The following is a 144179-nucleotide window of genomic DNA, read 5'->3' on the forward strand; positions in this document are numbered from 1 at the left end:
TCTGCTCGTGACTTCATGTGCTCTGGCAGTGTTTACAGCCTGCAATACTGTGAGCTTGTCCTGTCCGATTAGAGCTTTCTGTACTTCAGGATGTGCAGAACCCCAAATGAGCTGATCTATCAGCCATTCATCTGTGCCCTTAAATTTACATTTTCTGGCTGCATTTTTCAATCTTGCTACAAAATTGTCAATAGACTTACCTAGTTCCTGTCTGAGGCCTTGAAATTCATATTGGTATATCAGATGATTTGATTTTGGCTGCAGATGGGTGCTGAATCTTTCAAAAATGTTGTCTGGGTTTCTGCTGTCCTCTTCATTTAGGTCCCAGCTGTTAAATAAATGTAATCCTTTATCTCCAGCCCACAGAAGGATATAGCTGACCCTCTCCTCTTCACTAGTGCCTTTTAGGAAACTGCTGAATGCTAAATTGCACATTTGTTTAAACTTCTCAAATGCCTCTATGACATCATCATCTCCCTTATTCATGATGGGCTGTAGCAATGCATTCATTCCTGTCTTGCTTGACAGTTTGTTTTTTACTTAGAGTTTTCACACAAGTCTCTCAGTTTTTCTTTCTCTCTCTCTGGCACTAATTTGGGTCACTTTTCTCAATCTGATGCTTTTAAAAATGTTCTAGGTTAACTCACAAATACTCGCTGCCACCATGTTTCATCTTTATGTTATTTTCTGGTTCCCAGATGTTGGAAAGAATCACTCTTTAAGCTTGGAAAAGACTGGAGTCAGTCTTGTTTAATTCAGCACCATGCTTTGTGCTATAGAACCTGATTCCACCGGTTCTTGTGTTACATATAACATGACTCCCCAGTCCAGCTGTGAATGTGGCTCCCTACTGAAACACTTACATATAACAAGTGGTTCCTAGGTAATTAGCTCCTCACACTTCACAGATAGTATAACAATATATACATATATAACAACTGAGATCTCATATCTGCTTTACAGGTGCTGTAACCCTCTGATGAGCTGAAAATTTCCAAAATGTTCAGTCACCCTATCCTTGATTATAGACTCTAGTAATTTCCCAACAACAGATGTTGGGCTAACTGGTCTATCAGTCTCTGATTTCCCTCTCTCACTGAGAACTTTGGAAGATTACAGTTAACATATTTGCAATGTTCTCTCCTACTTCCTTGCAAACCCTGGGATAGAAACCATCTGGTCCTGGGGATTTGACACTCTTTAGTGCCATTATTTTCTTCATTACAGTTATTTTGCTTACATTCATGTGGGTGACTCCCTGACCCTGATTCAAAGTTAGTTTCTTTGGGATGTCTGGCATAGTGAACTCTTCCTCTACTGTAAATAATGACACAAATTAATTATTTAGCATGCCTGCTATTTCCTTATTTTCATTGACAATATCACCATTATCAGTTTTAAGGGGTTTGATTGCTCCTGACCAGCATTTGTTTCCTCATGTAATTGTAAAACAATTTTGTGTTGATTTTGATATCCCTTGCAGGTTTCTTTCAATACTCCCTTTTTGTCGCTCTTGCTATCAGTTTTATCATCCTTTGCTTTTCTGTCTTTCCTATTCACTAGGATCTGTGTCATGTTTTGTATTTTTGTGTGCTTTATCTTTTAGTTTTATGGGTCAGAATTTTACAACCCCTGCAGGAGGGCTAAAGGCATGGGGGTGGGGGTGCGCAAAATTGAATGGGAGGTGGTGGGTGCAGTTTCCGTCACCTTCCCGCCCCTGTTGCAATTTTACGAGTGGCAGCAGAGGTGAAAAACTGCCTGCCTACCCCAGGCCAATTAAGGCCCTTATGTGGCCAATTAATTGCCTCCTCCTGCCACCACTGCTTATATTACCACATATTACCAGTGGCAGGCGGATGTTTCAATAGCTCAGAAGGCTGCCCAGTAAAATCTGGTGGCCTCCTTGTGGGCTGTAGGCAGGGGGGATGGGGGCGGGGGTGGGGGGGTCCCTTCTGATCGGGCACCCTGTGCCCGATGGAGGGATCCAGCCCCCGACACAAGCCGTCCATGCTGGAGCAGCTCCCCTCCCCATCTCGAGCGACCCCCCCCCCCCCACCCCAACTGATTGTCCCTGGCGATGCCCCATACACTTACCTGCATTCCCATACCTTGCCCATTATGCTGGTCCTGGCTGGGTGCAGTCCCAGCAGTGGCCACCGCTCTTGGTGGCAATGCAGGAACTGAAGAGCTGCTGGCCTGCTGATTGGCTGGCAACTCTTTGAGGCGGGACTTACTGCCTCAGAGGGGTGTGCAGCACCAGCTATCTGGCCATTTTTATGAATTATATTTTGAATCCAAAACCCCAATAAAGAACTGTACTGTTTGACAAGCTTGTGGGACTGGCTTAGGGAATAGGATGGACTGGCAGGAGTTTCGAACCAGGCTAACCTGACTAAGGTGCATTCATATGCAAACGGCCATTTCACACTGACAAGCTGGGGGAAAGAGAACCCAGGCCGATTGACGTCATCACCATCCCCCGAGAGTTAACTCAATAAAGCACAGTCACGACTCAGTCCCAACCAAAACTGGCAGAAGGCAGGAGATGGCCAGGCCATTGTCTTCCAGGAGATAAGCCAGTTAAGCAAGATCGGTTTGAGATTGAAACCTGCTAATGGGGGCCGTCAACTGAGGAAACGACAGACATCCAGTAATCGGCACTCATTGTCTCTCCACATGCCAGGCCTGCATGTGGGAAAACATAATACCATTTTCACAAAGATTTCAAAGGTTATGAGTCACTCCAGGGCACAGGAGGGGGCGGTCCAGACAGATCACCTGAGTCAATACATCGATCAGTATTGGCTGGAGAAAAGGTGATGGGTTTTGGATATATATGGAGCCGGTGCTGGCTCTTCTCTCTTCTCCTCGGCATCAATCTACAGCGAGTCTCCCGAGTGGGGCTTGGTTCAATTCAACGGAACACCACCAGAAGCTGAGCTCTGCTCTTCATCCCTCATCAACGGACCTCGACTCAAATTGAAACTTGGATACTGTGTTGGCGATACGGAAACAGGAGTGAGATGTACAGGCAGAAGCTGCAAGCAAGACAACGGGCAATCGGGGTGAGCATATTGCCTGCGCCTACACATCCACAAGACCACTTAACTGTGTGAGGGAGTGATTGTAAGTCCCACCAAACCTTAGAGGGCTTTAGTGCTGGGGGTTCTGTGATAGTTTATTTCACGGGAGGGTTCTTTTATTAGGCCGCAGTAATTTAGCATGGTAGGGCTTGTTGAACAAGCCAGGGTTGTACTGTTTTGTACTGTTTGTGAGTGTTATTGTTAACTTATTAAACATGATATGGTTGAGGCCGAAAAACCTGGGTCCGAGTCTGATCTGTCCATATAATCCCTATCGTCCAGAACTTGTAGTAAGAGGTGTGTTTTCGGTACGCCGGAGAAAACCACTTACAGATATTGGCGACCGTGGCAGGACGATAGGTTTTGTGTCAGATCATGGACAGTTTTAAGGGCAAGAGACCTGGAATGGAGGATAGGATTTCCTCCTATGTGTTCAATAAGATTAACGTGTCTCAGCCATGGTTGCTGGAGATGCTGCATTCTGACAGTCCCCAGGATAGGACTGCAGAGTGGACAGGTAGCAGGGATCACAGGAAGTCAAAGGAAAAAGCGATTTGGCTCCTGTGTCTGCAGAAACAAGTTCAACTGCTCACGGAGCGGGTTGGAAAGCTAGGGAATGCACTTAAAGAGTCTGAGGATAGGTCAGATGCAAGGGAGATAGTCGGGAGTAGACTATTGGAGGATAGGATTTCCTCCTATGTGTTCAATAAGATTGAAGGGGTGGGGCAAGAGATAACACCCCCACCTCACTTGCTTATAACCTGTGACATTTTTAATATTTGTCAGTTCCAAAGAAGGGTCACTGACCCGAAACGTTAACTCTGCTTCTCTTTCCACAGCTGCTGCCAGACCTGCTGAGTGGTTCCAGCATTTCTTGTTTGTGTTTCAGATTTCCAGCAACTGCAGTATTTTGCTTTTATCCTAGTGAGGGAAGTGTTTTCCCGATGGGGACTGCCACAGGTCACGGAGTCTGACCAAGGAGCCATTTCACAGGGCAGGTGATGCAGGTTTAAAATATTTTGGGAATACAAGGGAAGTAGCATGTGGCTCACAACCACCAGTCAACAGGGATTGTGGAGCGCATGAACCGAACACTGGAAGAAAGACTGAGGAAGGAGATAAGCCCGTTCCCACAGAGATGGGACGAGGTCTTGCCTCTAGTTTTACTGGGTGTCCGGGCCAGCCCCTCCAGAAGCACAGGGTACTCCCCACATGAGCTCATGACCGGGAGGATTATGCGTACCCCAACTCATGCGTTGGCGCTGGTCCTCACAGAAGCTTAGGTCAGGGAGGTTAGCCAGGACAGGTTTGTCCAGAATCTGTTTGACACTTTAAAACAGATTCACTGGTAGGCAGCCAGTAACCTGGGGAGCCAGCATGGAAAAATCAGTTGCTGCTCGAGCCCTAAAGAACACGCGAGTGGAAGGTGGGAGACCAGGTAATGGTCAGGAACTATGCCCGTGTAGGGGCATTGAGTCACTGTACATGGGGCCTTATAACATCGTAGATAAGGCGAGCCCCATGGTATATGTAGTGAGACTCCCAAAATGCATGAAATGGTATCACATCAACCAGTTCTTTCTTTCTTTCTTTTGGGCCTCCTTATCTCGAGAGACAATGGATACGCGCCTGGAGGTGGTCAGTGGTTTGTGAAGCAGCGCCTGGAGTGGCTATAAAGGCCAATTCTGGAGTGACAGGCTCTTCCACAGGTGCTGCAGAGAAATTTGTTTGTTGGGGCTGTTGCACAGTTGGCTCTCCCCTTGCGCCTCTGTCTTTTTTCCTGCCAACTACTAAGTCTCCTCGACTCAACCAGTGCAAGTTGTTTAACCCCGAGGAGGGGAAAACAAAGGCAAAGAGAAACCAAGGCACGATAATGAGCCTAGTGGATGCGGGTCTTCCTCCCATGTTGTGGGACGATGATAATGACCCGGAGGATGGGGCATTAAGGAGAAGCAGTCGGATACCACGGCCTAGGGTTCTGTGGACACCTCCTCACTTACTGACCGCGAGTTGCAAGAGGTCCCAGCTGCAGAGGTTTTAACCGGGGGCACTCGATAATGCAGAACGAATTGTAAATGTATGTAAATAACAAAAGCCAGATGCGTGGAGGAAAAACCTCACACAGAGCGGTGTTGTTTTGTTTTGTCTTAATATAGAAATCAGAAGAAACTAGAGAAGTAAAATGGAGACAACTCTAAGACTGAACATGCTCATAATTCTGGTCGGAACGGGACACATGGAGAGAGGAGACATGGAGGTGTCCTTCCTCTACGGCTGCACAGGAGGAAATGGACCCACCGTAAGACAGGGTAGGACAGAGGACACGGACAGGATAGCTGCTTACTTCCACGAGGGAAGGTGGCCGGGGTAGTTGGGGTTGAATTCAACTAGATACTCCAACCACACCGGTTTCACATTTGGGGAAGCATCCATACCGTGTCCCAAGCTGCCGAACACAGCCTCATGGTTTAGGGTGACCGAGGGGAAGTGCATTTGTTTAAAATGTGAGGGACACATTCCTTTGGGACAGTGGTGGTGGTTGCGAAAGTTGGACCAGGCCAAGGGTAACAGATCTGCGGACTGGGAGAGTCTAGGGGACGACACATACCAACAGATTACGGGGATGAAGGGGGGAGTGGAACAAGTGGTGGAAGGAGGAGCAGGGCAGTTATGTGTGTGTGGGGGGGTCGGAACGGATCTGCCTGACGGGTGTGTCGATTGCCTTTTCGCAGCAATGGTAGGATTCCGGGGCTGGGATCGGATGGGATCAGAGTTAGGACTCCTGCATGATCCCAGACCCTCCCAACACAGTAAATGCCACACAGCGTATTGCACAGGAGAAGAAGCCCCTGCCCACAGCCCCACAGGTACAGGCAACAAAGATTAGCTGTCCCGCCACCACACTGGGACCGAGAAACGGGTTAGTGTTGGTCCTGACTGGAAAGACCTTGTATCATGATGTACATTATGAGGTAGCATCGGACATTTTAAATTTAACCCGAGTGCAGCTGCCCCGGTGGTGTCCGATAGAAATGGAGAGGCTTTATGAGACCTTGTTGAAAGGCATGTTCCGCCAATTTTACGAGTTAAGTTACGAGGATGAGAGTCGGGAAAGGTTATATATAATTAATAAGTTGGGCAAGAAATAAAAGAAATGGCTTCCCCAAACTGGTGGGACTTTGGTTTGAATGTCGAGATCCCTCCATGGATCCGAATAGTTTCACACACAATAGTAATAGTACAACTAATCATGATGTTGCATCTGTTAAAGTTATCCTGTAAAAAGAGAAGGAAAGTATTCCGAAATCGTTGGGAGACCCTAATGAAAGGGTAACAAGGAGTTTTACTGTCTGTAAATATGTTGAATTGAATTGTTTGTATGGCATAGGAAACGGGACCCCAGGTGTAATTGATAAGTAATGTACGGTTTGGTTGAGACCCACAATGCGCCTCCCGCAGCAGAAGGCAATGACATTCGTGATATTTCTGGTTTTGGTGACAAAATACCAAAGGGGGGAATGTAGCACCAGCTTTCTGCCTTCTTATCTTAAATCGAAAATCCCAATAAAGAACTGTACTGTTTGGCAAGCTTGTGGGAGTGGATTAGGGAATAGGATTGACTGGCAGGAGTTTTGAGCCAGGCTCACCTGACTAAAGTGCATTCATATGCAAACGGCCATTGGTGCACAGCAAGATCCCACAAGCAGCAGTGTGATAACAGCCAGCTACACTGACAAGCTGGGGGAAAGAGAACCCAGGCCGATTGACGTTATCACCATCCCCCGAGAGTTAACTCAATAGAGCACAGTCATGACTCAGTCCCAACCGAAAATGGTGGAAGGCAGGTGATGGCCGGGCCATTGTCTTCCAGGAGATAAGCCAGTTAAGCAAGATCGGTTTGAGATTGAAACCCATTACCTGCTAATGGGGGCTGTCAACTGAGGAAACGACAGACATCCAGTAATCGGCACTCATTGTCTCTCCACATGCCAGGCCTGCATGTGGGAAAACATAATATCATTTTTTACAAAGATTTCACAGCGGGGTGGGGCGGTCCTGATTGATCACCTGAGTCAATACATCAATCAGTATTGGCTGGAGAAAAGGTGATGGGTTTTGGATATATATGGAGCCGGTGCTGGCTCTTCTCTCTTCTCCTCGGCATCAATCTACAGCGAGTCTCCCGAGTGGGGCTTGGTTCAATTCAACGGAACACCACCAGAAGTTGAGCTCTGCTCTTCATCCCTCATCAATGGACCTCGACTCAAATTGAAACTTGGATACTGTGTTGGCGGTACGGAACCAGGAGTGAGATGTACAGGAAGAAGCTGCAAGCAAGACAACGGGCAATCGGGGTGAGGATATCGCCTGCGCCTACACATCCACAAGACCACTTAACAGTGTGAGGGAGTGATTGTAAGTCTCAACCAAACCTTAGAGGGCTTTAGTGCTGGGGGTTCTGTGATAGTTTATTTCATGGGAGGGTTCTTTTATTAGGCCGCGGTAATTTAGCACGGTAGGTCTTGTTGGACAAGTCAGGGTTGTACTGTTTTGTACTGTTTGTGAGTGTTATTGTTAATCTTATTAAACATGATATGGTTGAACCCGAAAAACCTGGGTCCGAGTCTGATCTGTCCATATAATCCCTTTCGTCCAGAACTTGTAGTAAGAGGTGTGTTTTCGGTATGCCGGAGAAAACTACTTACAGGTGGAAGTCCTGCCTGAGGCCACGTAAAATCACGGTGTGGCTTCCAGGCCCTGTGGAGGTGGGCTCACCACCGACTTTTACTGCCGGTGGGAGGGGCTTCCGGTCTACTTAAAATTCCAGCCATAGTGTCTCTTCCCTCTTTAGTTGTCCGTGGCTGCCTTTTTAGCAAATAAAACGCTTGCCCTTAGGGATAGAAGCTGGTGTTACATTAAATTATTCTTTGAACACCTCCCACTGGTCTTCTGTCTTTTTACCCGTTAACAGATTTGCCCAGTTTCCTGTGGACAGTCTCTGTCTCAACCCCTTGATGTCAGCTTTACTGAAATCTTGAATCCTAGTAGCTGGTTCACATTTCTCCCTTTCAAACACTGTGTTGAACTCAATCATATTATGATTGCTGTTAGACAAATGTTCACAAACCATTAGGCTGTTAACTAAATCTGGTTCATTACTCATTACTAAATCTCATATGGCATGCCCTCTTGCTGGCTCTAGGACATATTGTTGCAGAAAACTATCCCTGACACACTCAAGAAGTTCACTATCTTTCTGATATTTGCTAGCCTGCTTATTCCAATCTGTATGGAAGTTAAAATCCCCCAATTAAAACCACTCTTCCTTTCCTACATGATTGTTTAATCTCAGCATTTATACAATTTACCACTTTGCAGCTGCTACCAGGTGCCTAGACACAACACTCACTACAGTCTTAAATCCTTTACTATGACCTAATTCTATCCATAAATTCTCTACTACCTGTTTAGCTCTTGTTATATCCTCTCTTATCATTGAAGTGATTTCATCTTTAATCACTAAGATTACACCTCCCTATCTACCATTTTCATCAATGTGAAACATTAACTGTTCTCTCTCCGCAGATGCTACCAGACCTATTGAGTATTTCCAGCATTTTTTATTTTTATTTCAGATTTCCAGTATCTGCAGTACTTTGCTTTTGTCTTAGTAATGGCTATCATGTCATACCCTCCAAGCTAAATTTGTGCCTGCAATTCATTCAATTTGTTCCTTACTCTCCGTGCTTTTGTATACAGCATGCTAATTTGGGCCACATATTTCTTCGTTCTCGCTCCTGGTTTAATTACTTTACATCTTTTAGTTTTTTTCCTTTACATTTAGTGTCTAAAGCACAATTTCTGACTGTTACTCTACTCTCTTCCTTTTGTTTGTTTTTGAACTATTATTTCTACTTCCTTTTCCATATGAGCCCTTCCCCCCAACTTAGCAGTTAAAGTCCTTGTTACCGCCCTATTTATCCTTTCAACTAGGAGCCTGGTCCCAGCCCATTTCAGGTGGAGCCCAGCCCAATGGTGGAGTTCCTTTCTGTCCCAGTACTGGTGCCAGTGTACCATGAAATGAAATCCCTCTTGCCCACATTGCTCCTTCAGCCACATGTTCACCTCCCTAATCTGCTTATCCCTTTGTCAATTTGCACACTGCTCAGCTAATAATCCAGAGATTATAACCCTTGAGGTCCTGTTCTTTAATTTAGCTTCTAGTTTCCTGGTATTCTCCAAACAGGACCTTTTGCCTACTCTTTCCTATATTGTTGGTCCCAACATGGATCACACCAACTGGATCCTCCCCTTCCCTCTCCAATATTTGTTGCATGTTGTCTTAACCTCTGTGTTGGCTGCTACTATACACAAAGCACTGATCACTAAAGACAGGATCAGTAATGCAGTAATGTGGACTCTTTATTTAAGGATGGTTCTGCATGTACAGACAGATCTTCACTGTACAGGTACATACTTAAGACTGCCCCCAACACAGACGTCACATGGTGTGTAATATCACAGCTCTACACTGCTGGCCTGATAACATAGCCATACCTCTTTAGGGTGTATACACACACACAAAATCATTCTTTTCCCAAACAGAAACTCAAATAGGTAAAGCATTAACTATATACAATTTAACAATAGTAATATTAACCACCTGCATGGTACGAAACAGTAATTGAAACATGGGAGTACATTAGTCACGGTAACGTAAGGGTGGTTTAATCAACTTGCATGATTTAGAAACAGGTTAAGAGTTCTTAGAATCCAGAGCAGATTGTGTGCACTCGACTCTAAGGAAGTGGAATGCATAGACTCTGCTTAGGGATTTGCCTTCGATCTAGTCCGATTTGCAATAGAGTCTTCCATGGATCTGGGATCATAGACTGTTCTGATCTGACCCCTATTCCTACACAATTTAGCACCAGTAGAAGTAGTAACCTTGTATGAATGTGATTCTGGTTGAATCCTGGAGACTAGTGCAGTACTCCATGTACCAGTTACAGGATGCTGTATCATAACCTACTGTCCTACCACTAATTTTGAAAGTTCACTCCCAGCATGACTGTCAAGCACCTCTTTCATTTTTCCCTTTTGCTCCAAAAGAATGTCCTTAAGTTCAGGGTAGATTATTTTCACAGGGATGTGCTTTGTTTCAGGTGCCTCTGCACTGAGCACAGTCTGAGCTGGAGATGTTGTAGACTGCAGCAACAGGCTCTTCCTTCTTCCTCAGTCTCTTCTTTAGGTATCTTGAAGCCACAAGATGGGCAAAAGTTGAAGACAGCTTCTATCTTCTGGCCACAATATGGGTAAAATGTAAAGATCATTCTGAGACCACGGCCTTTCTTACACTCACTTGCTTCAGGGTCTTTCCGAGTCAATGGCTGAAGCCAGGAGGGATGCGGTGCTTAGCGCTGCCCAATGCCATGTATAGTTACCAGGCTCAAATCCTTTCACACCTGTAGTCCAGCTATAGCAGGTCGAGCCATTTGGACGATGTCAAAAAGTTTGGATTTCCAATCTGAATCATTGCATTTGCATGTAATCTTGATGGATCCTAAACATGGGATCGAGGATCCATTGTATGTGGTAAGTTGGACGTTTGCGGCATCACTATAGCTCACCATTTACCCACATACATGCCTTTTAAGATGTGTAGAGGTAAAATATTTGTGCTGGCACCCATGTCCACCTTCGCCCAGAGCACATATGTGCCCTTCTTTTTTGGACATAGAACACAAATAGATTCAAACGCCTTCAGTGGAGTAATTGTATCAATGCGTTTGGTGACATTGAGAGTGCGAAATGACTGTTTCTCTTGCCCAATTGAACTTGGACTTTCACCGTCATCATCACTAGTGTTGATGTCATCCGCGACCTCGTGGATGTATCGGTTGTGATGTGAAGTATGAGTGCAAAGCTTGTCAGGTCGTGAAGCCTTCTTTTGGTCTGTTAGACTGTGGTCAGGGCTCTTAACAGCAGCATCTGTCTTGGCTTTCTGACACTTATGTTTTTGGTGATCCCTGACACCACATGCTTTGTAAATGTTGTTGAATGCTGGGCAACTCTTATGCATATTTAAGAGCCCTTACCTTTTGCATGGTTTCCTGTACATGGAATCCTTATTCAGTTCACCAATGCTGTTTGCAGCACATAGGGCTTGTAAACTCTGTTGGCCTGCATTAATAGACTTGAATTTTCAACAATCTCTGAGCAAGGGGTCCACTGTATACCCCTTGCGCATCTCTAAAAGATCCCTCTGGTATGCCTGTATTCTTGTGGATGCCAGTTCAGTCTCGGTGAAGTTACATTCGCAGTCCTTAGCTCAACATTGACTGACAAACTGGTCAAAGGACTCAGTCGGCTTCTGTCAAAAGGACATGAATTTGAGTCGATAGACCGGAAATTTGAGTCTGACACGAAGTTGATCCTCTAATGTGGATCAGAATTTTGCGGGCTCCTTCGGCTCTTCTTTGGTAAGACCAGAAGTGTTAAGGTGATGTAAGCCTTCATTGTCAATGGCAATGCATATTTTTACTGCCTGCTTCTGTGGATCCTTGACTGTTAAGTCATCAAAACATAGCTCGACTCCTTGCTTGAAAAGCTGAAATACTGATAGCAGGTCAGATGTTTTTCAGTTGATGCTAGGGAACTGTGCTGTCATTCTTATAATGACTCCCTGCCTTTGCTCTTAAAATAAATCTCTTGCTGTTCAGGCAAACAAAAATAACTGCCTGCAGTTCCACTTATGAACAAGTTTGGAGGGTGTGGCACTGTCTCCTGCTATAGTAACTGGTTGCAGTTCCACTTGTGAACAAGCTTGGAAGTGTGGCACTATCTCCTGCTACACAGGCAGAGAGCTGGCTGCAGTTGAAGGATGTGGCGCTGTTGCCCAATTCGTGCGCTTTTGTTAGGCCCAGCACACAAAGCTGTCAATCTGGGAAAGGACTTTGCAATGATAGCCCAGCTTTTTAAAAAAAAAACTTTTGGCTTGGTCGGAACAGGCTTTGGATGGCGCAATCCTGGAACAACCTGTAGTGAACTTGGATCAGTCATGTTCTCGATGATTGGCAGAACGGGCTCAGGGGTAAAAATGGCCTACTCCTGTTCCTATATTCCCATGTTCCCAAGCAATCAGGAAGCTGAAGATGTGCTTTAGATGCCTGAACAGATCAGGGGCACCCTTCAGTGTGCACCAGTCCAGGTATCGAGAATGATAGTGGTGCACTGTGCTTTGCACAACATAGCACAGCAGCGAGGACTGGAGCTCCAGGCAGAAGAAGTTCCTGAGTGCACGGCCTCTTCGGAGAAGAAACTTGATGTTCCAAAGTCACCTATAGCAGTGCTCATATTGTTCGGGATGCCAAGGATGGCCTAATTATGGAACAGTTCAGTTTGACTCCAGCAGTATACCCACCTGCCAGACAAATTCTGAAACCATTTAACTTCTCCATTCCCCAGCACAAAGCAGTCCACATTCAACAAAGCATCCTTGTCACACACACCCATTGCTTGTCTTTAATTCTTGTCTTACTGGTCATCGCAAGTGAGAAGGCCACTTGTCAGGCAGTAGACAAAAATCAGCAAGAGAGAAAATGATGACAAATGATGACAATGTAATCCTTAGATTACAGGACAATATAGATGGGCTGGTAAGATGGGTGGAGCAGTGGCAAATGGAATTTAATCCTGAAAAGTGTGAGGTGGTGCATTTTGGGAGGACTAACAAGGCAAGGGAATATACAATGGATGGTAGGACCCTAGGAAGTACAGAAGGTCAGAGGGACCTTGGTGTACTTGTCCATAGATCACTGAAGGCAGCAGCACAGGTAGATAAGGTGGTTAGGAAGGCAGATGGAATACTTGTCTTTATTAGCCGAGGCATAGAGTATAAAAGCAGGGAGGTTATGACGGAGCTGTATAAAATGCTAGTTAGGCCACAGCTGGAGTATTGTGTACAGTTCTGGGCACCACACTATAGGAAGGATGTGATTGCACTGGAGAGAGTGCAGAGGAGATTCACCAGGATGTTGCCTGGGCTGGAGCATTTCAGCTATGAAGAGAGACTGAAAAGGCTAGGGTTGTTTTCCTTGGAGCAGAGAAGGCTGAGGGGGAACATGATTGAGGTGTACAAGATTATGAGGGGCATTGATAGGTTAGATAGGAAGAAACTTTTTCCCTTAGTGGAGGGGTCAATAACCAGGGGGTATAGATTTAAGGTAAGGGTCAGAAGGTTTAGAGGGGATTTGAGGAAATATTTATTCACCCAGCGGGTGGTTGGAATCTGGAACGCACTGCCTGAAGAGGTGGTGGAGGCAGGAAGCCTCACAACATTTAAGAAGTATTTAGATGAGCACTTGAAACGCCATAGCATATAAGACTACTGGCCAAGTGCAGGAATATGGGATTAGAATGGAATGGATTAGAATATGGGATGAGTTCCGAAGAAGGGTCACTGACCCGAAACGTTAACTCTGCTTCTCTTTCCACAGATGCTGCCAGACCTGCTGAGTGAATCCAGCATTTCTTGTTTTTGTTTGGGATTAGAATAGTTGGGTGCTGGGTGGCCGGCACAGACATGATGGGCCGAAGGGCCTGTTTCTGTGCTGTATAACTCTATGACTCTATGACAATGACAACAAATAATTTCAATCTTTCAAAAAAATTAAATAAAATTAAGAATCTTACATTGTTAAGCAAGCACATGCATAGGCTTGTGCAACCACAAATCTTTACCCTTCCTTTTTCTATTCCTTTTACTCCTATTCTACTCCTTTGCTTCCTACTTCCTTTTTCAGGGATGCAACCATAGTGGCTTCAGCAGAAGTAGAGACAGGCTGCAGATATCCCTACTCTGACTGCTGAGATGCTCATGGCTGATATCCTCTGGGTCATGGAACCCATGAGGGCCCTGCCAGATACTGTCCCACATGTACCTATGCGGGGATTGACTCGGCCATCGGGACAGGAGGCAGCTTGTGGGGCACTGACTGAGGGGGCGCAATGGGTGATAAGTGGATGGGCTTTGAGCAGAGACCCCAATCCCATGTCCCTTTCACAGCCCACATGCACTTTACTGCTCACAATGAGCTGGAGAGCACTTTACTGTGTATCAGTGGGGTTCTAAAGGGTCAAGGCTAGGTTTTCATCAATCCTGTTTAAGGTGGCTTTCAGAGTTTTCAAGCCATTGGTAAGCACCAGCATGCATTTGTTGAGCTGCTACATTAGATGCTTGATGCAGATGGGCACTCTTTTCCTTGACTTAGACATGATCGCAAAGGCCCGAGCCATCATAATACTCATCCTTGAGACAGACTCCTCCAAACTCTCTCCATGCATATGCAGTGCAGCTGGAAAGGCTGTCAGCACCGCACACATTTTCTTTTGCTGTCCCATCATAGTCCTCTTCATTGAGGCTCCCAAGGCTCAGCACCTGCATCCAGCTAAGCAGAGCTTGGAATGTCCTGTGTCCTCTGACGGAGACTCTCCACTGCTGCCCCTGTCTCCACCACCTGCTCTTGCTCACTTGTGATGTGTACTTCACCATGTGAAAATCCAATTAACATTCTTGTTGATCCCACCGAGATGTGTGTATCTGAGCTGGTTGATGGTCTGCATGAGCCCTGTGATGGTCCATCCTCCGAGTGAGTGACCTCCTCTGAGTAACCTCATCCTCCTCCTGCACCACCTCCTATCGACTGCTTGATGGGCCTGTGGGATTTGAAAGACATAATGCAGAACTGTCAAGGTAAGAAGATATTAAGTCATTATTGTGCACATTATCATATTTCATTGGCTGCTGACATCAAGTCAACATGAGTAACTGTTGTATGCCATATGGCTGTGTGACATTTAATTCTGTCACCAGGTATCCTGAAGACCCTATCTCTCCATCTCTGATAACCAAGCATGCCAAGATTGGTTTGTTTCCAGCACTTCCTCCTCTGAATGGAGATGACTGGAGGGCCACCTCCAGTTCTCTGCCCTTTCCTGGTGTTTTGTGATCACTTCTCCTGCAAGGAAGGAAAGAACAGACCTATGAGTGAGAGTAATGGAATGCGTTGAGTGGATGGATGGACAACATGGGTTGAGGGTCACTGTGAGGGATAGGTATGATATTCTATTAAGATGAGGGTGTCTTTGGTGCAAGGTCAGATGGGGATGTGAGGAGACGCATAGAGAGAAGGATGGGTGCACCTGCAAGATAAGTTGCTTTGAGGAGTGATGTTCAGGTGTCGGCTTAGGAAGGCAGAGTGAGGTCTTTGGGGTTAGACACACAGGATGCATTTAATGTGCTATTGCATTCATCTTTCTTGACCTGTTTAGTTAATTAAACCTCTTCTAGTACTCTAACCAGAAGCATGGCACCACACTCCTGCTGCTAAGCTCTTCTGCAATCTCCAGCCATGCCTTCTTACTCTCTGAGGCAGGCTTTTTACTCCAGTCTGCAGGGAAGAAAATTCCATTTGGGCCCCGACAGACTGCAGCATCAGCTCTGGGAAGGCATCAGGGAAAGAGCTGCTGCCCTGTAATATTATGGATCCAATGTTGCGGTTTCTTCCTCTGGACAATCCTTCAACTTTCATCTTAGTCGGGTGCCTTTAAATACTTTAGCTGAAATAGACTCATGAGGGTCATCATCATGTTCACTCGCACTAATTGATCTGGAAAGCTGGATGTCAGATGCTAATGCAATGACTCAGTTGAAATGCTACTGACAAATGAGCTATTGAAACTTCTGAGCTCACTCACTGCTAGCACATCAAACAGTTAAACTCCAGCCCATAGTGTCTACAAAGGGATATAGACAGATTAAGTGAGTAGGCAAGAAGGTGGCAGATGGTGTACAATGTGTGCAGATATGAGGTTATTCACTTTGGTAGGAAGAAACAAAAATTAATATTTTTTAAATGGTGAGAAACTATTGTATCAAAAATAAAATACTGCGGATGCTGGAAATCTGAAACAAAAACAGAAAATGCTGGAAATACACAGCAGGTCAGGCAGCATCTGCGGAATGAAAAGCAGAGTTAATGTTTCAAGTCAATGGCCTTTCTGTTCAGCTGGATTTAGGTGTCCATGTTGACGAAACACAGAAACTTAACATGCAGGTATAGCAAGCAATTAGAAAGGCAACAGGTATGTTGGCCTTTATTGAAGGGGATTGGAATGCAAAAATAAGGAATTCTTGCTGCAATTGTACAATACTTTGGTGAGACAGGACCTGGAATACTTTGTACAGTTTTGATCTCCATACCTGAGGAAGGATATATTTTGGGGAGGCGGTGGCGAAGTGGTAATGTCACTGGACTAGTAATCCAGAGCCCAGGCTAATACTCTGGGGACATGGGTTTGAATCCCACCATGGCAGATCGTGAAATTTGAATTCAATTAATAAATCTGGAATTAAAAGCTAGTCTAATGGTGACCATGAAACCTTTGTCGATTGTTGTAAAAACACATCTGGTTCACTAATGTCCTTTAGGGAAGGAAAATTTGCCGTCCTTACCTGGTCTGGCCTACATGTGACTCCAGACCCACAGCAATGTGGTTGACTCTTACAATGCCCTCTGAAATGGCCTAACAGGCCACTCAAGGGCAATTAGGGATGGGCAATAAATGCTGGCCTAGCCAGTGATTCCCACATCCCATGAACGATTAAAAAAAAATACTTACCTTCAAGGTGGTGCAATGAAGGTTCGTGAGATTTATTCCTGGGATGATGGGGTTGTCCTATGAAGAAAGGTTGAGTAGAACCTGCCTATACTCTCGCAAGTTCAGAAAAATGAGCGGTGATCATATTCAAACATATAAGGCTTGAATTTTATGGGGCCTGCAAGAGCGAGCTGGGAGGTGGGGGAGGGGGATGCTAGAAGATGGCGGGGGTGGCATGCCCGTCACCTTCCTACAGCCATGGCATTTTCCAGTGGCAGGAAAGGTGGAGCTAGGCTCTCTTTCCCAGAGGCCAATTGTGCCACTTAAGTGACGAATTAAGGGCCTCTTCCCACCGCCCCGGCATTTTACCAGGAACAGGTATGCCCTCCGCTGAATGGGGAAACTGCCTGATGAACCTTCATGGCTTCCCTGCAGCCTCAGGGGGTGGGGGGGGCCCTCCTAAACGGGAAATCTGTGGCTCATGGAGGGGCCCATGTTGGCTGCCCCTGTGGCAACACACACCCCCACTCTCACCATCCACCCCACCCCTTCCTTGCCGGAGCTTGCCTAACTGGCCCTGGTGACCCCTGAACCCACTTACCTTGTTGCGAGGCCAGCATCCATCGATGTGTCTTGTAGCCTGGTGCAGTCCCGGCGGTGGCCACTGCCGGGATGAAGGCGTTGCCAGCCCTCCGATTGGCTGGCAGCTCTTGGAGGTGGGTGCCCATCCCTTAAAGGGATAGGAGCCCAGACGGCAGCTAGATTGGCGGAATATCCGGCTGGGGCTCCCCCAAACGGCCGAGGCAGGGTTGCCGCCAGCTCTGTTGCCCATCGTTTAGGCTACTGCCGCCCTGATAAAATCCAGTTTATATGATTCTGAGAGAGCTTGACAGAATAGGTGCTGAGAGGCTGTTTCCCCTGGCTGGAGCGTCTAAAACTAGGTGACATAATCTCAGGATAAGGAGTCAGCCCTTATCAGAGAAATTTCTTCACTCAGTGTTGTGAATCTTTGGAATTTTCTATTCCAGAGGGCTGTGGATGCTCAGTTGATCAGAATATTCATGACTGAGACAGATTTTTGGGCACTAAAGGAATCAAGGGTTATGGGAATAGTGCAGAAAAGTGGAATTGAGGTCTATGATCAGCCATGATCTTATTGAATGGTGGAGTAGACTAGAGGGGCTAGATGGCCTACTCTTGCTCCTTTTTCTATGTTCTTATATTGATTAAAAAAAACCGATCTATTGTGAGACTTAAATCAAGCTAAAACTACTATCTAATGTTAAGACATGCTACTAATTTGTTGTCCACCAGCTCTTAAACAATTCTTTCAAAAGTAAAATAGAAATATACAGAGAATCATACATGTTAAATGGTCAATATAAAAACATATTCTATAATATTTAGGGTTTCACAACATTCTTTTCTTGAGAATAATTCCCGGACCAGTTTTCTGAACATCGTTCTTCACACAATCTGGGATGAAAACTGAATAAGGAATCAATAGCTGGCTTTCATCTCAATGAAAAGCATCAATACCCCCTACGGCTGTTTTCACTATGTGTGCCTGAAAAGTTTCATGAGAAAAAACTTAACATGAAAGCAACCAGACTATGCTCGATTGTTTTCAGCGAGGTCATAATTCAGAATATTCCTGGAGGTATGAATGTTAAGGAATTTGGAAAGTGAACTAAGCGTTGAGAGTATATAAGTCTACAGCATTAGGAATATTAGGTATTAGAATGAATCACATTTTGTTGGGAATAAACCCTGCTATTATGAAGATAAGAAAGGGAAAACCTGCTCAGAAATAAATCCATGTACTATTCAGATTGTTGGTCATTTATTTTTAATGAGAATGGATGGACCAACGAACATGTGGACTGAATGACTAAATTGCTTCTAAAGATACAAAAATACCATGGAATCACTTAGAAACATGCTGCTTATTAGTAGATTGATCACACAATATGCATTACACATGTAACCAAGGAAGTGGTTGAAAAACTCTGAATTGAATGTAAGATTATAATTTGTCTAACATTCCTTATTCCTACCCCATAGACATGTTGAACCTGTACACAAGAATAAATATATTTTGAACACTAAATACTAACACCAAATCCAAATGCAAAAACAAATTTATCAAACAAGTCATGCCATAATTTACAAAAATAAAATTCACCTTAGGGCCTATCTTGTGTCTTCCTTTCCTGAACTTAGTGTTGCTAAGGTGTGTTTCTCTAATGGCCACATCTTAGCAAGTGGGAAGATTGCTGAGCTCCATTGAGGACACTACAGATGCCTCGATGATCCAACCTTAAATTGCAGCATTGCAGCCTGGGTTGGAGCAATCTGATAATGAATGGTGCCAGCAAAGTCACTGGTGAATTGTCCACTGGGAGCAGGCACACTGTCATTCTGACTGCCTCAAAAGGCAAGATGGCAGTTGTCTGAAGTTCCATGGGAGCAGTTGTCCTACAATAGAAGCTGTCAGATATGTCATGAGAGGCTCTGTCATGGTGGGTTTCACCTCATTGCTAATGGAGCTAACCACTCATTCCACATTGAACAGAATGGGTTCCATGATCAGTGCAAAGCTTTGCTGCAAGTTGAAGTTTGAATCCTCTGCGCTTTACAGCAACATGTGCAAGCTCTCTGGCAGGCAGGCCACTGCACAATTTCCTGGTGTATGCCTATTAGCCATCTTCGGTAGCCTGGTAAATCCAAGTCTTCATCTGAGTCCTCTACAACAGAATAGGTATGCAATCACAGCTTCTAGCAAGCTGGTACATGCAGCATCCCATCCCCAGGCCCTAGCTCCTGCACACTTGTGAATCATCAGGTGCAGATCACTCCTCTAACCTAACTTCTAAGGTCCATGTGGTGTCAATATCTGAGCTGGTGGTTGCGAGAGTAAGATCAAGTGATGGTGCAATAAAAACAAGAAATGCTGGAAATACTCAGCAGGTTTGGCAGCATCTGTGGAGAGAGAAGCAGCGTTAACATTTCAGGTCAGTGACCCTTCTTCAGAACTAGCAAATATTATAAATGTAAAAGGTTATAAGCAAGTAAAACGGGGGTGGGGCAAGAGATAACAAAGGAGAAGGTGTAAATAGGACAAGGTCACAGAATAGCTGACCAGAAGGTCGTGGAGCAAAGGCAAACAATATGTTAATGGTGTGTTGAAAGACAAAGCATTAGTACAGATAGGGTGTTAACAGACTGAAAATTGAACAGCCGCAAATACAAACATGAAAAAAAAACAGTGGGTAAGCAAACTGAACAAACTAAGATGAAGTAAAATAAAATAAACGCAAAAAAAAAAATTTTAAAAGGAAAAAGAAAAAAAAACTGAAAATAAAAGTAAACTGGAGCCTGTCATGCTCTGAAATTATTGAACTCAATGTTCAGTCCGGCAGGCTGTAGCGTGCCTAATCAGTAAATGAGATGCTGTTCCTCGAGCTTGCATTGATGTTCACTGGAACACTGTAGCAATCCCAGGACAGAGATGTGAGCATGAGAGCAGGGGGGAGTGTTGAAATGGCAAGCAACCGGAAGCTCCGGGTCCTGCTTGTGGACTGAGCGGAGGTGTTCCGCAAAGTGGTCACCCAGTCTGCATTTGGTCTCCCCGATGTAGAGGAGACCACATTGTGAGCAGCGAATACAGTATACTTCATTGAAAGAAGTACAAGTAAATCACTGCTTCACCTGAAAGGAGTGTTTGGGGCCAGGGATTTGAGGAGAGAGGAGGTAAATGGGCACCTTCTGTGATTGCAGGGGAAGGTGCCTTGGGAAGGGGATGAGGTGGTGGGGTAATGGAGGAGTCAACCAGGGTGTCATGGAGGGAATGATCCTTTCGGAATGCTGACAGGGGAAGGGAGGGGAAGATGCATTTGGTAGTGGCATCACACTGGACATGGCGGAAATGGCGGAGGATGATCCTTTGGATATGGAGGCTGATGGGGTGGAAAGTGAGGACAGGGGAACCCTGTCGCGCTTCCGGGAGGGAGGGGAAGGGGTGGGGGTAGAGGTGCGGGAAATGGGCCGGACATGGTTGAGGGCCCTAACAACCATAGTGGGGGGGAATCCTCAGTTGAGGAAAAAGGAAGACATATCAGAAGCGCTGTCATGGAAGGTAGCATCATCAGAGCAGATGCGTCGGAGACGGAGAAACTGGGAGAATGGAATGGAGTCCTTACAGGAGGCAGGGTGTGAAGAAGTGTAGTTGAGGTAGCTGTGTGAGTCAGTGGGCTTATAATGATATTAGTAGAAAGCCTAGACCCTGAAATGGAGACAGAGAAGTCGAGGAAGGGAAGGGAAGTGTCGGAGATGGACCATGAAGGGTGGAAATTAGAAGCAAAGCTGATAATGATTTCCAGTTCGGGGCGGGAGCAGGAAACGGCACCGATACAGTCATCAATGTACCGGAAAAAGAGTTGGGGAAGGGGGCCTGAGTAGGACTGGAACAAGGAATGTTCGACATATCCCACAAAAAGACAGGCATAACTAGGACCCATGCGGGTACCCATTGCAACACCTTTTACTTGAAGGAAGTGAATGGTGTTGAAGGAGAAGTTGTTCAGTGTGAGAACAAGTTCAGCCAGGCAGAGGAGGGTGGTGGTGGATGGGGACTGGTTGGGCCTCTGTTCAAGGAATAAGCAGAGAGCCCTCAAACTGTCCTGGTGGGGGATGGAGGTGTAGAGCGATTGGACGTCCATAGTGAAGAGGAGGCGGCTGGAGCCAGGAAACTGGGAATTGTCAAAATGACGTAGGGCGTCAAAAGAGTCACGGATGTAGGTGGGAAGAGACTGGACCAGAGGAGAAAAGATAGAGTCAAGATAGGAAGAAGTAAGTTCAGTAGGGCAGGAGCAGGCTGAAACAATGAGTCTGCCGGGACAGTCCTGTTTATGGATTTTGGGAAGAGGTAGAAGCAGGCTGTCCGGGGTTGTGGGACATTGAGGTTGGAAGCTGTAGAGGGAAGATCTCCCGAGGAGATGAGGTCAGTGACAGTCCTGTGGACAGTAGCTTGATGTTTGGTGATGGCGTCATGGTCCAGAGGGAGGTAGGAAGATGTGTCTGAAAGTTTGAGTTGAGCCTCTGCAAGGTAAAGGTCGGTACACCAGACAACAACAGCACCACCCTTGTCTGCAGGTTTGATGACCATGTCGGGGTTAGACCTGAGAGAACGGAGTGCCTCAAGTTCAGAGGGGGACAGGTTAGAGTGAGTGAGGGGGGCAGAGAAATTCAGATGACCAATGTCGCACCGACAGTTTTCAATGAAAAGTGATGGTGCATCTTTCTTTACACTCTGCTCGTCTTCCTTCACTGACTGAGAGGCCTTGATATTTTCTGTTAAACATATCTTTAATAAATATATCTAGTTCCTTTCCTTGGAAACAAAATGGCCAAAGAATCCTGAAGTTTGGTTCAAAATTTCTATCCATGTGTGGTTTTAAAAGTAATTAGGGAGATGGAGGAAGAAATCATTTGTTATGCAGAACATATCGTCCCTCATGTCTGCTTTCCCTCAAGTCAACTGGGAAAGGCCGGGAAAGTGGAATTGATGTAGAAGATCAGATCTTATTGAATGGCAGAGCATGCTCAAGGGGCTGTTTAGCTTACCCCTGCTCCTTTTTCTTATGTTCTTAAGTTCTTAACCACTTTCAGCAAAGGCTGCAGCCCTGAATTTTCATAGGAGTTTTCCCGATATCGGCTAGAAGTTGGCAGAATCTCTGGAGAAATGCCTGAACTGTGCTTTTCAGCTGTTTTATGCCATTTCTTCAGGGTTCTGATGACCTTATTAAAAAGTTATTACAGGAGATTAGAAGAACCCTTATGGAAATTTAAACACTGTTGGCCCAGCAATGACATACTGGTCCATTCCTATCTGCTGTTGCTGTTGTATGATCTACTCCTCCAGTGCAAAAATATTCAAACAGCACTTTCTCCACCACCCACCCCCTCCCCCCCCCCCCCCCCCCCCCACCCCAACTTTACACCTCAGTCCAGGCTTCCACTGTTGAGTTACAATCAAAGACAGATCAGCTGGGCAGATATTGGGAAAAGAGATCTAAAATCAGAAAAGGCAGTGAGTACTGCTGTCTGGTGGTAGAGTTGTCATTTAAATGTCACAGTGCTTGAGGAGTGGAGCACAGGCAAATAGAAATGCACTGATTGAAATAATAAAAAAGAGAAAAATGTATTTGAAGTTGTCAGCCCACATTAAGGTAACAATATTGATTGATTGAAGCTCTGTAATGTTAGCCTTTGCCATATATGAAAGTCATGGATTTTTCAGCTTTTCTGAGTGGAATTTTTGGGGTCATCTTACAGATGGGTCACCTTAAATTAGACTTTATTCAGTACTCAAAGACTGTCTATTATTGTGTAATTAATATTTACAGAGAATGAATAGAGCATATTGTAAAAACTTTCAGCAAAAGCCCCTAAACTGCCAATCACTATACATCCATATTATAAGTTTGTCAATTAAGTAACGTGTGATGTAACAATTCTTCCTTCTGCTATACTAAAAGGTATACTATCTAGAAATATGGGCTGTTGTGTGCAATACTTTGCTTTACTTTTTATGAGTACATAAAATTAATTATTTGGGATGCCACCTGTAGCATGTGATAAAAGATGCATGATCATCATGTGTAAATATCATGCACATTTCTGACCTAGAGAAGAATCAGCCTTTCAGCAGAAACCTTCAAACCTCCAAACCTCTTGGCAGGTTGATCTGTCAACTAGAGTTAATTAATTTTAGCACTAATTTCAGTGAGCTTCCTGGGGCCTGATTTCCCCCTTTCGGGTCAGGAAACAGACATCAGGACCATTTCTGGGTCCTTATCCTGCCCCCATGGGGAAGCAATCACGAATCTCCAGTATACATTGGGGCAGGCTGTTAATTGGTTGGAGGAGGAGTTGGGCGGCTAATTAAGAGCCATGAGAGTGGGAACAGAGGTGGGACTGAAAGCAAGTGGACCGATTTAAATCCACCACAGCAGCCATTACTGTGGCTACCATTTTAGATATTTACTTGCTGTATTACATATTAAGCTAGAAAGGCAAAGGTTGGAACCCAGGGCAGGGGTGCCCCTTTCTTTGCTGATGCACCTTGCCGTGCTCCTTGAGGCAGTGATGGAGACGAGGGAGGTCCTCTTTCCAGAGAGTGTCGGGAGAAGGCCCTTCTCCCAAACAAAGCTGGCCTGGATCGAGATCGCTGAGACCGTGAGCAGTAGGAGTGTGGTCTGGAGAAACTGGGTCCAGTCCAGGAAGAGGTTCAATGACCTTTTTTGCTTGGGCAAGGTGAGTGCAACGCCAGACCCTCAGAACAGGCCTCTGGGTATTCAACCTCCTACAGACACTCCAGTTGAGCAGCTGAGGGTGCATGTTGTTCCTGAACATGGGAGGGTGGTGTGCCCAGGGAACTTACTGATCCCTCAGCAAGGCTCAGAGCCATAGTGCTGTTGAGGACCTGCCAGCACTGATACATGCAGCTTCTTATAAATATGAGCTGTTGGCATTGGCCACAGAGGCCAGCAATGATTTACCTCTCTCTTTTTCTTTTGTCCTTACAGGGGAATGGTCTCACAATGCCTGGAAAGGACCTAGACAGTAGGAGGGGTCCCCATCCTTCAGGTAGTCAGCATAATGGAAGACAGATCCATGGAGATAGCCAGGGTTGTTGACCACACACAAGTCAGGGAACAACAGATGGGCATCCCTGGTGGATAGGGTGAATAGAAACTGCAATGCATAGATTAAGGGTGTGCATTGCACAGTAGCTGTCCAACAGCATGGCCATAGACTCAGCTGCATTGGGAAGCCTCAGCTGCAGAGGCTTCTGTTCTTAAAGGCGAGTTCACATGATATCTTCTTGTGTCTCCTGCAGGTTCTGACATTGACTCCCAAAGACCAAGTCCTGTACCATGATCAGGCTAAGCACTGCCAGAGCAGACCTCAGAGCAATCACTGTCATAACTTACAAGCACACATTCCACCAGCTCAGATATAGTCACCTCGGTGGGTTTCATGGGTGGTACTGGGTGATGATCTTGTCACGAGTGTGCATGAGGAAGTGACAGAGACAGAGGCAGCTATGGGCAGTCCACCTTGGAGGATGAAGGACAAACACAGCCCTGCTAAGCAGAGCAAAGATGCAGGACCTCAGGAGTCACAGGAAAGGATGCTGTACCTTAACCAGCAGCAACAGATGTGCTCCCATATGTCAGAGTTCCCTGAGGTAGTGTGGGGTCATGGGCTGAGAATGGAGGAGTCCATTCAGCTCATGTGCACCACATGAGTCAGGGCTTTGAGCGCATGACCTCCTCCAGAGAGTAGCCAACTTTATGGAGAGCCATATGCAGTAGAACACGGAGTGCATGCAGGAACTTTGCATGGACGTTCACAGGATGCATGCCTACATGCTACATGTGTCATGCATCATGTAGCCTTGACCGGTCAGTGGCATTGATGGCACACACATAGTTGGAGGGGATGCCAGTTTCTCCCCAAATGGTGTTCCCTTCCAGCCATCCAGAGCACCAGCCAAGGGCTGAGGCTGTCACCAATGAGAATGAAGATGCCACCCCTCAAGGGGCACCATCACCATCAGTGGCCACCTTGGCCCCTCTGACTGGGGGACCATCTGTGCAGCAGGACACAGTGACGGAGGCTGCCCCTGCATTGGTGGCGGTGCCTCTGGACATGCCGCTCCGGCACATCCACAATGAGGACAATCATGATAGGGCGGCACAGTGGCGCAGTGGTTAGCACCGCAGCCTCACAGCTCCAGGGACCTGGGTTCAATTCTGGGTACTGTCTGTGTGGAGTTTGCAAGTTCTTCCTGTGTCTGCGTGGGTTTCCTCCAGGTGCTCCGGTTTCCTCCCACCGCCAAAAGACTTGCAGGTGATAGGTAAATTGGTTGTCATAAATTGCCCCTAGTGTAGGTAGGTGGTAGGGCATATGGGATTACCGTAAGGTTAGTATAAATGGGTGGTTGTTGGTCGGCACAGACTCGGTGGGCCGAAAGGCCTGTTTCAGTGCTGTATCTCTAAATAAATAAATAAATGATGTGCATCTCAGCCGTGAATAGAGAGAAGTCAACAGGCTGCCTTTACCTCCTTCAAGGCCACGTGGAAGTGGCTGAGAGTGGAGGAAGAGCACTGAGTGGGTCACTGGGGCTTATTACACCTGTAGCTAAGGACTTTTCTTATTTTTCAACACAATGTAAATATGGACACCTAACGCCAGACATGTGAGCCTCCATTTTTTTATGGTGAAACAAGAAGAATGAAGTGGTGGAGGAGAGCAAGGTTCCTTGGATGGGTACAGTGAAATCTCTGGACAGATGTGCATCCTTCATTGATGGTAAGATTGGATCTATTCCAGACTGCGTCTTCAAAAGAAGTGTTCTCACTGGCAGCTCAAACGATGCCATCCTCCTGGGTTAGAAGGGCTCAGCCGAAACATGCCTGAATCAGATGATCCCTGACATTGAAGGCATTCTGACAAGAACCTGGAGTCCCTGACCAGGATGGGCACTTCCCTGTGCAGCTGGGGCACATCTGTGCTCTGCACCTTCCTCCTCCTCTTCTACATCCTGATCCTCCATTTCCTCTGATGCACTGTGTCGTTCCAGGGTCTCACCCTCTTCAAGGTCCACACCTCTCTGGAGGGCTACATTATGGAGAGCACAGCAGACCTCCACCATGCGCAAGACTCTTGCAGGAGTGTATTGTAGGGCACTATCTGACTGGTCCAGGCACCAGAACTATATCTACAGCAGCCCGCTGGCCTGCTTGATGGCAGTCCTTTTCAGCAGATGGCTTCGGTTGTAGTGCCTCTGTGGCTCTTTCGTGGGGTCCTGTAAGGGGTGAATAGCCATCTCTTCCAGGGATATCCCTTCTCCTCTAGAATCCAATCACATAGCTTGTTGGGGGGCGGGTGGTGGTGGAATGAAGAGCTTTGGCAGCCTGGACTGCAGGAGGATGAAGGAGTCATGGCAGCTGCCAGGAAAGCAAGTGCACACGTGCAAGAATTTCTTGTTATGATCGCAGACCAGTTGAACATTGAGGGAGTGGAAGCCATTCATGTTGATGAATCTTCTGGGCAATCATTGCATGCCTTGATGGCCACATGGGTACAATCGATGATGCTCTTCACCTGGGGGAATCCAGTGATGAAGGCGAAACAATTGCACTCCGTGCCTGCGAGGCCCCATCTGTCTCAAATTGAATGTACTGACCAGCTCTGGCAAATAGGGTATCAGTGACCTGTGAGATGCAATGGTGTGCAACTGTTTGCAAAACGCCACCAAGGTCCACAGCTGATCGCTGGAGGGAGGCAGAAGCAAAGAAGGTCAAGGCCACAGTAACTTTGACAGCTACTGGCAGGGCATGGTGAGCAGTGCCACATGTGAGGTCTTCCACAACAAGGCCGCACATTTCTGCGACCATCTGCCTGGAGAATAGTAATCTCTTGTGGCACTGGTTCTCCAACGTGTCCTGGTAGTTCCGTCTTTGGCGGTAGATCCTTCCTGCCCCTTGTCCCTCTCCTCTGCCCTCTGTGTCCGGTCAACCAACCCCAGAAAATGTGAAAAGTTAGACCCCACATCCCCCTGTGTGAATGCAGTTTCTAGAAGCACTTCACCAGAGTTGCTAACGGCATTTACAGGAACCTGCAGAGACATAGAGAAACCTCTAGGGGGCAGGCAAACTGTGAGGGTGATGCCTCACCTAGTCAAAGTGTCACAGGAGAATGCAGTTAATTCTGCACAAATATCTGCAGGTAGGAGTGTCCCAGAGAACGAAGGGGAGAATAACAGGCATTCCTCCCTCACAGTCAGAGGAAAAAGGAACTACCCATCCCTTGAAGTCAAAAGTCTTTGTAAAGCAGCCCTGGCACCCAGAACAGACCATTTTTAATAAGCTTTAAGATTGGTGAATGAATAGAAATGAATGAGAGAAGTGCATGGTATTTGTTTTTGTATCTTATATTTCTCTCAAACCCTCTAATGAAATGCACTGTTTTTCTTCAAATCACATTTCATTCCCCTGGGTGTGGAGATGTCAGGCAAACCCCCACCTGCCAAGACTGAGGCACACATTATTTTGCCACATGAACATTGAAACTTAAAAATTGCAAGCCCTGACTGGAAAGGCGTTTACATAGTACCAGACAATGTGGAAACAAAGGGAACCAGTCCCTACCCCCAATACACAGAAGAAAATCTGGTCAAACCAGTCAGTCACGTGACCACCTGCTGTCCAACTAGGGGAGTTTCAAACTGGAAAAACAGAATTCGACATCAGAAAAAAGCCATGTGCTCATGGACTGAGAACATCTTCTCTCCTGTCTGCCCTCATCTCGCTCTCTCACCAGCTTCGGAAAATATTGAAGACACGTAAACTCAAAGAGAGAAAAATCTCCTACGTGACCAAGGTTTAAGCAGAATACTGGGCCCCAATGAAACGCAAGACCATATCTTCAATCAAGGCTTACAGCGAGCTTGAAAAACAGCAACAAGATATTGTCTGAAACTGTTCTACTTATCTTTTCTTTTGCTCTTTTCTGTCCCTATTTGCATGTGTGTATCACGTGCGCATGTTAGCATGGTCGCGTCGTATATCCGCAGGCACTAACCATATTAGAGTTCAAGTTTAAGATTTAATAAATTTCATCTTTCTTCTTTAAAACAAAGAAAGCCTGTTTGTGCTCATTTCTTTGTCTTATAATTGGAAAGTTGTGAACAAGGATTCACAAAAGGGAGCTCAAAACACGGTGTGTTTAAAATTAACACGGTGTGTTTAAAATTAAACCCTGTTACAAGAAGACCAGGTGAAGATAGTAACAGACCCCTAGACACATTGCTCACCTGGCATTGCATTCTATTAATACCTCATATTAAAGCTTTCCTTTAAAGCATGTATTCATATGGATACCACATCTGGTGAATAGAAACATGTGGAAACATAGAATCATAGAATTATAGATTCTTCCAGCACAGAAGGAGGCCATTTGTCCTGTCGTGCCTATGTGTTTCTTTGAAACAGATGTCCAAATCGGTCCCAAACACCAGCTCTTTCCCCATAAGCCTGCAGATTCGTCCTCTTCAAGTACATGTCCATAATATATTCATATTATGTTCAAGTACAGATTTATGATGGTAAATTTTTGAGGCTTCCCTCACTGGGAATAATTTTTATTTTTGGATTCAGCCACAATGGAAATGAAAATCCAGACATGTATATCCTGGGCAGTTGAATTGATATTGCCCATTTTACACTAATGCCTGACGTCAAAACTACCGCTCCGAAATCAGGACTGTTGCGAATCAGGTGGGCACACCGCTGTGCTTGATTCTCCAATATGTGTCGCTGTTAGTGGAACCTCAGAAAATTTACCCTTTAGTATATTGTAAATTTATTCATTGTTTGAGATGAAGATGTTTTAAGTCAAGTATGACAATCGTTTTTCATAACAAAAATGGGTTTTATATTCTACAGTATCTCAGTAATTTATTGTATTGACTTTTTTAATCAAAATGGTAATTCATTTCTCATTGCTAAATTTCATGATTTCAACAGCATCCGTTTACAAGAGCTCAATTATCATCTGGAATTAAACATTTCACAAGAAAAGATTGTGTTTCCATGTCTCACAATAAGATTTTTTTTTGAAGTCTCAGTAATTTAGTTTTCCAGTATTTATTATATGCAATTTTGTTAGATACCCTGATAATACTTTATTCACATTTGTATTCAAAAAAATAATCAGATTTAACACAAAGAAGTAATCTGAAAACAATGCACTGGAGTTTTCTGGCTGCGTGGAGCAAGGGTTAGAGGCGGGGGTGCTGGAAAAATAGGGGACAGCCACACGGGCCGACTCCCTGACACATTCCCACTACTGGGGAACTTTCCCAGGGTCGGGCTGTGAATAGGATTGGCTGCCCACTCCATAGAGGTAGGCAACCAATTTGGGTGGTTCAGATCCCAATTAGTGGTGATTTTGCAGAATTGCCAGAACTTTCCTAGCAGCGGAGCAACCCCCCCTCCCCCCCACCCCCAATACCATATGCTGAGACTGCCAGCTCATTGGAAGCAGCCAGGGGGCCATTGGGGTTGCCTAGATCTAACATGCTTGCTTGGACAAACCCCTGCAATCAGACACCTCCCATCACAACCTTCCCTATGAGGCCTCTGATCCACACCCTTGACCCACCATCCCCACCCCCATACCTGGATCAAATCTCCTCTCCCCAGGATCAAAAACCATCCCCCCCAACTCTGAGATTGACTCACCCCCACCCCGGCCCCTCCAACGGTACCTACTGGTCCTGAAGCCTTCACCGACTGGTTCCGCATCCAGTTGGAAGCCAAGCCTGTCATGCCAACTGGAATCCTGACTTCTGGATTCCCCATGGTTTTCTGACCCACCTGCTCCCAGAAAGTCAGGTAAGCAAAAAATCCAGGCCTTGAAGTGGAGTCACTGTTGTAATGTAGGGAGGAATAACTGAAGGTTAATCTAACGTGGTTTCACAATTCCTTCAATATGTTCAAGTCTATGCATGCTGATTTCCTGCCTATCTGCTGCCTTATCCTTATAGGTTATTCTGCACCTGTTAATAGAATCCAATTTATCCTTGCTGTTGTGCTTTGAGCCATTTCACCTTTTCCAGGTATCACCACAATTTGCTTAACCTATAAATTTACATGCAGTTTATCAACAACATTTAAGGAAATTCATCATACACGAGTGTTGTAACAATTGATTTTATTTTTATTTTTATAAAATGTTGTTACAATGAGGTCTAATTTTACCTTAACTCTTTCTGGGATGTGCAGGTCCAAGGTTGGAGTGAAATATTGGGGCCGATTTTTGCTTCAAGTGCAGATCGGGACGGTGGTGTGCAGGGTGTCTACTCTGTCCCATAGAAAGCAGTGTGCTACTGAGGCAGTAAGCAGAATAACAACTGCTAGGGCACCTTGGTTTTCAAATACAGCCCTGGAGATCCACCTGGAGCAAGTGAGGAGACCATTTTTCCTTCAGATGGGTGATGGTTGCCCTGAACATCAGCCATAAAAGCAGCCCATAAATTGAAACCAGCTGTAACTGGTCCACTTGAACCACTTGATCATGGGAATTGGGGTAACTGCACTTGTTCCAGTTGAAAATTATATTGGCTCCAGTTGTGACCAGTTAGTCTGGTTTCTGGCTCATTGTTCCATTTGAGACCAGACAATTAACTTGCGAAAAGTGTTCATATAAGTACCACGAACAAGTGAAAATTACCTATGTGGTGTGTGCTGGGGTCAGTGAAGCTAAAAACACTCTTAACTGCGCTGTGCATTTCAAATCTATTGTGATGCAGGAAAACATAAAACACAATTAAATCACAAAAAACAAATTAAACAGTGCAGAAATCAAGGGCTGGATTTTGTGTTGGAGGTGAGGCACCCGGTGCTGGGCCAAAAAGGTAGGGGAACCCCGCTTTTACCTTTTCGTGCCCCCTCCCCAGCCACCTACACCCTCCCCCCAACCCCCGGCACAATCTGGTATTTTTGATTCAAAGTTTTAGGAGGCGGGATCCCCATCCCTTTAAAGACTTAAAAGGGATGTGGATCCCACTTCCAGGAGCTGCCGGCCAATCAGAGGGCCAGCAGCTCAGCAGTATCGGCAGCACCACCTGGAGCGGTGGCCACTGCCGGTACTGCAGAGACCTCAGAACCAGACCCAACAGTGGAACCCTGGAAAGAGGTAGGTGGGGCGGGTTTGCTGGGGCCAGTCTGGAAGGCCCTGGTGAGGGGGGGAGTGGGGGGTGAGGGGTGTTCCAGGAGGAGGGGGATGCCAGAGGGCAAAGTTGTTCCTGGTGGGGGTTCTTCATGGGCCACAAAGCATCCACGGAGGAAGACCCCCTCACCCCCCCCCCCACAAGCCAATAGGGAGGGTGCCTCATTTTCCAAGACATCCTCCCTGTGCAGCGAAGGCTTCCCCGCCCCTTGCTGCTGGTAAGATCTGTGGTGGTGGGAAGGATCCCTTAATTTGCCATTAACAGGCCACTTAAGGCTCTCAATTGGCCTCTAGGCATGAAGGCCGTCATTAGGAAGCTCGCTGGGTGAGAGGGAGGCGATGGGTCCTCCGCCCCGCCACCCCCTGCCCACCACCCATCGCAATACTCTGTGCACCCCCTCTCGCCTCCGATCCCATCTCGGGGGACCCGTAAAATCCAGGCCCAAGAAATAAGTGAACACAGTTCAATAGTAAAAATGTTAAATTGCAGCTGTAATCAAAATACAAAACTTAAACATTATTTTAGGCATTTGATGGTTCACTAGATTTTTCTCTTCTATTGAGGTTTTGTATTTTCTCAGAGATGTGATTGTTCATCTTACTGAGTTTTTTCTCACTCAGCCCCTGGGTTTGGAGGTGACGTGTGAAGCATGCTGTAAGTAAGAGAAAAAGATAAAGTCATTTCCAAAACAGGTGATTGAGGCCTCTCAGGTGCCAAGTTTCTCCTGAGAGAGATTTGTGATGCTCTGAGCTGCCTGTCACAAAACAGCCTTAATGACCCCACTACATTAGCTTTCTGTTCACCCTTTGCTATTTAACAGTTCATCCCCAGGTCACATGGTCATTTAATTGAAAATAATGATTTCATAATCAGGAAACCAAGTAACCCTTTTTCAATATTCTCCAGTCCACTTAAAGGGGACATTGCACAAAAATAATATCCAGGTTTATGGGTAATCACAGTTACCTTTAACTACATCTAACTTCTGTGGTGAGGGTGGAGGCTTTGCAGTACCTCCAGCATTGATAAAGTGTGGGCTTGCTCCCCCACAGATTGTCCTTTCCTTGAGCTCATTATTGCCCCAGATACCAACAGCCATTGACTTGATGAATAACGACTTCATCCTTTGGTTCAGTGCCTTAATCCATACTCTCCCTGGGATCTCAACACCACCCAGTAGTTGTACCTGTAAGAACAGGGACACACTCAATAACCTACTTGTAAGACTGGAAGACAATACAGACTCTACATGAGGACAGATTATTCAATGGTTCAGTCTCACTGCCTGACTTAAGTTATTAGAGGCAAGTTTAGCACTGCACCAAATATTATAATGATCCATCACCTTCTGCTGAAACCAACAATGATTATCTAATGTTTTGAAAATTAATTATAAGAATCATTACCTTGCCAATAATTGCAGTGTACAACTGCTTGTAGGCCTCCTCGTACTCCATAAGAGTTGGGACTTGCTGACTCTGCTTGCTCGGTGCTGGGGGAGGAGGCATGTCTGACACTGCTTTTGTATTTTGTTTTCGAGCTGCCTACGTGTCAAACTCTGCAGCTTTGCACCTGCTTCCCCTCCCTGACATTATACAATTGATACCTTTTTCCTAACTTGTCTTCATTTGATTGGCTTCTCCAGTCTCAGCCCAGATTTTATGGCGCTGACTTTTGCAACAGTGCAGAACAATTTAAGCCTTCATAAAACATGTCCAACAAAACATCTTTAAAAACTACTAATACAACAATCCTTTTAATAAAAACCTTTTCATAAATAACTTTAAACATATTTTACAGTCTTTTCAATCAAAACATAAATTTAAATATATTTACACCTTTTAGATCAGAAAATGAATTTAAACATATTTTACACTTTCTCACAGAACTGTATTAGTCAGAGAAAAAGGTGCAGCAATGCAGAATATAGTCCAATTCAATGGATATCATGGATGTGGCTTTAGCTACCTTCCTGGGAAAGCAGTAGACCGGGTTGTCAAGTACCCAATAGATGTATGTGATCATTTGGACAAGAGAGATGATGAAATGCTGCAAGACATGAGTTTGCCACTGCAGATGGGGAGGGCAGTTAGAGGTGCCAAGTAACCTAGTGCTTTTTTGAACCTACAACATTTTCCAATATCATGGGGATTCCCACAGATTTCAAGCACTGCCTTCTATTTGGCATTGTCAGACAATTAACTAACTTGTGACTGTCCTCAGAGGACAGTGAATTTTACATTGGAATTCCCCTAAATTTAGCTATGATAGATGATCCATTAAGCCACCAAGTTTTGTTGTGAAGCCCTGAGACCATTAGCTGAGAGGAAATACTGGAAGGCCTGGTGCTACTGTTCCACAGTCTGCTGCGTTTAAGTGGGATACTCCCAGAAATTTATTTCAATCACTGGGTTCTACTTGTGCAGATTCTTTTCCTCATGACAAAAATCAATCTCTGTTGATGAGGTACAAAAGTGTAATGTATTGATATATTAATTTGTCAACAGGGTACACGTCCTGTGTAGTTCAGGAGTCATGATATTTAATGTGCACTTACTGACACATCTTCCCAAAAATGTAGCCAAATGGGGCCCTTTGTGGACCCATTCATGCTTCCCCTTTGAGGCATGCAATTGGTGAATGAAACAGCAACTCAAAGGGTATAGGGGAATTATCTCACATGTACTGCATAAGTTTCTTCTCATGCAAAATTTGCCGCTCTTGACAGATGAGTTTGCAAGATCACCGTTAAAAGATTTTGCAGCGCAATGTTAAGCCCAAGGAAGGGAGAAGAAAATGCCCATGAAACCTTCAAAGAGATACTTAGGCAGAGGTGAGTTGTGAATGTCCAATCCCCAAGAAGTTGAAGCTTTATGTAGAAGGGGTTATAACGTTGACAGGGATGATATGGCACATTTATACCACAGAATGGGCATTATTGGGATGTTTTTTCTCTACACAACACAAATCTGAAACTCTGCGAAGAGATAACTCTCTTGTTTTATTAGCCAATCAGCAAATTGGTCAGCTACAAGGCATCCTAACATTTCAAGTGTTATGACCAGGTGAGAAAGGGGTCTAGGGTTCACTCTCAGCCTTCACCTGGTCTTACCGTAACTGGGTTTAATTTTAAACACACCATGTTTTTAGCTCTCCCCTTGGTGAATCCTTGTTCATTGCTTTCCAATGATAAGGCAAAGAAACTAGCCCAAACAGGTTTTCTTAGGTTTAAAGAAGAAAGGTTGAAATTTATTAAACTTAAACTCTAATTTGGTTAACGCCTATGGATACACAACGTGCCCATGCTAGCAAGCAAACGCGATACATACATGCAGATAGAGACAGAAAAGAGCAGAAGAAATAAAGTGGAAAAGTTTGAGGCAATATTTGAAGATGGTATTGGTTACTGTTCTTCGAGCTCGCTGTAGAGTCCTTGATTGTAGATAGGTCTTGCTTTTCACTGGGGTCCAGTATTCTTCTTAAACCTTGTTCAATATAGGAGACGTTTCTCTCTTGAGGTTCACGTGTCTTCAGTGGGTTTGGAGTTCCATGAGAAAGAGATGGGAGCAGACAGGAGAGGTCTTCTCAGTCCAGGAGCAAACAGTCCCCCCCCCCCCACCCCACATCCCAAACTCCCTGTACTATTCAAAAAACTCAGGTTACCCAGCAGGTTAGTCATGTGACTAGCTGGTTTGACCACGCCTGTTTGTGGATTCAGCCATCTTAGCGGTCATCCTGGAATGTGAGCTTCTTCAATGTCTGGTGATCAAGGTCCATTGTGGGTTGAATGTGTCAAGGAATGATCCTTTGTCTCCACAAGCACTGTCTGTTAGTATGTAAATGTATTTTCCAGTCACGGTTGATCTGGTTAACAAGTCCTCACTCCAGCAACACTATAAAATCAATCTTCATATGACAAAATTAATATGCCTCATTCTTGGCAGGTGGGGGTCTGCATGATACAAGGTTATTGTGTAATGATTATTAAAGCACTGTTGATCCAAGATGCTGCCACATTCCAGGATTCACAAACAGGCTGTATTTCACATCTGAGGGCCTTTGCAGGCATTCCTACAAATATCAACGCCGTGCCTCCTGGAGAAGCAGTGACCAGCTGTGTACAAATGGACATTAGTGGCTGATCTTACATTGCATACTTTCCAAATTATGTGGCTTTGAACTAGATATCTGTTCATTTGAACTGTTTGAAACTATGCTATAATTACATAAATCCTTGTAAATACTGAAATTGTCGCTTTATTCCTGTAACTTTATTTATTTTGGTGAAAAAATAAACATGCGACAATGAACATATGCGTCTCAAACGGACTTTCATTTTACAAGCACAGCCCTCGGAATATTGGAATATGGCAAATAAATTGATATTCAACACTAGAGCCAGTTACGCAAGAAAGAATTCATGACATCGCCCTGTGGCGATAGAAATCATGACAAGGTTTCTGCACAGGGGGATTTTTTTTTAAGCTGCATGCAGTCTTACTAGTTTGATTAAGTCAATTCGGTTGGATTCAACTGGTTTGACTACCAGTAATATTTTCCAGTTCAAAGATTCTACCTGCCAATTGGTTGAAGCAGCTGGCTCCACTTAATTCCAACTGGTTCCATTTTGTCTGCCAGCTGGTTCCAGATAAACCAGTTAGCTTGCCAGATGAGCCCAAATGGAACCAAATGGTTCCAGTTAAAGTCAGCTGGGCAACTGGGAATTGCCAAAAGTTTACCAGTTAAAATTGCCAGTTATCCCAGCTGTATCCAGACAACACCAGAGAAAACCACTTACTTGCAGTTGAGACCAGAAAAGACCAGTTCAGATCAATTGACATTTCCAAGTGGTTTAGAAATAAGAGGTCAATGCCAGAAGCACAGTTCCTAGGAACCGCCTACATTGCAGGAAGTAATTTAAATGACCAGCGAGGTATGCCAAGATAAGACACCTCTTCACATCCCTCTTACTCTCTGTCAACCCCTGCAACATCTCCCACACCATTACAGACATACCCACTTACACAATATATCCCATGTTCAGTGCACTCATCTGCTGGGACCGGCAACAGGCTCATAAAATTCAGCCCAATGTATGTGATCTACTGGGGAACATGAGAGCCACCACTTATGTGCCAAAAACAGTTACGAAAATAACAAATCTACCCTATCTCTGCCCTATCACACACTTCCCTTTTGTTCTGTTCCCCACCATTTCCCCACCCCCTTCACTTGCTTAAAACCTAATTCTTTTCTAACCTTTGCCATGAAAGGTCACAGACATAAAACGTTAACTCTGTTTCTCTTTCCACAGATGCTGCCAGACCTGCTGAGTATTTCCAGCACTTTCTGTTTTTATCCCATTATTGTAATTTAGTTAATACTTTTAATGAAGAAATGCTGCACAAATGCTTTAGACAATCATACACAAATATTGCCATATATAATCTTACCTAAGAATTCAGACACATCATTGAGATTACTCAAACAGCTAAACCTTTATAAACCTGAATGTGTCTCCAGTTGTTTGGGTGGTATTTTTGTAGTTTTAGCAATTACAAGAACAATGTCAGAGGAACACAATGCTCAGTAACACAGATTTAAAATAATCAGCATAAGAACAAAAGGGGAGATGAGGAAAATTTTTTGCCCAGCGAGATGTTATTTTCTGGAATACACTGTAGCAAATGGTGGTCGAAGCAGATACAATATAACATTCAAAAGGGAATTGGATATATACTTCAGAAGAAATAATTTGTAGGGCTTTGGGCAAAGAGCAGGAGAGTGGGACTAACGGGAGAACTCTTTCAAATAGCTGTCACAGGCACAATGCACTGAATGCCCTCTTTCTGTACTGTATGAGATTCTATGAACTCCTGTGCAACAAGGATCATCAAGGTCTCCAGGTTACCAGGGCATAGCGAGTCACTTGATATTCATGGTTTAAGCATGTGTTTGGTATTTCTTGCGACAACACAATATTCAAGCAAGTGTCAGATGAAGGTTAGAAGAAGTAAGAATAACTGCAATCATAAACTACTGAGAGGTCAAAACGATGCACATCAACATGCATTTCAGAGGTCCTTAGTTTATGCTTGTGATAGATAATTCAAATAAGGTAGTTTATGGTATTGAAAAATGCATAATGAAACAGAATTAACTGGCACTGATGTGTTACATTGAACAGAATGTTTAATTAAAGTTATTAACCTATACAAGGTGTGCCAAATGTCAAACAAACAGGGAACATTTAAGAACAGTAATTCTGCAGAGGTCCATGGCATGAATAATCATTAATAATACCTCATTAGTGTGATCTCATTTAGCAGAGCTACAAAAAAACCTAAAGATCCATACAAAGGACAACTCTAACATTTCTCTTCAAATCCAATGAATAATAATTGTATTTAAATGTGGAAATTAAATTTGTCATTAAATACACTAAAAATTACATCTGAAAATATCACCAAATTTAGCCATAAGTTGTCATTATATGTTAGGAATGTTTTCCCACACAAGCCTACCAGTCTTTCTGATTCTTTGGACTTGAGTTATGCTTGTTCCCAGATCTTGGCTTCATCAACTGAGCTCTGTCATCTGTTGCCACAGATGTAGCTTTTTATCTTTACCACTTGTATGTTGAACATAACCTGAGCAGGAAAGAGAGGGGGAAATCTGACAGGGAGCATTGCATTTTAAGGTATGCAGGCTGCCCGATTTTCCTTCCAGTAGTGTTATGCTGTGTTCTTAAGTCTTCATTAAATGGTAACCACAGGCTTTACATTTAGATTCAATACAAACACTATTTGTTGTCTTACTTATCTACGTTGCATAAGTTCGGGTCCAGGGGGTGTGTGTGAGAGAGAGAGAGATAACAGAATTTATTCCCACCTGGCTTCAATCATCATCCATGCATGGCATAGTCTTTCAATTGGACAGGTAATCAATGAGGTCTCTATGATCTTCTCTGTGGACTTTGCAGTGTCATTCTCAGCTGTGCTTGATTCAGCTGGGCTGCTTCTTGAGTTGTTGCAGGCATGAAGTCATCAAAGTCATCTTTGTCCCTTTCTTTTAGAATTGTCTTAGCATTGACTCTTGAAGAAAGTTACATTTCTCTTCACAATGTAGTTTCCTCTCTTCACTATGATCATGTTTCCTTTTCTCTAAACTGCCATTAGCACTCTTGGATCAAAAAGTGAGCTAATTTTCAATGTTTTCTCTTGCTGAACCAGGACTTTGTCTCCTTCTTTTATCTTGCTACTTTTTGTGTGCATCCATCGGTCTGCATGCGTCTTTATCCTCTGTTTTTGACTCTTGTCTCTATCCCTCGAGCTTTCCGTTGAGTGCGTGTGGGGCTGCAAGGGCGTGAATTGTGGATAATTCTTCAGGATGTCTTCTTTCTTCAGGTAGTTCTGTCCTCTGGTGGTGTTGATCGTGATCAGCTTCAATTCGCTGGCAGTTTCAAAACGTAGCAGATTTCCCTTGTTTGAGTCTATAACATGGAACTCAGTCTGACATGTGGACCCATGGGAGGATTTGAGAGTAACTTGGATGATCCGTAGGACCTGTAGAGGCATATCTGATCCATAGGAGAAGATTTTAGATTAGAGATACAGCACTGAAACAGGCCCTTCGGCCCACCGAGTCTGTGCCGAACATCAACCACCCACTTATACTAATCCTACACTAATCCCATATTCCTACCAAACATCCCCACCTATCCCTATATTTCCCTACCACCTACCTATACTAAAGACAATTTATAATGGCCAATTTACCTATCAACCTGCAAGTCTTTTGGCTTGTGGGAGGAAACCGGAGCACCCGGAGAAAACCCACGCAGACACAGGGAGAACTTGCAAACTCCACACAGGCAGTACCTGGAATCGAACCCGGGTCCCTGGAGCTGTGAGGCTGCAGTGCTAACCACTGCGCCACTGTGCCGCCCCATTTTAGATATCAGCTTGTTCAACTGCAGTTTCTGTTTTCTCTGCAACTCGTGGAATGTCAAGGCATCCCATTATGTTGTTACTGGCAGCATTCCACTCACCATTTTTTCCACTCCGACATTGTCATCAAACCTGCAGACAAGGGTGGTGCTGTTGTTGTCTGGTGTACCTACCTCTACCTAGCAGAGGCTCAGCGCCAACTCTCAGACACTTCTTCCTACTTCCCCCTGGACCATAACCCCACCAGGGCACATCAAGCTACTGTCCACAGGACTGTCACGGACCTCATCTCCTCTGGAGATTTTTCCTCTGTGGCTTCCAACCTCATAATCCTGCAACCCCGGACAGCCTGCATCTACCTCCTTCCCAAAATCCACAAACAGGACTGTCCCGGCAGATCCATTGTTTCAGCCTGTTCCTGCCCCACTGAACTTACTTCTTCCTATCTTGACTCTATCTTTTCTCCCCTGGTCCAGTCTCTTCCCACCTACATCCGTGACTCTTTTGATGCCCTACGTCATTTTGACAATTTCCATTTTCCTGGGCCTAACCGCCTCCTCTTCACTATGGATATCCAATCTCTCTACACCTCCATCCCCCACCAGGATGGTTTGAGGGCTCTCTGCTTCTTCCTTGAACAGAGGCCCAACCAGTCCCCATCCACCACCACCCTCCTCTGCCTGGCTGAACTTGTTCTCACACTGAACAACTTCTCCTTCAACTCACTCACTTCCTCCAAGTAAAATTTTGCTTCCAATTTCCACCCTTCTCTCACCTTTACATGGTCCATCTCTGACACTTCCCTTCCCTTCCCCGACTTCTCTGTCTCCATCTCTGGGGATAGGCTGTCTACTAATATTCATTATAAGCCCACAGACTCCCACAGCTATCTCAACTACACTTCTTCACACCCTGCCTCCTGTAAGGACTCCATTCCATTCTCCCAGTTTCTCCATCTCCGATGCATCTGCTTTGATGATGCAACCTTCCATGACAGCACTTCTGATATGTTTTCCTTTTTCCTCAACCGAGGAATCCCCCCCACCCCGCACTGTGGTTGACAGGGCCCTCAACCGGCCCATTTCCCGCACCTCTACCCTCACCCCTTCTCCTCCCTCCCAGAACTGCGACAGGGTTCTCCCTGTCCTCACTTTCCACCCCACCAGCCTCCACATCCAAAGGATCATCCTCCACCATTTCCGTCATATCCAGTGTGATGCCACTACCAAAAGCATCTTCCCCTCCCTTCCCCTGTCAGAATTCCGAAGGGATCGTTCCTTCCGTGACACCCTGGTCCACTCCTCCATTTCCCCCACCAACTCATCCCCTTCCCAAGGCACCTTTCCCTGCAATCGCAGGAGGTGTAATACCTGCCCATTTACCTCCTCTCTCCTCACTATCCCAGGCCCCAAACACTCCTTTCAGGTGAAGCAGTGATTTACTTGTACTTCTTTCAATTTAGTATACTGTATTCGCTGCTCACAATGTGGTCTCCTCTACATTGGAGAAACCAAACGCAGATTGGGTGACCGCTTTGCGGATCACCTCCGCTCTTCTGTAAGCTTGACCCTGAGCTTCCAGTTGCTGGCCATGTCAGCACCCCGCCCCTGCTCTCAATCTCACATCTCTGTCCTGGGATTGCTGCAGTGTTCCAGCGAACATCAACACAAGCTCAAGGAACAGCATCTCATTTACTAATTAGGCAGTGTACAGCCTCGCGGACTGAACATTGAGTTCAATAATTACAGAGCATGACGGGCCCCCTTTTTATTTTTAGTTCTTTTTTCTTTTTTATTTGTTTACTTTATTTTACTTTGTTTAGTTTGTTTCTACTGTGCCTACCCACTGTTGTTTTCATGTTTGTGCTTGGGGCCAGGGCTGTTCATTTTACTGTCAATTAGCACCTTCTCTGTACTGACGCTTTGTCTTTCACCACATCATTATCATACCGTTTGCCTTTGTTGCACGACCTTCTGGTCGGTTATTCTCTGTGACCTTGTCCTATCAACACCTTCTCTTTTGTTATCTCTTTCCCCACCCCCACTTTACTTGCTTATAACCTTTTACATTTCTAATATTTGTCAGTTCTGATGAAGGGTCACTGACCTGAAATGTTAACTCTGCTTCTCTCTCCACAGATGCTGCCAGACCTGCTGAGTATTTCCAGCATTTCTTGTTTTTATTTCAGATTTCCAGCATCTGCAGTATTTTGCTTTTATTTTCCTCTCTGTGCTTTTCTTAGGTGATGCTCAAAGCCCAGGCAATAAAGTGAAAATATATCCACAATATGTGTGTGTGTGTGATGCAGGAAGACGCTTCATGGGACTTGGAATTTTCATCCCTATCCTATGAAAGTACAATACCAAAAGTGCACTGCAACAGTGCATATTGCCATGGAGTTTCCAGTAAGCTGCGTTGACTTTTATCAGTTCAATTTGTCTGAAATCGGCCAACCAGCACAAAAGATTATGGAATATCAAGCACAACTTACATCCAGCGCAAACAGAGTTTCTGCGATCTTTTGAAGTAGTTTATAAAGTATCAGGCTAAATGATGGCCTCACCCAAGATTGAATCAATCACTATTGTGGGTTTCCACTGATTGCACCCATTTGCAGGCATTCAAGCCTCTCAATATTAAGCGTTTTTATGCAAGAGCATTAATAGACACTTTTAAATGTTTTTTTGAATATATATATATTGTTACGACCAGGTGAGAAGGGGTCCAGGGGGTTCCTCTCAGCCTTTGCCTGGTTTAATCGTAAGAGGGTTTAATTTTTTAAAACATTGTGTTTCCAGCACCGCCCCCCCCCCCCACCTCAGTGAATCCTTGCTCACTACTGCAATTGTAAGGCAAAGCAATCAGACAGATCTTCTTAGATTTAAACAAGAAAGCTGGAAGTTTATTAATCTTAAACTCTAATTCTGTTAACGACTACAAATACACAATGTGATCACACTAGCATGCATACACGATAAACACACATGCAGATAGAGACAGAAAATGTAGAAGGAATAAAGGGGAGATGTTTGAGGCAATATCTGGTAGTTATTTACAGTCCTTTGAGTTTGATGATGAGTCTTTGGTTGCTGGTAAGTCTTGCTGTTCATTGGGGCCCAGTGCACACTTTAACTTGTTTCAATGTGAGAGTCTTTTCTCCCTTGCGGTTTAAGTGACTTCAGTGGGTCCGGAGGCTTGTGAGAAACCGAGAGAGAGCCAGTCAGGAGAGAGGCTATCTTGTTCCCGGTTCAGTTACAATCTGCAGTCTGAATTCAAACTGTCCTGTGTCTAGTTTAAAAAGCCTGGACCAGCTGGTTAGTCATGTGACCAGCTGGCTTAACCACTCCTGCGTTTGTGGATTCCAAACCTCTTGGTGGGGGAGTGGGGGGGTGGATGTAGTGCTCTCAGCCACCCCGGCAAGATGTGGATCACCATTGCCCAGCCCAATCTCTGTTAATTGAAGCAGTGAGCAATTATTTTGTCTCTCCAAGCACTGTCTCTTAGTATGCAAATGTCCTCCGGCCAAGTGGCTGGTGATCTCCTTTTAAACAAATCATTTCTTCACTCCAGCAACAGTTTAAAATTAATGTTCATATGATGAAATTAATATGCCTCATTCTTGGCAGGTGGGGGTCTTGATGACAGTATATCTATTTAAAATTACTAAGAAACTGACTATTGTGCACTAATATAAATAACAAGTTTTTTTAAAAAGTAATTTTCAGTCATTTAAAATCAGGTTACTCACAGGTGATGGACTAGATACTGATTAAAAGTGCTTATTTTTTGTGATAAACCCATTTTCAGCTGTATAAATCAAATACAGGCTGCTTTCCTTTGCACTAGGGATCATCATCTTAGGATAAGGGGTTGGCCATTTAGGAATGAGAAAAGCAGAAATTTCTTCACTCAGAGGGTTGTGAGTCTTTGGAACTCTCTACGCCAGAGGGCTGTGGATGCTCAGTCGATGAGACTATTCAAGACTGAGATTGATAGATTTTTGGGCACTAAGGGGATTGAGCGATGTGGGGATGGTATGGAAAAATGCAGTTGATGTTGAAAGTCAGCCATGATTTTATTGAATGGTGGAGAAGGCTCCAAGGGCCATATGGCCTAGTCCTGCTCCTATTTCTTATGTGCTTATGCACTTAAACTGCACTGTTACCATGCTTAAATATATCAAGGAATATTTTAGAAACCATTTTTTTCTATATTCCATTCTAACATGTTATGAGATTGTGTTGGTTTGTGGCAGATTTTACATTTGATGATATGCAAATGCATTTGACCAGAAACTGGAGAAAAATAAAGGAGTTAGAATTGGATGAGGCCTGATAACAAGTGTAGGGATCAAGATGCATGATTAACCCCCACCATTGTTGCAATGCAGGCAGTCAGCAAACTTTGTGCTGCCTGCTAATGTACATAATAGCAGCATGCAGCCCAGCACTATATGCACTGTTGAGTGGCTGCATGCTTCAGCATGTTTATGTGAGGTGAGCATCACTCAAAGCTAGCCTGCACTACTTAAAACCAGCCAACATCTCTTAAAGGTGCAGTTCATTCTAGCTACAGCAGGTGCTGCAAGTGATTCTGTGATGCAGCACTGGAGACCTTGGTGCAGGAGGTGGACAGGAGGAGAGAGGTTCTTTATCCACATGGGGCTAGGAAGTCCCTCCACACTGAGACTGAGAAAGTAACAGCAACAGATAACTAATGGTGTCAATGCCAAGAGTATAGTCCCAAGGACCTGGCTGCAGTGCCGAAAGAAGCTAAATGACATCGGATGAGTGGTCAAGGTCAGAGAATGCATCTTCAAATACCATATCCTTACAAATGCATCAGTCACCTCACACATTGCTCCATTCATCATCCGTGCTTCGCTCACCTATAAATAATTTTTATCAAGCACCACCCATACCTCACATTCATAACTTCACCTCACCCTCACGCACTTATCACTGCTGCCAGCCTCACACTGAACTTTCTCAGCTTGCACACACTGCCAGCTATTCAACTATGGCAGGCACACCAACCAAATGCATCACTACTACACTTCCCTTTCTCACACAGGACAAGGTGGCATGTAAGTATGACAAGCAGCAACACCTAACCAGTATGGCTGCATGCCCTTACCCCAATGAAGGAGATGGTGCTGGCCAAACTGAGGCTATTTCCAGTGGCGGGGCTGAAATCATAGAAGCTGACGGTATGTTCCTACATAATCCATCGTCTTACATCCCACTTGCCCCTCTTACTTTCCCCCACCTTTCCTCAACACAACACTACCCTTGAGCCTTTCTCCTTTCAGATATCTAAGTACTACCATCTGGTCAACCATCATAAAGTGCAAGAGGAGCAGGACATTGATAATGAAGAAACACCATTACTCAATTTCACACTCACTACCACCAGCTCAGATGTTGGTACTGAGCAAACCTGAGAGGGAAGCATAGAGGCAGAATCTGCACATGGTGAGCTCTTGGGCATGAAGGGCCTGCAACTATGGCAGGGGAAAGCGTAATGCAGGTGCCAGCTTGCCAGAGGGTAAGGTCACAGGTGAGTTCTGCTGCAGGGTACTCAGATGACGATTTCAATATGATGTGGCATATGGAAAAAGGCTGATGGGACTGCACAATGAAATGTTTGGTGCATTGGTAGGTCTGTTGGAAAGCCCATTGTCGCTGTCAAGGAGCACGGAGGAGTCCAGCATGAACATGGCACAGGGCCTTGCACAGAACTTAGAGACCATTCTTTCCGGCATGGAAGTGGTGGCCAACTCAATAAAAACACTTGCTGACCTGACCATGACACAGCATCTGATGGCTGATGTCTCAGCTTCCATTGCAGCACCAGCAGAAGCCACCCAACATCTGAGTGCTGTCATGGAAGCTCAGACTGTGATCACGAAATCTCAGCTGGTTGCCTTAGAGTTCTTCCATCATGGCTGTGGATGCCAGTACTCAAAGCAACATGCAGGGTTTCACATCAGTCTAGCAATTTGGCCTTCAATAGATTACTAGGATTGATGAGCCCATGGGGAGGTCCCCAGGGTTTACCTGCTATCTTCCCATGCAGTGGCCGGGCCGCCCAGCTGCTGGTAAAATGCCGGTGGAGGCAGGAAGAGGCCCTCAATTGGCCAATTAAGTGACTCAATTGGGCTCTGGGCAGAAAGGTCATCTGACACCTTTCCCGCCACTGGCAAGATGGCATGGCAGCGGGAAGACAATGGGCACAGCCCCCCAATGCCTTCTCTCATCATTTTGCCAGCCTTCCTGTCTCCCAGCCCACCCAAAAGGGCTGGTAAAATTCAGCCCAACATTTTAGATTGATGACCTTTTATCAGAGTTAACTTCGACATTATCACATGAAAAAGGCACATCACCAACTTCTCAAGGTGATTTGAGATGAGAATTAAATATGGTCTCCATGGTGCCACCTGCTATTTTGAAAACACATTTAAAAAAAAATTATATGCTGCTTCAATAAAATTGTTGTGTTACCGATTAGATTTTTTAGTTTTTAGGTTTAGATTACATTAGATTAGGGGAAATATCAGAAAACACAGTTTGACTTGCTCTACATTTCAGCAACACCATGGGAGATCTATTAATATCATTTAATGAATATTTGATCTGTGTCTGTAACTTTCTTTTCTGATCAAGTAGATACTTAATCATTAGGAAACAAATATTCAAGCAACTGCATCCTGTGCTGACACGGATCATCTTGTTAGTGTGAGATTGACAGATCACACTACTTGATGTGGCTGTTTGTGGAATCAACACACAATGAGATACAATAGCTTTCTTCTGAACATGGGATATATTGTGTCAATGTGTATGTCTGTGATGGTGTGGAAGATGTTGGTTTGGCTTCTGGTGTTTACAGTAATACTAAAATGAAGTAGGCCATACAACATAGATACAGACATAGACATAGAAAATAGGAGCAGGAGTCGGCCATTCGGCCCTTCCAACCTTCTCCACAATTCAAAAAAGATCATGGCTGATCATCTAATTCAGTACCCTGTTCCCACTTTCTCCCCATATCCCTTGATCACTTTGGCATTAACCATGGTAACAGAATGATTGGAAGACATTGAGAGGACCTAAGTGATTTTAGGAAGGGAGTTCCAGGATTTCAACCCAGCGACAGTGAAGGAACGGCGATATAGCTCCAAGTCAGGATGGTGTGTAACTTGGAGGGAAATTGGCAGGTGGTGGTGTCCACATGGGTCAGTAGCCCTCGTTCTTCTTGGTGGTAGAGGTCGCGGGTTTGGAAGGTGCTGTCGAAGGAGCCTGAATGAGATGCTGCAGTGCATCTTGTAGATGGTACACACTGCCGCAACTGTGTGCTGGTGGTGGAGGGAGTGAATGTTGAAGGTGGTGGATGGGGTACCAATCAAATGGTTGTTTGGTCCTGGATGGTGTTGAGCTTCTAGAATGTTATTGGAGCTGCACTCATCCAGACAACTGGAGAATATTCCATCACACTCCTGGCTTGTGCCTTGTAGATGGTGGACAGGCTTTGATGAATCAGGAGGTGAGTTACTCACCACTGAATTCCCAGTCTCTGACCTGCTTTTGTAGCCTCGTATTTATATAGTTGGTCCAGTTAAGTTTCTGGTCAATGGTAACCCCCAGGATGTTGATAGTTGGGGGTTCAGCAATGGTAATGCCATTGAACATCAAAGGGAGAAGGTTAGATTCTTTCTTGTGGCTGTGACCAGCGCAAAAGGATCCTCCATGTATGTGCAAGGTTCCTGTGAAGCTGCCATAACTCGTTCATCCTGAGGCAGTCAACCCAAAATGCCGTCGTGGATGGATCCTGGGTGACCAGGGTTATCCACTAAAAATATGGCTGCTCACATCAGTGCAGAACCCCAATATTGAGGCAGAGGAAGCATACAACTGCTGCCATGGAAGAACAGGGGCGACCATCGAGCAGGTAATTGGCCTTCTGAAAATGTGGTTCAGATGCTTAGACTGATCTGGGGGATCCCTGCAATACAGCCTCTCAAGGGTCTCCTGTATCATGGTGGTGTGCTGGCACAGCAGAGAGGAGTTGAATTAGCGATGGATGACAATACTGAATGTACTGCCTCCTTCAAGAAGGATGATGAGGGAGAAGTACATCTAGACCCTGCATGCCACGGCCATTGACATGTGTTCAAGGAAAACACGCACCTCCTTCATTCGCACATTTCAACTGAGCATCCCTGTAACTCCATTAGACATGAGACAGGCATTTCCCTCTGGATGCCATGGTGGCCTGTGATGAAACTCCACTCCTATGTGATGGACCCAACGATGAGACCATTCAAAGACCATTCACCATAACCCCACATTCACCAACATTTCATGGATGCCATCTCAAAGCCTCAATATCTGGCCACCAGCCATTCAGGTAGTAAGAAACACAAGAGCCATATAAGTATGGATTCCAACAAATGTGGACAAAGCAAACACACTGCGGCATACAGGAATTAAAAATCACCCAGTGGCACCCCAAATGCAACTCGGTGCCTTTACGTGAAAGCTTCTGGGTGCTCCTATGTTGTGCTCGCCCAGTGGTTGGAGTTGTTTTGGAGGCAGGCTGCTGGCCTTGCTGCTCCCATGCATGAGATGCCCACTTCTGAGTTGCGGAGTCTTAGAGGGGCCTACCTCTGTCATTGGGCCTAGCTGCAGCATTCGTGTCACCGTCAAAGGGATCAAAGGGCCATTGGCAACACCAGCAGTGCCTTGAACAGAGCCCCCATAGCCTTCAGACATCTGTTCCTCAACCCTTTCATGGCCCACCTGCACTCCCCTGCTTACCAGGGTTCATGCAGCTCCGAGCCATATTGCCAATCCAGCACTTTACCCTGAGGCCCTATTGTGGAAGCCAGTGCGCACCTCCTGCATCCAGTCGTTGGCCTGCCATATGTGGCTGTCCATGATGGTTGCCACTTTCTCTATGGAGGAGGCCATGTGCTCATATGTCAGAGACATGGCGCCACTCATGACATTGACAGACAGCGTGCATGGGAGTGAAGAGCCTTTAGGAACTCTGATGGATGTCCACACATTTCACGCTGCTGCTCTAGTTTAAATCACTTAGCTGATGACCCCTAAGGCTTGGTATCTGCATGATACTAAGCATTGCTGGGACTGTGCTCAATCCTCCGATGGGGACTGGCCGCATCTGTCATTGCCTCTGTTATCTGCTCCAGCTGGTGCCACCTGTTTTAATCATGTGCCCATGCCCACCGACACTAGTGGAGGGTGTGCTGGACTGATGTGATGGTACCTCCTCAGATGGCAACTCTTCCTTTGAGGTCTCAGGTGGCACCAATGGAAGAGAAGCCTCAGTGGAGTCTTATTGCTATTGGACCTGTGGGAGAGACAAGACTGGTGTTTACAATGTCCATTTCCATCCACTTCCCCCTGCCTGTCCATGATTCAGAGCTTGGTGTGATCATCAGTGGTCACAGAAGTGCCACTTCAAACACTAGTGAGAAGGTTCGGTGCCAGTAACCATCACTTTTCTCACTTTCTCTGGGCTCCACACTCGCCTCACCCTCTGCGACAGGCTGGCCTGCTGCAACCCATCCAATCTTCATCCTTCCTCCTCTATCTGCATTATTAGAGCAATGAAGGGCACACCTCCTCCACTTGAGACTTCACTCTCTAGAAATGAGCTCGCTTCTCCTGCAATGACAGAAATGCAGGCTGTCACATAACTCTCTTGGCCCAGCTATGCTCATCAGACTGTAACTTTAAATGGCCATCTTTGCACCACTGGAAGGCTTTCTGCAAATGGTCATTCATGCTTGGCACTGCAGTGAGCACCTCTGACTGACCATGACCTGGTAGGAGGCCACTCTGATGCTCATTGCACACAGTGGTCCTTGGTACGTCATTGTTGTGTGGTTCAGTCCCCTGCCTCACGTCTCATGGCTGCCATTTAAGACATGCAAGGCTGCCACCTTGCCATCATGCACGTTGCTCACCTTGCCAGATGTCACTAGGTCATGAAGTACTTCCAAACCTGCACCCATGTTAATGCCACCACCCCGTGGCTGCTCACTTCCTCAGCCATCTCGAGCCAGGCCTTCTTTGTGAGGCTTGCTCTTCTCTTCCTCATATCCATTGGGAACTGAAACTCTCTCTGTTCTCTGGAGCACCTCTAAGGCGGGTCAGTGAAATATGGAGTCATCCTGCCTCTCGCTGTAGCCATTCCTTCATAAGTTCCCTTGTGCTGCAGCCCTTCCTCTGCCTTCTCTGTGTCCAAACAGTATGAAAGTTGCACACTGGCCTTTAAAAATGGCATCATTAACCTCCCTGCTAGCACTACCTCATGCCCACCACCTGTAATTGGCTGGCTCCCCCACCAGCCGGATGATAATTGGCCACATAGCTGACGATTGCCATGCAAGTCCCGCCACGCACCCACGTGGTCAAATGATGCTGGCTTCGGGACCTCAAGTCATTCAGTAAAATCCAGCCCACGTTGGAAGTCAGAAGTTAGGACAAAATGCTGAAGCCATAGTTAAAGAAGTTGCAGGACTTACAGAGCAGCTGGTGGCAGCCAGGAAAGAGGTAGAGAACTGGTGCTTCCAAGTGCTTGCAGCAGCCAGGTCTCTACTGATACTGAATCAGTATCTTCCAGATGAATAGCACAGGAATCACGATCTGGAGAAAGGAATTTCTAAACTGCAGCATGCGAAGTTAGCAGAGCCCGGGCAGGTATAATAGTTTAAGGATCTGTATCACCCCCTATCCTGTGAAGGGGATGGGAGGGAAGCAGGTGACTGTATTAGCTTGCCCAGCAGAAACAGACATTGATGAAGAATGACAGTGTTTGGAGGATTCCCAATGTCCAAAGGTTGAAAAGAGGACTATGGGACAGGGAATATGGCCACTGTTCCCTTCCTCAACCACTTTACCTTCTCAGAGTTCAAAGTGCCGATCCCTGGTGGTTTGAGTGACAACATTAGGTATGGAGAAGGAACAGTTAGATGCCTGGATTGTGTATTGTGATATAAAAACAAGAAATGCTGGAAATATTCAGCAGGTCTGGCAGCATCTGTGGAGAGAGAAGCAGAGTTAACGTTTCAGGTCAGTGACCCTTCTTCAGAACCTTCTGAAGAAGGGTCACTGACCTGAAATGTTAACTCTGCTTTTCTCTTCACAGATGCTGCCAGACCTGCTGAGTATTTCCAGCATTTCTTGTTTTTATTTCAGATTTACAGCATCTGCAGTATTTTGCTTTCATATTATGTATTGTAATGTCTCATTAAAGACCTGATTCTGCAATTATTATAACTTATTTTTGTGATTCTGGTTTTTAAGTAACAAAATGAATTAGGACAGCAAAGTAGTCCAACAGTTATGACATTGAACTTTAAATATTTTAGATATATATCACAGAAGTACATAGCAAGGACATTCTCTTCTATATGAAATATATGTTTCAGATATTCCTTATCAAACTTCCTCTTTAAATGTCAATTTATAATACTTTTCAAATTGGTCTGGATATTGTAATTAATATCAGAAATTAATGCCATCAGAGTTTTTGAAAATAGAATTACTTGCTTGATTGGATTTTGACTGAAATCACTTCTCATGTAGACACAAAGATCTATATATTCCATTTCATTAACTTGACAGCTATATGCCCCATGAGTAACATTGTAGGCTAAACCCTTGTAAGTCACATATTGTAATCATGTCTGAGGAGCAGGAGTCTTTGTCATAATGTCCTTTAAGAAAGGAAATCTGACGTCCTTACCTGATCTGGCAAACATGTGTCTCCAGACCCACAGTAATGTGGTTTACTCTTAATTTCCCTCTGAAATAACCTAGCAAGCCATTTAGTTGTCAAAGGCATTTAGGGATGAGCAGAAAATGCTGGACTTGCCAGCGAAGCCCACATCCCATGAAATAATTGAAAAAAGGAACTGGTTAAAATCCAATTTAGTCCAACTACTGATACTACATTAGGAAGGCTTTCATTTTCTACCTTCCGAAGAAGTTTGGTCATTTGCTCACTGAAATATATAAATCAGTGGCATTTTAAATTGAATTTGAAGATTTCTTCTTAAATTTGAATCAGCATAACAGATTATGTTGTGAGTATTTAAATTTAAGAACAAATCTTCAAATTCAATTTAAGATGCCACTGATTTATATTTTAGTGAGCAAATTACCAAACTTCTGGGAAGGTAGAAAATGAAAGCCTTCCTAATGTGTGCTTTGTCAATTGTAGAATTTCCTCAGAACTGCTCCTGCTTCACCATTGTAACTTCATCGGAAGAGCAGAAACTCCATTATATGTATAAACTGCATTTCTCTGCACTTCCAGTGAAGTTATGATGTCAGAGCATGAGCAGCTCCGAGGAAATCCCCATCCATAATGATCATCATCCATCCAGAGTGCATCATAGCGAGAAGCAACAAATATTTAAATACATTTTAGATTTGCGTCAGATGGCATGTCAGTATTGCAAGTAATAAGATAGGTTAGGGAAGCTGAATGAAGGCATACTTGAAGACATAACTTTTGAAGAGACTCTTGAAGATGAGGAGAGATATAGCAAGGTATAGAATGTTGGGAAGGTCATTCCAAGGTTCAAAACCACAATGGCTGCATGATTGCTGGTGGAGTAGAAGGAAGTTTCACAGTGGACCAGAGTGGAGGAAGTGAGTAAGTATAGAGGGAGGAAATTGCAAAGGTATGATACAGTGAGGCCATGGAGGTATTTGTAAATAAAGACAATGATTTTGAAATGGTGATAGGGACAACTTGTCATAGGGTGGGGTGTAGGGTGTACATACTATAATACCCAAGATATTGCAAGTGTGTGGGACAGGCTGTGTGGACCAGAAGTCTTTACATGTCTGTCATTATCCATATATGTATATGTAAACCAATGCCCTAGAAATGGAGAGCTGCTGGAGGGCAGCGAGCACACGAGTTTTGGGTGAGCCCTCCTGGTGCAAGGTAAGTTCTAGCCAGTGGACTGCTGGATGAGTTGGAGTTTTTAGAGTAGATCTTGGAACACTGGCAAGGGATGCTTGGAGAAATCTAGTCTGGAGACAATATGCACAAAAATGAAGGTATCAGAATTGATGGAGGTGGGAAAGAGATATAGAAGGACAATGTTAAGTCTGAAACATACAAAGAAAGATAGCAGCAGAACATCCTGTCCATTCACCTTGTGCCATTGTGACATGGTGCACACTAAGCACGTTATTAAACTTATTCAACTCTGACCCCCGTTTCTCACATTCACCTACTCGTCTGTGATCCAAATAAAAAAACAGGAAAAAAGCCTTGGACCAGTCTAGGAAAATAATCAGGAAAATGCCATCCTGACTCCTGCAGTCAATCAAGCATGTTCCAGAACGGCACCTGGTAAGTTAGAAAATTAGCCGAACAGAGAGACATTGGAAAGCTGAAAAATAGCTTAACAGAAAGGTAGCTGGGAAGTTTAAAAACTAGCTTAGCATATAGAATATAAAAAGGTTCCTGCAAGAGAAAGTGTTTGTTTAATTAAGCTTTAATGTAATGAATAAGGCATTGTGACTGGTCCTGCCAGAAAGAAGGTCGTTGGCTGTGGAAATTTGAAAGACAGTAGAGTTATGAAAGATGGAGCTGCCCCTTTGCAATTTTAACATAAACAGATAGGGGATGAGAACAGACAGAAAGGGAAAAGACTACACACAGAATAATTTGTGCTTTGGGGCCAGTCTAGGAACTGGAAAATCACTGAAGGGGATGTACTATGTGAAATCAGGTGGCAGAAGGAAACCAATCAAGTGAAAGGAGGCAGATTCAAATATGCTAAATGTAGAAGAAAGGTATAAAAGGAGACATTTTGTGCTTTGAAAATCAGTACAGCAGGAGCCTGCATGCCTACATGTGCTGTATTCTATTGTGGGGACAGAGACGGCAATGCAACTGCAAAACCAGTCGTAAGATTCTGCTCAGGCCCCATCTACATCATGTGAATGATTTGTCGCCTATTGTGCCTCGACAGGCAACTCTCCCTGCTGCTGATTTCCATTTTGGACCACTAATAGTGGCCTACATGTTAGTGTCAATGTTGGAGGAAGAAGAACGGAGGGCAGGGCAAATTGTGGCCCAGCAGCATTCCACAAGAGTTCTGTGGAGCCAGGACCAGCACTCTGGCTCCACAGAAGCATTTTAAAAAATGATTCATTTTTTAAAAAAAATTAATCTTTTGTTGGCAGCCACTAAAGAATCCAATGGGGGTGGGGGAAGCCTGACACCTGCCTTGCTCATTGCTGATCAATTTTGGCGAATGAGTTTGAAACCGGCATTACGCCTCCATTTACATCAGGAACATTCAGCATGTTTTAAGCAGCTGCCAGGGATACCTGAAAAATGCCTCAACCCAATGTTGGGGTCGACGTTTTTCAGACATCCTTAAAGTGCAGGACATTGGTCCCTGAGCTTAGTCTTCATTATGCCAGTTTTATATCTAGTTTGAAAACATTTGAGTCGTAAAGAAATGCTGAAGAAACCGAGGCTTATCACTCCCAAAAGGGGCATTGAACAGCTGGTGCTGGTGTGAAGAACAATTTATTTTGAAGCCTAAACCTTATTAATATGCTTGATTGAATTGAATGGGAAGTAAAACATGCATGGTGTAAAACGAGTGACAGAGCCAGTTAAAATGATCACCTGGTCTTTGTGAGGTTGTACTATTTCTTAACAGAAAAAGCAACAGAAAAAGAATTATGGAACAATGTTACCACACAAGGTAAAAAGAAATTAGGAACTTAAATTGGGTGCAAAAACTAATATTCACCTGTGACTCAGGTACAGATATATTTTAAATTATCAAAAGTGCCTTTCACAACCTCATGACACCCAATAAAGTACTTTTGAAGTCTCATCACTGTTGTAATGTAAGAAACATGGCTGCCAATTTGTGTACAGAAAGTTCCCACAAACACCAATGAAGTGAATGCCCAGATCATCTGATCATTTGATCTGGTAAAATATTCCAACATTATATAATCATAGAATGATATTCTCCTCAGCATGCTTCCTAGGATCTCTGGAACAGCTTGTATTTATAAATATACATTTCTGCGACGTTTATCTGAAAATTAAGGGAAAAAATAATCTCAAAAATCCACATAAAGTGATCATTAATTTCATGTACTAATTGAAGTCTGTCATTGACTCAACATGATTGTTAGCTCTCTGCATCTGTTCCCAATAAATCTGTCAGCAATCTGCTGATCCATTATATGAGCACTTCAACATGTTACCGACCATTACAGAGAGCAGCAGAAGAAGGAGACAGCTGTTGATAAGTTAATCTAAATCACACACCCACTGTACTCCCAAGGATCCCTTCTGTAATTAGAAGAGGGATATCTCTATATAACTAACAAATTTCAAAGAATGACATCTGATGGAAGTTAAAGGGCAGACAGCTTTATCTTTCTACCAGAAAAATACAGGCGTATTCATTGACTTTTTTTATTTAGCTCAGCTTACAAGACAGCTAAGGTTAGACAAGGCTGTTAGCTTTCTATCAGGTGTATTTACTACCTATACCGTTTCCAGGTACATTCACATTCCACCCATTTGGCGTCAGTGTGAAGCTTTGCACCAATGCTAAATTTGGGTGTCTAAATTGGATGTGACTGTCCAAACTGATTCAAAGCAAAATAGAATGAGTCTCTGATACCAAAGCTGCATATGTAGTGTAAATGCATTATTAAAAATGTAAGGAGTCGGAAGAATTGCTGATGTATTCTAAAAATACTCATCGTTATAATTTATGCAAATGAAATAATACAGCAGATCATGCCTAAGATTCATGTAAAAAAATCCCATTCACCAAAGTATAACTTACCTATACATACCAAATATTATTTTAATCTTAAATGGTACTTTAACACCCCACAATTTTCTGAAAATTGTACTTTTGTAAAATATAGTAGAATCAATTCTGAACTTTCAGTGCGATAATCCTCTTGCAGTCTTTTAAATGAGACAGTTTTGATAACCAGTAAACCAGTAAATGTCATCATGTTCCAATAAATTGTTAACATTCATTCACATTGTTTGGTTTCACAGAAAATATTTGAGTTCATCATTGACCTTTGCTTGTATTGCCCAATTATGCTAGGCATCTGCTGTTGATGGGTCTGATTTTTTTTCCACTGCTCTGATGTCAATGTGCAGTACGATAATGCTGATTTTGAGATCTTAGCAGTTTGATACTGGGGCCTGAATCTTAACCTGCCAGGGTGGGTGGAATTCTTGGAGGCAGCAGGTTAAAACAGCAGAAACTACCGATGTGTTGAGAGGCTGGCAGGAACCCGCTAACTTCCGCAATTAACTCAAGCACATTTGCTAACCGGGTAGGAAATCCCATTGGTCAGCTATCTCCTGCAGATCCCTGGAAGGAGCCAGAGGCAAAGAAATTAAGGTTGTGGTGGCCTCAAATGCCGCTGGCAATGAATGCCCACCTGGCTCACTTGGAAGGAGGTCTTTTCCAGGAGGCTGGTCTGATATTTGCATATGCTAAATGCTTATTCACCAGTTTTAACCCTGAATTATGTCTTTAACTCTGAGAGCATGGATTTCCTGTGCCTCCTGGAACTTGCCAGGTTGAACAAGATGAGAGGACAGTGGGGATTGACAGAGTTGTGCAATTGACAGGCAAGGAAGCCTTTAAATACTGAGATATGACAGCTGCTTCCTTGCCTAAGTGAAAGGCTTACGTTCACAGGGCTTGTTCTGAAAGTGTACTTTCACTACTTTGGAGATGATTTCCCAGGCCTTGAAGGTCATTTCTGCTACTTTGGAGTTTTTTGTCTTTGATCTGCGCTTTTCAGCTGTCAGCTTTCACACCAGCATGGGAGCCACTTATGCAGCTCTACCTTGAACCTCTGATACGAAACAGGAGGTGCAGTACCAGCAACATGATCAGTACTATAAGGAGCAGCAGCAGCCTTCTCCTCAGCCACTTGCAGCTCCACAGAACGGAGGGGAAGGGCACAGAATAGCAGCTCACAGGAGGGCATACCTCCAGCACAGGGTATACAGGCAGAGGATTAGCTTTCTAATGACCAAACATCAGTGCCTCAGGAGGCTCAGGCTTTCTCATCAGGTGGTTGCTGACATTTGCAGCCTCCTGGAAAAGACCTCCTTCCAAGTGAGCCAGGTGGGCATTCATTGCGAGCAGCAGTTGAGACCACCACACCCTTTAATTTCTTTGCCTCTGGCTCCTTCCAGGGATCTGCAGGAGATAGTTGTACAGTCTCACAATCTGCTCTGTACAGGTGATGGATGCCATGTTTAGCAGGGCCGGCACTATGTCCACTTCATCCCTGATGAAGCCAGTCGGAATGAAAGGGCCCTCAGATTTGCTGTTCTGGCTGGATTTCCACAGGTCCAGGGAGTCATGGACCACACACATGTGGCAATCAAGGCGCCCTCAAATCACCCAGCAGTATTCATCAGCTAAAAAGGATTCCACTCCATTAACATTCAGCTGGTCTGCAACCACCAAAAGATCATGCATGTCTGTGCAAATTTCCCTGTGAGCTGCCATGATGCCTTCATCCTGTGCCAGTCAAGCTCCCACAGAGCTGCAGCTCCACCGTCACCCTTGAAATACATATGGGAGATAAAAGACATGATTTATTGCTGACATGGGGATAAGGTTTAAACTCTGTATTGTGTATATCATGACAATTCAGTTATTGGTGACATCAATTCAGCATGAGTGAGTATTATGTGCCAAGTGGCAGTGTGATGTCTAATACTGTCAACAGGTATGTGGGAGACCCCCATCTCTTCATGGGCCTATCATCATCCTCCATCATCCTATATGGGCCCAGCTGGTATCCAGAGCCTTCTCCTTCACATTGGTCAATGTGGCAAGGACTGCAGATCCACCCTCGGTTCTCTGTCTCTCCCAGGAGTTGTGCGCTCTCTTCTATAGTATTGAGTGTGTGAAGTAGAATGTGTGGAAAGGATAGAATGACACCAATTGTGGAGGGTGACTGTGGGGTTGAGGGTGAGATGTCAATAAGATGAGGGTGAGTGCAATTGTTGTCTGTTCAGATAGGGATGTGAGGAGATGTCCGGAAAGAGAGAAATGAGTGGAGCTGCAAGTGTTGGTCAGGAGAATATTTTGCAGAATGCTGGAGAAGTCAGAGTGTGTGTTTTGGCATTTAAAAGTGTTATGCCACTTTACTGCACTCATTAGGTTATTAAGCCTCTTGCGGCACTGCATGCAGTTGCGAGGGACCACACTTCTGCTACTTACAACCTCAGCGACCTTCACCCGCGCCTGCTTGATTTGGGTGGCTTGCCTCTTTCTTCTGTCTTTGAGAAACAACTCTTTCCTTCTGTCCCTCACTGTTTCCAACATGACTTCCAGGGAAGGGTCAGAGAACTTGGGAGCAGCCTTCCCATGTCTTCCTGCCATCCTTCTTCTTATTCTGCCTTCAGCAGCAATGTTAGCTTCAGCTATTCAGACTCTGACTCGGGTTCCTTTTAAATAGAGATCGAGAATGCGGGTCGGCCTCACGCCCGCAATCTGTGATTGGTTGGGAAATCTGTAAGCGGGATGCTAATGCCGTGGTTGAGTGAAAGAGCCATTGAAAAGCCCATTGATAAAACTAATTGGTTGCCAACCCACTTGTGGCCCCCGCCCATCCCTCTGCCCCGCTCCGAGTGGGTCGATTTTGGGAAAAATTTTGCCCTACGTGTTATTGGACAGTGAGTGAGTGAAGAGGTTTGTCTTGTACCTGAATCATTCGGTCAAGAGGTGCATATCTATATCAAAATAGTATTGTGAACTGTGAGGAGGATATTGATGGACTTTAAGAGGACCTAGACAGGCTGGTGGAATGAGTGGACACATGGCAGATGGAATTTAATGCAGAGAAGTGTGAAATGGTACATTTTGGTAGGAAGAATGAGGAGAGGCAATATAAAATAAAGGGCACAATTTTAAAGAGGGTGCAGAAATAGGGAGATCTTGGGGTTAAATGTACACAAATCATTTAAGCTGGCAGGGCAGGTTGAGCAAGTGGTTTAAAAAGTATATGGAATCCTGGGCTTTATAAATAGAGGCATGGAGGATATGATGAACCTTTATAAAACACTGGTTCCACCTTAACTGGAGGATTGTGCCCAATTCTGGGCACTGCAGTTCAGCAAGGATATGAAGGTTTTAGAGAGGCTGCAGAAAAGATTTAAGAGAATAGTTCCAGGGATGAGGGACTTCAGCTGGTGGATGGATTGGAGAAACTGGGTTTGATCTCCTTCAGTGAAGATAAGGTTGAGAGGAGATTTAATAGAAATGTTCAAAATCATCAGTAGCCTAGACAGAAATTGGTCCCATTGGCAGAAGGGTCGAGAACCAGAGGACATCGATTTAAGGTAAATGGCAAAAGAACCAATGGTGACATAAGGAAAGGCTTTTTTACCTAGCGAGTTGTTAGGATCCAGAATGTACTGCCTCTGAGTGTGGTGGAGGCACGTTCAATTGTGGCTTTCCAAAGGGAATTGAATAACCACTGAAGAGAAAAAATCTGCAGAGCTACGGGGAAGGGCAGGGGAGTGGGACTAGCTGAATTGCTCTTGCAGAGCACCCGCATGGACACCCGGATTGAAAGGCCTCCTACTGTGCTGAAACCATCCCATTCTATAAGATGTTTGCACCTCCAGAGTTGGCGGGTGGAGACAAAAGCTGCCCTCTAAAGATTTGGCTGATGACACCTGTGAGAAGTCCCACAGCTGACACCCAAGAAAGATACAAGAGCTGTCATTAGGCAAGCCATCGGGCTGCTGAAGTTGCAATTCAGGTGCCTGGACAGATCTGGAGGTGCTCTTCAGTATGCACCAGCCAGGGTTTCCAGAGTGGTAGCGGTCTGCTGAACCTTGCACAATATTGTGCAGCAGTGATGACTGGAACTCCAAGAGGAGGAAGATGATGAGCGCTCTGCATCTTCGGACGAGGAGAAGGAGGAGGAGCCTGATGTGGCAAGAGCAACAGCAGCCGCTCACTTAGCTGCGATGGATGCCCAGGACAGACTAATTCAGGCACACTTCCGCTAATTTGCAACAGTGCAGCCATCTGGCACACTAATTCAGAACCAACTATGCTCTACCCATCCCCAGTCCCCAGCAAAAAGCAATCCCACAGTCAGCAATCCATCCCTCTCACAGACACCCATTATTCCTCTTTTACTCTTGTCATATTATTTTTCAGAAGGTAGGACATCACTTGGCAGGTAAAAATGGGGAGGATGGAACAGTGGAGCTTTGAAATAATTTGAAATTAAATATGGTTGATAGACATTGATCAGAAAGTTAACAATTTAACACTCTCATGCAAACACAAATTATTTTTCTTCCTTTTCCTATTATTCCTACGTGCTGCAATCCCTGTGGCTTCAGCAGTGCTGGAGGCAGGCTGCTTGTTCCCCTGATCTGACTCCTCAGATGCCCTTGGCTGATGTCCTCTGGGTTGTGGAGTCTATGAGAAACCCTCTGAGGACTGTCCCACCTGTACCTGTGCAGGGGTAGACTTGACCATTGGAACAGGAGGCTGCATGTGGCGCTCTGATTGCAGGGTGAGCGGTGGAGGGTGGAGGGTGGTGAGGAAGGGAAAAGAGTGGCAGTGCTTTGAGCAGAGTCCCCACTTCCATGTATGCTTCCTCCATCTTCCCTCTCATGGCCCAACTGTACTTGCCTGCTAACCAAGAGCTAGAGAGCACTTTGCTGTACTTGAATGAGACACTGAACACACAGGGTGAGGCTTTCCTCCATCATGCATGAGGTGGCAGTCTGAGTGTATGGTCCATCGGTGAGGGCCAGCATGTACTTGGTTGCCTGCTGTGTCTGATGCTCCATGCAGGTGGCCACTCTTTGCATAGATGCAGACATCAACGTGAAGGCCTGAGGCATCATGGCACTCATGCTGCACTCCTATAATCTCACTCAGCAATCATGCGCCGTGCCTCTGGAAAGGTTGACAGAAATTTTCTGTTGCTGCTCCAGAATTATCCTCTTTGTTGATGATCCCCAGGTTTGGAATCTGTACCCAGCTGAGCAGAGCGCAGAGGGTCCTGTGCCCTATGACAGTGACTCTCCACTCCTACTCACTTGTGATGTGTGGCTCATCATCTGACAACCCACCGAAGTGTACATTTCTGAGCTGGTGGGGGATGCGCAGGAGTCGTGTGATGGTGCTTCCTCACAGTACATGACCTCATCTGAAGAGTTTTTATCCTCCTCCCCCGGAACAGGGACATTGGAGATGAAAGACATGAATAACTGACAAGGTGAGAGAGTTCTAAGTCATCATTGTGCAGACCATCATATTTCAGTGGCCTGTGACAACAAGTCTACCTGAGAGAGTGTTTTCTGCCATGTGGGTATGTTATATTTAATTCTGTCACCAGATAACTGAGAGACCCCCCATCTCTCCATCATCAATGGCCAGGCATGTCGAGGTCCGGCTTATCTGAAACATCTCCTCCTCTTCTGCTGTCAGGGCAGCGATGACTGGAGGGCCACCCCAGTTCTCTGCCTCTTCTCGGTATTCTGTGCTTTCTTCTCTGCAAGGAGAGAAAAAAAAGAGAACTATGAGTGTGAGCTGTAGAATGTGTTGAGGGGATGGAAAGATAACATTTATGGAGGGTCACTGTGAGGGATGGGTGTGACATTGCAATAGATGAGGGTGAGTGTCAGTAGTGGCTGATCAAATGAGGATGTGAGGAGGTGCCTCAAGAGAGGGGGATGGGTTCAACAACAACAACAACAAGTTATATTTATATAACACCTTTAATGTACTAAAACGTCCCCAGGCACTTCACAGGAGCATTATAAAACAAGATATGACACCAAGCCACATAAGGAGATAATTGATCAGACGAACAAAAGCTTGGTCAAAGAGGTAGATTTCAAGAAGTGTCTTAAAGGAGGACAGTGACATACAGAGGTGGAGAGGTGTAGGGAGGGTATTGCGGAGCTTAGGTCCTAAGCAACTGAAGGCACAGCCACCAATGGTGGAGCAATTAAAATTGGGGATGCTCAAGAGACCAGAGTTAGATGAATGCAAATATCTTGGAGGGTTGTGGGGCTGGAGGAGCTTACAGAGATAGGGATGGACAAGGCTATAGAGGGATTGAAAATAAGGGTGAGAATTTTAAAATCAAGGCACTCCTTATTTGGGAGCCAACATAGCCCAGTGAGCAAAGGGTAATAGGTGAACGGGACTCGGTGCAAGTTAAAACACGGGCAGCAGAGTTTTGGATGACCTCAAGTTGACAGAGGGTAGAATATGGGAGACCAGCCAGGAGTGCATTGGAATAGTCATGTCCAGAGGCAACAAAGGCATGAATGAGGACTTCAGAGGCAGATGAGTTGAGACAGGGGCTAAGTTGGGCGATGTTACGGAGGTGAAAATAGATGGTCTTAGTAATGGCACGAATATATGGTCGAAAGCTCATCTTGGGGTCAGATATGACACTAAGGTTGCAAACAGACTGTTGACAGGGAGAGGGATAGAGTCAGTAGCTAGGGAACGGAGTTTGGAGTGGGGACCGAAAGAAATGGCTTCAGTCTTCCCAATGTTTAATTGGATGCTAGATAAGCAGTCTGATAATTTAGCAACAGTGGAGGAGTCAAGAGGTGGTGGTGAGGTAGATCTGGGTGGCATCAGCGTACTTATGAAAACTAACTCTGTGCTTTCAGATGATGTTGCCAAGTGGCAGCATGCAGATGAATAATAGGACGGGGCCAAAGATAGATACATACATACTAACATACAAACAAGGTAACAGTACGGGAGCAGGAAGAGAAGCCATTGCAAGTGATTCTCTGGCTACAATTAGATAGATAAGAATGGAGGCAGGTGATAGCAGTCCCATCCATCTGGACAACAGTGGAGAGGTGGTGGAGGAGAATAGTGTGGTCAACTGTGTCAAAGGCTGCAGACAGATCATGGAACATAAACATAAGAAATAGGAGCAGGAGTAGACCATATGACCCATCGAGCCTGCCCCATCATTCAATGTGATCATGGCTGATCCTCAGACTCTACTCCACTTTTTCGTCTGCTCCCCATATCCTTTGATTCGCTGAGAGACCAAAAATCTGACTATCTCAGTGTTAAATAGATTCAACGATGCAGCATCCACTACCCTCACAGGTAGAGAATTCCAAAAATTCACAGCCTTTTGAGTGAAGAAGCTTTTCCTCATCTCAGTCTTAAATAATTGGCCCCTTATCCTGAGATTGTGCCTCCCTATTCTAGATTCCCCAGCCAGTAGAAACAACCTCTCAGTGTCTATCCTGTCAAGCCCCTTCAAAACCTTTCAATGAGATCACTTCAAGGATGAGGAGGGATCGCTTACCTTTGCCACAGTCACATAGGATATCATTTTTGACTTGATAAGAGCGATTTTGGTACTGCAGGAGTACAGAAAACCTGATTGGAGGGATTCAAACATGAGATTTCAGAAAAGATGGGTACGGATTTGGGAGGCAACAGCACATTTGAGAACTTTGGAGGGGAAAGGGAGGTTGGAGAAGGGTGGTACTTTGCATGGACTGTGGAGTCAAAGGTTTTTATTGAGGAGAGGGATGATGATGGCAGATCTTAAGGAGGGAGGCTCAACATCTGAAGAGAGAATCATAGACAATATCGGCAAACATGGAGACCAGGAAGGGAAGCTGGGATTCGTAGTAACAGTGTTGAGCGAGTAGGAAGTGGATAAGATGAGCTTGGAGACGGCATGAGGGGAGATCGGAAAGAAACTGCAGAAAGATACGAGTTCAGGACTGAAGGAAGTCAACAGGTTAACTACTGCAGGCTGAGCTGATATCTGCAAATTGTATTGATCTGTGTTGATCAGATCTCCCTGGCAGAGTGTTAACGTCATGAAGTGACAAACAAAATCAAGACGGGACCAACAAAACAGATGGAGATGTGTAGTGTGCATGTGACAAGGACAATATAAATATCAACTTGGCTTTGGATTTGGGGCTGAAGATCTGCAGATAGACACAGGAAGTGAACAGAGCCTAGTCAGTCAGTTCAGACCTACATCACGGATGAAGTGACTACCAAGGAGCAGTTGTAGGTACACACTCTCGTCAAGAAAGGAAAGCTAGCTAGAAACAATGACTCACGAGGGGAATTTATGGGTAACTGTAAGTTTTGAATTAATGTTAAATAAATACAACAATGAGTTAACCACAGTCAGTGTTGAGTAGTTTCTTGTTTTGCTCAGATGCATATTCACCATAATTCTAGGGTCACGGACTTAGTGTGGGAGAGTGAGAACAAAAAAAAGACATTAGAAGCAAAGTTCCCGACAGGACTCGAGCAGGAGGAAACTAGGGGAGGTTGGTGGGCTAGAGGAATGTGGCAATAGCAGCTGATCGGATGGTCTCAATCCTAGTGACAAAGAAGTCATGAGCTCTTTGCACTTATTGTTGGAGGTGGGGGTGAAGGAGACAGAGGAGAGGGGTTTAATAAGATGGTTTGCAGTAGAGAAAATAAACTGGGGTTATCTTTGCATTCCAGGATGATCCTGGAATAGTGAGCAGTTTTAGTAGATGAGAGCAGGACCCGATAGTGCTTTATGAGATTCAGCCAGATCTGGTGGTAGATGACTAAACCACTTACTGGCCCATTTTGTTGTATATTGTGAATTCCTGCTTTGTTTGCCATATCCTTTCAAGTATGGGTCCTTGGACATGAGGAAGTGGGGATAAGGGTCATCCCAAGGAGAATGGCCAAGGTAAGAGAAAGGTAACAGGGTTGTAGTGGTGGGTGATTTTAACTTCCCCTATATTGACTGGGACTCACTTAGTGCTAGGGGCTTGGATGGGGCAGAATTTGTAAGGAGCATCCAGGAGGGCTTCTTGAAACAATACATAGATAGGCCAACTAGGGATGGGGCCGTACTGGACCTGGTATTGGGGAATGAGCCCGGCCAGGTGGTCGAAGTTTCAGTAGGAGAGCATTTTGGGAGCAGTGACCATAATTCCATAAGTTTTAAGGTACCTGTGGATAAGGATAAGAGTAGTCCTCGGGTGAAGGTGCTAAATTGGGGGAAGGCTAATTATAACAATATTAGGCAGGAACTGAAGAATTTAGATTGGGGGCAGCTGTTTGAGGGTAAATCAACATCTGACATGTGGGAGTCTTTCAAATGTCAGTTGATTAGAATTCAGGACCAGCATGTTCCTGTGAGGAAGAAGGATAAGTTTGGCAAGTTTTGGAAACCTTGGATAACGCGGGATATTGTGAGCCGAGTTAAAAAGAAAAAAGGAAGCATTCGTAAGGGCTGGAAGGCTGGGAACAGACGAAGTCCTTGAGGAATATAAAGACAGTAGGAAGGAACTTAAGCAAGGAGTCAGGAGGGCTAAAAGGGGTCATGAAAAGTCATTGGCAAACAGGATTAAGGAAAATCCCAAGGCATTTTATATGTATATAAAGAGCAAGAGGGTAACCAGGGAAAGGGTTGGCCCACTCAAGGACAGAGGAGGGAATCTATGTGTGGAGCCAGAGGAAATGGGCGAGGTACTAAATGAGTACTTTGCATCAGTATTCACCAAAGAGAAGGACTTGGTGGATGGTCTAGGGAAGGGAGTGTAGATCGTCTTGGTCATGTCGTTATCAAAAAGGAGGACGTGTTGGGCGTCTTGCAAAGCATTAAGATAGATAAGTCCCCAGGGCCTGATGGGATCTACCCCAGAATACTGAGGGAGGCAAGGGAAGAAATTGCTGGGGCCTTGACAAAAATTTTTGCCTCCTCATTGGCTACAGGTGAGTTCCCAGAGGACTGGAGAATAGCTAATGTTGTTCCTTTGTTTAAGAAGGGTAGCAAGGATAATCCAGGAAATTATAGGCCGGTGAGCCTTACGTCAGTGGTAGGGAAATTATTAGAGAGGATTCTTCGGGACAGGATTTACTCCCATTTGGAAACAAACATACTTATTAGCGAGAGGCAGCATGGTTTTGTAAAGGGGAGGTCGTGTCTCACTAATTTGATTGAATTTTTTGAGGAAGTGACGAAGACGATTGATGAAGGAAGGGCAGTGGATGTTATCTATATGGACTTCAGTAAAGCCTTTGACAAGGTCCCTCATGACAGACTGGTACAAAAGGTGAAGTCACACGGGATCAGAGGTGAGCTGGCAAGATGGATACAGAACTGGCTTGGTCATAGAAGACAGAGGGTAGCAGTGGAAGGGTGCTTTTCTGAATGGAGGGCAGTGACTAGTGGTGTTCTGCAGGGATCAGTGCTGGGACCTTTGCTGTTTGTAGTATATATCAATGATTTGGAGGAAAATGTAGCTGGTCTGATTAGTAAGTTTGCGGACGACACAAAGGTTGGTGGAGTTGCAGATAGTGATGAGGATTGTCAGAGGATATAGCAGGATATAGATCGGTTGGAGACTTGGGTGGAGAAATGGCAGATGGAGTTTAATCCAGACAAATGTGAGGTAATGCATTTTGGAAGATCTAATGCAGGTGGGAAATATACAGTAAATGGCAGAACCCTTAGGAGTATTGACAGGCAGAGAGATCTGGGCGTACAGGTCCACAGGTCACTGAAAGTGGCAACGCAGGTGGATAAGGTAGTCAAGAAGGCATACGGCATGCTTGCCTTCATCGGTGGGGCATAGAGTATAAAAATTGGCAAGTCATGCTGCAGCTGTACAGAACTTTAGTTAGGCCACATTTAGAATATTGCGTGCAATTCTGGTCGCCACACTACCAGAAGAATGCGGAGGCTTTGGAGAGGGTACAGAAGAGGTTTATCAGTTGCCTGGTCTGGAGGGCAGTAGCTATGTGGAGAGGTTGGATAAACCCGGATTGTTTTCACTGGAACGATGGAGGTGGAGGGGCGACATGATAGAGGTTTACAAAGTTATGAGCGGCATGGATGGAGTGGATAGTTAGAAGCTTTTTCCCAGGGTGGAAGAATCAGTTACTTGGGGACATAGGTTTAAGGTGCGAGGGACAAAGTTTAGACGGGATGTGCGAGGCAAGTTCTTTACACAGACGGTGGTGAGTGCCTGGAACTTGTTGCCGGGGGAGGTGGTGGAAGCAGGTACAATGGCAACGTTTAAGAGGCATCTTGACAAATACATGAATAGGATGGGAATAGAGGGATATGGTCCCCGGAAGTGCTGAAGGTTTAAGTTTAGGCAGGCATCAAGATCGGCACAGACTTGGAGGGCCGAATGGCCTGTTCCTGTGCTGTACTGTTCTTTGTTCTTTGTTCTTTGATGGTTTAAAGGAGATTAGGGCATCAAAGGTGGAGGTGAGTTCACCTGCAAGGTGTGCTGATCTGAGGAGTTATTTTCAGGAGAAGGCTTGGGAAGGCAGGGTGAGGGGATTTGTACTTGAATGTGGAATGCCACTCACCTTCCCTGCCCTGATCAGGTCATTGAACCTCTACTGGCAGTGTATCCAGGAGCAAAGCACTACACTCCTGCTGCTGACCTCCTCTGCCACTTCCAGCCAGGCCTGCTTGTTCTCTGTGGCTCCCTTCTTCCTTCTGTCCGCTAGGAACAGAACCTCCCTGCTAGCCCTTATAGCCCATAGCATGCATTTGAGAATAGTGGTGGAATTTTTTATGTCGACCCTAAATTTGCCCAGTTTCTGGCTCTGTTCTCACAGTTCTGCAATACTTCCATTCAGAGCCTCACAGGGTCTCGTTAAATAGTGCAGCTGAAACAGACTGCAGCGGGTCGCCATCAGAAAACCCAAAAGTCAAATACAAATGACTGAGTTAAAAAGCCACCAACAAGCATGCTGCTGAAACTTCCAGGTTCCTGACATGCAGCCAGCTTTCCCTACTGCTAGGTTTAAAATTCAGGAGTGAGGCGACTCGAAAGAGTTGCCGTTATACTATGCAGCACATTCGCCGCTGTTTTATACAGAATGGACAGGCTTGTTTATTGTAAAGGCCTTTGGCTCTTTTGTAAAATTATTAGGGGTGATTTTCCTGTATACTTGAGGCACTAAAGAGCCTCCGAGGTAGCATACATGGGGTCTTGAGCTGTAACATTGGTTTAGCCCACCTTGAGGGCAGGATGCATCTTAGTAAAGGAGTCGAAACGTGCACTAAGAACGTCTGCCCGGAAGGCCATTAAGATTTTGTTTGACAATTAAATTGCCAACTAGCACACATTAAAGAGACTGCATGCAATTTTTGTGGCTAATGCTTCAATTAATTACCTCTCCGAACAGTGACCGGCTGAACTGGAGTAAACAAGTCGTTGCTGAGGATTTCTCGCATTACCCAAAAACATGTTCAACTTTCACTGTTCACTTACTGCTGGAGATAGACTGTGTTTGAAGAGGATTATTGAGACACATCAGGAAACTTTCTGGGATTCTTCGTCAAGACTTCATTGACACACTATTAACATTTTTCCAGGAAATTCTCTGGGGAATTCACCTAAAGAGAGTGCTGTGCTACTCTACCTTATCAGAGACCTTATAGGAGTCACCAGGAGAAAGGGAATGTTTGGTCATGAGGATCTTGCTTTAGGTCTTCTTTGGTCTGGAGGAGAAATGGGTGGAGGAGATGAGGTCAGGCAGAACAACACCAGTTGCTGCAGAAGAGAGGAACAGGAGGGACAGGAGAGCAAGATGGACTCCTTCCCCACTGTGGGTACTGAACATCCCTTCTCCTCTGGACCACCTCTACCAGGACCTCCAGTGCTGCGTCCCTTGGTTCCTGAGCCATCCTCGAACATTCCATTGTGTGTCAACCTGCCCACTCCACACCTTGGGCTGAATTTTATTCTCCCGCCACCGGGAGGCGGTGGGTCATCTCCATACGCAAGGCCATCCGCCCCACACCCCTCCCTCAGCCACGGGTCGGGGGCGGGGGCGGGCTCTGTGACTCCAGCAATGGTGTCAGCTGCCTCTGCACAGGCATTGGCACAATTTTTGAAGGGCTGCCAGAGTGCACAGCTGAAGCCCGTACCCACCCTCACTACACTGTAAATAAGTTTCTGACTCACATCCCCCCCACCAAAACACTGTAAATTGAATTCTGGTCCATACACCCCCCACCGCCAACCCCCCTCCCCCCACCCCCACAGTGCAAAGAAAATAAATGGCTGCCTCGTTTCCCCCCCTCCACAAAACACTTATATTTAACATCTGACCTTTGCCCCCACCAACTGCACGAAGTGCAGAGGTCACCCCTTCCCCCTCTCCCCATACACTAGAAATACTAGAGTTGACCCTCCCATCCCCACTTCACCAAAAATCCTGAGCTCCATCCTTCCCCACCTCGGTGGCACCAGCTTTCCCCAGACAGGAAAGTGAAGGTACCCGAGTGTCAGGTATCGCACAGAAGATCCTGGACAGCTGGCAAGATCGCGGTTAAATATTTAAAGTTGGGTCCTGTCACCGAGCGGCGGGGTAGGGGGGGTGGCTGACACAGAGCCTCGCCACTGCCAGGAAGATTGAGCTCAGCAATTCTGGAATCGGGCTCCTGGCAGGCCGCTGCCACTGCAATCTTCCACCACCACCACCCCCCCCCACCCCCGGCCATGGAGCCCGTCATTGGGAGCTCAACAAAATTCAGCCCCTTCAGTGGAAGTGGGTGCCTGGAGGTTACATATACATCTCCACTAAAATTGCCTCTAAACAGTGCCTCAGTGTTAAACTTGCAGGTGTCTGTTTTACAACATCCTGACACATCTTAATCATGGCTTAACTCAAACTTTCAAACTGGCTTCTGTTATTAGCACAGTGCCCAATTAGCACCTCTGTTCACCATTTCATGAAAATAACCTTCTTATATTCTAGGGACACTCGGATCTAATGATAATTTTAGCTTGGCTCAGTAGTGTTAGCCATGGCTCAGTGGTAGCACTCGCGAGCCAAATGGCTGTGGCTTCAAGTCTCATTGCAGAAACTTGAGCACAAAATCCAGGCTGAGGCTCTGGTGCAGCAGATGAGATGAGACATTACACCCAAGGCCCTGTCTGCCCTCTTGAGTGAACATAAAAGATCCCATGTCATCCCATTTCGAAGAATAGCCAGGGAGTTCTCCAATATTTTCCTGTCCAATATTTAACCCTCAACCAACGTCACTAAAACAGATGATCTGATCATTCATGCATTGCTGTTTGTGAGACCTTGCTTTGTAAAAATTGGCTGCGCCTTTCCTGCCTTACAACAGTGACTACCCTTCAAAAATATTTTATTGGTTATAAAGCAATTTGGGATTGTCCTGAAAATGCAAAAGATGCTACATAATTGCAAACGTTTTTTTTCCTTCTGCCTTGTACTGAAATAGACGGACAGGAGTGAACTTTCCAATGAGAAAAAAATCCTGGAATCACTCAGGGAAAAGGTGGAAAGAGAGAGAGATGGGGAGAGAGAAGAGAGCGGGAGAGACATATAGAAAAAGACAAAGGGAGAGACAAAGACAGGAGAGAGGGTGACAGAGAGAAAGTGAAACAGAGAGACAAAATGTGAGACAGGATTACCAGCAACTGAAAAGAGAAACGATAGGTTAATGTTTCAGGTAGAAACTCTTTATTGGAATGAATCGTGTAGCATCTCAGGCAAAATTCAGTACTTTGATTTCTCAAGATTCTCATGCATAGTATTTTGACATTTCTATCTGAATTTTTCTATATTCCTGTACGTTAGAACACCCACTCATCCATAGTCATTTGTACAGTCCTTTGCAGATCTTCAAAAGAGAATTGCATGCCATACGAAAAATGTATAAAACAAAGCTCACATGTCACTAGTATTATGTTCAAACTTTAGCTGCTCTTTCACGGAAAGAAAGAAAATGCAAATGGGAAATGTCAAATTCTTTCAGTCAAGTGATGGTGAAAGTGTATGGTCAGATGTGCTGAGCTAACACATTTTCAATAATCTTCACATCCTCACAGTTCCGGTACTCTTTTTTTTTCCGCCAAGATAACTGAACATCTTAGTGGGAATTAATTATTATATCATCTCTGCATGAGTATAAAACAATATTAAAACAATCAAATGAGTGACTGGCAACCTTTTTCAAGCATAGTCAAAGCTCCAGGGTAATACCGGTGAGGGAAATAGATTTTACTTTGATAAATCTGGAGATCAGTGTTAAAAGATTTGTCTTTTCTTGCAATACACACTGCACAAGTCTAGGTTTCCAACTGAAAATATAAGAAACACACAGGTCTGTCAGTATCTGAAAAGGAAAGAAGTCAATATTTTGGGCGGCAACCCTTAGTCAGAACTGATATAGGCAGTCAGGAGAGCCTTTACAAAGGATCAAGAAGAACAAAATGGAAGGGAAAAAAACAGTAGCATTTAAAATTATAGGTACGTGAAGTGGTTTTATAAATCAGCAAATAAAAAATTTAATAGGCAGAATTTTATAGAGATATGAATGCTGCAAACAAGTGAACCCACCATCAACAAAGATCATCTTCGTCAATCTGTAAACTGATAGCAGGAAAACAAAATGTGAGTAAAACAGCTACAAAATGGAAAGGAATACAGTGGAGTGTGATTGGGAGAATCCACAGAAATATTAAGTGACATTAAGGTCCGATGCCTCTGGAGCCAATAATATAAACCAGAGGGCTTTCAGTGTGGACAGGGAGAAAATGGGCTATTCAAGCTGATTCCCGGCACTGTGTGCCAAATGAGCATTTGCACCATTGTCACATGGGTTTCCTGCTGAGCTGCAATTCTGTGGTGTGCTGCAATTTGTTTTCCTGTCACACAGTTCATGCCACAGCCTCATTAGGGCTCCAGATTTCATACAAAATTACTAAAATCTACATTTCAGACAATCTGAGGGATTTGAGCTGGGTTCCTTCCCTAAACTCTTCCACATTCCACCTCCCTTTCCTCCTTTATTATCCTCAATAAAACACTTCTTGCAGAATCTTGGGATATTTTCTACATTAAAGGTATTACATAAATACAAGTTTTTGTTGCTGATGCTGTTTTTCCCTTAGTGCCCGTTAGAAAGGGAACAAGAGAAACTCCGCGACCAATGAAGCACTTAAGGGAGAAGGGGCTGTGGAAGATTTCCCCTGAAATTCCATGGGTGTTCTCCAAGTATCCTGCTGTAACTTCAGCAGGACACCAGCAATAATCCCAAAGAAATGGTGTAAGTAGCTGAAAACAGCCTTTCTCTGAGGGTTCCTCCAGTCTTCTATTGAACATATAATGCGAAACAAGGGGAACCGCTGCAGTATTTCAGGACTGTTGTTTTTTTGTGATATTTATAGAATCTTTTTTGTACTGTGTTGTTTTTATTGAAATAAAAAGAGAAAGTGCTGGAAATACTCAGCAGGTTTGGCAGCATCTGTGGAGAGAGAAACAGAGTTAATGTTTCAGGTCAGTGACCTTCCATCCGAACTATTTTTATTTCAGATTTCCAGCATCCGCAGTATTTTGCTTTTGTTTTTATTGAATACGCTGTCCCTTTTTCTAAACTTTACTGAAAATATTTTTGTGAATAAAGTTTCAGGGGTCCTTTATAACTCCAAACGTTAGGTTTGTTTTTAAAAGTGTCCCAAATGTAAGGTTGAGGGGGACCAAGATGACGTTCCAGAGAGGTTGATATGTTTCAAACCATACCTGCAAACCTTGATACCTGAATCTGAAAACTGCCTCAGTTTGTTGATCGTCAGCAGAGGCCCATTTACAGAGTTTTGGCCATCTGCTGTAATGCTTGCAGCCAAATTGCAACTTAGGGATGGCATTGCCAATGAATGGCAACACCACCACTGCTATGTTATAGCTCATTCTGAGTTACTGCTATTATCTAATGTGAAGCTTGCACATGAATGAAACAGGTGAGGGGACAGTGACTGCCCTTGACATCAAGGCAGCACTTGACAGAGTATGGCATCAAGGAGCCCCAGCAAAACTGGAGTCAATGGGAATCAGGGGGAAAACTAGCCGCTGGTTGGAGTTGTACCTAACACAAAGGAAGATGGTTGTGGTTGTTGGAAGTCAATCATATCAGCTCCAGGACATCACTGCATGAGTTCCTCAGGGTTGTGTCCTAGGCCCAACTATCTTCAGCTGCTTCACTAATGACCTTTCTTCAATCATAAGGTCAGAAGTGGGGATGTTCGCTGATGATTGCACAATGTTCAGCACCATTTGCGGCTCCTCAGATACTAAAGCAGTCCGTGTAGAAATGCAGCAAGACCTGGACAATATGCAGGCTTGGGCTAATAAGTGGCAAGTAACATTCACGCCACACAAGTGCCAGGCAATGACCATCTCCAACAAAAGAGAATCTAACCATCTGCCCCTTGACATCACCCCTGGATAGAGAGAAACTGTTCCTACTTGTGAAAGGATCAAGAACGAGAGGGCACAGATTGAAAGTATTTGGTAAGAGAGACAAAAGTGACATGAGGAAAAACTTTGTCATGCAACAAGTGGTTAAGGTCTGGAATGCGCTACCTGAGAACATGCTGGAGGCAGGTTCAATTGAAGCATTCAGCATGGAATTAGCCAGTTATATGAAAAGGACAAATGTGCGGGGATACCGGGAGAAGGCAGGGGAATAGAACTGAGGGAATTCCTCTTTCAGAGAGCCGGTGTGGTCTCCTTCTGCGCTGTAACAATTTTGTGATTCTGTGATTCTTTGATTCATTGGCATTATGATTGCTGAATCCCCCACTATCAACATCCTAGGGGTTACTATTGATTAGAAACTGAACTGGAGTAGCCATATAAATACTGTGGCTACAAAAGCAGGTCAGAGGTTAGGAATCCTGTGGTGAGTAACTCACTTCTGGGCTCCCCAAAGCCTGTCCACCATCTACAAGGCACAAGTCAGGAGTGTGATGGAGTATTCTCCACTTGCCTGGATGGGTGCAACTCTAACAACACTCAAGAAGCTCAACACCATCCAGGGCAAAGCAGCCTGCTTGATTGGCACCCCATTCACAAATATTCACTCCCTTCACCACTGATGCACAGTGGCAGCAGTGTATATCATCTACAAGATGCACTTTAGCAACGCACCAAGGCTCCTTAGACAGCACCTTCCAAACACATGACCTCTACCACCTAGAGGACAAGGGCAGCAGATGCATGGGAACATCACCACCTGCAAGTTCCTGTCCAAGTCACACACCATCCTGACTTGGAACTATATCGCCGTTCCTTCACTGTCGCTGGGTCAAAATCCTGGAACTCCCTTCCTAACTGCACTGTGGGTGTACCTACCTCACATAGACTGCAGCAGTTCAAGTAGGCACCTCACCACCACCTTCTCATGGGCAATTAGGGATGGACAATAAATGCTGGCCTGGCTGTTGATACCCGCATCCCCATAAAAATGAATGAAAAATGGTGATAGTAGCATTGATCAGCAAGATGAATGCCTTCAGCTACTTAACCACTGACTAGTGTCAGGCAACTGCACAATGCCACCTTGCCAAAGCAGAAGGGGTTACTGATGGTCACCATGTGTTCAAACTGAGACCCATCCTGGGTGTTTTAAATTCCTAGATGAATCTGATGGAGCTCAGTGAGTGGCTCCAGAATCACTGTAATATGCTACATACTACAGAGCATCATGAGGAAGATAGACTTGTTGCTTCTGTAACCTGAAGACCATGATGATGAAGAAGAGAGGGTGAATGGCCCTCACTTCCCACAACAGGGAGAGGGTGCACAGGAAGGAGTAGATGTGGGATTGGACGGCTAGCATCCCCAGAGAAAAGAGAATGCAGCACCTAGCTTGGTGGTTTCAAAAAGCAATGATTGACTCATTATATAAATTCACTGCCTGTTCTGCTCTAAAGTCTCTGCCAAAGAATTCTGCCAAATTGCCTCATAAGGCTGAAATCTACATCTTCCTAACCATCATCCAAGCTCCCAAAAGCTAAAAGCTACAGAAATGACTGAGAACACAATGTGCAGTAGTGATGTATACTTCACAAAATAGCATTCACCAAAAAGTGGGGGGTGGTGTAGTTTGCAGAGGTTTGAGGGTGAAGCAATTATGGAGGAGGTGAAGGGGCGGATTCAGGTGAGGGGTAGGGGCAGTTGATTTGGGGTTTGAATGAGGGGAGGGGGAGCGATCCTGGGTCCCGGGTTCGGGGACATCAAAGTTCAGGTAGAGCAGGTTGGAGGCCTCGGGGAGGTGCTGGAGGCCTCGGTGTGGTGGGAGAACGGATGCCTGAGGGGGGAGTTGTAGACCAGAGGTGGGAGTGTAGGAGGACTGGGATGGGGGTTGAGGGTAGGATCAGAGGGGAAAGTCGGTGTGTTGGGTGGAGGGGGGGGGGGGGGGGTGGCGAAGGGATTGCCAAAACGCAGGGGTTCCTCAAGCAAGCATGCTGGATCTAGGATGTAGGTATAAAAGCACTCACTCCTGGATCCATTAAATCCTCGCCTGGGTTCCCTGATGCACTGGAATCCTGGTTGTCCACAATTGAAGTTGAAAATTGGATGAAATGACAATGAGGCTCACAGCCTCATTATCATATTTAAAGTACCAGCCCACTTTCTTTCAGTGGGTTGGTCACCTTCCTGCCTTCCCCCATCAGTTAAAGCCAGAAGAAGGTGCGTTTGAGGCAGATTTGGGTCCACAATATAATTTTTAAGCCCTTAACCCCACCCTTCCCCACCACTAGACCAAAAACCCACCCGTTGCTTAGGTTAAAATTCTCCCCTGAGAGACCCAAGCTGATTCTCATTTTAGAGACTCCTTGAGTGTTGCAGTGGAGAGGGTTTTCTAAGCCCTTGTCTGTATATGCCTCATTTGTGGACATTGGAGAAGGCCTGAAGGAAGCAGGGAAACAGAGACATCTGCTCCCACAACTGGGTGCTACTGTCCCAGTATAGATGAAATAGTCCCAACCAGATCTTGGACGCCCACTGCTGCTCAGGTTAATTCTTAAAGCATCTCATAGAGTCATAGAGTCATAGAGTTTTATAGCACAGAAACAGGCCCTTTGGCCCAAAGTGCCTGCGCCGACCATCAAGCGCTCATACAAACTAATCCCATTTTCCAGCACTTGGCCCATAGCCTTGTATGCTATGGCGTTTCAAGAGCTCATCTAAATACTTTTTAAATGGTGTGAGGGCTCCTGCCTCTACCACCCCTCCAGGCAGTGTGTTCCAGATTCTTTCCTCAACTCCCCTCTAAACCTCCTGCCCCTTAACTTAAATCTATGCCCCCTGGTTACTGAGCCCTCCGCTAAGGGAAAAAGTTCCTTCCTATCTATCCTATCAATGCCCCTCATAATTTTGTATACCTCAATCAGGTCCCCCCTCAGCCTTCTCCGCTCCAAGGAAAACGACCCTAGCCTATCCAGTCTCTCTTCATAACTGAAATGCTTCAGCCCAGGCAACATCCTGGTGAATCTCCTCGGCACCCTCTCCGGTGCAATCACATCCTTCCTACAGTGTGGTGACCAGAACTGTACACAGTACTCCAGCTGTGGCCTAATCAGCGTTTTATACAGCTCCATCATAACCTCCCTGCTCTTATATTGTATGCCTCAGCTAATAAAGGCAAGTATCCCATATGCCTTCCTAACCACCTTATCAACCTGTGCTGCTGCCTTCAGTAATCTCTGAACAAGCACCCCAAGGTCCCTCTGACTCTTTGTACTCCCTAGGGTCTTACCATCCATTGTATATTCCCTTGCCTTGTTAGTCTATTCAACCAATGGTAGTGGCCACTCCTTAGAAGCTCTTCCTAGTGGCTTGATGCCACTGAACTGTCCCAGACTGTCATTGTCTTCAAGTTATTCTGCATGTTGTAAAAAACTTTCCACAATGTGTTACAGATGCAAGTAATGGAATCCTTCCATTTGTACATCATTTCAACCATATGCCTGATGTTTATGTGAGTTCAATGTTGCTTATTCCTAGTTCTTTTGTAGACTGAACTTCTTTGATTTGATTCCTAAGTTGAGGACGGTCATTTCTCCAGTGTCCAGGCAGAAACAGCATTCTCCCTTATTTCCACTGTGAGATCATTATTATCATTACTGCTCAGTGCTTCACCTAGTAACAGTCCTATAATATGATATCTCCCCTCCAGAGTGATTGTTTGTGAGTGAGCGGTTAATCTTGGCATTAATGAATTTCGCTGACTCAAGTGCTGAGACAGTAAAAGAATGATTGGTAAGGAGAAAACTGAAGGCATTATGAATGGTACAGGATGTGTTATTGGCACCAATGGCTTGACTTATCTTCGTAAACCTCGTGTGGTCATTGAACCTCTTCAGGTATATGGCGTGATCATTTGTAGGGGAGGTAATACTGGCCACCGCTGCTATTTCGCTCCATAAAACCTGAACCACCCTCTTACTTTCTGATCTCCATGCCGAACAATCTTAATCAACTGGCCCTCAATTCTGCCAAAAGCACTTACACCGCATATGGAGGGTGGGGTGAGTGAGATGGGCTTCCAGCTTGCTGAGACCCTCCGAAGCTGCCGGACCTTCAACCAATTTGGCTACTGCTCTCTGCTGATCTTTAAAAACACCTGTGCCGATTTAAATTATTGCTGCCTTTTAAACACTGAAGCACTGAAATGCCCTCTCTCTCAACAGCAGTAAACATCAACACTCCATTGCAAATGAAAGCCCTGGAGGAAAGTGCAGTGAGTTTGCAGCAGAGCCACATAGATGGGCAGGAACTGTCTTGCCAATGCAAGGTGAACCAATCCCTTTGAGTCTAGGGGTGACAAGAGCAAGCATTTCAGTGATGATTATTGTTGATTGCTCTATTTTAAGAAAGGTAACTTTCTTATTCTTGTATTTTTAGTGAGAAAGTATTTTTTGACAAGTTATCATGATTTTATTATTTAAACATTACTTTGATCTGACAGTAATCGCAGTTATGTGGGCAGAATAAGCCATTCAACCAAGTCAGAGTTGATGTCCTGTAAATTTTGTAACTTGGTAACTGTTTGGCACGGGTGACTCCATTGCTTTTGTCATTTGCAGTTTTCTTGACATCTGTTTTAGAGCTAGCAATGAGATACGACCGGTATTCAGTCTCTAATGTTAATAAAGCTCATGTTAACAAATCAAGCTTCCGATTAAACATGCACCAAAAAGCTCTTTACTGTTGTAGCCTTGTCTCCTTTGTTTTGCCACATCTGCTATAAAGCACTAACTAAAAAGATTAATGGCCCGAGTGTGAAAAGATAAGAACTGATACAAATCAAACCTATTCTTCCTGTTTGTTTCCCTAATATAAGCAGTGTGTAGTCATCTGTTCAATCTGTCATATGAAATAGGTTTCAAACTCTTCAAAGTGCTTCTTCTGCTTCCAATTTCCTTTCTTTACACCTTCTATTCTGGAGGTAGTGACTCTTGTGGGTGTTTGATTTCAGGTTTCAAATTTGACAAACAAATCACTGTTTTTATGCCTTCCTCTCATGTGAACTAAATATATTAAAAAGAAAACTAGATTTGGATAGGCTGCTAGCATAGCTGCCTGACTGAAAATGCTAGTCAAGAGATCGCCTTCCAGGAACAATGGAGCCTGAGCATCAGGTGCTCGAGGAGCAAAATGCTCATTTTACATCTCTGCAGTCAGGCATAGGATCAAGTTCCATTGCCTGCCATATGTGAGCTAGTTTTCAATCAATCAGGTATACATCTAGCTGATAGTGGAGCGCTGATGAAGGGGGAAAAATAGTCACAAGGGTCTAACTCACCTGGATCTGCCTTTAGGCAAAATTATAGCCCAGATTTTGCAGTGTAATGATAATGAAACTGTCAGCGTTCACCATTATCACTCCACCAAAACTAACAGCAACTTCTGGAATCGACACATATGCAGAATAACGTGAGTTACAGCCACGTGATAAGGGTTTTGCATGGTTCCCACTGCTCAACTCCCACAGGACTGCAGCAAGCATTTTTTTGTTATTAGGGTTTAACCCCTTTGTGTTTTATTTGTCAAATAAACAGACAGTGGCAGGTTTTCTTGTAGGTTTAAAACAGGAAATCATTTATTTCTTGATTAATATGCCTTAACCCGAAATTGTCACAACCACATCCACTCAGACATTCGCTCGTGTGCGTACACACACACGCACAAACACACACAGAAGAGATAGATAGAGAGGGAAAAAAAGGTAAGCGATGGTAAGTGGGGATAGGTTTCAGGGGTCACGGTAACCTGCTGAATTCTCTCGGAAGTCAAGTTCTCATCTGTTTGTAGGTTTCTCTCTTGGTTGAAAGGTCAATTGAAGACAGTGGATCACTTCCAGTTCACTGTTGTATAAGTACAGATGTAGAATTCTACAGCACGGCGTGTCCCTTCTGGATGGCTGGATTTTCTCAGCCCCTTTAGTTGGAAACAAGCTTCTTGCATGCTTCTTTCTCTCTCTTCAAGGGCTGTCCTTTAAGGTAAAATGTTTGTCATATCATCTTCTGGTAGGAGAAGCTTTGGTTTCTCCCCCATGGTGATCACATAATGGCCCAGGATGAGAATAATCCAGTTATGATGGTTTCACTTCACACGTTCCTTGTTTCAGAAGATTCCATTCCATTCAGAAAGGTTTCAGGATGGGTGTAGGATGGGCGCAATTGACACCTCATCGCTTTGAAGGTATTCCTTTGTCCCTGTCAGTCAGTTAGAATATACAAAGGCCAAATCTTTTACCATTTGGTGGCCATTTTGGAGCACACTGTTCACTCTTTAAAAGAAAGTTCAATTTTTTAAAAGACAAAGTCAATTTTTATAACTGTTTAGTTTTAGTCTGTACGTTTTCATTGTCACACCTCTTGTAAGCGTAGCACGTAGAAATCCAGAAGTAGCTGTCAGTGATTCTATGCTTCTTCAGAGGGTAGGCAGTTGAGGCACCCCCAGACTGCAATTAATGGAAAGTCAACTGAATTGACAAGAACATCCACTCTTACAGTTTTACTCTCACTGTCAAAATCCTTGAAACAATTCATCTTGTTCAATGAGGTGTAACTGAGTTTTTAATGGTGTACTAACTTCATAATTACTGCTAAACACTCTCACTCATCCTGAGAAGATAATTTTATATTTGTATAAAGTCAAATTTTTCCATATCAATAAAAAAGACACATTTTAAAAATAATATCTCTTCTAAAACAAAGTTTGTTTATTTTTATTTTGGCTTTTATCTTTATCCAATCAGAATAATTTATTTCACAATCTATGTGTCAACCACGGCTTAATTGGTAGCACACTCACTAGGTTCTGGGTTCAAGTCTCACTCCAAGATTTGAGCACAAAATTCAAGGCTGACACTCCAATGCAGTACTGAGGGAGTGCTGCAGCGATGAAGGTGCTGTGTTTTGGATGAGATGTTAAAACGAGGCCCCATCTGACCTCTCAGGTCGAAGTATAAGATCCCATGGCACTATTTTGAAGAAGAGCAGCGGAATTCTCCCCTGTGACCTGGCCAATATTTATGGTCATTAACATCACAAAAACAGATTATCTGGTCGTCATCACATTGCTGTTTGTTGGAGCTTTCCGTGCACAAATTGTTTGCAGTGTTTCTTACGCGACAACAGTGACGACACTTCAAAAGTACTTCATTGGCTGCAAAGTGCTTTCACACATCCGGTGGTTATGAAAAGTGCAATATAAATGCAAGTCTTTCTTTTTTATCTGAAAATTAAATCAGAATTGAAGGCTATTGAGCACTTTTAACTTCCTGGATTACTGCGTGTGAGAATACTTCAATGTGATTGGCTGCTTACCCGCTTGCCTGACATCACTGCTGCTACATCCCAAGACATTCCTTTGACTTGGTGCCAGATTTAAACTGCCATTAGGAAAGTGGAAAACCATGCCACAGAGATTGTTAGATCTTTGTGGGCAGCTTTCTTCAAGGTCAGTGGCAAGCGACCCTGCATCACCGCTGACTGCAAAATCTGAGCCAATTTCTCTTAGTTGTTGAGCCGTGAAATAAACATTGGCCTTGTAAATGCATGAAGTATTAAGTATGCCAACAGCTATATAAAGATAGAAGGGTGTGAATAACTAGTTAGAAAGAAACTGACAAAACAAATTTAATGATAAGGTTAATGAAATGAATTTTTTTTAAAATTTAATTGAATTGGTTGAATCATTTCCGTAATTCTGAAGAGTCTAATGCAACAGTTTGATATTTGGATGCTGTTTAAATTGACTATTTGAAGCATAAAATCGAAATGAAGTATTCTCACCAGTCATATCACAATGGGCTGGATTTAATGGACCCCCAAGAGATAGGCTAGGAGGCAGAGGTGGCCCATGGAATTGTGACGGGAGGTGGGGGGGGGGGGGGGGAGAGTCCGTCACTTTCCCACCACAACATAATGATGTCAGGGGCTGGAAAGGTCGAAGGCAGCCTTTCCACCCAAAGGCCACATAAGGGCTTCTTCCTGCTGCCGCTGAAAGATGGGAACATAGGAGCAGGAGTAGGCCATTCAGTCCATTGAGCCTGCTCCACCATTCAATACAATCATGCCTGATCATCCACTTCAATGCCTTTTTCCCACACTATGCTCATATTCCTTTATGTCATTGGCATTTAGAAATCTGTCAACCTCTGCATTAAACATACTCAATGACTGAGCTTCCACAGCCCTCTGGGGTAAAGAATTCCAAGTATTCACAACCCTCCAAGTAAAGACATCTTTCCTCATCTCTGTCCTAAGTGGCTTCCCCCTTATTTTGAAATTGTGTCCCCTGGTTCTAGACTCCCCAACCAGGGGAAACATCTTAGCTGCATCTACCTTGTCTATCCCTTTAAGTATTTTGTAGCTTTCAATGAGATCACCTCTCATTCTTCGATACTCTAGAGAATACAGGCTCAGTTTCCCCAATCTCTCTTCATAGGACAGTTCTGCCATCCTGGGAACAAGTCTGGTGAACCTTCATTGCACTCCCTCTACGGCAATAATATCCTTCCTAAGGTATGGAGACCAAAACTGCACACAGTACTCAAGGTGCGGTCTAAACAAGGTTCCATACAATTGAAGCAAGACTTCACTACTCCTGTAATCAAATCCTCTTGTGATAAAGGATAGCATACCATTAGCCTTCCTAATTGCTTACTGCACCTGCATGTTAGCTTGCAGTGACTTATTGACAAGGACGCCCAGGTGCCTTTGTACATCTACACTTCAAGCCAGCAATGGGGGTTGGGGGTGGGGGGGGTCCTCCACTACGTGGGGAGTTTGCCCAATAAAATGAGGTGACTTCCCTGCGGGCTTGGGGAGGGGGCCGTCCTCCATTGGCAATCTGAACACACCCCCCGACACTCATTGCCCATCCTCCCTCCCCCCATCACCGAGGTCTATCTTGCGTCTGGGTCTCCAGCACTAGGCCTGCTCCCAGGTCTCCTGTCGTACCAGCAGTGGCCACCCCTCCCGGTGGCATTGCCAATACTACTCCCTCTTTCCCAGTTCTGATGAAAGGTCACTGACCTGTAACGTTAACTCTGCTTCTCTCTCCACAGATGTTGCCAGACTTGCTGAATATTTCCAGCACTTTTTGTTTACATTTCAGATTTCCAGCATCTGCAGTATTTTGCATTTATTTAAGGGGTTTTTGATTTGTTTCTGAAAAATAAATTAATGAGTAATGATTCAACCAGAGCGCGCTTGAAGGAAATGCATGTTGTAAATTTGTGAACACTGGGTCCATGATTTTCTACCAATGAATTTTAATGGATGGGAGCTCAAAGGTTGAGTGTCTGTGATTTCCAAAGATACAATCACGTGAGCAATGCTGGGAGTGACAGATCATGGAATTACTATCATAATGTTGTCCTTACTCATTCTAAATAAAGGATAATTTAGTTTTCATCACTGCCCTCTGAATTGGCGTACCAAGACATTCACTTGTATCAAACCGCTACAAAAAAAAAGCACTGTGGGTGTACATGCATCACATGGACTGCAGCAGTTTAAGAAGGTGACTCACCACCCCTTCTCAATGGGATGGACAATAAATGCTGGTTTTGCCAACGGCGCTCGCATCCCTTAAGATGAATAGAACAAATACACACCACAGTGAGATAAATAAGGAATTCTGCTCAATTGGGGAATAACGCTTTACATAACTTATCAAATAGACTGACTGGGAATGGAGTTCAACGACAGGGCAGCCAAATGGTAGACCAAATGGTAGAGTACACAGTCCACCTTCCAATTCCTGCCAGCAGGAGGCATGAGCCATTTGAAGGCCGAGGACTCATTTCCATGCCACTGTGAGTTGCACTTCTTGAACTCACTGGAGGCATCTGGGTTTGTGTGACTCAAATGCTGCATCAACCCACAGCGACGTCTTGGGAGGCTAGGGGATGCAAAGTTGGGGGGTTGTGGGGGAGTGGTGTCACAAGCCCACGCTGGCAGCAGCCAGCAGTATTTTTGTGCAGCCAGGAGGAGCAATTTTTCTCCAGTCGGTTCTGGAAAAGTGTGACTCAGAAAAAGATTTGGTTTGTCCAGCAGCAGTCCCTTTAAGGACAAATGAGTAGGCTGCTTACTGCCAGATCATATGGATGGACCAAACGTGGTGCACTCCACCCTTGTGTCCTTTAAAATTGCGATCAGGATCCAAACAATGTCATCGGACCCTGATTTGCATATGGTAAAGAGTCCGACCACCTCATACAGGCAGGCTCTGCAGAGCCTGTGGGAAACATGTTTAAAAATGGGCATTAATGAGATGGTAAGTCCGTGATCCTCATTTTGAGGGCATTTTGAGAGTTGTATCAATCTATAATTCACTTCTTGGAACTTTATTTTTCTTGAGGATTATCCCGTACAGCTCAGTATTCACGAAAGTTTCAACAGAGTGTGAATGAGGAGGTATTAGGTGTATTATGTTCTTTAATTGTAATTAAGTTGTGTGGGTCTGGACTATGCAAACAAATTATTAAACAAATAGTTTAAAAAATCGTCCTGTCAGGTATCACCTATAATTCATTTACATCAAAGGTCGTTGATGAGCTCTCTAGACTCCTGCTGTGTTTGATCTTTAAATTCATGGCACATAAGGTTCCCCAGTTATTAGTTCAGACTGTTGAAAGTCTCTGTTAACTAAATTGTTGAATAAAATGAAAACCTTGTTTAAATTCAGCATATCTGTCATACAATATTACATTGTATCAGAAGATTTCTTCAGACTTGTGCATCTGACAACATATTTCACACTTGGAGTTAAAAATACACCATAAGCTGAAACCTACTTTATTTACATTGTTTGCTTGTTAAGGGGACAATTTTTTAAAAAATCTGGAATCCTATTATTGCAATGTAACTTCAACATTGTTATATTCAATATTAACAGCAATGACTATATAATGTGCACATACACTCTAAATGTGGAATACACTGACTAATTACTAAATCTTTTTTTAATGAATTATATGACAAAATGTATATCATGTTTCTATTGTATAATGCAATCTCATGAAAATTGTTTACAATGGATAAGATTGCTATTCTTTTTCCTTAACGTCTCACTGCAATACACCACACACTGCAAGATAACAAACTATATTTCTCTCAACTGCACCAACTGGTAATTGCTCAACCTCATCCAACACCACAATCTCCATCATAATGGTCATGCAAAATGTGCCCAAGGCCACTCAATCATGTCAGCGTGGCTCAGGGAATAAAATGGCAGATTATGTGACTGAACAATCCTGAAAATATCACAACTATATCTAAAAAGTTAGGCAACAACTCTATTAAATATGATCTATGTATAAGCCAGCACGGAAGACTGAAAAAAACTAATCTTCAAGTCAATCATGGCAGATTTGTTATTTAATTGGATCAGGGTTCATAATGCAATAAACCAGTCTTCCTATAAGAACGTCCTCCTAGTTCAATCAATGAAACCACCTGCAATTCAAGTCACTGCACCGTTGTGATCGAGGATTAATGAATGCCATCTGGATAACAACAGCAGGAACACAAACTGTACACTGTAACAAAGTTTGTGCTTTCAAAAAAATGCACAATGCAACATGCTGTGCACAAATGGCTTGGTTACATTTTACAGGATGCCTTAAATATATCAAAATGATGTGAAAACTAATATTTCTTAAAAAAAAACAACTCTCCGCATGCTGATGTTATTCCACTAACATAAATTGACAGCTGGTCCAAATGTGATTGTGAACATCAATACAGTGCAGCATATAAATGTTAACAATTAGTTGAACTTAATTGTATCCTTCCCAATAATGAGTTTAATTGATGTTTTACTCCACCAACAAGCAGATCTAACCACTGTTGTATGATTGCCTTAAGAGTGACGTTCCTTTAACATCTCAGTATGCCATTGAGCTAAGTCCTAGGATGCAGTCAAGGGGCTCAAAGCCAGAATCACTCTGCAGCTATAAAACCCAGATGAAGGTTCTGTAAATTGTTCTCTCTATACTGTACATATTAGTTTAGCTGTTAATAAACGTGTTAGAGATCTTCAACGAATTGGACTCCACGCACTCCATTTATGTTGCATAAGACAACATACAGAACTCATTATATGGTGGCAGCGATAGTGAAAAGACAAAGTCTAAGTTTGAAGACCACAGGTAAAACAGCTTTGAAAATGGCCCTTCCTACAGCCGCTAGAGAGACAGTTCAAAAGAAATACTGGACCAAATAGTGGAAAGAAAAAAGAACTTAGCTCCAGCTGTAGAAGACAAAGGTCAGAATGACACGCTGCAAGTAAATTCCTGCGATCGGGTGAGTCATTGTGCCGACGGTCGAGGAATTCCTGTTTTTAAAAAAAAAGCATTGAAGTGCTTAAAAAAATTATGTTTTCTTTCAAAGCCTCCATGGGAGAGAAAAAATAATGGGGAAAACCCGATTCCTCTCCCAGGCTAATCAAGGCTGGCGCCATTGCAGGAGGCGTCTGAAACAAAAAGCGTGGGACGCCTCTGAACACTGGAAAGTTTCCATTCATGCAAGCACAGCTATAAAAAACCATTAAAGCACTTGAGCATGAAGAACATAAACAAATCCTTTAAAAAAATTGAACTGCCTATTGAACAGCTTGTAAACAGACAAGCTTAAGTGCTTGTCAGAGAATACTATCAAATACCTGTTCCTCTCCATCCAAGCAGCTAGTCTAAATAACACAGAAGTTCTTAAGAGGAAACAGCAGAGAGTGAATAGAACAAGCTGTAAAACTAGTTTCAAACTACAAATAGAAAAGTCATAACAAATACAGTGCTGAAGACACACTCAGAGCTGAACAAAGGTAAATAAAGAACAGAAAGCAAAAGAATAACAGAAAGATGGATAGTAAATTTCCCAGCATGAACTGGAAGGCCGTTGGTATCTTATCCGAATTCAAACCTTTTAAACAAAGAATGCAGCTATGTTTCACAGAAAAGTGATTGTAGAACCAGGCTGTAGGAAATACTGGTAGCAGTTGGAAATTAGTGGTTACATAGAATCAATAACTCTGGCTTATCTGAAGAGGACCAGAAAGATCTAAAAAAGATATGGAAAGTGCTAGAAGATCAGCTCTGCTTAAGAGTGAATTTTCGAATTCACCGCCTGGAATTAATGTCCTACAGGCAACAGCCAAAGGAATCATTAGATCAGTTCATCAGTAGATGCCACAATAAGGGTAACAAATGCAATTTTTCAGAAATTGAGCTGTCAGAGTGACCAATGGAGCTGGTGATTGTCTCAACACCCATTAAAGCGTTTCAGAAAGACCTCTTAGGGGAAAAGAAGGATCACAGCATTGATATGCTGCTGGAAGATGGCAGGAAATAAGAAGCCAATGTAGTTGGACAATGGCATCTGCAAGCAGTAGGTGTAGCCAACAGTATCGGTATGATAACCATGTTGAAAAAAGCAAGCAAGCTGTGTGATAAGTTTGGTTTGTCCCACTCACCGCAAAGTTGTCCTGCATTTCACAATCTGTGCAAGGCATGCAGTGCAAAAGGACACTGGGCCCACCTATGCAAGAAATCTAGCTCCAAGGACACAGCCAGAAGTCACAGCAGGACACAAACAAATAGACAACAGGCACAGCAATAGGGCGACAGCAGCAAGGAGCGCTCCAGAGACCTGCATAAATGCAAGCCGATATACAAAGTCCACAGCGACCTGAGATAAGACGCAGAGCAGAGCAACTTTCAGCCAGAAGAAGAGCAGGTGCTTCACATTGTGACCCGACACATTGCGTTGATGCAGTCAAAAAATGGGAAGCTTTCGCTACTGTGCCCAAAGAAAGTTGACAAATGCACACTCAGGGTTAAGATTGATACCGGGGCTAGTGCAAGTATCCCATCAGTCTGAATCTTGAAGGATATGTACTGGAGTTGTCAGAAATCAATGATTCAACTGACAACTGCAAAATTACCTGCATACAATGGGTCACCCATACTTGCAGTGACACACTAACAAAGCAATGCAGCTATGTCAAGTCAGCATGGAAACCACAAATATTTTACTGGGTAGATACGAGCGGACCAGCAGTGACAGGACTACCAGCGTGTAAGGACCTCAACATTGTGACCATCCACAAGGTCACTAAGGTACCCATTACAGCAGGAAAGACCAAGATTCAAAAGTAGTCATCTTGAGAAAAGCAACAGAGTATATTAACAGGCTGAAGGCAGAGCAACAAAAACTGAATGCAAAAAGGGAGAAACCTCAGAAAAAGCTAAGACGCAATTTCTTCGAGCAAGAGTTAACAAGTCACCAAAATGATATATGGACTCTTAAGCTTCTGTACATGCAAATTTCATAATCTTTATCCCTGTATAAATAATTTTGATATCTAACTTTATGTGTTTTTGCTTGTAACATACAAGACTTATCTTTGGAAAGAAAGGGGATGTTGTATGATCGCCTTAAGAGTGATGTCCCTTTAAGATTTCAGTATGCTAATGAGCTAAGTAACAGGATGTAGTTACGGGACTTGAAGCCAGAGTTACTCTGCAGCTGCAACACCCAGATGAAGCTTCTGTAAGTAGTTTGCTCTGTCCCGTACATACTAGTTTAGCTGTTAATAAATCTGTTCGAAATCTTCAACGAGTTGGACTCCATGCACTTCATTTATGCAGCATAAGACAATGCAAAGAACTCATTACAACCACCATTCAAATAAAACATAAAGCACAGACTAACATTTTCTTCACAGTAGTAAATTGCTATTAAAATCACTGTCAGGTAAAAAAAAACTCTACTTAAGTGTGTCACATTAACAATGATATGAATGTTAATCATGTTGTACTAGTTATAATGCCAAATGTGCTAATAGGACAACCATACCATGCAGCAATAGCAAAGAATCATATGACGTGCAGGGAAATAAACAAATTGGATTGGAAAGAGGCAAAATATATTTTTCATTTGTACAATGATTGTTAAAGTTAGGACCAAAGAGCCTGAACGGAGATTAAATGAGTATACAGTAACATCACATTTACAACATCATCCATATTTGGGTAGCTAATGTGACATCAGGCAGTCAATGGATGACGAGCCCCTGGAAAATGGGCATACAGCCCTGAGACCTAAACTGTGTCGAGAGCGCTCTGTATGTCCAATGCAGGTAAAAAGCACAAAGGAGGCTGGGAGCTTTCACACAAGTTGTGCGCTAAGCTCTCCAACAATCAACTTTAATACAGATCATGCAGCCACCTCATACTTTGGCTGGAGCATCTGACTAGAGCACATTTGGAACTGTCCCTGAAGGTAAGAATCAAATTTTAAAAAGTATTCTTGCCCTCTTCCTTTCTATCTTTGCCACGTTTCCCAGTGCTTCAGTACTACATTGCCCTCCATGCTGGAAAAATAAATGGCATACAATGAGCAGCCAGCAACCCCTCACAACTATTGCCTCACAATTATATAGCTCATGTTCTCCCCTCATGTTCGAGATATGCCAAGTCAGTTAACAACAATGAACCAATGTTCAAACCGGCCAAGATTCAAATCCTCGTGAAGCTGGCCAATGTTTTTGTCTTCCTTTTCAATCTTCAAAAACAGTTTACTTCACTATTGACCCTTGAGTGACCAATTCTTGCTCCATAATGAATGCAAGACTTTGGTATAACTTACTGAATATATAGTTGACACAAATATTTTGGAAAAATAATGACTGTTAACGACGCATGCTGTTAATTAGCCAGCAAATTCAGGGGATGAAGAGATATGACATGAGTTGCGAATTTCCAGAACTTCCTGTTTGATTTACTCCACTCCACCATTTGCTTCACACAAGTGCTTTCTCTGTTTTAGCCTCCTATTATTTTTTTAGAACTTGCTGCATTTGCACACTAAACGTAAAAAATTAGGCTGGAACTTAGCAGCGTAAGTAACTTTTTAACAACATAATAATTGTTAATATAATGTCAATTAACCTCCCTGACCCAGCAAGGGAACAATTTAAACAGTTTGACGAACCTGTTGGTTTTTTTTATGAGGACGTTACTGACAGAATTGATAAAGGGGAGTTGGTGGATGTAGTGTACTTGGATTTTCAGAAGGCTTTTGATAAAGTCCTCCACAGGATGTGAGTTAGCAAAATTAAAGCACATGGGATAGGAGGTAATATAGTAGCATGGATTAAGGATTGTTTAACAGGAAGATGCCAAACGGCTTCAAGGGGATTTGGACAGACTTAGTGAGTGGGCAAGAGTATGGCAGATGGAATATAATGTGGAAAAATGTGAGGTTATCCGCTTTGCTAGGAGGAACAGATGTGCAGAGTATTTCTTAAATGGTAAGAGATTAGAAACTGTAGATGTACAAAGGAACCTGGCTGTCCTTGTCAATAATTCACTAAAATCTAACATACAGGTGCATCAAGCAGTGAAGATGGATAATGGTATGTTCGCCTTTATCACAAGAGGATTTCAGTACAGGAGTAGTGAAGTCTTGCTTCAAATGTATAGAACCATGGTTAGGCATGCACCTGGAGGACAATGTGCAGTTTTGGTCTCCTTACCTTAGGAAGCATACTGCCTTGGAGGGAGTGCAACAAATGTTCACCAGACTTGTTCCCAGGATGGTGGGAGTGTCCTATAAAGAGAGATTGGGGAAACTGGGCCTGTATTCTCTTGAGTTTTGAAGAATGAGAGGTGATCTCATTGAAACCTACAAAATACATAATAGGATAGACAGGGTAGATGCAGATAAGATCTTTCCCCTGGTTGAAAAGTCGAGAACCAGGGGAAACAATTTCAAAATAAGGGAGAAGCCACTTAGGACAGAGATGAGGAGAAATTTCTTTACTCAGAGGGTTGTGTATCTTTGAAATTCTCTACCTCAGTCATTGAGTATGTTTGAAGTAGAGATTGACAGATTTCTAAATACCAATGACCTAAAGGAATATGGGGATAGTGCGGGGAAAAGGCATTAAAGTGAATGATCAGCCATGATCGTATTGAATGGCAGAGCAGGCTCGATGGGCTGAATGGCCTACTCCTGCTCCTATGTTCCTATGTTCAATCTCATTCCTGCATGTATTAAATTATTGTTTGAGATTCTAAAGATGCCGTATTTTAAATTTTAATTTTTTCTTACTTTTCCTTTATGTCTCTTTTTATTCTCTCTCTCGAACAAATCTCTTTCCCTCTATTTTTCTTTCCGTTTTGACCCTAATTCACCCACCTTCACTATGGTTTGTCTGTTCCTCTCTCAATCCTTAAATCTCATTGATTATGGAGATACACTGTTGGTACCATCATTCACAAAGGCCCAGATGTCCACTTGCCCTCAGCATGCCTTTAGCAGCACGTGCTTCCAGTAACTTGCAGCACAAAAAAAAAGCACTCAGTTGAGTAAGTAATTTGCAAGAAAATCTAAATACACACCACTCCAGCAAGGTCTGACCTATTAATACAGTGACATGTTAAGATTTTTACCTATTTTGCCTGGAAGGGATTTTTGATTTAATCTATATAATGCTATTAGTAGGAAATTAGCTTATAAGCAGTTAATTCCAAGAGTTGCAACATTTTCAGACTTAATATTAAAATTAATATAGACACTTGATAATGGATAGTGGGAACGTTAATATGCTATCTCAAGGGGAATGAGATAGTCATTAATGCTTTATATTTTCACATGTCACATTACTTTTGAAGTCATTGAGTACATTCCACAGCAATCTGCATTCTGGTGTTAGAAGAGGTTTTCATTCAATATGTCAGAGGAGGGGGACTCAGCTGGTGAGATGTACACTTTCTCAAAAGGGCATGTTTCACTTAAGGTCATAATTTTGATTGGCAACTCAGTTACCCAAAGCTTGTCACACAAAGGAGAGGTCATAGGTCAGCCCTTGACTTTTTTTCACTCTCGTCTCTCTCTCCCACTTGAGAAGTTAGATTAGGTCAATTTCAGTGTGGAACAATGAGAAACACAAATATAGATAACTGTATAGGTAGCAGATAAAGGGTGAGATATGCACATTTATGACCTATAAGAGAAAAGGTTAATGCTACTTAATTAAGGAATGTCAATTTGTAAGTGAATTTAGTACATATATATCGCACTTGAAAATCATGCTCTGTTCATTCATAGAAAATTAACTAATTTTTTAGCCTGTCAGTTAGTATTATGGAACATGCTAACATCAGTGATGAGGAATGTGAGAAAAATGCACCTAGAAAATCATAAGATGATAAAGCAGAGACAACGTGGTTTTATGAAAGGAAAATTATGTTTGACATTCTGTTAGAGTTTTTGAGGGTGTTACTTGCTGGGTCGATAAAGGAGAACCATTAGATATAGGGCTGGATCTTATTCGCGCGTCACGCACGGGGGCTGATTTAACTAGAGGGGGTGGAGCTGCCGCCCTCAATGATATAGAGGGGGTGGCCACCACGTCTCTGGCAACGGTGTCCAGCGCCAATGCGCAGTCGCCGGCACCATTTTTAAAGGGCTTTAAATCTTTAACAGAGATTTCAATTTTTTAAGTTATAGTAGTCCTGTTTTTGTTCTAATAAACAATTAGTATATGTAGGCCATTCCCCAACCCGCCCGATGGTCCTGTAATTGGTCCTTATTGACAAAACTTACTTTATTCCCTACCCAAACTTTCCTCCCCCAACCTTCTAACATTTGCCCTTCAACCCCTTCCCACCATCCTCACAGCCTATTAAAATTGTTTTCCTCACTTCCACACACCTCCCGCCCTGAAAATGTTATTCCTCTCCCTCTCCTCCAGGTTCTCGCCTTGGAACTTCGTATGGAGTTCCATAGGCACACAAGCTGTGTTCGGCAGTGGTAAAATTGGCGTGGGAAAGCCTCTGCCTGCAGGTAGGACAACTTACATCTCATTATTTTTCATTTAAATATTCAGATGAAGGCCCCGCCGCCAAGCGCCGGGGGAGCCGCACCATGGTCCCCCTGCCACCGGTAATATGTGGTTGGCCCTTCTCGACATCGGGGGTTGAGGCAGGCCTGTCCCCACTGAATTTTACAGGCTGCCCTGCTGTGATCCACTGCATCGAAGGGCTCGTAAAATTCAGCTCATAGTACATTTGGATTTTAAAAGACATTCGATAAACTACCATACTAGAACTTGTTACCCAAAATTAGGGTTTACAGGATGGAGACAATGTATTAGCTTAAATTGAGGATTGGTTAACGAACAGAAAGCAGAGTAGGAACAAATGTCATTTTCGGGTTGGCAGTTTGTAACTGGTAGGGTACCACAAGGATAGGGTTAGGCTTCAGCTATTTACAATCTATATTAAAGACTTAAATGAAGAGACTGAGGGTAACGTATCCACGTTTGCTGATGATAGATAGAATTGTACAATCATTGAATGGTTACAGCACAAAAAAGAAGCCATTCAGCCCATCATGTCCATGCCAGCCCTCTATAAGAGCCACTCAGCTAGTCCCAATCCCCTGTCTTTTCAATGCTATGTGGAAAAGTAAGCTGTGAGGCTGCAAAGAGATATAGACAGGTTAAGTGCGTCGGGCAAGAATTTTGCAAATGGAGTATAATGTGGGATAATGTGTAATTATCCATTTTGATAGGAAGAAGACAAAAACAGATTTTTTTTTAAATGTGAGAGACTAGTAAATGCCATGTGCAGAGGATTTGGGTGTGCTTGTATAAAAATCACCAAGTTAATATTCAGGTACAGCAAGCAATTAGGAAGGAAATTTGTACGTTAGCCTTTATTACAAGGGGTTTGGAGTATGACAGTAAGGATATCTTGAAGAAACCACATCGTGAGCAGTGAATACAGTATACTAAACTGATAGATGTACTAGTAAATTCCTGTTTCACATGGAAGGAGTGCTTAAATATTGGATAGTGAGAAGGGAAGAGGTAAAGCAACTCCTCTGCATTGAGGAGATCAACACAGATTGGATGACCACTTTGTGGAACACCTCCGGTCAGTCTGCAAGTATATCCCCAAACCTCTGGTCACCTGTCATTTTAATTCTCCATCTTGCTCCCACTCTGACCTTTCTGTCCTTGGCCTCCTGCTATGTTTCAATGAAGCTCAATGTAAGCTCGAGGAACAGCACCTCATCTTTCGACTAGGCACTTTACAGCCTTCTGGACTCAACATTGAGTTCAACAATTTTAGATCGTAACCGCTGCCCCCATTTTGTTTCCATTCTATTTGCTTTTTTTCTTCTCTCTTGTTTTTTTTTTGCTTTTGGACAGCAGCTGGTCATCATTCTGTCATTCGTACCTACCCTAAACACATCTTCTGTTTCTTTACTTGTCTCATTACCACTTCCTTTGGCCTTGCACCATCAACACTTTTGTCATTTAATCTCTCCTGTCTCTCACCTGATCACAGACTTTCCCTCTGTCTCCCCTTCCTCACTTTCACCTGCTTAAAATCTATCACATTTCTAATTTTTCCTAGTTCTGATGAAAGGTCACTGATCTGAAACATTGGACTGAATTTAATGGTGCCGGCAGGGGTCTAAAAGGCAAGAGGAATGCTGGCTTGCCCTTTGCTGACCCCTCACTCTATTTAATGGCGCTCGGACAATTAGCTGTCTGGTGCTGTGATCCCTGTACCTAAAAGGATAGAGAACCTGCCTCCCAGAGCTGCCAGCCAATCAGAGGGCTAACAGCTCAGTACCGTCAGCAGCGCCAATGGAAGCGGTGGCCACTGCCAGTATTTCAAAAGGCCCGGAACGAAGACCAGTACTCGGGCCCCGGTCCCTAGGTAAGTGTGACGGAGTCATCGGGGCCTGGCAAGAGGGGTGGAGGGTAGTCATTGAGGGCAGGGGGTGTTTGCAAAGGGGCGGCTTTTGCCACTGCCAGCCCTCCGTGGGTCACAGATTGCCCACAGCGGATGTCCTCCCCACCTCAAGCCCGCAGGGAGGCCACCTTGTTTTACTGGACGACCTCTCCACATGATGGAGGACCCCCAGTGGTGGCGGGAAGAGGTCTTTAAGTGCCTATTAATTGGCCTTAAGGGCCTCAATTGGCCTCTGTACTGGAAGGCCATCTTCAGCCTTTTCTGTCCCCAGCAAAATCACATGACGATGGGAAGGCAACGGGCATTCCACCCGCTGCTTTCCGTCGCTATTTTATGGGTCCCCCCCAACCTCTGTTCCTGATCCTAGGGGGCCCATAAAATTCCAGCTCTTAACTCCATCTCACTCTCCACCGATGTTTCCAGAGCTGCTGAACATTTCCAGCATTTTCTGTTCTTATTTCAGATTTTCAGAATTTGCTATATTTTGCTTTTATTTTGTGTTGCCTGGAGAAGCAGGTTTGAACTTCTGGGCCAAAGGAAAGAATAGTTCTTAATTTGCAGGCCCTCTTCTTCCTGTAGAACAGGTTTTACTGATCTGGTGGCTGTGTCATTATAGAATCCTGATTTACATGTATTAATGGACCTTCTGCCTGAGTCAAACTGGTACCTCAACTGTCTATAAAAAGGGTCCAGTCTGGGCTGGTAAGTGTTCAGAAGTATTTTTAACTGCTGTGTCTCTCTGTTCACACCATAATATTTACAAAAATTTGATGGCTGTGCATTATTTTCAGTTCTCTTTAGGAAGAGATTAGACTTGATCATCTCATTAATATTATTGCTCATTATGTTTGTTCAAAAGTATCAAGCTATAATTTTTTTTATTCATTTGTGGGCCAGCATTTATTGCCCCTAATTGCTCTTGAACTGAGTGGCTTGCAAAGCCATTTAAGAGTCACATGTAGGCCAGACCAGGCAGATTTCCTTCCCTAAAAGGTATTAGTGAACCCAATGTTTTTTTTTACAACAATCAACAATGTTTCATGATCACCAGTAAGCTAGCTTTTTAATTCCTTATTTGTTAATTTAATTCAAATTTCACCATCTACCATGGTGGGATTTGTGGGATCGGAATTCCCCCTCCCCCCAACTGGACTTTAAAACTGGATTTTGTGGAGTATGGGGAAGAAGCCCCAACCCCCATGGACACTAGTACTGTGATTAAGAGCCAAACCTCAACACAAAGCACACAGAGGCAGGCTGCATTCCAATGGGTCAATTTTCAAACATCCCACCATCACAACATCATAATGCTGTTAAAGGACTGGAATTTGGGACATTATCATAACAGTGACACAGGATAACTGCCAAAATGTTAAGTAATCGGGGAGGCCATTGTTGCAACTAACTGGCCCCAGAGCACAGCATTCACTCCTGTCAAGACAGGAGAGAAACCTTTGTCACGTATATCAGCTTGGGAGCCTCGGTTACTTCACCTTGGTGGAGTTTATTGTTCTCAGTCATTGAAATCACATCAGCACTAAATGGATCTGTCTGGACCAGGCAGGTAACAGAGGAAAGAGATTCAAAGGTGCTAAGTGCTGGCCATCCAGCAGGATGGCTTCAGGAGATGTGTTCATGATATTTCAATAAGAATCATCATAAAAAGGACAAGATCGAAGGGTTTGGCGCTGCAGTTATGTGAAGAAGGAGGGGGACTGGTCATCTCAAATCCAGGCCTACAATCAACATTGGTAATGACCAGCCGTGTGGTGATTGTAAGTTTTTGAGTCAAATCTTGAAAGGATTTGTACTGTGGGGACTGCAGTCGAGAAGAAGGGTCAGGAACGGTCAACCTGGCTCGTGGACCTACAATTCTCACCAGAAGGACCAACCGCATAGAGGATTGTAAGTTATCAGCCAAATCCAAGGGGCATTTGAAGCTGAGAGTTTTAAAACAATTTTAAGTGTAGCAACCAAATCCTGGGAGGGTTTGGGTTTTGAATTGATTGAATTTTGGCAGAAACGTGGGGTTTTGCCTGTGTTTTTTTTTTAATGTTTATTTTATAAATTGTGGTGACTTATGTGTTTGGGTGAGTGTTGAGGGTGAAATGGTAGAGGGATTTAAATTGGACTAACCAATCAAGGTGTTGTGTGCTGTCCTTTAAATTAGTTTAGAGGTCTTTGTAACAGGGTGTTAGGAGGGTTTTTGTTTTTTTAAATAAACAAATTTGCGATTCAGTCTAACCCTGTAACGTGTTTAATTTTGTTCTTGTAATTCCCGAAGCCTGTAGGAAGATCTGTAGTAAGGGGGGACGGGAACGGAACCTCTTACAGATTCGAACCCATGTCCCCAGGGCATTAGCCTGGGCTCTGGAATACTAGTTCTGTGATATTACCACTACACCACCACCTCCCCCAAAGTCCCACTCATTAGCTTTTGCTTCATAAGCTTTTGCTACCTTTGTAGCTAAGCACATTTTTGGAGTTTGATGGTTTATACCTACAAATGTTAAGCTCTCTCGATTGAGCTGCAACTGAGATCCACATCTTTTCTTTTGTCCCATGTTATGCTCCAGTGCTCATAGCAAACCAACAGAAAAATGACACCAGTTGCTAGAAAAATAAAGACTTGCATTTTCATAACCTCAGAGTGCACCAAAGCACTTTACAGCAAATTAAGCATTTTTGAAGTGTAGCTACTAATGTACTATGGGAATCATGGCAGACAATATACGCACAGCAACATTCCACTAACAGTAACAAAAATAATAACCAGTGAATCTGTTTAGGAATGTTGTTTGAGGAATAAATATTGGCCAAAACATCAGGAGAACTCCTCTGCTCTTTTTCAAAATAGTACCATGGAATCTTTCACATCTACCAGAGACAGCAGTCGAACCTTGGTTTAACACAAAATACTGCAGATCCTGGAAATGTGAAATAAAAACAAGAAATGCTGTAAATATTCAGCAGGTCTGGTAGCATCTGTGGAGAGAGAAGCAGAGCTAACTCCTTACAGATAGTACACACAACAGTGTGGCATTCTTTCAGTACTGCACTGAAGTGGCAGCCTAGATTATGTGCTCAAGTTTCTGGAGTGCGACTGCAACCCACAACCTTCTGAGTTAGAGGCAAGAGCTCTACCACTGAGGCACAGCTGGCATTACTGGCACTGTTATCACATAATGTGTCCAGTCTTTGGCCACTGCTATTTCTAGGTTATCGGGGGTAGGTGGAACTGTGGAGTAATCAGTTCAGCTATGAACTTATTGAATGGCGGAGCAGGCTCGAAAGGCCGAGTGACTTACTCCTGCTCCTAATTTGTATCTTCGTACCCTGAGGAACTCCTGCAGCAATGACCTGGGACTGAAATGATTGGCCTCCAACAACCACAACCATCTTCCTCTGTGCTAGGTTTGACTCCAACCAGTGGAGAGTTTTCTCCCTCATTCCCATTGACTCCAATTTTGCTCGGGCTCCTTGATGCTGCCTTGATATTAAGGGCAGTCACACACACCTCACCTCACTTCTGGAATTTAGCCCTTTTGTCCATGTTTGAACCAAGGCTGCAATGCGATCTGGAGCCGAGTGGCCCTTTGGGAACCCAAACTGAACATCGATGAGCAGGTTATCACTGTGCAAGTGCCACTTGATAGCATTGCTGACAACACCTTCCATCACTTTGCTGATGATTGAGAGGAGACTAATATGAAGTAATTGGACAGATTGGATTTGTCCTGCATTTTTGGACAAGGCAGGACACACCTGGGCAATTTTCCACTTTGTCAGGTAGATGCCAGTGTTGTAGCTGCAATGAAACAGCTTGGCTAGGGGTGCGGATAGTGCTGGAGCACAAGCCTTCAGAACCACAGCTGGGATGTTGTCAGTCCCCATTGCCTTTGCTGTATCCAGGGCACTCAACTGTTTCTTGATATCATGTGAAGTGCTTTGAATTGGCTGAAGTCTGGCATCTGTGCTGGTGTGGACCTCAGAAGCAGGTTGAGATGGATCATCCAATTGGCATTTCTGGCTGTTGATGGTTGCAAACACTGCAGCCTTATAAATTACACTCACATAAGAGCACAAAATAAAGCACACTACCATTTTTGCTGTCATTTTACTTGAATTAAACCAGAATGGGCCGGTTTTGCAGTCAGCGACAAAGGTACAGTGCTTGCCATTCACATCGCTGATGGCTGCACAGAAAGTTTTTGTGACCTTAAAAGCAGAGACTTGCTCTAATCTGGCATCTGATCCAGCACGGCACCCTCTACAGGGGATCTGTGCCATCTGTGAGCAGGGCAAGTAACAGTGAGGCTCTTCAACCAACCAGACGGAGGAATCCTCACTTAAACACATAGGGCTGAAAGTTACAAGCTGCTTCAAAGATGGCAGTCCGCCCATGTGGCCTCCTCGTCGCGGAGCTGCCGTGATATTCAGCACGGAGGCTCATTAACATGCCCGGAGTGAACCCCGCCCCCCAAAATGATATGGAGGGGGAGGACTTGACGCCGCCGTGATCGGCGTCGGGACACATGAAAGTAGATGCTGGCAGCCTATATAAATGGCAGCAAGCCCAGCATTTGTTACAAATGCTGAAAATAAAGGCTAGTTGCTGCAGCTGAAATCTCAAGACTGTGGATTAACCTGTGGAGACCAAGGAATGTTGACAAATTTCAAGATGGCAGAGGCATTCTCCGGGGTGGCGCCACAGTTCAGCGACGCCTCCCTGCTCAATCTCCTCCAGGCTGTGCGGGCAAGGCGGGAGGTCCTTTTCCCCAGCGATGGTAAGAAGTGGCCCTCCCACCTGATCAAGCAAGCCTGACTGGAGGTGGCAGAGGAGGTTAGCAGCCGTGGGGCCATCAGTGTGACTGGGTCCAGTGCCGCAAGAGGATGAACGAACTGCTGCGCTCTGCAAAAGTAAGTGGCACTTTGTTTCATGGCTCTGCGGAACCTGGGTATCCCTACACAGAGTGACACATGTGTGCCACTGCCATGCCAAAGGCAGGGAGGTTGGGCAAGGAGGAATGACGTGACATGAATGGATGCATGTATGAAAAACCTCACCCTGGCCTGCTGCTCAATGCATGGCACCTACATGACAGGCTCACTCAGTAGTGCAGACTGAGCATTCCCCACCTTTGGGCCAAGCACCCCTGTTATGACATGTGTTGTGTTGTTGCTTTGCCATGCTTATTATCTGCCTCCTTGCTCCTCCAGGCAAAGAGGGCCCACAATGCTTGGGAGGCAAATAGAATTGGTGGAGGATTGCCAGAGTTGTAAATGTTAACACAGGCTGAGGAAGAGACCCTGGATTTCGCTGCCAACCATGTGGACCATTCAGTCAGTGATGTTGATCTCGGGGTCCTGGGTGAACATACAGCCATTTGATATACACAATGATCAGTGTGAAAATTGTGCTGCTTGGCACAATGCTGTCATAATTGCTACAAGCCCAATGTGGACACCGGCCCCTCCGCCCCCCGCTGGTGAGTCAAGCTCCAGCAGCCACGATGTCCGAGAACAGTTCTGCACTGACACAGGATTCCCCCAGCCAGTCGGGGCCCTCCAGGCCTCATGTGCACAGAGGACGACCACCAAAATCATCCTCAGCAAAAGAGCACTCTGATCAGCAGACTTCCTCCAGTCAGGCTGCTAGCGCAGAGGTGGCACCATGAAGGAGCAACCGCAAACGTTTCAAAAAAACACTGTGACACAAAAGGGTCTGCACGGGTGACACTACAATGTAAAAGATTACATCACTAAATGCTCTTCACTAACATGTGTGTCGTTTTTACTGTGTGAATGATGTGTCTCCTCCCATTACATCATTGGCCTTACCGAAGTGCCAATGTATGGAATAACGTCATTGCCATGCCAGTATTACTCATGTGCATCCCCACGGATGCAGTAACATGGATAATGGCTCAGTATGCTGCTGCCAGTTATGGTGGAGACAAAGATGTTGCAGATGCAGAGACTACACAACAGGTGAAGGAGGGTGGTGTGTAGATTGTAGAGCACATGGTGCACTTCAGGGTCTGGAGAAGCCTTGATCAATAAGGCATTGCCATGCATCTCTTGCTCGCTGCTCGCCCTGCATTGCTGCCTGGATGCTCTCTGTTCTCTCATGCGCCTTTCCTGCTGCAAGCCCACTACATCCTCATTGTCCGAGGAGGACTCCTGCTTATGTCTCTCCTCATCCTGCAAGCCTCCTCCTTACTAAGTGTGTAGTTGTGCAGAGCACAGCAAACCGCAAATATACGAGCTTCTCTTTCTGGTTCGTACTGCAGGGCACCACCCGATCTATCCAGGCAGCAGAAGCACATTTTCAGCATGCAATTGCCTGCTCAATGGTGGCTGTTGTAGCTCCGTGGCTGGTGTTGTATCTCTCCTCTGCAGCAGTGGTGCAGTTTCTCACTGGTATCAGGAGCCATGTCTGCAAGGGATAGCCCTTATCTCCAAGAAGCCACTCCTCTATCTGAGCCATTTCATTGAACAGTAATGGCACCTGGGACTGGTGCAGGATGAAGGCCTCTTGGCAGCTGCCTGGAAAACGGGCACAGATTTGCATAGAACGCTTACGGTGGTTACATACCAGCTGCACGTTGAGTGAGTGGAAGCCCTTTCAGTTGAGATATGCAGCTGCTCGCCCAGCGGGAGTCTTGATGGCCACATGGTGCAGTCTATGACCCCTTGCACCTGTGAGAATCCCGTGATGGAGCCAAATCCAATGGCGCTCTGGGCCTGGCTCTCAGTGTCTGTCCTGAAACAGACATAGTCACTAGCCCTCCAGTACAGGGCATCGTTGACCTCTCTGAAGCAGCGGTGCACTGCTGACTGTGTCACCCCACATAGGTCGCCGGAGGGTCCCTGAAATGATGCAGAGACATAAAATCTAAGAGCCGCTGTCACTTTAAAGACCACAGGCATAGGATGTCCACCGAAGCCCATGGGCTGCAGGTCATCATTGAGCAGGGCACAGAGATGTGTCACCGCTTCTCCCGACATCCGCAGTTGTCTCTGACACTGGCACTCAGACATCTGCAGGTATGGCATGCGGGACCTGTAGATGCGTGGTGAGCAATAATGGCGGGTTCACCTTAAGGGCTGCTGCTGCTCATGAGCGGGGGCTTCCACGTGGGCTGCACCTGCCTCTTGGTTTTGCCTGCACGCATATGGCTCCTCACGGCAAGCAGATCAATAAATATAGGGTGTTTCCATTTCCAAGTTGCAATTAAACTCGGTTCCTTCACTACTTCAAAGGCACCTAACAAGCCAAAGAATGATGTTGATTGTTGCATCAGGTGTTTTCATGCATCAATTATGTGGCATGACATGGCATTGCCTTTCTTAGCTTCCACTAAGAGTGGCACAGCATGACCGCATTCAGATTGTAGCAGTTGCATTGATGGCCCACCAGCCAGATTACATTTAATTGCCTACCATTTTGGCACCTACCCCACACAAAGGGTTCCGAGAGTGACATTGTTCCTTCACTCTTACAAGCATTTATGGGCGCAAAGTGAACCCCTTTACAGAGGGAGGGTACGCATTCTCTCCCTTGATGCATGCTGAGTTGTGCCCCCAGTAATACAATCCCCCTCCCACCTCCCTTGATGCCTGCAGAATTGTGTCCCCGGTAATACCATCCCCGTCCTAACTCCCTTGATGCCTGCAGAGCTCTGCCTCCAGTAATACAAAATGTATTCTAGGCTGTTAAAAGAAGCAAGAGAGGAAGTAGCAGAAGGTCTGACCATCATTTTCCAGTCCACACTGGATACAGGTGTGGTGCTGGAGGATTGGAGAACTGCTAATGTTGCACCTCTGTTTAAAAAGGGAGCGAAGGATAGACCGAATAATTAAAGGCCAGTCAGTCTAACCTCAGTAGTGGGCAAATTAATGGAATTTATTCTGAAAGACAGGATAAACTGTCACTTTGAAAGGCACAGGTTAATCAAGGATAGTCAGCATGGATTTGTTAAGGAAAGATCTTGTTTGATCAACTTGATCGAATTTTTTGAAGAAGTAACAAGGAAGATAAATGAGGGTAGTACAGTTTATGTGGTCGACATAGATTTTAGCAAGGCTTTTGACAAGGTCCCACATGGCAGACTGGTTAAAAAAATAAAATCCCATGGGATCCCAGGGAAATGCAGCAAGGTGGATACAAAATTGGCTCAGTGGCAGGAAACAAAGGATAATTGTTGACGGGTGTTTTAGTGACTGGAGGGCTGTTTCCAGTGGCATTCCGCAAGGCTAAGTACTGGGTCCCCTGCTTTTTGTGGTATATATTAAAGATTTGAACATAAATGTAGGGGGCATGATCAAGAAGTTTGCAGACGACACAAAGATTGGCTGTGTGGTAGATAGTGAAGAGGATAGCTTGTGGGCTGCAGGAAGATATTGATGGTGTGGTCAGATGGGCAGAAAAGTGGCAAATGGAATTCAACCTGGAGAAGTGTGAGGTGATGCATTTGGGGAGGTCAAACAAGGCAAAGGAATACACGATAAATGGAAAATTACTAAGAAGTGTAGAGGAAGTGAGGGACCTTGGAGTGAATGTCCACAGATCCCTGAAGATAGCAGGACAGGTCGATAAGGTGGTTAAGAAGGCATATGGAATCCTTTCCTTTATTAGCCCAGGTAGAGAATATAACAGCAGGGAACTCTATAACTCATTGGTTAGGCCACAACTTGAGTACTGTGTGCAGTTTTGATCACCTCATTACAGAAAGGATGTAATTGAATGGAAGAGAGTACAGAGGAGATTTACGAGAATGTTGCCAGGACTGGAAAAATGCAGCTATGAGGAAAGATTGGATAGGCTGGGGTTGCTCTCCTTGGAACAGGGAGGGCTGAGGGGAGATTTGATTGAGATGTACAAAATTGTGAGGGGCCTGGATAGAGTGGAGGTGAAGGGTCTACTCACCTTAGCAAAGAGGTCAGTGATGAGGGGGCATACATTTAAAGTGATTGGTAGCAAAATTAGAGAGGAGATGAGGGAAACCTTTTTCACCCAGAGGGTGGTGGGGGTCTGGAACTCACTGCCTGAAAGTGTAGTTGAGGCAGAGACCCTCAACTCATTCAAAAGAAGTCTGGATATGCATCTCAAGTGCCATAATCTGCAGGGCTATGGACCAAATGCTGGAAGGTGGGATTAGAATAGGTGGATTGTTTTTTGGCCGGCACAGATATGATGGGCCAAGTGGCCTCTTTCTGTGCCTTTCTATGATCCTATTCTCTGATCCTAATACCATCCCACTTCCACCTCCATACACATGCATGCAGAGTAGAAATCTGCCTCGCAACACTAACCTTCACAAGCTCCAAGCACTGCAACTTCTGCCTCACCACGTGAGAGACGCCCATTCAGCTGAATATTGGAAAGTATTTCCGAAGTGGCAGCGGGATGCATAATGTGGCAAGGTAAGTAGCACTTTTCATATTTAAATGTGGCACCCGTCGCCAAGCGGCTGGGGGTGCCGCCACGAGGCCTCGCCACCACCTGCAATATGGGGCCTGGCCTTCCCGGCGTTGTGGGGTGGGGGGGGTCGGTAAAATCCAGCCCACTGAGTCTAAAGCAGGAAGTAAACAGCAGGAAATATAAATTAGACTTAAATCATGTACAGAAAGGAAAACAAAGATTGGGAAATACAAATGGGACTGAAAGACATGCAAGAGTTAGAAAAAGGAAACAAATATACTTTATTTTGTAAAGTTCCAAATTAACTTCTGAAGTAATGAAACTGCACACTTATAAAATTAAATTTTTGTCGCCAGAAGGTTGCTTGGCAGTAATTATCAATTATCACACTATTAAAAATTCACTTACCTGCTAATGCACCAGTCCTAACTTTTTATGGTGTCTTTACTGGGGACCTAGTGGGCAAGTGCCCCAACATCATGCCATTATATTAATTTCAAAGCTGAATCTATCACAGAGGACTGTTGTAGTGTACCCTATGGAGGAGCAGAGTATCTCTGACGGCAACTTCCAGATAACCTCGTTTGACTGCGTATGTGCAGACGTCAGAGGTTGCTGTCCAATTCAATCCATAATAATTGTGACTGCTGTTAGCCTCCCATTATTATTAATGCAAAATCCGGGCCAATAATTATTTTGCATTTCACCCAGGGCAGAACCTCCATCCCTGCAGCAGCCCATCTTTTATAACATTTTCATGATACAATGTTGTCTGATTATTGTTAATATGTTTTCACATTTTAAAGGCCTCTTTCACTGTGTTACAAATGCCTTGTCCTTTTATTTTTCGGCAGAAGAATGGTCAAAAAATCCCAAAACACAACAGCTTTACAAATGCACAATTTGTTTCCAAGTGAACTAATTCCTATTTGGCCATTCTCTTAAAAGGTCCTTTAACTCTGCTTGAACATCTTAATGATTAGCTTATAATTGTGTTTTACAAATGAACGTTTAGAGCAACTCAGTGAACACACTAAAGGTTCCTAAGTCAGGCTGTGAACTGTGACTTGGTTATTAGACTGTGAGATACTTTCTTGTGAGTGCTTAAGAGTCTTGTACCAAATTTCTCTCTGGCGACACAATAATATCTCACAGCATCATTTGCAGGCTTATATAATTATAGAAAGTTGTATGGATCTATTGCAAATGGCCTTTATTAACAGCTTGTCTGTAATTCAAGTTCAGTTCAAGTCTGATTCATCAAATTATATACTTAGGTGGCTTCTTGTCATCTCTGTACAGTCTTTGACATGTGCTGTACCATGCCTGGCACAAAGTTATATGGGTCCAGTCATACAAAAAGGAATCTGAAGCAACATTTCAGAAAGCTCTTTTCTGCAACACATGGTAGGTAATTAGTTCTCCTTTTTAATGGTTTAATCTAAGGAGATTACTTTAGTGGCTGCACTTACCTTGTGGGAAAAACATATTGCACTATTTAATTGAAAGCATCCTGAGCATTATTTAATGAAGTGTTGTAATTAGAACTGTGCTTAGTGACCAAATTCTTAAGTAGATTATCATTGGTTTACAAATGATCGCTAAAGTAACTTAATTAAATAGTAATATTTTTCCTTGTTTCATGCAGGCCCCCACCTGCCAAGAATGAGGCATATTAATTTTGTCATATGAATTTATATGATTTTAAACTTGCTGAGAAGAAGGGAAGGCCTGTTACAAGGGATGCCAGACACTTAGCTGAAAAACATTTCCATACTAACAGTGCTTGGAGGGACAAAGGGACTATTCCCTGCTCCAATTTAACCCACAATGGACTTTGAGCACCAGGTATTGTGTGTAGGAAGAGACATTCCAGGGTTGGCTAAGGCAAGAGAAACCAGAAACAGACGTGGTCAGACCAACTAGTCACGTGACTAACCTGCTTGGCAACCTGGGTTTTTCAGAATTGTACAAAGAGTTTGAACTAAGAAAGATTGTTTGCTCTTGGAGAGAGAAGACCTCTCCTGTCTGCTCCCATCTCTTTCTCACAAGCCTCTGGAGCCACCGAGGACAAATAAACTTCAAGAGAGAAAAGTCTCCTACATCGAACAAGGTTTAAGAAGAATACTGGGCTCTAACAAAAAGCATGACCTACCTACTATCAAGCACTTTACAGCGAGCTTGAAGAACAGTAACCAAAACCATCATCAGGTATTGCCTCAAACTTTTCCACTTTATTTCTTCTGCTCTTTTCTGTCTCTATCTGTATGTGTGAATCGCGTATGCATGCTAGCGTGGGCGCATGGCATATCCGTAGGCGTGAACCAAGTTACAGTTTAAGTTTAACAAAATTCAACCTTTTTCTTTAAACTTAAGAAAACCTGTTTGGCTAGTTTATTTGCCTTATAATTGGAAGTTAGTGAAGAAGGATTCACTAAGGGGGAGCTAAAAAACGGTGTGTTTAAAATTAAACCCTGTTATGGTAAGACCAGGTGAAGGTTGAGAGGGAACCCTAGACCCCTTTCTCACCGGGTCGTAACAGAAATTGTGGGGCCACCATCCTGGATTTTACCCACAAACGAGAGCAATTGGAAGTGAGAAGCCAAATTGTTCCCAACCAAAAAAAGCAAGATTTCAATATAGTTGTTCTTGTGGTTGTGTGTGCTTGAATACTAACATGTCCTCAACTGAAGCTAGTGGCTCCCCAAACCAGGGTGAAGTAACTTGGGATAAGTTAAAAGCACTGTCTATGGAGGAGTTGAGAAAAATGGCTGAGCAGTGTGGGATCACTGCACGTGGCAAGGCTAGGAAGTCTGAACTTCTAAGGCTAGTGGCCAACCATTTTTCCCTTGAAACTGAAGAAGTAGAAACAGGGTTAGAAGTAGACTCCGACGGGGTATTGTTAGCAAAGATACGATCGGAACAGAGGAAATTTGAATTTGAGGAAAGGAAAAAAGCGAGAGACAGGCAGGAGAGGGAGAAAGAAAGTGCCTTCCAGAAGGAACGTGAAGACAAAGAGGCAGGAGAGAGAGAGAAAGAACCTTCAAGAAAGAATGCGAAGAAAGAGAGCCAAAACGGCTTGAGTTAACTAGGGGGCGACAGAGTAACCACATTGAAAGCATGGCCAATATGGAGCAGCATATTCAGTGCAGGGTACAGAGTTGTTAAAACTAGCTCAACTAATATCAAAATTCAATGAAGAAGATGTAAAAGAATTTTTTGAGTCCTTTGAGAAATTGGCAAGGCAGCTAAAATAGCCAGCTGAGACCTGGCCTCTTTTACTACAAAGCTAACCAGAAAACCCATGAGGTTTATTCCCTGTTACCAGGTGAGATTTCATCAAATTATGATCTGACAAAAAAATGCTGTCCTCGGGGCATATGAATTAGTACCCGAAGCCTATCGTCAAAAGTTTAGAACATTCAAGAAGCAAGCTAATTAAACTTATCTGGAGTTTGAAAGAAGTAAACAGCTGGCTTTTGAACAGTGGCTCAGGGCTCTTAAAGTACAGCTCAGCTATGAGAATCTCAGAAAAGTAATTCTGTTAGAGGAATTTAAACACTCTCCTCCACTCTCCATAAAGACCCATGTAGAGGGGCAGTGGGTTCAGAGAGTCTGGCAAGTGGCCGTTCTGGCTGATGAGTTTGTTTTAATTTATAAGTCGGCTTCCCAGGGGAGAAGCTTTCCTAATCACCCCCACAAATCTGAAAAGGACAAAGGGTGGGAAGGTGATAGGAGCCCAAGCAGTCCTGGGAGAGATAGAAAAGCAGGAAACACAGGGGCCCTCCTCTAGCCAAAAAACAAGGTGTTGTGAGCAAGTGTGAGACACTGAGACCTGTGTGCTTCCATTGTAATAAGGCAGGTCATCTATAGGCTGAATGCTGGAAACTAAAGAGGAAACCTGTAGGGTTGATTACGACACACCCACTCAGTGAATAAGTGAACCTGATGGAAAGCATAGCAGAACAAGCAGTAAGAGTGAGACCCAGGAAGCTTACTACTAGAAGTACAGGAAAATTCAATAGGATTCCTGAGGGTTATCAAGTTTTGTGTCTGAAAGGAAAGTAACCCCATATCCCTCGAATGGGGCAAGCAAGCCCATAGTAATTCTCAGGGACACAGGGGTCACTAGATCCCTTTTACAGGGAAAAGGCCTGACCTTTCCCCCAGAGAGTCAGTGAACACCAAAATGGTATTGGAGGGCTGTATAGGCCTGTACCTGTACACCGGGTGCACTTGGAGTGTGATCTAGTTTCGGGACCGGTGACAATTGGGATTGTCCCTAATTTGCTTGTGGCCAGGTTGACCTGCTCCTAGGTAGTGATCTGGCGGGGTGAAGGTGATAGGCCCCCAGCAGTGAAAGAAAGACCGCAGGAGGTCAGAGAGATAGGGCAGTGGCAGGAGACAGACCCCTGCAGTTTTCCTGAATATGTAGTGGATCAGGCCATGATCAAATCAGCTCCCCCAGAGGAAACTGCATTGACACTGCAGGCAGATGACCAGGTCTGTCTTTCTGAGACTTTCTTTGGAAAGTTAGGAGACCCAGGGAATGAATTAAATGGATTTTCCCTCGCTGAGGTTCAGCGATACGACCCAGTATTGCGAAAGTTAACACAGGCTGTCCAATCTGAAAGTGAAGTAGAGGGAGTCCCTGATTGCTACTATTTAAAGAATGAGGTACTGATGAGGAAATGGAATTCTCTTCACAGATCTGGGAGCAGGGAGTGGGCAGTAGTTCACCATAGTGGTGCCGCAGAGGTACCGGAGAGAAATATTAAGAAGGGCCCACGAGACTACAGTGGCTGTACATGCTAGTATACGAAAGACCAAAGCCTGCATAAGACAGCAGTTTGACCGGCCAAAACTCCACAAAGATATGGTGGAGTACTGCAGGAGTTGCTACATGTGCCAGGTTGAGGGGAAACCCCAGCCTACAGTGAAACCTGCACTTTTAAGTCCTGTACTGGTGTTAGGAGGACCCTCCAGCAGAGGGCTGGTGAACTGTAAGGGACCCCCGGCGAGAACAAAAGGGGACAGGCAGGCACAAGGCTGGCAAAAGGTTATAAAGGGAAGGGGAAAAAGTGACCAAGAGGGCAGGTTAAAGGAAGTCCGGGAGGAATCCTGGTTGAAAACTCCTCCTGTCTGGTCAGCCAACCCCGAAAAATTTGAAACATTAGACCCCACATCTTCCTATGTAAATGCAGACACTGGAAGCACCGCACCAGAGTTGCTAACAGCATTTACAGGAACCTGCAGAGACAAATAAAGACCTCTAGGGGGCAGAGAAATTGTGAAGGTGATGCCTCACCTAATCGAAGTGCCACAGGAGCATGTAGTCAAGTCTGCACAATTACCTGCAGGCAGGAGTGTCTCAGAGGACAAAGGGGAGATTAGCAAAGAATCCTGCCCCTCAGTCGGAAAAAAAGGGAACCACCTATCCCCTGAAGTCAAAAGCCTTTGCATGACTCAGCAAAGCACTAAAAGAGAGTTCAGGATAGACCCACCCACTACTGACTCTCCTGAGCAAAAGAATTCCAACTTAGGGCTAATTAAAAACTCTGCTCCATTCTGCTTTTGGATGTTAACATTTAGAGCTCGCTCAATCATGTAAGTTCATCATCCCACGGATCCATCAACCAACTTTGATGATGTGAGTTTATTTGATGGAGCATTTTCCCCAGCACTAATCCTGCAAATGCTCAGCCAGGTGGTGGTTTTTTAAAATCTCTTCTCATTTTTGATTTTAACTTTATCCATGCCCTCGCCCTATCTATCTTGTAATTTTCTCCAGTCTCCATACTTCCTTCCTCTAACTCCAGGAACTTGGAGAGGTTTGAGTTAATTAAGGATAGTCAGCATGGATTTATAAAATGCAGATCATGCTTGATGACGTTTTTGATGAAGTAACAGAGAAGGTTGATGATGGGAATGTGGCGGATGATGTTAAGAAAGCGTTTGACAATGTACCACATAAAAGGTTGGTTAACAAAAATGAGGTTCATGGAAAAGGATGGTCAGTGTCCAATTGGATAAAAAATTGGCTTAAGGACAGAAAACAGCGAGTCGTGGTAAATGGTTGTTTTTCAGACTAGAGGATGCGCCGATAATCAAACTTGCAGGAGTGGCAAACAGTGAGGATGATATGAACTGCCTGCAACAGGACAGAGATAGGTTAGCAGAATGGGCAGACAAGTGGCAGATGGAATTTATTACTGACAAGTGTGAGGTGATGCATTTTGGCAGAAGGGATAGGGTAAGGCACTATAGACTACATCAAGCAGTCCGAAAGAGTGTGCAGGAACGGAGGAACCTGGGGGTGCTTGTGAATTGATATTTGAAGGAGGCAGGACATATTGAGAGAGTGGTTAGCAAAGCATATGGGATCTTGAGCTTCATAAATACAGGCATAGAGTACAAAAGCAGACAAGTTATGCTGAACCTTTTTGAAAGGGTTAGACCCCAACTAATGTATTGCTTCCAGTTCTGGTTACCACACTTTAGGAAGGATGTGAGGGTCCTTGAGAGGATGTAAAGGAGATTTACCAGAATGGTTCCAGGATTGGGGAATTTTTTGTTGCAAGGTTATTACATTGGAAAAGCTGGAGTTGTTGTCCCTGGGCAAAGGAGATTGAGGGGAGATTTGACAGAGGTGTACAAGATTATAAGAGGCTTAGATAACGGGGAGAGAGTGGTGTAGTGCTAATGTCACTTGACTAATTATTCGGAGACCCAGGATAATACTTTTGAGACATGGGTTCAAATCCCACCATGGCAGCCGGTGGAAGTTAAATTCAATTAATTAATAAATAAAATTAATTAATAAAAATCTGGAATTGAAATCCAGTCCCAGTAATGGTGACCATGAAACTACCATGGATTGTCGCAAAAATCCACCTGGTTCACTAATGTCCTTTAGGGAAGGAAATCTGTCATCCTTATGTGACTGATGTAGTCACCAAATGTGATTGAATTTTAACTTACCTCTGAAATGGCCTAACAAGCCACTCAGTTGTACAAAACTGCTACACAACAGTTGAAAAGGAATAAAACCGTATGGAAACCTGGCATCAACCTAGGAACTGGAAACAACGACAGCAAACCTAGGCCTGTTGCTCTTGCAAAGTCCTCCTGCTAACATTTGGGGGCTAGTCCCAAAATCTCCCATAGATGAGTCAAGCAACAGCCAGACATGTTCATACCATGGAATCATACCTTACATTCAATGTCCCAGACACCACCATCACCATTCCTGGGTATGTCCTGTCCCACCAGCAGGGCAGACCCACCAGAGGTCATGGCACAGTGGTACACAGTCAGGAGGGAGTTGCACTGGGACTCCTCAACATTGACTCCAGACCCCATGAAGTCTCATGGTATCAGGTCAAACATTGGCAAGGATACCTGTAACTGATTACCATCTACTGCCCTCCCTCAGCTGATGAATCAGTACTCCTCCATGTTGAATACCACTTGGAAGAAGCACTGAAGATGGCAAGGCAAAAAATGTACTCTGGGAGGGGACTTCAATGACCATCACCAAGAGTGGCTTGGCAGCACCACTACTGACCAAGCTGGCCAGGTCCTGAAGGACATATATGCCAGACTGGGCCTACAGCAGGTGGTGAGGTAACCAACAAGAGGGAAAAACCTACTACACCTTGTCCTCACCAACCTACTTTTTCCAGATACATCTGTCCATGACAGTATTGGTAGGAGTGACCAAAGTCCTATCTTCACACTGAGGAGACCCTCTATTGTGTTGTGTGGCACTACCACTGTGCTAAATGGGATAGATTCATAACCTTCAACCTATCAACACCTTCGCTTTTGTTATTTCTTGCCCTACCCCCACTTTATTTGCTTAAAACCTACTACATGTCTAACCTTTGCCGCTTCTGATGAAGGGTTACTGACTTGAAATGTTAACTCTGCTTCTCTCTCCACATATGCTGCTAGACCTGCTGAGTATTTCCAACATTTCTTGTTTTTATTTCAGATTTCCAGCATCTGCAGTATTTTGCTTTTATATTAGGTTCATAACAGTTCTGACAGCTCAAAACTGGACATACATGAGGTACTGTGTACCATTAGTAGCAGCGGAATTGTATTCAAGCACAATCTGTAACCTCATGACCCAGCATATCCATCACACTATTATTGCCATCAAGCCAAGAGATCAACCCTGGTTCAATAATGAGTGCAGGAGAGCATGCCAAAAGCAGCACCAGGCATACCTAAAGATGAGATGTCAACCTGGTGAAGCTACAACACAGGACTACTTGCATTCTAAACAGTGGAAGTAGCATGCAAAAGATAGAGATAAATGATCCCGCAACTAAGAGATCAGATCAAAGCTCCACAGACCTGCCACATCCAGTCGTTTGTTATCCATCCCTAATTGCCCTTGAGAAGGTGGTGGTGAGCTGCTTTCTTGAAATGATGCAGTCCATCTTGTGCAGGTACACCAGAGTGCTATTAGGGAGGAAGTTCCAGGATTTAGATCTAGCGACAGTAAAGGAATGGCGACATATTTCCAAGTCAGGATGGTGTGTGGCTTGGAAGGAAACTTGCAGATGGTAGCGTTCCTATGCGTCTGCTGCCCTTGTCCTTCTAGGTAGAAGAGGTCGCAGGTTTGGAAAGTGCTGTAGAAGGAGGTGTGGTGAGTTGCTGTGGTGCATCTGGTATATGGCACACACTGCTGCAACAGTGCGTCAGTGGTGAAGGGAGTGAATGTTGAAGGTGGTGGATGGGCCGCTGTTCAAGTGGGCAGCTTTGTCCTGGATGGAGTTGAATTTCTTGAGTGTTGTTGGAGCTGCACCCATCCAGGCAAGTGGAGAGTATTCCATCACACTCCTGACTTGTATCTTGTAGATAGTGGACAGGCTTTGGGGAGTAAGGAGGTGAGTTACTTGCCGGAGGATTTCCAGCCTCTGACCTGCTCTTGTAGCCACAGCATTCAAGTCATTGCTCTAGTTCAGTTTCTGGTCTATGGTAACCTCCAGGATGTTGGTAGTGGGGGATTCAGCATTGGCAATGATGAACATCAAGGGGAGATGCTTAGATTCTCTCTTGTTGGAGACAGTCATGACCTGGCACTTGTGTGGCACAAATGCTATTTGCCACTTATCAGCCCAAGCCTGAATGTTGTCCAGGTCTTGCTGCATATGGACACTGACTGCTTCAATATCTGTAAATCCAGGACATTTGCGATAACCATTAACTTCAATGGTGACTGGAACTAATGAACAATTCTCAATTTTAGCAAGGGTATCAGAGGAGTGGCACAAATGTCTGAGGGAATTATGGTGCAAAACAACTAAAAGCATAACTCAGGGCAATTAGGGATGGGCAATAAATGCTGGCCTGGCCAGCGTCGCCCACATCCCATGAATGAATAAAAAAAAAACATTATTATTTCCCAGAACATGTATGCTGAAATAATGGTGCATGCCGCATTACTTTATTTTTATTTTATTTAGAGATACAGCACTGAAACAGGCCCTTCGGCCCACCGAGTCTGTGCCGACCAACAACCACCCATTTATACTAACCCTACAGTAATCCCATATTCCCTACCACCTACCTACACTAGGGGCAATTTACAATGGGCAATTTACAATGGCCAATTTGCCTATCACCTGCAAGTCTTTGGCTGTGGGAGGAAACCGGAGCACCCGGCAAAAACCCACGTGATCACAGGGAGAACTTGCAAATTCCGCATAGGCAGTACCCAGAATCGAACCCGGGTCCCTGGAGCTGTGAGGCGGAAGTGTGACATTATTATAGTGCACGCTTCCACAATAATCTGAGCTAAGATTTGGTGCTACAGAATTAAGAACTCCCATGGCCTATTGGTAAAATGTAAATCAATAACTGATGATCCAGGTATATTTAGATCTCAACAATGATCCAGTCCTGGGAGTAGTTCTGGTGGAAGTTTCACAAATTCAAGAACAGTACCCCAGCAGTCCATAATGCAATTATAATCCAGAAAAGAGTAGACTGAGGGGTGACTGAATAAAGGTCTTTAAAGTTATGAAGGGTAGACAAAGAGAAGATGTTTCCACTTGTGTGGGGAATATAATTTAATTTTATAAAATATAATAAAATATGTCACTAATAAATCCAATAAGAAACTTAGAAGAAAGTTCTTTACCCAGAAAGTAATTAGAATCTGCAACTTGCAACCACATGGAGTACTTGAGGTGAATAGCATTGATGCATTTAAGGGAGAAAGGAACCGAAGGACATGCAGGTGGAGTGAGATGAGCTAAGGTGGGGAGGAAGTTCTTGTGGAGCATGGATTAGTTGAGCTGAATGGCCTGTTTCTGTGCTATACATTTGATGTACTTCTATGTAATATACCAATGAAACAAAAATATGGATAGGATCGCCATATGTGAAAAGCAACGGGAAAAAAATTCTACATGGAGAATAGCAATAAATTATGAATGTATGCACAATTCTTATATAATCCTTTATAAAATATTGATAAATACCATACAAGGCAAGAGATTTGAGATGGATTTTTTAAACTAGAAAATAAATGTAAATAGATACATAATTGAAACAGAACTTTGAAGAAAATATAAATAGTTTTGTACAGAAGAAGATAAAAGGCACTTTATTCAAATAATGATGAAAGCCTTCATTTAAATGTTAAATTAAAACAGCCACTTTTTTACTCAATTGTATGATTGAAAGATTTATGAATTAGTATGCAGGAACAACTGTTTGCAGTCACAAACTTTAAGGTTCATCAGGTTTAAATTCATTCCAACCTGTTTGCGGGCCTAGAACCATGTGCCAGAATCCAAAGGCCAAATGTTCATTTGACATTAGGCCTTGTAGCTCATCAACATAAGGTTGGAAAGCTGTGGATGCCAGAGGAATTTCACCAAATCGACAAGGGTGAAGTTGGGCCACCTGCCTCCCCAGAAGATACAATCAGGTAGATCCTGGGAGGGGGCAGGAGAGCAGGAGGATGGTTATCATGGGGCAGTAAGAGCCTTCAGGAATGCTGTGGAGCTGGTAAGAATGCCATTCACCCCATTCGTCCCCGGATCCACATAAAGGTAATTTTTAAAAAATATACTGACTTTGAAGCCACATCTGCCACCAAGTTAGATATATAGGACTTTTTCCCTGAAACTGTGTCAAGTATTGTTTGCCACAAATAGGGGTTCTAACTTTGAAACCTATAGATGTGGCTTGTACTTAAAGGTGTAGCATCTGTGGGTTAGTTTGCACCAGGAGGTGTGGCGTCTTACACTTATTTACGAATTAACTTCCATTTTTTTCCTTTAAGGATGAATGGAACGGGTGCATCTCAGGATGCAACATAACAGTTCCCTTTTACTGAAGCAGATGGATGACAATACTTGTCCTTTCTCTCCTTGGCACCAAACACCAGCACAGAGACTAGCAGAGTTTTTAGTTTTAGTTTTAGAGATACAGCACTGAAACAGGCCCTTCGGCCCACCGAGTCTGTGCCGACCATCAACCACCCATTTATACTAATCCTACATTAAACCCATATTCCTACCACATCCCCACCTGTCCCTATATTTCCCTACCAGCTACCTATACTAGGGGCAATTTATAATGGCCAATTAACCTATCAACCAGCAAGTCTTTGGCATGTGGGAGGAAACCGGAGCACTCGGAGGAAACCCACGCAGACACAGGGAGAACTTGCAAACTCCACACAGGCAGTACCCAGAATTGAACCCGGGTCGCTGGAGCTGTGAGGCTGCGGTGCTAACCACTGCGCCACTGAGGTACAGATATAGTGATATGCAGAAGGAATCTCTGGGTTAAGGACCAAGGATATGTATTGAAGAGATATAGGTGGAGGGTCAGGCTGCTGAGTACCTCTGAGTTGCCTGGAAATACAGATTTTGACATGAGAAACCACTAATTTTGCAAGATAATAAGGGCAATTTGAAAAGGAGTTCATCAACCAGGTATGCATCACCATGTGGGTACAGTTGTGTATCATTGCTTGCCTACGCTGGCCTGGAATAGAGCAGATGCCAGCAGCTGTGGTGACATCAATGATGTAGATTATGGACACAATAAGAATGTAAGATGCATCCTCAACAATGAGGGAGCCCAGCACATCAGTGCAAAGAAGAAGGCTGAAGCATTTGCATCCACCTTCAGCCAGAAGTGCTGAGTGGATGATCCATCACGGCCTCCTCCTGAGGTCCCCAGCATCACAGATGCCAGTCTTCAGCCAAACCGATACATTCCACTTGATATCAAGAAACGGCGAAAGGCACTGGATACAGCAAAGGCTATGGGCCCTGACAAGATTTCGGCAATAGTACTGAAGACTTGTGCTAGCCATGCCCCTAGTCAAGCTGTTTCAGTGCAGCTACAACACTGGCGTCTACCTGGAAATGTGGAAAATTGCCCAATTATGTCCCGTACACAATAAGCAGGACAAATCTAAACTGACCAATTACCGCCCTTTCAGTCTTCTCTCAATCATCAGCAAAGTGATGGAAGGGGTTGTCGACAGTTCTATCAGTGGCATTTGTTCAGCAATTTTTCCTCCACACAAGATCAGATGGCAGGTTGTTCAACCTTGCCCGTCTTAGAGCAAAGTACGGAAAGTCCTCATCAGGGAACTCAACTTTGCTGACGATGCTGCATTAACATTCCACACTGAAGAGTGTCTGCAGAGACTCATCGACAGGATTGCGGCTGCCTGCAATGAATTTGGCCTAACCATCAGCCTCAAGAAAACGACCATCATGGGACAGGGTGCCTGAAATGCTCCATCCATCAATATCGGCGACCATGCTCTGGAAGTGGTTCAAGAGTTCACCTACCGAGCCTCAACTATCACCAGTAACCTGTCTCTCGATGCAGAAATCAACAAGCGCATGGGAAAGGCATCCGCTGCTATGTCCAGACTGGCCAAGAGGGTGTGGGAAAATGGCACACTGACACGGAACACAAAAGTCTGAATGTTTCAAGCCTGTGTCCTCAGTACCTTGCTCTAAGGCAGCGAGATTTGGACAACATATGTCAGCCAAGAGCGACATCTCAACTCATTCCATCTTCGCTGCCTCTGGAGAATCCTTGGCATCAGGTGGTAGGACCATATTTCCAATGCAGAAGCCCTTGAGGCGGCCAACATCCCCAGCATATACACCCTACTGAGCCAGCGGCGCTTGAGATGGCTTGGCCATGTGATCCGCATGGAAGATGGCAGGATCCCCAAGGACGCGTTGTACAGCGAGCTTGTCACCGATATCAGACCCATCGGCCGTCCATGTCTCCGCTTTAAAGACGTCTGCAAATGCGACATGAAGTCCTGTGACATTGACCACAAGTCGTGGAAGTCAGTTGCCAGTGATCGCCAGAGCTGCGGACAGCCATAAATGCAGGGCTAAAGAGTGGCAAGTCGCATAGACTTAGCAGTTGGCAGGAAAAAAGACAGAAGTGCAAGGAGAGAGCCAACTGTGTAACAGCCCTGACAACCAATTTTATCTGCAGCACCTGTGGAAGAGTCTGTCACTCTAGAATTGGCCTTTATCACCACTCCAGGTGCTGTTCCACAAACCACTGACCACCTCTAGGCGCTTACCCATTGTCTCTCAAGATAAGGAGGCCAAAGAAGAAGAAGAAACCTATTCACTGACGCTCAGTTTAGGTTCCACCAGGGCCACTCAGCTCCTGACCTCATTACAGCCTTGGCCAAAACCTGGACAAAAGAGATGAACTCCAGAGGTGAGGTGAGAGTGACTATCCTTAACTTCAAGGCAGCATTTGACCAAGTATGGCATCAAGGAGCCATCGCAAAACTGGAGTCAATGGGAAATAAAAACAGAAAGTGCTGGAACTACTTTCTCACAGAACTGAAATGTTAACTCTGCATCTCTCTCCACAGATTTCCTGCACTTTGTTTTTATTTCATATTTCCAGAATCTTCAGTATTTTGCTTTTTCTTGGGATCAATGGGAATCAGGGGAAAACTCTCTGCTGGTTGGAGTCATACCTAGCACAAAGGCAGATGGCTGTGGTTGTTGGAGGTTGTTGGAGGTCAATCATTTCAGTCCCAGGACATCACTGCAGGGGTTCCTCAGGGTAGTGTCCTAGGCCCAACCTTCTTCAGCTGCTTCATCAATGACCTTCCCTTCATCATAGATCAGAAGTGGGGATGTTCGCTGATGATTGCACAATGTTCAGCACCATTCGTTACTCCTCAGCTACCTGCAAGTTCCCCTCAAAGCCACACAACATCCTGACTTGGAACTTTATTGCCTTCCTTCAATGTCGCTGGACAAAGTCCTAGAACTCCCTTCCTAACAACACTGTGGGTGTACCTACACCCTAAGGACTGCAGCAGTTCAAGAAGGCAGCTCACCACCACCTTCTGAAAGGCAATTACGGATGGGCAATAAATGCTGGTCTAGCCAGCAATGCCCATATCCGATGAACGAATTAAAAAAGAAGCATTTGGTAAGTGGTTAGATTGGGAATAGAGGTCATGTGGTAGCAAGCTAACTCTTTGCGTTAGAAAGAGACTGCTTCTCCAGAGAGGGTCAGTTCAAAACCAGACTATCAGTGGATGCTAGTGAGAAGAGAACTCATGGTCTCTCTTTCTCCAACCATTCTTAATGTGTGTGCCCTGCCTGCATTTGCCCAGCCAAACACTGCAGGCATCACCTTCACATAAACCAAACAGCTGCTGATTTCAGAGGAAAAGAGAGAGATCGTCCATCAAGACTTTAAATCGTCTCTGCGCAGAATCCAAAGAAAATCACTGAACACGGCCTGATACCATCCAACCCATCCACCTACAGGATCCATATATCATTTGGACACTCTTAAAACTTTAACCTATTCTCCCTCCTTGTAACCTACTTCTGAGTGTGTGTGAATCTCTTGGGTGCATGTGTGAGTGTGAGTTGGAACATTTTTAAAATTATTTTTATATATCGGATTTTAACAACAATAAACACAATTTCCTTTTCCTTTAAAACCTTACAGGAAAACCTGTATGTGTGGGTCTTTTACAGTCACTGCACTTAAACAATTAGACACTCACTAAATTTATAAGCAAATTCTTCTAAAACACCTGCTGCAGTCAACCGAGAGGCAGAAAGAGAGGGAAGCCATTCTATCACTTTTCCACTGGCTGTAACAGAAAAATTAAAGGCTCAGGTTCGATATTGGACCCTTAGACAATGAAGAATTGGAAGCGTGAAATTGAATTGATCCCTAGAATTATTTAAAACTTCCATACCGGTTTTCTTGTGGTTTTACAGTACTGAAATACTTAACACGTCCACAGTCGAGGCTAATACCTTCATGGACCAGAGTGAAATAACTTGAGACACTTTAAGATCCTCATCCATTGAAGAATTATGGAGTGTAGCTAGACAAGTAGAAGTGAGTGTCAGCCCAAAAGCTAGGAAACCCGAAATCCTCAAACCTTTGGCCACACATTTTTCAATTGAACCTGAAGAACAGGAAGCAGACATGGAACCTGAAATGGACAAGCTAGAGTTAACAAGGATATAGTTGGAGCAGTGGAAACTAGAGCTGGAATTCCAAGAATGAAAATTCTGGGAGAGAGAGAGCCTTTGGGAAGGAAAAACAGGAAATGGAGTAACAGGCACAAAAAAATGGGACGTAAGGCAGCTTGAACTGAGTCGGGATAGGTTGTCTGTACGCAGTGGAAATGCCACTAGTGAAGTAAATGACCCTAACTCAGGACAGAGCATTGAGCTCTTAAAGTACTCACAGTTGGTACCATGGTTTAATAAGGAGGATGTGGAAGAATTTTATGTCTCATTTGAAAAGCTTGCAACAAGGTTGAAGTGGCCAGCGAAGGCTTAGACCTTTCTACTGCAAAGCCGATTAACGGGAAAAGTCCATGATATTTATTCCTTATTGTCCAAAGAGAGTTCTTCAGACTATCAGATGGCCAGAAATGTCATCCTGAGCATGTACAAGCTGGTACCGGAGGCATACCGCTACAGGCGCTCAATATAGATTCCACATACAAAAACATCAGGGATGTGATTCTCCTAGACGAATTCAAAAACTCACTTCCCCTTTCCATAAAGACCCATATTGAAGAGCAGAGGGTCTCCAAATCCAGGCAAACAGCGATTATGGCTGATGATTACAAGCTCATCCACAAACCCTTTCCTCGAGAGAAATCCTTCCTTAGTTAGATCCAAAAATCAGAAAAGGATAGAGGGTGGGAGAGTGACAGGTGAATAAGCAGTAAAGGGTGAGAAAGTAAAAATGGAAGCACAGGGGGCCCTCCTCAGACTAAAAAGGAAGGTGCTGAGAACAGGAGTGATGCCCGAAAGCCTTTGTGTTTTCATTGTTAAAAAGCCGGTCACCTCCAAGCTGACGGCTGAAAACTAAAGGGTAAACTTGTAGGTTTTATTGGGGTACACCAGACTGGTGCAGGCCAAGGGGCCCTGACAGAAAGCACAGCAGACAAGGCTGTGGCTCTAACTACGACAGTTAACCACAGTGAACCAACCGCTGTGAGTGCAGTAGAATCTAGCAGAATTCCTGAGGGTTAAAAGTATTTTGTGTTTAAAGGGTAATTGATCTCCATACCCCTCAAATGAGGCAAGTATGCCCAGAGTCCTACTTAGAGACCCATCAAATCACTCCTGCTGGGAAAAGGCATGACCTTCCCACATGAAAGCGCACTGAATGCAAATGTTTTAGTGAAAGGTATTGAAGGGATATATAAGCCCGTACCTTTATTTAGAGTAAACATGGAGTGCAACCTTATTTAAAAACTGGTTACTGCAGGGATTGTCCCTGTGGAGGGGTTCGACCTGCTCGTAGGTAATGACATAGCTGGGCTGAAAGTGATAGTTTCCCCAGTGGTGTAAGTGAAGCTGAATGAGTTTAGGGAGACAGAGCAAGTACAGGAGAAGGTTCCTGGCATTTCCCCTGACTGTGGTAACCTGGTCCATGGCCAAACAGGCTCCATCAGAGGAGGCTGAACCAGCATGGTCGATGGATGACTCTGCAGTCTGGGTGTCCAAAAATTTCTTCAGAGATTAGATGAGCCAAAGGAAGTATTAAGCAGGTCTTCTTGGTCAAGGCTCAACAAACAGACCCACTGTTAAAAAAGTTAGGACAGACTGTCCAGACTGAAGCTGAAATTGAGGAAGTTCTGAAGTTTTGTTTTTATTCTTTCATGGGATGTGGGCAGCATTTATTGCCCATCCCTAATTAGTCAGGATTTTGACCCTGCAGCAGTGAAGGAACGGTGATATAGTTCCAAGTCAGGATGTGGTGGCTTAGAGGGGAAATTGCAGATGGTTGTGTTCCCATGCTGTCGAAGAAGCCTGGATGAATTTCTGCAGTGCATCTTGTAGATGGTACATACTGCCACAGTGCGTCGGTAGTGAAGGGAGTGAATGCTTGTGGTTGGGGTGCTAAACAAGCAGGCTACTTTGTCCTGGATGGTGTCAAGCTTCTTGAGTGTTATTGGAGCTGCACTCATCCAGGCAAGTGGAGAGTAATCCATCACACTCCTGACATGCCTTATAAATGGTGGACAGGCTTTGGGAGTCAGGAGGTGAGTTACTCACTGCAGAATTCCAAGCCTCTGACCTGCTCTTGCAGCCACAGTATTAATATGGCTGGTCCAATTCAGTTTCTGGTCAATGTTAACCCCCAGGATGTTGATAGTAGGGGAATAAGAGATGGTAATGCCATTGAATGTCAAGGGGACATGGTTGGATTCTCTGTTGTTTGAGATGGTCATTGCCTGGCACTCGTGTGGCATGAATGTTACTTGCCACTTATCAGCCCAAGCCTGAATGTTGCCAAGTCTTGCTGCATTTGGACACAGACTGCTTCAGTATCTGAATCGTCACAAATGGTGCTGAACATTGTGCAATCATCAGTGAACATCCCCACTTCTGATCTTATGATGAAGGGAAGGTCATTGATGAAGAAGCTGAAGATGGTTGGGCTTGGGACACTACCCTGAGGAAGTCCTGAAGTGATGTCCTGGGACTGAGATGGTTAACCTCCAACAACCACATACATCTTTCTTTGTGCTAGGTATGACTCCAACCAGCAGAGAGTTTTCCCCTTGATTCCCATTGACTTCAGTTTTGCTAGAGTTCCTTGATGCCACACACAGTCAAATGTTGCCTTGATGTCAAGGGCAGGCACTCTCACCTCACCTCTTGAGTTCAACTCTTTTGACTATGATTGGACCAAGGCTGTAATGAGGTCAGAAGCTGAGTGGCCCTTGCAGAACCCATACAGAGCGTCAGTGTGAACGTTATTGCTCAGCAAGTGCTACTTGATAGCACTGTCAATGACATCTTCCATCAGTTTGCTGATAATCAAGAGTAGACTGATAGGGCGGTACATGGCCGGGTTGGACTTATCCTGCTTTTTGTGCAAAGGACATACTTGGGCAATTGTTCACATTGTCAGGTAGATGCCAGTGTTGTAGCTGTACTGGAACAGCTTGGCCAAGGGCACGGCCAGTTCTGGAACACAAGTCTTCAGTACCATTACTGGAATGTTGTCAGGGCCCATAGCTTTTGCAGTATTCAGTGCCTTCAGTCTTTTCTTGATAATCACATGGAGTGAATCGGATTGGTTGAAGACTGACATCTGTGACGCTAGTGACTTCAGGAATAGGTGGAGATGGATCATCCACTCAACACTTCTGGCTTGTCTTTTGCATCGATAGAACATAGAACATAGAACAGTACAGCACAGAACAGGCCCTTCGGCCCACGATGTTGTGTCGAACCTTTAACCTACTCATGTACCTATCCAAGAGTCGCTTAAATGCCCCTAATGTATCTGCTTCTACTACCACCGCTGGCAGCGCATTCCACACACCCACCACTCTCTGTGTAAAGAATCTACCTCTGACATCTCCCCGAAACCTTCCTCCAATCACCTTAAAATTATGCCCCCTGGTGATAGCCCTTTCCACCCTGGGAAAAAGTCTCTGACTATCCATTCTATCTATGCCTCTGATCATCTTGTACCCCTCTATCAAGTCAGCTCTCATCCTTCTTCGCTCCAATGAGAAAAGCCCTAGCTCCCTCAATCTTTCTTCGTAGGACATGCCCTCCAATCCAGGCAGCATCCTGGTAAATCTCCTCTACACCCCCTCTAAAGCTTCCACATCCTTCCTATAATAAGGCGACCAGAACACAATATTCCAAGTGTGGTCGAACCAGGGCCTTATAGAGCTGCAGCATAACCTCGCGGCTCTTAAACTCAATCCCCCTGTTAATGAAAGCCAACAAACCACATGCCTTCTTAACAACCCTATCAACTTGGGTGGCAACTTTGAGCGATCTATGGACATGGACCCCAAGATCCTTCTGTTCCTCCACACTACCAAAAATCCTGTCTTTAAGCCTGTATTCTGCATTCAAATTCAACCTTCCAAAATGAATAACTTCACACTTTTCCAGGTTGAACTCCATCTGCCACTTCTCAGCCCAGCTCTGCATCCTGTCAATGTCCCGTTGCAACCTATAACAGCCTTCCACACTATCCACAACTCCAGCAACCTTCGTGTCATCGGCAAACCTGCTAACCCAGCCTTCCACTTCCTCATCCAAGTCATTTATAAAAATCACAAAGAGCAGAGGTCCCAGAACAGATCCCTGCGGAACACCACTGGTCACCGAGCTCCATGCTGAATACTTTCCATCTACTACCACCCTCTGACTTCTATTGGCTAGCCAATTTTGTATCCAGACAGCCAACTTTCCCTGAATCCCATGCCTCCTTACTTTCTGAATGAGCCTACCATGGGGAACCTTATCAAATGCCTTGCTAAAATCCATATACACCACATCCACTGCTCTTCCTTCATCAATATGTTTTGTCACATCTTCAAAGAATTCAATAGGGCTTGTGAGGCATGACCTGCCCCTCACAAAGCCATGCTGACTGTCTCTAATCAAACCATGCTTTTCCAAATAATCATAAATCCTGCCTCTCAGAATCCTCTCCAATAATTTGCTCACTACCGACGTAAGACTGACTGGTCTATAATTCCCAGGGTTATCCCTATTCCCTTTCTTGAACAAGGGAACAACATTTGCCACCATCCAATCATCCAGTACATCCAGTGGACAGTGAAGACGCAAAGATCATCGCCAAAGGTGCAGCACTCTCTTCCCTCGCTTCCCATAATATCCTTGGGTATATCCCGTCTGGCCCCGGGGACTTATCTGTCCTCATATCGTTCAAAATTTCCAGCACATCCTCCCTCTTAACATCAACCTGTTCGAGCAATATCAGCCTGTTCCACGCTGTCCTCACAAACGACCAGGTCCCTCTCACTAGTGAATACTGAAGCAAAGTATTCATTTAGGACCTCCCCTACCTCCTCCTCCGACTCCAGGCACAAGTTCCCTCCACTATCCCTGATCGGCCCTACCCTCACTCTGGCCATCCTCTTGTTCCTCACATAAGTGTAGAACGCCTTGGGATTTTCCTTAATCCTACCTGCCAAGATTTTTTCATGTCCCCTTCTAGCTCTCCTAAGTCCATTCTTCAGTTCCTTCCTGGCTATTTTGTAACCCTCTAGAGCCCTGCCTGATCCTTGCTTCCTCAACCTTAAGTAAGCTTCCTTCTTCCTCTTGACTAGCTGTTCCACATCTCTTGTCAACCAAGGTTCCTTCACCCTACCATCCCTTCCCTGCTTCATTGGGACAAACCTATCCAGCAGTCGCAGCAAGTGCTCCCTAAACAACCTCCACATTTCTGTCGTGCATTTCCCTGAGAACATCTGTTCCCAATTTATGCTCCCCAGTTCCTGCCTAATAGCATTGTAATTCCCCCTCCCCCAATTAAATATTTTCCCATCCCGTCTGCTCCTGTCCCTCTCCATGACTATAGTAAAGGTCAGGGTGTTGTGATCACTATCACCGAAATGCTCTCCCACTGAGAGATCTGCCACCTGGCCTGGTTCGTTGACAAGCACCAAGTCCAACATAGTCTCCCCTCTAGTCGGCCTATCTACATATTGAGTCAGGAAACCTTCCTGGACACACCTGACAAAAACAGCTCCATCCAAACTATTTGCACTAAGGAGGTTCCAATCAATATTCGGGAAGTTGAAGTCACCCATGACAACAACCCTGTTACTTCTGCACCTTTCCAAAATCTGCCTCCCAATCTGTTCCTCCATGAATCTGTTGCTATTAGGGGGTCTATGGAAAACTCCCAACAAAGTGACTGCTCCTTTCCTGTTTCTGACTTCCACCCATAATGACTCAGTAGACAAACCCTCCTCGACGACCTCCCTTCTGCAGCTGTGATACTATCCCTGATTAGCAATGCCACACCCCCACCTCTTTAACCTCCCTCCCTATTCCTTTTGAAACATCTAAACCCCGGAACATGCAACATCCATTCCTGCCCCTGTGATATCCACGTCTCCGTAATGGCCACAACATCGTAGCTCCAAGTACTGATCCATGCTCTAAGTTCATCACCCTTATTCCTGACACTTCTTGCGTGAAAATAGACACACTTCAACCCATCATACTGGCTGCAACTTTGCCCTGTCAACTGTCTAACCTTCCTCACAGACTCTCTGCACTCGGTATCTGCCTGTTCAACAGCTACCCCATCCACTGATCCGTGGCTCCGGTTCCCATCCCCCTGCCAAACTAGTTTAAACCCTCCCGAAGAGCTCTAGCAAACCTCCTGCCCAGGATATTGGTGCCCCTCCAGTTCAGATGCAACCTGTCCTTCTTGTACAGGTCCCACCTTCCCCAGAAGGTATCCCAATTATCCACAGATCTGAATCCCTCCCTCCTACACCAGTTCTGTAGCCACGTGTTCAGCTGCACTCGCTCCCTGTTTCTAGCCTCACTAGCACGTGGCACCGGTAACAATCCTGAGATTACTACTCTGCTCGTCCTGCCTTTCAGCTTCCAACCTAACTCCCTATATTCGCTTTTCAGGTCCTCATCCCTTTTCCTAGCTCTGTCATTGGTACCGATATGTACCACGACCTCTGGCTGCTCCCCCTCCCCCTTAAGAATCCTGTGGACTCGATCCGAGACATCCCTGACCCTGGCACCCGGGAGGCAACATACCATCCGGGAGTCTCGTTCGCGACCACAGAATCTCTTGTCTGTTCCTCTAACCATTGAATCTCCTATCACTATCGCTCTCCTATTCTCCCCCCTTCCCTTCTGAGCCACTGAGCCAGGCTCAGTGCCAGTGACCTGGCCACTGTGGCTTTCCTCTGGTAGGTCCCCCCCCCCAACAATGTGCTGGGATCCCCCATCATTGAGGATGGGGATATTTGTGGAGCTTCGTCCTCCTGTTAATTATTTAATTGTCGACTACCATTCACGACTGGATGTGGCAGGAATGCAGAACTTAGATCTAATCCATTGGCTCACTTAGCTCTGTCTGTCACCTCCTGCTTCTACTTTTTGGCATGTAAGTAGTCCTGTGTTGTCGCTTCACCAGGCTGATACCTCATTTTGAGGTATGCCTAGTGCTGCTCCTGGCATGCCCTCCTGCACTCTTCATTGAACCTATTAAACCTATTATTTGAAGAATGAGGTTCTGATGAGGAAGTGGAGACCTCCTTGTCCACCTGGCAACGAACAGTGGGCAGTGGCCCACAGGTAGTAGTTCCTCCGAAAGACCATTGAAAAAGCAAAAGCAAAAGCTGTGTCACATCAACATGCTAATGTGCTATTACAAGCAGAGGTATATTAGGTAGTGAGGAAAGATGAGTGTGTAAGGAACAGTGAGGATGAGCTGGAGGGAAAAGGAAGAATTCCAAAATTGAACCCTCTATCATCTGGTTAGCCAACACTGAAATGCTAGGGAGGCTACTCACTGTGCTCTCTTATTTAGATACAGAGCAGAGAGGAGAGTTGACAAAGCTGCAATAGATATGTCGGCACAAGCCAGGATGCATGACCCCAGCCCTACATGTTGTCGATGTAGGAGAGACCCCTCCTATAAAACTAAAACCCTTATCGCCTAGATCCTGAGAAATTGGCCCAGGTTCATGAGGAAATGAAGTACGCATTGGAGCATCACTTAATTGAGCACAGTCACAGCAGCTGGAGCTCTCCGGTTGTACTAGCACCCAACCCTATGGCTCAACAAGGCTCTGCATTGATTACAGAAATGTTAATGCAGTGACCAGAGCTGACTCTTACCCGATGTCTCACCCGGAAGACTGCATTGACTGGGTACAAAACTCTACTTGCATCACAAAAATAGATTTGTTAAAAGAATACTGGCAAGTTCCCCTAACCACCTGAGCTAAAGAGATCCCTGTTTTCGTCACACCAGATGGTTAATTTCAATGTCTAGTAATGCCATTTGGGTTAAGGAATGCCCCAGCCACCTTCCAATGAAGAACTGATGAACCGTGGACAGTGAGACTAATTCCAAACTGTACAGAATGCAACCGCGATGTTTGATGTATGCACGATTGAATGTTTGAGAATGAATGTGTGTCTATTTCTTTTCTTTTTCTGACAGAAAGAATTGTAATGAAATGCCTGCTGCATTTCATTATCCCTCGCGGGGTGTGTTATACAGCCATGTTTCATCAAAAACGACTTTATTTATTGTGTGGATTGAAACCACAGGATAAGTTTTAAAAAGATTAACAAGCAGTATTTTTAAGTGCCTTAAAGAGCAGTTTTTAAAATGGCTGAATATTTACATGACGTCACCTTGCAAATTACAAAGCTATCAGAAAGGAGCCAGGCTGTCTGGAAGTGAACCACCAGAACAATCAGCTTAAGCGAATGTGAATGGCCCATTACCTGAACTACTCACAGACATTCAGACATAATCTGTTTATTCAGATGGGGTCAGTTAAGCTCATCACTTTAGATAATGGACCTGGAATGAGGGTTTCCCAGCTTGATGTGACCAAATGGCATTACTCGACATTAGTCTTTCACCACACCATTAACACACTCTCTTTGCCTTTGTCCCATGACTTCCTTGTCAGTTAATCTCTCCGGCCCTCTCTGTCCTATCACACACCTTCCCTTTTGTTCTCTTCTTCACCGCCCCCCCCTCCACCCCCCGCCCCACTTTACTTGCTTAAAACCTGTTACATTTCTAACCTTTGCCAGTTCTGATGAAAGGTCACTGACCTGAAACGTTAACTTTACTTCTGTCTCTGCAGATGCTGCCAGACCCGTTGAGTATTCCAGCACTTTCTGTTCTTATTGCTGTGATCATATTTGGTAACTGCTGGATTAGGAATAGAGGTCATGTGTTAGAAAGAGACTGCTTCTCCAGAGAGGGTCAGTTCAAAACCAGACCATAAGTGGATAACAGCAAAAAGAGAACTCATGGTCTCTCTCTCTCTCCAGCCATTCTGCAAGTATGTGCCCTGCCTGCATTTGCTCAGCCAAACACCACAGGTACCAGCTTTAACAGCTGCTGATTTCAGCCGAAAAGACAGAGATCATCTGTCATGACTTGAAATCGTCTCTGAGCAGAATCCAGGGGAAATTACAGAACACGGTCTGATACCGTCCAACGCATCAACCTACGGGATCCATATATGATTCAGGTCTTTTGGATACTCTTAAACAAATTAACTTAGCCTACCTCCTTGTAACCTACTTCTGTGTGTGTGCGAATCTCTTGGGTGCGTGTGTGAGTTGGAGAGTTTTTTAAATTGCTTTTATATATTGGGTTTTAAGAACAATAAACACTTTTCCTTTTCCTTTAAAACCTTACAAGAAAATCTGTCTGTGTCTTTTACAGTCACAGGACTTAAACAGTTGGGCACTCACTAAATTGACAAGCAAGTTCTTCTAAAACACTTGCTGTGGTTAACTGAGAGGCGGAAAGAGAGGGGATTCATTCTACTACTTTAATCTGGCAGTAACAAGATATTCTTGGGATTACAGGATAGTAGTATTCTAACAGGCTACACCTTGAAGTGGAGGAGCAATCTCTGACCCCTTAATTGCATTCCTGATCCTTCTGCAGGAAGGTTACTAATTCTAAATTATTGGCATATGTTTCAAGCAGCAGATCATGCATGGATTTAAAAGATTCTCCAACTCTATGTTCATCTGAATCCTCCTTGTGAGTAATTCCTCTTAAGTGCTATTTCTACCTAGTCCTCAATTTTCTATTTCATGTCCCTCTTTAATTTTGACAGGTACTGGTGTGTTTTTTTTATTCATTCATAGGATTTGGGCGTCGCTGGCCAGGCCAGCATTTATTGCCCATCCCGAATTGCCCTTGAGAAGGTGGTGGTGAGCTGCCTAATTTACTTTTATTTATCTTGATTGTTTCAAAGTTGTTTCTCTATGGAGTATGTTTCAATGCCTTGATTATTTAAAATCTTGTCTCACTCTACTGGCAACATTAAACATTTAATGCACTGTTGTCATGTAACTGAGGATGTCTGGGATCCATTCTTCAGTGCAAATTCACCATACATTTTCACATATTAGTAGCACAAATCACATCTGCACACTCACACCAGTATCATGTTACATGCACCATCCAATATGAGTTAATCGTGGATTTTCAGGTGAACTTATCAAAAGTTTGGAGGGGTGTCAGTCTTGAGATCTTTACTTATCTCCCCATGCATGGTCCCATGCCTTGGATAGCGGCCAGACTATCAAATACAGTCTTCTTAAAAAGTTAATAGGAAAGAGTACAAACATCTCCAAGAGAAACTTTTCAACTTAATTATCTCATATACACCTTCCTGACTTTCACCAGAATGTACATTGATATCATATTAAGATAGCTTTCATTGATTTTTCCAGTTCCCATTTGGTGATGTGATTTCCTATCTCTACCTTCAATCCTAAGTGGGACATCCCATTAGTTACCATTCTATCTGATTCATGAGCCCTGGAAGAACATTGTCAAATACAATATTCTCATAATATTTTTAAAACAAAAAGCAAATGCTTCCACTTGATTCCAAGCATTAAGACATCTTAATAAAAGCAAAATACTGCGGATGCTGGAAATCTGAAACAAAAACAAAAACAAGAACAAAAACCAGCATTTCTTGTTTTTGATTAAGACATCTTATTTGTTCTTTATTTTAGGTGACCTTTCATTTCTCAAAAAAACCTGTTATATTGTGCCTGACATTTTATCATTTCAAAATTGCCCCAAATTCAAATAGCAGTTAGTTGGACTGGCAGCTTTTGTCAATATTCAATTTCATTTCTCCCTAAAAGAAACTTTATTTCTTGATACTCAGGAACCACATGGACTGCTTTTCATTAGTTTCTTCTAATGAAAATTTGATTATCCCCTTAAACTTTAGGTAAATTGTCCTTTTGAGTGCTTGAAATCACAACTCGTATCTATTTATATTATCAATTCCAATCTTAGAAGCAATGATGCCCAGTCTTGGTGGTTTTACATGGTATTTTTATATTAAATACGGACCCTAGTAAACAAAACTTCAAGGCTGAAGCTTATCTTTTATTAAAAAACAACTCTTTGGTGCCTTCCACAGTTGCAAAACTAAATTTTAATCAAAATAAATCCACACCAGCCTATTTAACTTAAAATGTAATTCAGTACTTTTTTATCCCAATTCTGGGTGCACAATCTTAAACTAAAATGAACATGCTCAACAATCACATTCGCACTTTCATACTTTCATGTAACTTAGAAATATCAGGCTGGTTTTTCCTGGCCCATTGGTGACGGGCTGGGAGATGGGAGGGCTGGCAAAATGGTGGGGGGAAGTGTCAGGAGGGGATCCCGATATCTTTTCGTTGCCATTCCATATTGCCAGCGGTGGAAAACCAAGCTGCCGAGCTGCCCACTGGATGGCCAACTGAGCAACTTAAGTGAGCAATTAAAGGCCAAGTCCCGCCTCTGTGTGCATTTTACCCATGTCGAGAGGGCCCGTCATTATTTGGGAAGACCACCGGGTAAACTCTGGCAGTCTCCCAGCAGGTTCCAGGCACTCTGTTAAAGGGGTCCGGGATAGTGGACTGTTAGTTAAAGGTGTCTGGGATAGCAGGGGCTCTGTTAAAGGGGTCTGGGGTAGCAGGGGGTCTGTTAAAGGGGTCCAGAGTAGTGGTGGCTCTTTTAAAGGAATCCAGGGAAGTGGGGGCTCTTTTAAAGGGGTCCGGGGTAGCGGAGGCTCTGTTAAAGGGGTCCGTGGTAGTAGTGGGTCTGTTAAAGAGGTCCGGGGTACCCGGGCCTCTGTTAAAGGGGTTCAGGGTAGTGATGACTCTTTTAAATGGGTCCAGGGTAGTGGGGATCTGTTAAAGCAGTTCGGGGTAGCAAGAGGTCTGTTAAAAGAGTCCAGGGTAGTGGGAGCTCTGTAAAAGGGGTCCGGGGTAATGGGGTGTCTGCTAAAGGGATCCAAGGTAGCAGGAGTTCTGCAAAGGAGTCCGGTGTAGCGGGGCCTCTGTTAAAGTGGTCCAAGGTAGTGGGGGCTCTGCGAAGGAGTACGGGGTAGCGGGGGCTTTGTTAAAGGGGTCCGGGGTAATGGGGTGTCTGTTAAAGGGATCCAAGGTAGCAGGAGTTCTGCAAAGGAGTCCAGGGTAGTGGGGCCTCTGTTAAAGGGGTCCGAGGTAGCGCATGCTCTGTTACAGTGATCCAGGGTATCGGGAGCTCTGCGAAGGGGTCCGGGGTAGCAGGTGCTCTGTTAAAGGGATCTGGGGTAGCGGGAGCTCTGCAAAGTGGTCTGGGGTAGCGGGGACTCTGTAAAGTGGTCTGGGGTAGCGGCGGCTCTGCAAAGGGGTGAAATGTGTGATTTTTAGGGAGAATTGTGGGGTGACGGTATGGTGTAAGCTAACAGTTGTGTGGTTGGTCTGTGTGATCACACAGCTGGGACAGAGGTTGAGCCTTCATTTAGGTAGAGATCTGAGGTCCATGAGTGAACACACCAACATAATTTGCACATCCTCATGTTCCAAGGGAGGAGGCCAAACGGCTAGAGGAACACTCGAACGAGGCAACAAAGAACTTCACAATGAATTGTTTGCAGCCATCCTGATGTCCATTCACAGACAGTTAATTGAAATCTCATCTTAGTGCCTGAGTTCTGTCGTGTCCTTTCCACTTGTGGTCCCTGTCTTGTGTTTGGATGAGCAGTGTGCACTTGTGCCCATGGCAAAACATTTGCTAATGCAGGCTATCATCTCATTGGCATGTTACTGTGTTCACATTGGCATAGCCCTAGTGGGGAAAGGTGACATCTTCTTCTTCTTTGGCCTCCTTTTCTCGGGAGATTGAAATGGTGCCATTTACCATGCAGCGGGCTCATTAAATTCAGTCTGGTATCTCTTATCCTTATTGATGGTCAATGGATCTCAAGGTCACTTAATGCAATGTCTGAGGGATTTACAGAACTCTCAAGACCCACATCCTTATCTCAGATACAGATGTCTTAACCATAGCACTGTGGGCCCATTCAGTCTGATATCATTGTTTTTTGTTGGCAGTTTGCAAAACAAGGTCACTCTGTGAATGTTTCAGATCAGCAAGTTTAAAAGAAGTTTACTCATTAACACCACACATAGCTTCTCAAGGCATGTTGGTACATTAAATTTGGTCAGTATTAACTTGTTAAAGTCTGTGAAAAATAGTACTATCTTACAAGAGTATCTCTTAGGAATGTTTATATTACTACTCGGAATACTTTGAAATCTAAACTTCAAGAAACAGTCCTAGCTGCTTTTAAACCATCTGGACAAAAATTGGAAACATCCAAGAGGGAGGGATTCAAAAAATTTGCAAGATGTCTGAGGCAGAATTTTAATATAATAGGCCCAATCGCATCTGCGGGCGGGTGGTGTGGTCCAACAGTAGGTTGGGAGCCCATTTTTCATAGAAGTGGGCTTTGTTACGGCTCTCTAACTCAGCCATTGCATTAGCATCCTACTTCCCATAGTTTTATGAAAGGGAAAGCATGTTTGACAATTTATTGGAGTTCTTTGAGGATGTAACAAGCAGGGTGGATCAAGGGGAACCATTACATGTAGTGTATTTGGACTTCAAAAGGCATTCAATAAGGTGCCACATAAATGGTTACTACATTAGATAAGAGCCCTTGGTGTTCCGGGTAATATATTACATGGATAGAGGATTGGCTAACTAACAGAAAACAGAGAGTGGGGATAAATGTGTCATTTTCAGGGTGGCAAACTGTAACTAGTGGAGTGCCACAGGGATCAGTGCCAGAAGAGAAGAAACTTTAAACAAGTAGCTGAAGAGAAAAAACAAACTACGTACTGTAGAAAGCAAAGAAAAGCTCCATAGAACAGAAGCGTGGCTGAAAAGCAAGTGATGAAGAGAATCATTGTGCTGACAAACGAGAAATCCTGGTAAAATAAAAGCCTTTGAAGGGCTTAAAAAAATAATTTTCTAAAGGCTCCATGTGAGCGAGACAGAGAGAGAAAAAAAGGGAAAACCCCCATCCCTCACGCAGGCTGAACACCAAAGCAGAGAGCAGGAAAACCTTGAAAAGTGGCGAACTGAAAGAAAAATCTGATAGTGAAGGAAAAAAAGTGTGAGAACCCCCGAACACAGCAGAGTCTCCATTAACGCAGCTAAGCTGAAAAGAAAAAAAAACATTAAAGCTGTCAAGTTTGAATAAAATGAATAAACTCTAGCTATAAAAAGCAAAGGGGAAAGCCCTTGACCTGTTTATCAAACAGCTCTGTCAATTCCAGTGGGCAGCTGTGTAAACTTTTAAGTGAACTGTTGAATGAAAGGCAAAGTCCCTACTAGAAGCCTATATGTAAAAAAAACAATGAGCACTGTCAAGCACCTACTACACTCCATCAAAGCAAGCTAACCTGAAAAAAATGTTTTTCTTAAAGGGGAACACTCTAAAAAGTCTATTTTTTAAAAATGGATCAAAATTTGGGAGTGCAGAGAGTTTCAAAAGCCATGAGGGATCCAATCAGACTCAAAACTGAGTATAATGGAGGAAGAAGTTCCTCAGATACAGCATCACATCAAAATTGGACACCAAGTCCGAAACAGAGCAAGTGAATGCATTATTATATTTAATTGGTGCTGTAACTGATGATATAATAGCAAGACAATATATTGATGAAACATCAGCCAAATTTGAAGTCTTAAAAGCTTATGATTCCTACTTCAATTTACATAGCAATAACAAACCAATCCTGCAAGGTGATAAAACACCTGTGTTCAGAAAAACTCCTGTAACTGTTCAGTTCCTTCACCAGAGGGCTGAACAAGAGGCACCAGGAAAAATGGTACACTGTGGGGGGAGGGGGGGGGGGGGGGGTGCGTGGGAAGCAAAGATGCCTTTAAACAATGCCAGTGCTGTGGTGCAAAAACTTCCCACAGGCATGAACAATATCCCGCCAATAGAGCAGAGTGTTTTTATCGCAGAAAAATAGGGCATTTCAGTAAGATGTGCCAAAATAAAATATCAACCACCTCAACCTCTGAAAGAAAAGTAGTTAAGAATAGAGGGGTAAATAAAGTTACGCAACCTCCTGCAGCAGACCAATCAAAATATTTTCTGGGCGAAATCAATGATCCAAAACAAGCATTTTGGTCAGCAGACGTATGTGTCAATGGACATAGCACTAATTTCAAACTCGACACAAGAGCAAGCGTGACGGTCCTGTTAGATAAAAAGCTGTGACTTGCTGCACATATTCTGCAACCAATACAAACTGAGCTCTATGGCCCAGGTGGTGTTGTACTTGAAGTAAAGGGGAAGTTTCAAGCGATGCTTAAATATAAGGGAAAGCAGATATTAGAAACACTTTATGTCCTAAGCAATCGGGAGTTCTCACTCTTAAGTAGAAGAGCTTGTATTAACCTTTATCTTATAGAGAAAGTTGAAAAGATTAAACAACAAAAATCTGGGAGTCATTTTCAAGAGGAATTCCCAAAATTGTTCACAGGTCTACGGAGACTGAAGACCAAATATAGTATCACATTGCGAAAAGACGCTAAACCACTTAATCTCTTCACGATGAGAAGATTCCGCTCCCACTAATGAAGCAAGTTCAACATCAACTAGAAGACATGACCAGGATGGGAGTCATTTCTCCTGTTTCTGAACCTTTTGATTGGTGGTCAGAAATGATTCCAGTTACTAAACCAAACAAGGATCTTAGCACTTGTGTAAACTTAACTTAATCGTCCTCAGTGAACGAATGTTTGGCAAAGTTATCCAGAAGCACTATCTTCACGAAGCTTGACACGATTAGTGGCTTTTGGCAAGTTCCATTATATAAAAAGTCAAGGTTATTGATGACCTTCATTACTCCCTTAGGGAGATTTTGCTTTAACTGTCTTCCATTTGGTATCATGTCAGGACCGGAAATATTCCAGAGAACTACATCAAATATTCTACAGGGCCTTGAAGGTGCAATCTACCATATGGACGACATCCTAATTCATGGGGAGTCCATAGAAGAACATAACCAAAGGTTTAGAGCGGTTTTGAATCATCTGCAGGATGAAGGCGTAACACGCAATGAGAAGTACGAGTTTTCTAAGTGTCCGTTTGTTTTTTGGGACACATTGTCAGCAGTAGCGGCATAATGGCAGACTCGCAAAAGAGAGAGTCATTAGAAAATGTCCAAGTCCTACTTCAATGGTTTCTTGGTATGGTCAATCAGTTGGCAAAATTCCTACCTAACTTAGTCCAAATTACCAAATCTTTGCGGCAACTACTGAGAAAAGCTCATGCATAGTGCTGGGATGCACATCAGAAATAAACATTCCAATGGATCAAGGAGTTGCTGATTTCACCGGATGTTTTAGCCCATTATAACCCTTCATTTCCAACTATGATTGCGGCTGATGCCTCGTCAACAGGGATAGGGGCAGTCCTTTTTCAGGATCAGCCCAATAGAAGTCGAAGACCTGTTTATTATGCGTCACGAACACTACCTGACACGGAGATGAGATACACCGCGATACAGAAGGAAGCTCTCACTGTCACTGGGGCTTGTGAGAAATTTTAAAACTACATTATAAGCTTAAAGCTCATCATTGAGACAGACCACAAACCCCTAGTTTCCTTACTCGATGAAAAGGAACTCGCTAGGGTGCCTCCATGGATCCAGAGATTCCGGTTGAGGTTCATGAGGTTTACAGTATACATACAGGCCAAGCATGAAACGGCAGCAAATGCACTGTCTCGAGCGATGGTCAACCCTCCTACTCAACAGGATGTTAACTTTATTAACTAAATTGAGTCATTTTCATAGGTTACTACATCACAAGAGCCAGCAAGTTCAAATAGACTCCAACAAATTCGTCAGACGCAGATGCAAGATGAAGAATGCATCTATGTCCACCAAAATTGCAAGCAAGGGAGGACACAACAAAGTCCCAAAGATAAGAGGATGAAAATCTTCTTCAAACACAGAAGACACTTTACCATAGTGGATGATATATTGGTACATGATGAAAGACTGGTGATTCCAGAGTCATTCAGAGTAGAGATTTTGGACAAAATATACCAGGGTCTTATGGGCATAACTAAATGTAGACTATGGGCTCTGGCGTCTGTGTGGTGGCTAAGAATCTTGAAGGATACTGAAGAACTGATTTTGAATTGTGACATATGTGCAGTTCACAGACAAGATCAGAGAGAACCTCTAATTTCAATCCAATTCCCAACTAGACGGTGGGAACAGTTGGCGATGGATTTATTCTTCTTTGAGGGAAGATCCTATCTAATTATAGTTGATTACTTCTCAAGATGGATCAAAGTTAAGTGAACAACAACTGAAGCAGTCATCCGATTTTGCAAGAAGTTTTCGCAGCACATGGTATACCTGATCTGATAGTATCTGAGAATGGACTACAATTTTCAAACGACTACTTCACTCACTTTGCAGAAGAATGTGGATTTGTTCACCTAACAAGCTCTCCTAAGTATCCACAATCAAATGGATAAGCTGAGTGAGCAGTCAGAACCATTAAAGCTATGTTGATGAAAAATCAAGATTTCCAATTAGCACTACTGACATACAGAACTAGTCCATTACAGTTCGGATTAGTGCCATCAGAACTCGTAATGGGAAGAGAACTTCGAACACAACTTTCAATTCTACCCAAGAAATTACTTCCAGGATTGCAAAGCAAGGATTATCAGAAAGTACAAGACAAAAAAAAGTCATATTGAAACAAACAGATCCATAATTATAACAAACAGACCCACTGCCTCCAGTTTTGCTAGGGCTCTTTGACACACACAGCATCAGTCACTTAGAAGATGTACTTATGCGAAGTAGTTTGTGAAATGCTGCAAATGGCACCAGCAGATCCCTGAAAGGAGCCAGAGACAAAAGAAATTCAGGGCTGTGGTGACCTTGACGGCCACTGACAATGAGTGCCCACCTGGCCCTCTTGGAAGGAGGTCTTGTTCTAGGAGGATGCAGATATCAGCAACAACTTGCTATGATGGCCTGAGCTTCCTGAAACACTGGTGCTTCGTCATACTGAGGAAGCTGATTCTCTGCCTGAACACCTTGTGCTGGGAATATTCGTCTCCTTCAAGCTGCAGCTCCGTTCGCATCCCCTCTGTCCTGTGGAGCGGCATGTGGTTGGGGCGAAGGAAGCTGCTATTCATGTAGGTGTGGCTCCTCTTCTTCCACATCAGAGGTCCATGTTACTGCTGTATAAGTTGGTCCCATGCTGCCATGAAGGCTGACAACAGGAAAGTTCAGATCAAGGTGAGTAATATCCAAGGTAGGTGAAATGACTTCCAAAAAATTGGAAATCACCTGTGAAACAGTGAAATCAGGCTCTCAGAACAAGTGCTGTGAGCACAATCCTTTCCAATAGGAGGGCAAGAGCTTTGCAGTTTCACTGTTTAAAAGCTTTCCAGCCTGTCAGTTTCATTGATCAATGACTCCCCACTGCGCATTTGTTGTATTGACCCTGGTGAGTTCCACACAGCTCGGGAAACCTGTGTGCTGGCTGTTGAAGCCAGAATTCAGGGTTAAATTTTCAATTAATTGCTTGCTTCCACACATTTAAATCACTGACCCAACAACTCTATGGAAGTTTCCCACTCATCGCCAAACTTGCTACAGTTAAACACAGAAGTGGACGGGATCATGTCTGGTTTATGACCTGCCTGCATTTTTCAAAGATTAAGCTGTATGCCACCTCCCCGCCCCCACCACCACCCCCACCCCCCCACCCCAACGCAAACCTCCCCCCCCCCACCACAACCCCAACCCCCCTCCCAACCCCATGCCCGAACCTGCATCCCCTTTGCTGTTAAAATTCAGCGCCGAGTGTCCTCTGCTTCATCAAATCAGTGGGCATGATGAGGTCAATCTCTCCAGCAGTGGTGTACATGTGGAGTAATGCAGGAGGTGCCAGCTGACTCTCATGTCTATGGTATTTTTATACAAACAAGGGTTGTGCGCAAATGGCAATAAAGCCAACCTTATGAAGTGCTGAACTCTTAGTGACTATATCACAGGAGTGCTCCAGCATCAATGCAGATACATCAAGGTTCATCACAGCTAGTGATAATGGACACTGCATCCCTTGCAGAGTAGCTTGCAGCCATCTCCTGTCATTTTTGCATTCCTTTTTATATAAGCCTGTTGCATTGATGCATATGAATTTTCTGAATATATTTTGTTGAAAATATAACACCTGTTGCAAAAGAATTCTTATAATATAAAAAGTATGTAACAGGGAGCAGTACAATATAAGGACATGGTCCACCGAGTGACATTTGACATGGAGGGCTGATTTTCCAAATTTGCATTACCAACAGAGAGCCTTGCCCGCGATCAGTACATTTCAGGAAATGGTGGGCATGTTGCACTAAAATGAATGGAAAATCATGGGTGACACATTCATAATTTCCCGATACACGTCGCCAAGCAGACAAGGATTCTTGTCAGTGGTGCAAACATGGAAAATTCTTATAACTCAAACAGGTCTAGTTGCCTTATCTTTCTTCAAACTAACCTTGGTTATATATGTTCATTGTAATAACTTGAGGTTGGGAAGTAGAGTGGTGAGTGGTAAATGATATTAAAGCTGAAATTTCCTGCTTCTGCACTCCTGGCATGGAACTATGCCCAATGGGAGCACACATTTGGAAACTGTGCAGTCCCAGCCCATGGTTAATTTATCATGCATTAAAGTTAATGATTAACTATGTTCAATTTTAGCATTCTTGCTTCTGGTTTCAGATTCCACACCAGTACTTGAACACATAATATGGGCTGACACTTCAGTGCAGTATTCCATTATCAGAGGCACTGCCTTTCTGATGAGACTGGAAATTGAGGCTGCATTTTTCTATTCAGTTTGAAATGGAAAATCCTATGGTATTATTTGATGAACAGCATGGAGCACTCCTGGTGTCCTGGCCAACATTCATTCCTCAGTCATAAACCAATTAACTCATTGGGCCGGATTTTGCATTGTAGCCTCCTCGCACGCGCGGGCAGTACGTTGCAGAGCCGCCGTAATATTAAACCCAGCGGGTCATTTCAATGGCCGGGGCGGACCACCCACCTTGACGAAGTGGAGGGGGTGGGCTGTCCATCAGGCACTACTGCACAGGTGCTGACACAATTTTTAAAGGGCTTCAAGTCCTAACTTGCAGCTTACATACTTAAAGGAACACACTTCGTAAAAAATTAAATAATGTGATGCTGACTCTATCGCACCCCACCCCTCCAGCAATAAGCATAGAAGCAATTACTTGCCCTCTCTCCGTCCCAAAAAACACTTACCTTGTGCTGACGACCTTCCCTATTGATGACAAAGATCATCAACTTTAAACTTTACCCCTTCCCACCACCCCTAGACCAATGAAATTACTCTGATGCCGCTCCCCACTCATGCACTGAAACACTTATCTGCTCCCCACCAGTGTTCCACCTTAGATCCCCGGATGGGGATCTGAAGGTTCAGTAGTGCCGGCCACCGGCACCAATAAGAACAGATGGCGGGAGCAGGTAAGTCATTTATTCCATCATTTACATTTTTAAAAATATGTAGATTTGGCTTTGTCGCTGAGCGGCGGGGGGCCGCCACGAGGCCTCGCTGCTGCCGGCAATATCTGGCCGGGCCTTCCCAGCATCGAGGTCTATGGTGGGTCTCTGCTATAGACACTTTCTGGCGCCCCGCCCTCACCTCGCCCCACCCGCCATGACCCCTGACATGGGGGGGGGGGCTGTAAAATCCAGCCCAGTATCTTATTTGATGTTTGCTGCAACATATTTGCCTACAAAACAACAGTGAGTATGAGCAGAATTTTCATTGACCTGACCCATTAGGACACCGTCGATCAGAAAGTCAGCGGAGCCCAGCATTTTAGAATCCTCCCCACACTGTGGAGTTTTAACTCACTGGTTATTTTTGGCTGTTTACATAGTTTTGTCAGTCTTCAGCCTATCCTATTGTTATACTTCTGCCTGCCTACCAATGAATGTGAAGATCTATATTTTAGGAACATTTTTTTTTGTCCTTATACTTAATGCTATACCTTTTGTTATTCACGTAAGTTCTCTTATTATGTTTCTCACCCAGTGGTTTAAATTGACTTTGCAATTACTGCATTATGCATTTAAAAATACACTATTTCTCCTCAAGTTTTCTCCCCTCTAACAATCTCTCCTTGTTTAACTCCATTATTTTCTTCCTATTCCAAAAAGTCTGCCTTCAAAAGTTAAGTCTATGCTTTAGATTACAGTGGTGAGTTACATTAGGGACACGTTTTTCAGGATGTTCCCTGGCCTTCACTGCTTAATCTTCCCTGCAGTGGTTAGCACCGCAGCCTCACAGCTCCAGCGACCCGGGTTCAATTCTGGGTACTGCCTGTGTGGAGTTTGCAAGTTCTCCCTGTGTCTGCGTGGGTTTCCTTCGGGTGCTCCGGTTTCCTCCCACATGCCAAAAAACTTGCAGGTTGATAGGTTAATTGGCCATTATAAATTGCCCCTAGTATAGGTAGGTGGTAGGGAAATATAGGGACAGGTGGGGATGTGGTAGGAATATGGAATTAGTGTAGGATTAGTATAAATGGGGTGGTTGATGGTTGGCACAGACTCGGTGAGCCGAAGGGCCTGTTTCAGTGCTGTATCTCTAATAAAAAAAAAAGAAAGAAAGCTAGATCCAAAGACACAGCTTTAAATTTCTGTGTCAAAATCACTTCATGACCATATCCAGGAAGTAAGTTTCTTTGTTCCTCCTCTCACTATTGTACCCTGTTAATTCTGAAACTAAAATCCTCCATGACATTCATATTCACATTCAAACATAATGCTCAAATCTGCTTGTGCAGCTCAGCATCTGACATGGTGACTTGTAACAGATTCCTGCAACTAACTTCTTGATAATTTGTAATCCATCGTATCCCTAACTTATCTGTACTGAATCCATATTCCATTATTACTCTTACGTTAAAAGCAACACCCCCTCCACAATTGTTATCCATACAAAGCAATCTATTACCATATACCTGCCACCTTATTTAACAACTTGGGGCGGCACAGTGGCGCAGTGGTTAGCACTGCAGCCTCACAGCTCCAGGGACCCGGGTTCGATTCCAGGTACTGCTTGTGTGGAGTTTGCAAGTTCTCCCTGTGTCTGCGTGGGTTTTCTCCGGGTGCTCCGGTTTCCTCCCACAAGCCAAAAGACTTGCAGGTTGATAGGTAAATTGGCCATTATAAATTGTCACTAGTATAGGTAGGTGGTAGGGAAATATAGGGACAGGTGAGGATGTTTGGCAGGAATATGGGATTAGTGTAGGATTAGTATAAATGGGTGGTTGATGGTCAGCACAGACTCGGTGGGCCGAAGGGCCTGTTTCAGTGCTGTATCTCTAATCTAAAATCTAATCTAATCCTTATATCATGGCAATGGATTTTTAACCTATCCCTGCCAATTTTGGGGGGATCTGCAGCAGGCAGGATGGAAACTTGCTTCGAGACATGTTCCACCTGCTGTTGTGCCATTTACTTTTCTCTGTCAAATATCTTGGCATACATATTAAAAACTCCTCTTCATATCCCAAAAGCCTTCACCCCAATGCCCCCCAAAATTAAACCTTCCTCTATGCTTCTAGCCTGCCTAATCCACCCATGTATAAAGATTTTTTTAAAACCTAATCTTGCACATAGCTTCTAAAAATTTGACCGCAAGACTTCTAACCAATTCTTTTTTATGCCATGCAACATAACCACTGGTTCTTCCTATTCCATTACCAGAAAAAAGCCATTAAATGACATCCCTCACCTTGGCACCAGGAAGGAAACAGGCCATACAGGACTCATAGCTACAAAGTCTGCTACTTATATCCCAGAATACTGAAAACTCTACTAAGGCTACTGTCATGCAGGGCCCCACCTGCCAAGAATGAGGCATATTAATTTTGCCACATGGACATTAAATTTCAAATTGTTGTTGGGAAGAAGAGAAGGCCTGTTACAAGGACTGCCAGACCTTGGCTGGAAAAAAAAATACATACTAATAGACATTGAAGGCAGGGAAGTGCATTCCATTCCCTGCTAAGATGATACAATACACAGAGCCAAGATGTGGTCAGACCAGTTAGTCACATAACTAACCTTCCTGGCAACCTGGGGGTTTCTGAATTGTACAGTTTGAACAGAGACCCTGCAGAAAGCTGTTTGCTGCTGGATTGAAAAGACCTCTCCTGACTGGCTTGTCACAGCCTTTCCTGTCTGCTCCCATCTCTTCCTCACGGAACTCCAAAACCCACTGAAGACACATGAACCCCATGAGAGAAAAATCTCCTACAGTGAACAAGGTTTAAGAAGAATATTGGGCCCCAACAAAAAGCATGATCTACCTACAATCAAGGACTCTACAATGAACTCAAATCATACTAACAAAGAACCCTCTTCAGAGATTGCTTCAAACGTTTCCACTTTATTTTTCTTCTGCTCTGTTCTGTCTCTATTTGCATGTGTGTATCGCATTATGCATGCTAACGTGGGCGCGTTGTGTATCCGTAGGTATCAACTGAATTAGAGTTTAAGTTTAATTTTAATAAATTTCAACTTTTCTGCTTTAAACCTAAGAAAGCCTGTTTGTGCTGGTTCCTTTGCCTTATAAAAGCGGTGATCAAGGATTCACCAAGAGGGAGCTAAAAAGACAGTGTGTTAAAAATAAAACCCTGCTACAGTAAGACCAGGTGAAGACTGAAAGGGAACCCTAGAATTCTTTCTCACCTGGATGTGGGGTCTAGAACCAGGGGACACAATCTCAGAATAAAGGGCAGGTCATTTAAGACTGAAATGAAGAGGAACTTTGTCACCTTCTCCTTTGCCACTTTCCCTCCTGGGTAGCTCTTTCACCACATGCTGCAATGTTAATCAACACTATTCTGCCCCAACTCAATGCTACTATGCTCCTAATAGCTATCCATAACCAGAGAGCTAGTAGATAGCTCTGGGAACCTGGGCTCTCTAGCACCTCCTATCTCTTTTTTATTTATTTTTCATTTAGAGATACAGCACTGAAACAGGCCCTTCGGCCCACTGAACCTGTGCCGACCAACAACCATCCATCCATACTAACACCACAGTAATCCCATATGCCCTACCACCTACCTACACTAGGAGCAATTTATAACAGCCAATTTACCTATCACCTGCAAGTCTTTGGCGGTGGGAGGAAACCGGAGCACCCGGAGGAAACCCACGCAGACACAGGGAGAACTTGCAAACTCCACACAGACAGTACCCAGAATTGAACCCGGGTCCCTGGAGCTGTGAGGCTGCAGTGCTAACCACTGCGCCGCTCTTCCTGTTTCTTCTTGGAGTTTCAAGCATCTCTCATCTCTTCCCATTCTTTCTTGATTCCTGGGATGGTGGGATTGTCCAATGAGGAGAGATTGAGGAGACAGGGCCTATATTCTCTGGAGCTAAGAAGAATGAGAGGTGATCTGATAGAAACTTACAAAATTCTTAAATGGACTGAAAGGGTTGATGCAGAAAAGATGTTTCCCCTGGCTGTGGGGTCTAGAACCAGGGGGCACAATCTCAGAATAAAGGGCAGGCCATTTAGGACTAAGATGAGGAGGAACTTCTTCACTCAGAGGGTGGTGAATCTTTGGAATTCTCTACTCCAGACAGTGGTGGAAGCTCAGTCACTGAATATGTTCAAGACAGAGATCGATAGATTTCTAGTTGCTAATGATATCAAGGGATATGGGGATAGTGCGGATCATCCATGATCTAGAATGGCGGAGCAGGCTCGAAGGGCTGAATGGCCTACTCCTGCTCTTGTGTTCCTATGTTCTGGGGTTTCCTGCACCTGTTGTTTCTTTCTGATTTCTTTGTGCATGGTCACCCATTTTTTTGTCCATTCCCTAAATTCCCTTCTCTCACTCAACCATTTGTCTGACTGTGTAAGGTGACCGCTCTCTCAGAAATGCGGAGAATTCAGCAATCGTAAGCTTGAGTTAGAAGGTTATGGGTTCAAGTTCCACTCCAGAGAATTGAGCACAAAATTCCTGACTGACACTTCAATGCAGTATAAGCAGAGATGCACTGTCGGAGCTGCCATATTTTGGCTGAGATTTTAAACCTGTCCCTTTCAGGTGAACATAAAAGATCTCATGGCACTATTCAAAGAAGAACAAAAGAGATCTCTCCAGTATCCCGTCCAACAAATATCCTTCAACCAACAGTACTGAAAGCAGATTATCTGATTATTATTTCATTGCTGTTTTTGGAAGCTTGCTGTGCACAAATTGGTTGCCATGTTTTCCACATTACAATAGTAACAACACTTCAAAAGTACTTAATTGGAGTGTCTTGAGGTGAGAAAGGAATTATATAAATTCAAGCCTTCCTTTCTTTTTCCTTTCTTGAGATTCCATTTTCTTGTACCTGATTGTTCCTTGGATAACATGGCCCACATCTTATGTTCCATATATATCATGAATATTATGATCTCAACTGAAAGAAAAATATTATTTCACTGGACTCTTCTCAGCTGAACCTCTCAAATATGGTTCCAGGCCAACTGTTCAAGTCTGAGTTCTCTCTCAGGTTGAACAGTTGTCGAAGCTAA

This window comes from Heterodontus francisci, chromosome 5 (assembly GCF_036365525.1).
Source record: "Heterodontus francisci isolate sHetFra1 chromosome 5, sHetFra1.hap1, whole genome shotgun sequence".
Lineage (NCBI taxonomy): Eukaryota > Metazoa > Chordata > Chondrichthyes > Heterodontiformes > Heterodontidae > Heterodontus > Heterodontus francisci.